The sequence below is a fragment of the Carassius auratus genome, unplaced genomic scaffold, assembly GCF_003368295.1.
Source record: "Carassius auratus strain Wakin unplaced genomic scaffold, ASM336829v1 scaf_tig00000563, whole genome shotgun sequence".
Classification (NCBI taxonomy): Eukaryota; Metazoa; Chordata; class Actinopteri; order Cypriniformes; family Cyprinidae; genus Carassius; species Carassius auratus.
In genome coordinates, this window is record NW_020523309.1 from 1 (window position 1) to 142997 (window position 142997).

At 37.2% G+C, this 142997-nt stretch overlaps 1 protein-coding gene and 1 pseudogene across 2 annotated transcripts; both read left to right on the top strand.

Moving 5' to 3' along the window:
• The first annotated feature begins 24924 nt into the window (after positions 1–24924).
• Positions 24925–65093, top strand: LOC113069052 (multiple PDZ domain protein-like; annotated as a pseudogene).
• On the top strand, positions 41246–51081 carry LOC113069051 (multiple PDZ domain protein-like). Of its 2 annotated transcripts, XM_026242023.1 has the most exons (7): positions 41246–41282; positions 41943–42029; positions 42114–42196; positions 42994–43633; positions 44563–44772; positions 46133–46297; positions 50632–51081. In XM_026242023.1, exons 5-7 carry the CDS (start codon positions 44569–44571, stop codon positions 50770–50772), a joined length of 510 nt encoding a protein of 169 aa, XP_026097808.1. In that variant the 5' UTR covers positions 41246–41282; positions 41943–42029; positions 42114–42196; positions 42994–43633; positions 44563–44568; the 3' UTR covers positions 50773–51081. The 2 variants fall into 2 exon arrangements, with proteins under 2 accessions (XP_026097808.1, XP_026097809.1); XM_026242024.1 differs by lacking the exons at positions 41246–41282; positions 41943–42029; positions 42114–42196; positions 42994–43633 and having other exon boundaries at positions 43640–44772; positions 50632–51080.
• Positions 65094–142997: the final 77904 nt, after the last annotated feature.

Consider the following 142997-nt stretch of genomic DNA (forward strand, 5'->3'; position numbering starts at 1 on the left):
GTTGTTCACATAAAAGCATTCTGGGCCGAGGTGAAGTTACAGACTCATCCAAACGCACAAGCGTTCTCAGCGCTCTTGTTCTAGCGCCATCTGCTGTTAAAATCTAAGCTCAGAATCGATTCCAGAGAGAATTGCGATGCATTCGGAAGATCTCAGAATCTATCCACACATCGATTCTGCATCGGTTTTATCGTCGCAGCCCTAATTACATCTGCTGCTTTAGCTCAAGCTCCTTAAAGTTGGATGGTTCTGATTGGCTGTCAATGTTTTTATCGTTCATCAGCTGAAAAAATTAATAATCGCAATGGAAGAGATTCCAATGTTATTAATACTCTGTGGTGTGGACTTCACTGTTCTCACACAATTAGAATTATTATTAAAAATTGATAGTTAAGGTCTTTCACACACAGTCTAGAAAAATGTGCTCATTAAAAATAAATACAATCTCAAGTTGTGTCAATCACATTTACAAATTGACTCCGAAACCTTCATCCATCATCACAAAAAAAAAAAAAAAAAAAAAACTCGCGTTTTTGCATGCGTAGCAAGCATTTGATAGGAAAAGATGCCGGATATGAAGATAAAAAATAAAAAAAACCCATACAAACTTTCATACTCAGTATCCAAGGACAGAGGAAAAGGATTCTGATTGGCTGTCAATGTTTTCATCAACTGAAAAAAAAATGCGCTGAAATCGATTCTGACTACGATATCGTTCCTCTGTGTCGTTATCGTTATCGGTTTTTGTGGATTGATTCTGTTAGAATCAGAACGATTAATAAAACGTCACAATGATAGATATCATCCTTTAAAAATAACTATAACGTTAACTATATTCTGCATCCTCATCATCGTTACGTTAACATTATTTTATATAGTCGCACATCACACCCCTTATGAACATTAACTATGGTTTTACTATAAATAATAATAAAAAACATGGTTACTATAGTTAAACCATGGTAACCACAAAATGGTACAATATAAATGGTAATCAATACACCAAAAAAAAAAAACATGGTTACTACACTTTTACTACATTTTAAAGATGGTTAATTTACATAAGGGCAGATACTGTACAGTTCATCTGTGTTGTGTTATCGTTATAGGCCTGTGATGATCTTATTCAAGTAGAATTAAAATGTTCATTAAAAAGTTAAAGTTATAGTTATTGCCTTCGTGTACTTTTTTTATGAAGCAAAATATTCTCTATTTTATTGCTTTAGCTTCAAGTCAAGAGCATGTCATCTTCCCTGCCTGGCAACTCTGTTTCATGAGGCAAAACGATGAGCCGGTCTCTGAAATCCCAAACTGCTTTTATTAAGTCATCTGAGGGCCAGCTTCCAGATCAGACACATCTGAAGGTTTGTTCAGTCTGTCTCTCCGAGGAGCCAGAATGTTCCGCTGAGAGCAAAGTTACTAGACGAACGCTTCAGGCATCAATGCAGAACACATCGGTCCATTCAGTCCCGCTCTTCTTCCTCGAGAAATGTCAAGCAGTAGCTCTCCAAGGAAAGCACGCATTCAGGTGAGACCATCAGAGCGCTCCTAATGTCCCTTCAGAGGCTCCTGGAAAAGGCCATCTCCATTACACCTGAAGTATGGACAGTTCTGCAGTTTCCTTCCGACAACAGCAAATCTCCTGAAACTAATAGCGCGATGAACCCGCGGATCACAGAGGAGCACAATCAGTTTGAAATGACATTTTCTCCACAGACTGCGTCAGTTTGCGCCGTTCGCCTTTGCGCAGCTGCGCGCGCTTCTCAGAAAACCGATCGGGTTTTAATCCAATAAGTACTAAAGGAAGCTAATTGGAATCTTTATTACATAATGAATGTAGAAAAGCAATAATCAAGTACCAATGTAACGTAGAGCGTAAAAGGAGTGCAATTCATAAAAGGTGAGCTTAACGGAGCCACATGCACATATATAATGAAGCATTGCGGTACAAGTACTTAAAACACTCCACATGATCTTCAACGGGAAATAAAAAACGCACACAGATATGTTGGGTAACCAACCTTTGGAGTAAAAACCATGAACCACTCAAGAATTGTCATGAGCATCATAGCCTTTTTTCTAACAATTATAGATTGGACAAGGACTTGGAAACGCGCGCAGAGGTGAATCATGTCCAGCGGGCGCACACCCGAAAACAGCACGCGTTTAGAAAACAACAGGAAAGCGACCTCTTGGTGAATCTGGTTTTAAAGGAAATAATAAAGAAAGCGCACTGATATCAGGCTCAACTTACCAGCGAAGCTTCTTGTTGACTGGGGGTCTTTATGCGCACCGCGCGCACAGTCCGGACACAATCAGTCAATTTATGCGATGAAAATCGTCCTTGCGCGCAGAATAAACGACAATGCTCTGTTTGTCGAGACCTTCAAGAGACCTTCAATTCCCTTCTATCCTGTAAGGTTAACTCCAAACCGACGCTGTCTGGGTCATCAGTGTCCTGATATCCGATTGCTTTTTACAGGAGCTTCTGAAAAGGAATAAAAGGGCTCCTTGTTTGGATCCCCATCACCAGTCTGAGTGCCACCTCGGCACGCCGTGTCCCCATATCGCCCTTCTCCCAAACAAATCAGATGTCGAGCAGCGGTTAATAAGACTGTACATCCAGAGTTCTCCAGCTGTAGGTGAAAGCAGCGCGCTGGTGAAGTCCAGGTGCAGCTCCGGTGTAATGCGCCGATCTGCGCGCGGTCACAGTCCGAGCTCGCGCACACACCGAGAGGAATGAGCGTTGACAGAGGGTTGCCAGATATGATAGAAAAACGACACGAGAGACGCGTCAGAAACCGCGGACAAGCTTCTCTCTTTTTAATTCCATGTACCAAAACAGAAGTAAATGTAGTTTAGTGATTTAAGAATGTGTCTAAATTCTGAGTTCGGAATCGCCAGGCTACAAATGGACTCAAACAGCAATCTAAGAATAAAACATAGACTTGAATGTGTGTTTAGCCTAATCGTAGCCTTTATGTTTCATACAGGATTTCGGTTTCATTTCAACATAATTTTACCTAAATAAATAATGATAGACACTAGATTAGCATTCATTTGTTACAGAAGATACTGTTGTGTCTATGTGAACATTTGTCAATAATTTACAGATCTACCAATTGATTTTAGACAGTAGAGGATTGGTTTATTAGAAATATGATGATACATAAAGACCTTTTAACTCAGTAATAGACGAATTATCAGCTGTTTTTGAATTGGGTGAACAAATTAAACCATGCTCATGGTTAGTGAAAGGAAATAACCAGCATCATGTCATTCTTTATGTTAAAGCCTAATCAAACAGCAGCACTTTTATAAACATCTTGTTTTTTCCTCAAGAAGAGCGTCAAAGAACGATTACATTCACTAGGCCAATCTGGCAACCCTGCGTCGAGGCGCAAGGTGGATAGACTCCAGTGAAAAGGCCAGAGCTCCCCCTAGCAGTGCAAATGCAACATGTTCTCGGTTTCGCTCGCACTGAAAACATTTCACACAGCAGAACACTAGCTGACAGTGTTTGAAAGCGTGCATCGTCTTACTGGCTCGCTGACTCTCAAACGAGCTTTTACACCAGCAAACATGCCTCAGTCTTTAATCCTCATTATTACTGCTCTCATTCAGAAAAGAGCCAGCTGAGATCTGAGATTACCTGCAGGGATGCATTCAGTGTTTTGCTCAGTTGCAGAGGGAAATGTGTCACAGTATGAGAGCACAGAAAAATAATCCACTTAATATGACAGACTCATAAACAACTAAAAGATTTGTGTTTTTAAAGCAAGAAACTGCAAGCTTGGGCCTTTCTTTTTCTTTCTTTCTTTCTTTCTTTCTTTCTTTTCTTTCTTTCTTTCTTTCTTTCTTTCTTTCTTTCTATTAGTAGTAGTAGTAGAACTGTTGTTTTTGTTACTATTAGCCATCTGTTGCTCATAAATGTCTAATCATGAAAACTCAAATCTGACGGTTTATTAAAATTCCCTGGAGGACAATAAAACAGATGGGGAAAATATATATATATATATATATATAATATATAATATTATATATATATATATATATATATATATATATATATTCCAGATCAAAGATTATTATTAGATTATTACATTTATTAAAGTTGCATTTATTCTCCTGATACCAGGTTGTGATGGACAAAAATCATACTGACTGGTAAGCTCCCATTGTTATGTAATGATGAGATATATGAGATATTCATATTATTAAAATTAATCCGAAGATCAAATCTATAGGCCACAGGGATGTTAAAATGTAATTATTATCAGTGTAACATCAAATGTCAATGTGATTATGAGGTCTCCTAAAATCACAGGGTTGTGACATTTATTATTTTTACTCAGTTCACAAGCAGAAATGAACATGTCAGTCTCTTATAACCTTGCACCTATTATAGGCATTTGTTTACAAGTTTTACAACACTAAGTACACTTTTTTCTGTTCATACACATAATCAACGAGCACAATCAGCTGTCCAGATGCTGGCATTTCTCTCCTTGATCTCTTTCTTCAGCTGAACAAAGCTTTCATCATGGAATTAAATGGTACGTTCTTGTATTTATGACCCCAATTACAGGTTCTTCCAGTCAATACTTCCTTTTTTTTAGCCATTGTTACAGAAGATATAGCACATTTCATACACAATGGCAATTCAAAATGCTTGACATAGACGTGAGAAGTAAAAGATGAAATACACTCTACTAAATTATGCTACAAAATGACTTGATTCTAATCATTTGAAAGATCTCTTTAGTTCATATTCAGTAAGCATCTGCAATATCCTTTGGCCATTATGCAATTTATATACAAGTAATTGTATTTAAAGGGGGGGTGAAATGCTAATTTTCACTCAATCTCCTGTGAATCTTGAGTACCTATAGAGTAGTACTGCGTCTGCATCCTTCATATCTCCAAAAAGTCTTTAGTTTTATTATATTTATAAGAGAAAAATAGTCTGAGCCGATTTTTTTTCGTAAAAACACGAGCCGCTGGAGGCGTGACGTGTGGGCGGAGCTAAAGAATCACAAGCGCCAGTAAGCTTTTGCGTTGAGAGCGTTTGGAAGCTGTGACATTACCGTGAGGAAAAAAACATCCAAAACAAACCATGGATAACAGTCAGATTCAGCCGTTTATTTATGATCCAGAATCAGATCCCGAGGCTGAAACTGAACGAGAGCAGCAGCAGCAACGACTACAGCAGCGTCTCTATGTGGTATGTACTGAAACTGTATATATTTGCTATGTAGCCCCTCTCTCCCGGGTCCTTTCTGACGCTCCTCACACTCGCTCCGAGCGGGGCTCGAACCCGGGTCTCCTCTAACAAGGAGGCTAAATGGCTACAGCCACTAACGTCTGTTGCTAGTGCGTCTCTTGAGATCGGGGGAGGTTTACCTGCACAGGACTAACGTTACTCGCTGGCCTCCGTTACACTTAGCGGTTTTGGAAAATGACTAAGTTCCACTTTATGTCGTCTTTTTTTTTTCTTTAAAGGTGTACAAGGTTTACTTGATGTGCTTACGCGTCGATAGCTAAGTTAACAACACAGCTTTCTGCGGTTCCAACACACGATCGTGACCCTTTTTCGTCGGGACTGCATTATCCTTCAGAAATAATCGATATGCAAATCCGGCATCAAACTAGGCCTTGTTTGTAAAACAAGCATCTTCGAAATGCAGGGAACAAACAAAAACACTTGCACAACTCCGTTGATGCTCTGTAAAAATAAACTCCATCCACTGGTCCCTCAATGCTATTTTTTTTTTTTTTTGGTAATCTGTGCAGGGTTGTCTTGCATTTCGCTCTCGCTCTGATCAGTGAAGTCTGTTGTGCTCTCAGTGCTCTGCTATACGGGAGCGCGCGCTCTTTCGGCAGAAGTGCCTCAAGACCCATATAAGGAAATTCCACTCCATCTAACGTCACACAGAGCCATTCTCGAAAAAAACTTTCCGAAACTTGTGACAAACCGGAAGGAGTATTTTTGGAACTGAAATACTCCTTCAAACGTACAACTTAATTTTTGAAACTTTGTCCATGTTAAGCATGGGAATCCAACCCTTTAAAGGTATAAAATGCTGCAATTAAAGCATTTCTAAAGGTTATTAATAGCTAGTGTAAAGACTTGCAGCTTATATAGTGCTCAGTTTGTCTAGTTTTGGTTCTTTGGGGGGGTCCAAAAACGTACCTATGTATGTAAACATATTAGGTATTTTTTCACATAAATTATGATTAAAGGGGTTATATTATTGATTAAAAATGCAATTCAAATTAAAAATATATATTTTCATCAAATTCCTTTTGCAATAATATGTTTTTATTTAATAACACTCAATACTGAAGTGCATGGTTTCAAAAATCACATATTTTGACATTTGCATCATGTAACCAGCTCCATATGTGTGGCTCTCCTGATGCAGTAAACTTGCTCAGTTGCATACCCGGTATAGCATTACAACTGAGATACATGAAGCACTCGGGTTCTTGTGAAATGAGTCTCAGTTTTAAAAAAGGACTGAAGACTTGCCTGTTTTCGGACAAAAAACACACACTTTTGGCGCCACTGACTGGACACTATGAATGAAATAATTTCTGGACACTTTCGATACATGGAGTTCTGCTAATGGCATAATTTGAGTTAGAAACACTTCATGCATTTGGAATGTGGTTCCAGAATGCATTTTGTATCAAAGCAATTTAAAACACGACTGTTAATAAATAAAGTTGTAAAACCTGTAATATTAGGTGTACAAGTATAGAAAATTCTAGAATATATAAGAAATGTGCTCTCTGTGTTTTAGGTTTGTCCTCTGATAGCACAGGCCTAATCTTGGCTCTGTAAGCTGTGTTTTCGGTAGTTTTAATCGTGTTTGCAGATGGCCAGGTTTGTTTTTTTATGGTTAGGCTGTCATCTGGACAGTAGCAGGCTGCAGTTTGACATGACGTCCAAAATAATAATAGCCCCAGATAATGTTTCACACCTCAGACTTCAGTTTCTGAAAGCCATCAGTGATGTGTCCCAGCTCTCAGTGCTAAACTGTCATGACAGATGAGAGCCATCTCTCTCTGGTGCATGCTGGGAATGTCTGTGTGCAGGAACTGTGTGTTGTATGCTGAGTGTTTTGTTTATGCAGACAGACAGGATTTGTCTCTCACTGTTTGTAAGAGCTTAGCAGGCCATGTGTCCATCCACAAACACAAATGTGAGTCAAAGATGTGCTCTTATTAGTACAAAAGTTTGGTTGTGAATTTTATATATTTGCATTCACATGTTCATGTCGGTTTATTTCATGTTTATGTAGGTTGCATTGTTCCTGTGTTCTTACTTGTGTCTTTATTTATTTATTTTGTTCAGCTGTGTCTTTTTAGTGCCTTGTTTATTTATAGTCCCGTGTTTCAGTTCAGTTCTTGTCTCTGTATCTTCATGCAAAGGTTTCATGGATTGATTTTCTCTTTCTGTATTGTTGTTTTTCTCATTTCCCTGCATTATCATCAGTAAAGCTGGAATTAATTTCTTGCATCATGCACAACCACAACATCACATTTTTTTTTTCACATAGGCATTTAAATGTAGATGTGTATTTAATTAATCAACCTACTATATCACTAATCAGTAATATAAATAATATCCCTGATATTTAATCACGATACAGTAAGTGCAAGCTTCAGAAAGATGAATCACATGGCATTTACAGTTCAGGTGATTGTATCTATGAGCAAGAAATGCATAATTGCTGTTATTTATTGTCCCAGGCCAGAAAAAAAGTGACAGCCCCATTGTTTTGCTAACCGTGTGAGAACACATTCATGATGCATGCCTGAATTGAGAGCTCTCTGTGTTTTGAATGCAAAGGTTAAGGACTTAAACGACTCTCTTCTATCCACATAAACAAGGATCAGCTCTATTCAGATTACAAACCACAAGGTGAATACACAACAGTGTATCATGCAGTCAAAAATATGGAAAATAAAGAAAGGCCAAAGCACCAGGCACTGAGCTGAGACGCAGAACCTGATATGAATGCAGATGGTGAGGCAGCATGTGACGTGAGTGAAAATAATGATGCAGAATATGTAAATGAAGTGAACGGATCGACTAAAGTGATGGGAGCGAGAAAGAGAATCACACTGGGAGTGTGTCAAATGCTAAATACTGTACCGGGGATTTTAGTAAAATCTAGAAAATCTAGAAATCTAGAAAAAAAGGCATAAATGGCACTGTAGCTTGATATAAAAAAAAAAAAAAAAAAAAAAACCTATATAACATAATATTTATTTGCATTTATTTTCAAAGCATGATTGTGATGTCATGACTTCTAATGTGTCCACGTCTTGTAACCCCACATGTTCAAGTCTATCAAAGTCTATTTTTGACACGAAAATAAACTGCTTTGGTAAGTCATAATTATGACTTTAAAAGTCAAAATTATAACATACAATGCTGAAATTATGACATAAATGGGCAAAATATGACTTTTTATAAAATAGTGTTTTAGAATCTAAGTATGACTTAGTATATAATAATTTAGTTTTTTTTTCTTCTAATAATTATGACTAAATATGTTATTATTAATTTGGACTTTTTGTCAATTTCAACCTTTTAACGTCATATTTATGACTACATATGTCCGAATTTCTACTTTTCTCATGCATCTCATTACTTTTTAATATTATAATTTTGACTTTTAAAGTCATAATTTTAACTTTTTAACTCATAATTAAGACTTTTTACATAATTCTGACTTGGTATGTCAATGTAGAATTTGTATCCAATAATTAGGACTTTTAAAGTAATAAGTATGACTTACCAAACCATTTTTTTTTTTCTTATGTGGTAGAAATGGGGTTCCTTACCATCCTCCGTTGTGAATTTTGTGAAAAACATACTTTTACAAACTCCACCTAAAGCTTTCATTGGATCTTCAAAAAGTTTTGCCAGACCAAATTATTCTCAAATAGTGCTTGAATGAACAGAGTGAACAGGACTCGAGGCTGTATCTGGTCAACACTTTGATGAAACTCTATCTACGTCACAGTCATGATGCCCTGGAGTAGATCAGTTTTAGACCATGCCAGCCAAAAGCTTTTTGATGTATAAAACAGTTCTTGTGTAACACACCAATGAGTTCAATTGCAAGGCGGCAAAAAGGATCTGAGACTGTATCTTTGCAACCCTTTATGTTGAGTCACGAAACTGTGCCATTTTAACAGTGATCTTACAAAACTATATACATTTGGTCACAGCAAAGCAATTGTATGACAGTATAAGCATTTCTGATTTGGGCTCGTTAAACTTCCGTTCTTAAATATTTTAGGAGAAATGTTGAAAGGAATTCTTGCCTGGACTCAGTTCATTACCTTTGAAGACTTGCATGGCTCAACTTCTTTTCTCTTTGCTTCACTGAATTAACTTGGCCAGGAAAAAGTGTGCTGAAGAGTAATCATGGCCTTTAGGCATCCGGCCGTTAGAGCAAACTTGCTGGAGACTTCAGCTCCAATTTATGTGCGACTGAGGGGTCAGAAGTCTTTGTTTACACTGCGCTCAGATCTAATCTGGTTTTTAAATCTTTAATTTGCGCTGTCATTTCTGAAATCTGATGTGTTCGTTCCGACAGAGCAATCAATGTAATATGCTAAACATTTCCTTTGAAAACTTTCTAAAATATCCAGGCAAATAGAACAGAGGCAATGGAAATAGGTAGCACATTGATTTAGGTTCAAACTTTATAACAACCAAAGACATAAGTGATCAAATATTTAAAAATAGGTGTTTAAAAAACAACCTAACATCGTCTTTGAGTTTAGTGATGTAATGCTGAAAACTTGCGTCCACAAAAATGTTAAAAACTATGTGAGGGTGAAAATAAATCACACCTTGTGTGCCCAAATGCACGTTACAAGCTACACACAGATTTTTGCTCACATATAAATGAACACAGTGCTGTGATTCACTCTGAAACATGCAACACTCATTAAACCATATTGCAATTTTCAATATTATTATAGTGTTGCTTTATTTGACTTCTGGCTCTCCTCCTGTGCTCAAGCTGTTGAACTCATTGTAAAGCAGCCATTGCTGAGTACTTTGAAACACACAGATAGGGCTTTAAGCGAAGTCATTACTAAACCTGCTACTGATGCATATGAGTGATGAATGGAAACACTTTGCTGTCTAATATTCAGGAATCTAAATGAACTTGTTATACATGAGGGATTCATCAGTTGCTTCTGGCAGTAATAAAGCACAGTTTAACTGGATAGTTTCTCATATTGTAATTGGATTCTTAACAGGTTTTTAATCTTAAAACAGCCTTTTGTCATGCTGGATGTTTTCATTGTTTAATGCTTTGTCTTGGGACAAGACAATGGCCAAAACGTTCTCTTCATCTGCAGTCAGAGGACGAACAGCACTGGCACTACCACCTGTCTCATTTGCCTCTCTTTTACAATCTATAGCCTTCTGTTTTGTGACACTAGCATAGTCCATCCACTTATTCAGTTCTTCATATCCATGGCCAGCTGTTGTTAATGATTTTCTTTTCCTCCTTCAAAACCAATGTAAATGCAGTCTTTTAAAATTGTGGTTTCTGCAGTATTTCTAAACATGTTTCTTGAAAACACAGGACTTAAACCCTGGAGACCCACTGTCCTGCATAGTTTAGATTCAACCCTAGTCAAACACACCTGAACCAGCTAATCAAGGTCTCCAGGATCGCTTGATAAAACACAAGCAGGTGTGCTGAAGCAGGCTGGAAATAAACTTTAGAGGACAGCAGCTCTAGTTCATAACTTGTATGCCAAATATCCTCATCAAAATAAGCAACATGTGCACAACAATTGATCACTTGCAGATCATTATTCAGTTATCTGCATTATATATTCATTCTCTCGCTAATATACTTGTGTGTGTACTACTTGTCTGCACACTATATACATAAAAATAATATACACATAGTAGGCACAGAAATAGTAGTTTTTGGTAACACTTCAGAATAGGTAACACCTATTAGTTGCTTATTAGCATGCATATTACTAGATTATTAGCCATGTATTAGTGCTAATTAAGAACATGTTAATACTTTATTCTACATGAGCTTATTCTACATCCCTTATCTTACCCAATACCTAAACCTAGCAACTACCTTACTAACTATCAATAAGCAGCAAATTAAGAATTTATTGAGAGAAATATCGTAGTTAATAGTTAACAAGTGTTACCTATTCTAAAGTGTTACCTATTTTTTTGATTAGAAAAGTAGTTTTAAAAAGAGAGCTACATGCATATGTGGGGTGCTTCCCATTAGAGATTCCAAATGCCTCCTTTAAAATCCAAATTCCATCTTTGAAATTCAAAATCCTTCTTCAAAATTCAAAATGCTTCCTTCAAAATTACCCCTTCAAAATTCTCCCTTTGAAATTCCCAGTGCCTTTTGAAATACCAAATGTTTCCTTGAAAATTCCAAATATCCATATAAAAATTCACAATCCCCCCACTGAAATTCCAAATGTCTACTTCAGAATTCCAAATGCTTCCTCTGAAATACCAAGTTCCCAAATGTCCACTTTAAAATTCTAAATTCTTCTTTTGAAAATTCGAAATGCTTACTTCAAAATTCCAAATATCTACTGCAAAAATCCAAGGTCCACCTTTGGAATTCCAAATGCTCCCTTTAAAATTCTAAAGGCTTTCTTCAAAATTCCAAATTCTCCCTTTTAAATTCCACATGGCCCCTCTGGCAGTTCATCCTAGTGCTGTTCATGCATCTTGTTCATATAGGCAGAAACACGAAGCAATCACACCCCCATCTGTTCGATCAATAAATAATTATCAACACTGATAAACCAACATGATTCGAAAGATGGATGTGCTTATTTGAGTTACTATGTTATTTTGGCAAAACAGTTGTTTCCAAACTGGGGAAAAATGGAAGTGCATTATCCCTGATATTCCGAACGAGCTGCTGGAAGTTGCAGTGGTTCATGCAGGCAGAGGACATGACCGCAGCAGGGATCTCACAAACATTTCTGATGTCTTGCAAGCACTCAATCTTGACCCTGAGATGTGCTGTGGATTCAGGTTTGATGGTGCATCAGTTCTGTGTTGCCTCAGAGAAAGGGTTTTGAGCAAACTTGATAGAAACCCTTAGGAAGCTTCGCATCAACTCTAGATGCTGTGCAAAGCACAAGACTGAGCATGACCTACTGTCACATAGGTTTTGATAAAAGAAAATGTGTTTTGATCACTTTCTAAAGCTTCATAATGGGGTCTAACATGCATTACAGCTGTCTGGGAATCCAAAAGCAACCACATGAAAATGGTCTGCAATTCACTTTGGAGCTTTCAGCATGACTCACAGAGTAAACTATAAGGCTATAAGAAATGTTTGCTGAGTTTGCTGATATTTCTAGTCAGGCTAAACTCAAATTCAGTCTGAATATCTCTTTTAACTACTGCAAACAAAGACATTTGTGTTTCTTTTCATCATTTTTTAAACATGTTTTGAGAGACTTTTCCGCTAAGGGTCTGTAATCCGTCAACCTCTTTGTCAGAGGCAGTTCATTTGATCAAGGAGCTCAAGGAGAGTTTTAGTGTATACAGGGATGAATCAAACAATGACTTTGATCAAACCAAAAAGATAGCTTATGATAAAACATGACATCAAAACAAAAAATTCTTGCTTCTGTTAAATAATGTTGCCAGCCAGCTTGGACACCTGTATGGAAAATGGCTCTAGTGAAGGACAATTGGGACTTGACAATTCTGTGAAATGGCATATTGGACAGGCAGATGATGGGACTGAAATGTTATTTTAAGACAGACTGATGGGAACTGCGGGTCAACCTCAAAACCATTTGTTGTTATTGTGGTGTTTCCACTCCCATTGTAAGATGAAAGTACCATCTCTTGGCTCATTAAATGTCGGCTGCACTGCTGGTGGGATGCAGTCAAAGTTTAATAATTCAGGTTATGGGTTTATTCCAATCCCTAAGTACAAAACCAACCAATGTCTTAGCAAGCAACACTACTTAATGGAGAAAACCTTCCTGTGGATCCAACTGTTTTTTCTTTGTATGTGTGTATGTTAACAACTCTTCTGGTACAGTCTGTCTGATGAAAACCTCTGTGTTTTCATCAATATATGTTTGCTAGAGCCAGGCCACCTGTGCTGTTGAATTTGCTGACCGACTTTCTGAAACACTGTGTTCTTCAGATAATGTTTTTTTTCTGTATTACAAACTTTAAAACAGTAAACTTGAAACACAAAACAAGTAAACTGGCCTAATATGGCGGGGTCTCTTGTTTTTCCCCTAACTCTTCAATGTCTTCAACTATAAAGTGTCACAGCTTTGCTGGATAGCAGCAACAGTACACCAACCGCACCAAAACCTGTATATTCTACAAATTGAAGTCTTGAAACTCCAAGAACTGAATTTGTTGAGCTTTGTTGTTTGTAGTTAATGTGAGGATCTACTGTATATTGGTGGACTTAAAATGTGGCTTAAAAAAGTGAAATTAGGACTGAGAGAAGCTCCAGTTTTTCAGATACCACTAGGTTTGATTTAATGCGATTAAATTTTAAAGTCATTTTTAAGTCTACTTGTCAAGGCCATTGCTTATCACTAATATTTCATTACAAGTGCCTGATTCTTTTTGGAGGCTCTTAAAAAAGAATTGTGAAATAAACTTTTGATTCCATTTCAGACTGCAGAGTAAATGGCTGTGGATTGAAGCATTTGCAAAATGCATGAATGTGAATGTAAAAGTACATGTTCCACTGACTGCTGAGGATAACTGCTTGTAAAGGCTTCGGGACTAGGTGTGTGTGTGTGTGTGTGTGTGTGTTCTTGACATGGTGTAATTTTCCCACAGAGTGATTAATCACATGGCTTTTACAGCTCAGGTTATTGGCTTGAGGAAAGATGGTATTGTGATGAATGGGAATCTTGATGCTCTTTCGCCAGGTAATGGTTTCCTCATTCCATGCCTCTCCTCCTCATACATCTATTCTTATTTCTCACACATCATCTCTTTCTACACTTTCTTCCATCTCTTCTCAGTCCTGCTATTCCTCTTGCTCTTTTTTGAGAGGCCTCATTTTCTTTGCCCTGGGTTTTCAGAGATGACCCTTTCTATGCAGAGCGAAGTCATGACAGTGTTGTGAAAAATGTAGTAAATTGTGCTGAATGTGTTTTGGCTTCAACATTAGCTGGCGTCAACAGTTTTGAATCTTGCATAATAGAAAGTTGTGTATTTCATTATTAAATTAATATACACAAAGCATTTATGTAAATAATGAGGAGTTTAATAATTATTTTTTGAGCACTAACCTTAATGTTTATAATGACTTTTTTAAGGACTGCAATACTTTTCCCACTGTTTCTTTTCGCTAACTTTCATGATTGTCACAACATTAGCATTTTTGGACAATCATTATATACAGTAAGTCCCATTTCTCCACACTTAAGTCACTTTTTCACAGTCCTCCTAACTAACTTTCATGCTTTGCACATCTGTTGATTTCAGATTCAAAATGGACACATACTACCAAAGCACTTCCATCATTTCTCAAATCAACACATTGTTCCATAACACTACCAAAGATTGTCTACAAACCCGACAAACACACTTTGTCATGCAAAGTAACTTAAAAATGCTAAAAACAGTAAGCATCACACAAAGTTTTTCAATGTAAAATTACTTTACAAAAGAATAATGACATTTCTCTACTATTTCAAATTCAATGTGTAGAGCCCATGCTTAGGTCTATGGCAACTTTAAATATTTTTTTTCTAATTTCTGTATATGTAAAATGTAGAATTTGGATTGATATTTTGGAAAATGTTGTGAGCAACAAAACGTGTGAAGACACTAAACACAAAAATCATCTCATCTTAGAGTTGGAGTTTGGTAATAATGACTGCGGTCTATTAAGCTGGTAATTCATTTTACAAACTGAAGTAAATCATTTTTATCAATTATTTTTAAGTTTCTCTAGGACTCTTGTAATTGTTGCTGTGCTGACCATTTTCACATTCCCAAAAGTGATATTGTCTACAAGCACTTTGGCCCAAATTTCTCACCCGTTTATTGCATTGTTGGCAATTTCCTGCACATCTGCAAAGACTGAATCTCTCCCTCCTGTGGGAGGCAAACTTTGGATGCTAAAACACAAAGCAATCACTGTAATAGGTCTCAAAATGTCAGTACAAAAATGTAAACCTACTGTATCAGTGAAGGATGCAAGCCTCACCTGTGGTTTTGCTGGAAAATGTGTCCTGTTGATGCAGCTGCTGAACTTTTCCACTCTAATCAGTCTTGCATATTTCCAAACAAAAACTATTGTTCAGTTTGTCTCCATTTATTAAAAGATTAAATGAAACTACAACAGCACACCTGGCTACATTTTAGCTGACATTGCAATTAACTGTTTTTGGAATTATTATTGTTTCATTTTAGTTTTTAATTTCTAAATATTTTAGCATAATAATTTAGTACAAAAGCGGTCTTCGGTGGGGAACCCTAAGGTACAAAAGCTAAAAGGTGCATATTTGTAAATTCTTACCTTAAAATTGTACAAAATAATACCTTAGAAGTACATAATTATTGTATCATAAATGCTACATGTTAGTCCATCAAGCATACGTACAGTATTAGTATCTTTTGAAATGGTACCACCCTTTTTTCTCAGGAGAAAAGGTTCAAAAGCTGTCACTGGGGCAGTACCCTTTCAAATGCTACACATTTGTATCTTACTCACGCCTAAAAAATGCAGTTTAATCCCTTAATGGTACATATTTGTACCTAAAGTGTGCATACCTTTTGAGAGTACCACCCCAATGACAGCTTTTTTTCTCTTATACTGTGTGTGTGTGTGTGTGTGTGTGTGTGTGTGTGTGTGTGTGTGTTTTGTGTGAAAGGGTTCCTAAATGTTCAAAACCTTCTGGGGTACAAGAGTCACTTTGGTGGCCAATTTAGAGGGACAACTTTGCACCTTGTTTACCCCTTATATACAATTATGTACCTTACAGTATTACTGCCCTGAGGTAACCCTCAGTATGCACCTTTTAGGGTTCAATGACTTGCAAAGATATCCCTCAAGGTTACTGCCATTAAAGGTATTTTACCAGTTTTTTACACATACATTCATATTCATACACAATCTCTGCCAACATTTCGGCCTGCACAACAGTTAATATTTCATCCAAAATGGTGCTTCAAATACATCTCTAAAACTATTCCCCAAGCTGTTACCAAAATACTGAATACTACATGACATAAAAATAGACAAGCAACAGTAATAAATCAATATTGTTTTAATATATTCTTGATTTATTATTGTATTTTGTTTTATGTATCTACTAATATCATGTTAAGAAAAAATGTCTCTTCACTGTGTGAAATATGTTTTAAGAAAACATAAAATATTTGTTTTAAGAAAATGTGTAACTTTGTAACTACTCTGTTTCATCAAGGGCGACTGTTGTAGCCTTGTGTGATTAAGGTTTATATAATTTAGCATTCCTATTCCATCTTTCTTATGTCTGCTAAAGGTAAACTGGAGAATTTTTGTTTCAGAATGAGTGGTTCCAAACAGAACTTGAGTTTTGGGACAAGCTGCGGGAGAGATTCAGCCGTCTGACTCCATTCACCCAGAACAAATGGTGATAGTGACCCACGCTGAGAGCCAATATGATGGTGTGAGAGTCTGTGGCATCATGTGGGGTTTGAGGAGAATGATTTCTCACTAATACACAGCCAATTTCACTGTGACAGACACAGCAATCAGAGTGTAACTATTTTAAGTATCTTTTTAGCCTTTATTCTTAAAAGTATATTAAAAAAAACTGTACTAGCAGATGATATAATATTGATAACTATTTAAAAGGCCATTTAAGTGACTTGAAGAAAGGCAATTTCATGATTTCTTCTTAACACATTTAAGTAGACTTTAAGTGCAATTTGTAATAATACAAAATAAATGTTTACTTTAAAATAAATTTTAAATTATAATTTAAATCATGTAATTGTTCCAAACACGCCAGGTTTCCACCTCCACTCAATCACTACGCACGCCCTCACCTGAATACTGAGCACATCCACCTGATCCTCTTCATCACCCAATCACCTCGGCACCATAAATACCACGCACTCAATCGATGTCTGGTCTCGTTCGCAATAAGGTCTTACCTGTATGCTAACTCTAAGGACTAACTCTTCCTGTACTTACCTCTCTCCAGCGATTCTCCGAAGATCCCGATTCCCAGTGTGTGTGGTTCACCTTCCTCCTCTGACATCTTCACCCAGCTTGCCATGGATCCATTCTTCACTCAACCCAACACTACCTGCTCCTCTGCTTGTGTCTATTAATAAACTCATCTGTCTGTTTCTCCTTAGCCTCCCGAGTGATCTGTAACAGAAGACCGGACCAACACCACTAGGCACAAGCATGAGCCTCACGGACCCCTTTCAAGATCTGGTTGATGCACTCCAAAGAAACCCTAACGGCTACACCTGCATCCCCAACACCAGCGAGCACTTCCATCAACGATGCCAGCACTTCCTCACCTTCTGTTCATGCCAGTCCCATGGCCCGGCCGGCGCCCTACTCTGGTTCGGCGGAGGAGTGTAGCGGTTTCCTCCTACAATGCTCGCTCGTCCTTGAGATGCAACCGCACTTGTAGCCCACTGAGAGATTCAAGGTAGTCTGCAAGGTAAAGCACTACTGTGGGCAGATTCAATATGGACTCAGAATAACCCAGTTATCCAGTCTTATTCCAGCTTCATCGACCATTTCCATGAAGTTTTTGGCAGACCAGCTTGGGACTCTTCCATTGGTGAGAAGCTGTATAATCTCAAACAGGGAAAAATGTCTGTCAATGAATATGCCCTTCAGTTTAGGACTCTAGCAGCCTCCAGTGGATGGAACGAGCAGGCTTTACTGACTACAGCCATCGCTGTATGCCCCGTTCGTCCTCCTTGTCCCATGGTGAGTGCCATTCTCCCTTAAAGATACCAAATGAAACCACTCACCACTGTTGTGACACTTACTGCCGCTGTCATATCTCTTCCAGTGTCCGCCCTCCTCTATTCTGGGTCAGCCAGCAACTTCATCTCCGGCGCCCTCTGCCGTCAGCTCAAGCTCGCTACCACGGTAACGCCGTCAGCCTACCAAGTCCACACTATCACCGGCAAGCCGTTAAGCAGGAGATGCGTGTGTCATAGTGTGTGTCCCATTTCCCTCCAAACCGGACTACTCCATCACGAGGAAATCCATTTGCTGGTTCTGGAGGAATCCACCGCTGACGTAATTCTAGGGCACCCGCGGTTAGAGCAGCACAACCACGTAATCTCCTGGAAGACGGGTGAAGTCCTGAAGTTGGGCGACACCTGTTTCACGAGCTGCATCTCAGGTTGTCCAGTTCCCGCCACACCTTCCCTGAACCTCTTCCAGTCTGTTCCAGATCAATAGAGAGCTCAGTGGGAAAACCAATCCATCGCCATCCCTACCTGCTACGCCCCCTTCAGTGATGTCTTCTGCCCCAAACAGGCCTCCAAGCTGCCTCCACACCGGCCATGGGACTGTGCCATCGAGCTGCCAGGTGAACCAGTGCCTAAAGGAAGGATATACCCCCATCCAGTCCAGAGGAGAAGGCCATGGAGGAATACATCAAGGAGGCGCTGGCCCAGGGTTATATTTGTCCATCTACCTCCCCTGCTGTTTCGAGTTTCTTCTTAGTGGAGAAAAAGGACAGAACACATGTTATATTGCACATCTCCAGCACGTGCGTTCTAGCCCAATCAGAACTCGTTACGTATTTCTGAAGGAGAGGCTTCATAGACCAAGGAAGTCATCAGCCCATTTTTTGTGACAGTGAAAACAGCAGTATGTGAACTGTGTGAAAAATACTGTGTTTTTTTACACGCGAAACATGAACACATGTTATATTGCACATTGTAAACACAATCAAAGCTTCAAAAAAGCGCGTAAAACGGGACCTTTAATCATGTCTTCAGGTACTTCGGCATCCCGGAGGATATCATCTCAGACCAAGGCCCCCAGTTCATCTCCCGGGTATGGAAGGCTTTCCACTCACTCCTAGGTGTGGAAATCAGCCTGTCCTCCGGGTACCATCCCCAGTCAAACGGGCAGACAGAGAGGAAGGTCCAGGAGATTGGACGCTTCCTCCGTACCTTCTGTCATGGCAACCAGAACTCCTGGAACCAGTTCCTTGGGTGGGCGGAGTACGCACAAAACTCCCTTTGTCAACCTACCACCGGACTCACTCCATTCCAGTGCGTACTCGGCTACCATCCTCCTCTATTCCCCTGGTCAGGTGAACCCTCGAATGTCCCCGCCATCGACTACTGGTTCCAGGAGAATGAGAGTAAAGTAAGTAAAGTTTATTTATAGAGCGCTTTTCACAGATACAATCACAAAGTGCTTTACAAGGTACAACCACAATTAATATTCAAAAAAATTTAAACAAATAAAAAGTCCAAAGTAAACTTAAGCCCAGTTAACTAAAAGCTTGTTTGAATAATAGTGTCTTGAGTTGCCTTTTAAAGGACTCAACAGAATCAGCCACACGGAGGAACAAAGGCAAGGCATTCCACAGTCTGGGCGCTAAAGCCGCAAAGGACAGATCTCCCCGGGTTTTATAACGAGTCTTTGGGACAATTAAAAGACTTTGGCCTGCTGATCGAAGGGAACGACCTGGGGAGTATGTGCATAGCAAATCAGTGATGTATTGTGGGGCCTGACCATTTAAAGCTCTAAAAGTTAAAACTAATATTTTAAAATCAATGCGGAATTTGATAGGTAGCCAGTGTAGGGAGGACAAAATAGGGTTGATGTGAGCCCGTCTGCCAGATCCTGTTAAAAGCCTTGTAGCAGCATTTTGTACCATTTGGAGATGATTTAGAGCAGATTTGTTAATAAAAGTAAAAAGAGAGTTACAATAATCTAACGTGAAGAAATAAAAACATGAATTACCATCTCAAGATCAGAGTCCGTTAAAATCATCCTCAATTTGCAATATTTCTTAGGTGATAAAAACAATTTCTGACCAAAATTCTCGAATGGCAGTCCAAAGACATTGATTGGTCAAACCAGACACCTAGATTTCTGATGTTCGACTGGACAGTGGATCTCAGAGAACCAAGGTGTTGGACAATTTGTGGAATTTTGTTGTCTGGGGCTATAATCAGGGTTTCGGTCTTTTTCGAGTTTAATTGGAGACAGTTACTAGCAAGCCACGATTTAACACAAAATATGCTATTCAATAAATCTGTTAGTTTGTGGAACTCAGAATCATTAAACAAGCAATACAATTGTATGTCATCTGCATAAAAATGGTGTGACACTTTGTTCAAATGTTTCAAAATATTTCCAAGAGGTGTAATGTACAGTAAAAACAGAAGTTGACCCAGGACAGATCCCTGGGGGACACCATTCAAGAATGGAGTTGCTTCAGACAATATATCATTTACATGTACAAAAAAAGTTCTATCACTCAGGTAAGAGGAGAACCATTTTAATACAGTCCCAGCCACACTGGTTCCAGGAGAGCGAGAGGGTCTGGGATGTGGCACACCACCAACTCCAGCAGGCCTTACGCAGATGTAGAACAACAACCGACGATCTAAGGCCCCAACGTACCAACCCAGATAGAAGGTCTGGCTGTCCACCCGGGACATCCGCCTGCGCCTGCCCTGCCGCAAGCTAAGTCCCAGATTCATTGGCCCATTCACCATCCTCCAGCAGATCAATCTGGTCTCTTACAAATTCCAGTTACCCTCTGAGTACCGAATTCACCCCACATTCCATGTGTCTCTCCTTAAACCTCACCATCCTTCTGTCTCTCCCTCCACAGAACCTGGCTAAACCGAAGACCCCCCTCCACTCCTTCTAGATGACGGTGCGGCCTATGCAATAAGTGACATCCTGGACTCCGGGCGGTGTGGTGGACTACTGGAATATCTAGTGGACTGGCAAGGATAGGATTCCTGGGTCCCACGCAACAACATCCTGGATCCTAACTTACTCGACACCTTCCACTCCAATCATCCTGACCGACCAGCTCCCAGGTGAAGAGGAAGTCCACCCGTGGGGAGGGGGGTACTGTTACAAACACGCCAGGTTCCGCCCCCACTCAATCACTACGCACACCCTCACCTAAATACTGAGCACATCCACCTGATCCTCTTCATCACCCAATCACCTCGGCACCAAAAATACCACACACACGCACTCAATAGATGTACGGTCTCGTTCGCGACAAGGTCTTACCTGTATGCTCACTCTAAGGACTAACTCTTCCTGTACTTACCTCTCTCCAGCGATTCTCCGAAGATCCCGATTCCCAGTGTGCGTGTGTGTGGTTCACCTTCCTCCTCTAACATCTTCACCCAGCTTGCACTGATCCATTCTTCACTCAACCAAACACTACCTGCTCCTCTGCTTGTGTCTATTAATAAACCCATCTGTCTGTTACTCCTCAGCCTGTAACAGTAATGTTAAAGTTCACATATTTTGATGTGTTGCCTAACATACCAAGGCCACAAATATATAAAAATATTAACCATATTTCAAAGCCAATAAAAGTTATTATAAAATTAAATTTAAAGATGTATTTAAGTTCTACTTGAGTTCATTCTAAGTTCAACTTGCATTTAATATAAATTTAAACTATAATACATTTTATATAAGTGCATTTAGCAACATGTAGTTTCCACTTAAGAATTATTTTTCACTTGGAAGGAATGGAAAGACCTTCACCTTCTTCTGCTTCTCCAGACGCCACTGATCATCCTGCTCCTAAACTGAAATTATGTGTGGGAACTTGTATATTTCTGATGGAAATGACTGGCCATATTGCAATAACAACACCTAAGAATTTTCCATTGTATGGTCCAACTCCCGCTTTCCCAACACGCCTGCAGTTTAGGAGAAAAATTTCCAGTTTAATCTGAAGCATCCCGATTATGACAACCAGCACAGCTTGGGTTTTGAAGTCAAATAAAATCCTAATTACATTGCTTGCAAGGCCAAGAATGTACAGTTAGCATCAGGGATTAATATAAGTCGTCAGCAGGGGCTTAATGAGGGATGTTTTCTGCATATCACAGATTTGGCAGAACTGATTCACTTCACTCTTAAAGCCAAGGCCCCTGAAACGATCGACCGTCCTTTTAATCCTCAAAGGACCTCCTGTGGGAGGCAAATGATCCAGTCTCATTACAGTTTCTGCTTCAGAGTTCGGTACCACCAACAGTTCCTGGATACAGAGCCGACCTGTTGCTTCCTTGTGAAGGGTTTCCAGTGTATGCTCCCATCCAGAAAGTGGATCATGGAAAAAATAACATCTCACTCTAGCTGTTTCTGAAAACCTGCAAAACACTTACAAATACATACAATACAATGTAATTACCCACTGAAAGAAACACTAGTGGCAGTAAAATACCAACAACTTTTATTCTTTTCACAAAAATTATGATTACTTTAGCAGATTATTGATTAATAAAGACTTATTTTCATGTGGTTCCTCGCAAATTACCATGTTATATTACCTAAAAACTCTCACCATAGTTCATGAGTTGTAAACTAAAACAGTATGACATTTGCATCACATAAACAGCTCTATATTTTTGGCTTATCTGGTGTAGTAATTAAACAGCATTAAACTTGAGATACAAAGCACTCTCAGAACATTTCCGAACTGCCGTGATATAAACAATGACCATTGTATTAAACTGTTTTAAGAACAATGAACAAACTATTTAGTGAAAGACAGTTTGCATTAAAACTTCTGTGAAATGTGCTACAAGGAATGCAATATCATTTTGCAACCATTATATAGACATACAGTATTTATGCTTTTTCATGACGCTGTGCTGTTAATTAAACCTGCATCTGGAATCAAGGAAAATGATATTGCTTATAGCACCTCTGTGGGTGTGTCATGTGTAAAATGCAGTGAAATAGACCTAGATCAATGTATTTCAGGTTCTGCACTAATATAGCCATGGTCACGTATTTCCAATGAGCCTGTGTTTCAGAGACATGGGCCTTGTTTCATTTACAGTCTGTTTATGTGGCTTTCAGAGGCACAGCAGAGGTGAGTTTAACTGAAGAGGTGTTTTTATAGCCCTGAAGGGACTGTGATACATTTAACTTTCATTTCCATCTGCGGCATTGTCACTTCATTTGATTTGATCAGAATGTCACAACTGGTACAGAGAGGAGACATTAATCCTGTAAAACAGTGAGTGCAAGGGACTTGCTCTTTTCTAGGTGTTTCAGAGCCACAGTTCTCAGAGTGTTTGAGGGCAAATTTATCCAGAAGTTATATACATCTGACAAAACCTCCTTTCGGGTCTTCATTTGTTAAAGCATGAGTTAACAAATTATGTTAACATCTTGGACCATTGTGGCTTGATCTGTGCAGATTTCTCTCCTAAATCAGACAAGGCAGCTTTTTCACTGAGGGAAGCAGTATTATGAACAGGGGATGTGTGTGTTTAAAGTAAAAAAATATCTTAATGATGGATTTGTTTCTTACAAACACACAGTTTCTCAAGATTTGAACTGATGGACTGGAGTGATGTGGATTACTTGTGGATTATTGTGATGTTTTTATCAGCTGTTTGGACTCTCATTCTGACGGCACCCATTCACTGCAGAGCATCCGTTTGTTGAGACACTGATGCAGTGCTACTGTACATTTCTCCAAATCTGATGAAGAAACAAACTCATCCTAATCTTGGATTTTCTGAGGGTGAATAGATTTTCAACAAATTTTCTTTTCATTTCACTTAGTAATTTCAACTTCACCAATTATTTTGTTTCTATGACTTTCTAAAAGAGGAAAAATATTGAGCAATTAAGCTGTTTTGATCTGTTATTTTTAGAAAACAAAACACTATTACCAAACACTAATAATGAAAATAAAAAAAATTAACAAAATGTGCTATCTTATGCATTGCAAACATAGCCGAGGAATATTTGCTGAACAGGATGTATTCCTGTGTTAGAGTTTGAGCATGCAGTGTGGCTATTCATGCAGTCAAAGCTATACTCTGATTTGGTTTTTCTAAAGTATTTTCTGGGAGAGGCCGTGCACCTAATTATTTATGATATTCCCTCTACATCCTAATTAGTCTTCCTGGCACTGGAATTAAAAACAGGAGAGTTGTGTCCAATAAAAAGTCTTTGATGAATGGTCCTGCTGGTTTTCTTGGATTTTAGGTGCAGGTCACATCTGCTAACGTGCTCACTGCAGGAATATACAGCAGGGTCAACAGTCTGGTACCATAAAAACATCAAAAACATCAAAATCTGGGATTCAAAATCTAATTTAAACTTGTGGCCAAGGTCAGAAATTGACTGTGCAATTTATTTCATTAATAATAGAAATATGTCACTTACATAAAAATGTAGATTGGAATAATTTGAAAATGTAAAACTGTCTTTGTATTAGTTTGATATAGCTTCAAGTCTTGCTCTTGGTCTTTTTGCCTTATGAACTATCCATTTGTACTTTGGGAAAATTTATGCTACTTCACCTTATTTTTTTATTATTATTTATTTATTTATTATTTATTTTAGTATTTTATTTAGTATTTTTTTCTCCTTTGATCACACTGGGTAAATAATTTTGCCAAACGTGAACATTTTTTATATATATGACACATAAACACATTTAGGTGAACCTTTGGTGACCCTAGTCTGATGGAGGAGAAGAGGGGCAGATACAGTATATATATCTACTGTACGGCTTATATGATTTTCTGTGTCCGGTAATAAAAGATTCCTGTACCAAGCAGGCTCTGTTATCTATTCCAGTACAGTTTCTTCGGATGTTTGTGAGGTTTGCAGGGGTTCAGTGCCACGGAGCGGCGCAGTATGTGTGTGTGTGTGTGTGTGTGCCCATCTTTAACACAACACAGTCGGACAAGCTCCGTCTCGTAGCGAGATACCGCCGTTCATGTAAGTTGTTCTCAACAGAACCCGTTATTCTCCGTGAATGTGTGTGACTGGCGCGGCGCGGCGGGCTTTGATCTGGTCAGCTTGAGATACATTGTGACAAACGCGCTTTTGTTGGAACGAAACAGTGTCGCGCGCGAACCATCGATCCTTTGATGCCCGCCGCCGTGCGTCGTTGTTTTAAAGCCGTTTCCCGGACTGTAATTGCTCCTATTGGTCCACTTCTCCCATCCTTCGTCGCGCCAGCAGCCCGTTGCTTCATCCGTGCTCGGAACGAAAAGCGGATTTTATTCCTGAAATGCCTGATAGAAAGAGATCAGCGAGTAACGGGACACTGCCCCCAAACAGACACGTTTATCTGCCGTTTAAATATATGTTTTAATTTTTGTCTCCAAATGAAGGTCTTGTGAGCATTTTTATTAGATGTTATTACCAAACAACCAAATTATTCAAATATTATTTAATTACGTGTGCTTAGACATAAATGTGAGTTGTTAAATTAATCTCAGTAAGACAAAGCAGCCAGCCATTACATTCAAATTTGTTTCCAATAAATATTTTTATCATAAAATAAATGTAACTGTACAGTGTAAAAAATAAAGTAAATAAACAGAGTATTCGAATTTACAAAGGAAGTTGCCTCCTATTGCAGTCTCTCTACATCAAAACTTCGTTTAATTCAATTGTCCTTGCCGTTTCTTTGTAATTAAGTGGAATTTACTTGCAATTTCTGAGTGGAAGTACATATACAACTTTTTTCTTTATTAAAAATAACATTGCAAAAATATGACAAAATAACACAATTCTGGTGTGCTGCATGAGTTTGGACATTATTGAACTAGTGACAAAAAGTGTGTTTTGAGGGACTCAAATAATGCATACTTGAAACAATCAGGCAGCCATTGTCAATGTTTGAACAGCTGCTGTGGATCAGAATCTCTTTAATGTGCAGATAGCACGCCAGCTTCATCTGTGTGACATCAAATAGTGATAGTTCATTCATTACTTCATCAGACTGTAATTGCAGCGTAATAGACACTACTAACTTATCCTAGATATATGTTGTGTTTTGTTGCAGAAATGGCATATGCATGTGTTTGAAAAAACTTTTGTTTGGTCGTGGCTGCATGTAGTTTTACTCTTGAAGTGTGTTAGGAGGGAAAAGACTTGATCTTCTCCTGTAGCGTCTCACAGTAGATGTCACATACATATAAATGTAACTTTATAAATGTCTTGACTGTGTGATATCAGTAACAGTCAAACATTTAGATGCTGTCCAGACTGTTGATAGGGCAAAAGTTCAGTCTCTGGCTGACCTCTGATAGGAGATAACGCACACTGGACAGTTTCACATCAGCACGACTTCTTCTGTAAATCTCGTCCTCCTTTCATTGTAGTCAGTGATGATAAAAACTCCCACAATGGCAAGCTATTCACTGCAGACCTGTCGCTTACAGGCATTTCTAAAGAAACCAGAGCCAGTGTCTGTGTCCCATCCTCATGGGAAGCACGGGGTGATCAGAAATCTGGAATCTGAGGGTGCAAAAAATAAAAAATAAAAATGTATATAGGCTCTCAAACCTTATTCTGCTTTCTGCAAATACAAACTACATTCATTCATTTTATTTCTGTTTTATTTCAATTACCAAAGTCAATTGTTAATAGTTTTAGTTTATAACAACAACATTGGCATGCATTGCATGTACAAATTGGTACTGTTCTGTATTTACAGAGAATAAAATGAATGTCATGTCCTTGTCCCTTTAGTCAAATGCACTTGTAACAGTAAATGTAACTGTTAATTTCAGGCAGGTAATGAGGAAAGACAACAGGAAGGACACACAAGATGATTGAAACAATGGGTAAGTTCATTTATTTTTGCATTCCTGTGGAAATATGGTCTCTGATGTCTGACTGGTCTGCACAGGATTGTGGGTAATTGACCGTTAGCAGGGAGCTTGACTGACAGGTGATCTGACCAATCAGAATGTGGATATTATCTTGTCCGACAGCTACTGAAACTTTTTCAATATAACTAGATATAAAGATGTGCGCAGGGTTAAGCTGTGCAGGTGTTGGCTTCCACAGTAACAGAAATAAGGCATTCTTCTCGTGCCAAGTGTCATAAGATCAGAGTAAATGAGCTGAATCTCACAAAACCTTTCGGGAGCATATATTATATTCAACCTTAAAGTCAAAATACGAAATTGTATTTGAGAGGCAGCATTTCCTTTATACAAAATGTAATTTAAATAATTAGAATTATTAAATAATAATGTTAATTTGCTTTTGGAGTGAAATATGAGCAGAACAAGTTCTTGACATGTTTTGTAAGATAATCCATTGCAGTCTGCAGTTGTTTATATATATATATATATATATATATATATATATATATATATATATATATAATTAGCTTGTAACATTTTTGCATTTTGCATTTATACTTTCATCCAAAAAACAGCCTGTTCTACCAGAGAGGAGCAGAGAGAGAGAAAGTTCAGCCATTATTTAACCAGGAAAAATAAAACAAGCAAAAACATAGTAATTAGAAATTATTAAAAAAAATTATAATAATAAACATTTAATTGGACAGGTTCTTGGCATGTTTTGATAAATCCAAGACAATAGTTTTTAATTTTATATAGAATTTTTTTATGTGTAGAAAAGTTAGTCATTAAGTGTGTTGCTGTATATCCAATGTTTATTTATTTAGTTAGTTCTAATCATAATTCACTACTATACTCCAGATCTTTACATCTTGGAGATTTGAGTTAGAATTCACTACCAGGCAAAAGTTTGGGGTCAGTAAGTTTTAAAGAAAATGATCATTTTAAATCAAAAGTGATAGTAAAGAGATTTTTTGAAGATCATGTGACACTGAAGACTGGAGTGATGATGCTGAAAATACAGCTCTGATCACAGGAATAACTTATGTTAACATTTAATAAAATCTAAATAAAATATTTGAATTATAAAAATATTTCACCACTCAGTCCCCCACATAAACACATGAGAAATATGCTTTTTCATAAAAGTTACTTTACATGTATTAATTTTATCCAAAGCAGCTCATTCCACCAGAGAGGATCAGAGAGAGTGAAGGCTCTGGAAAGCCACGTTGTGCCTCATTGAGAAGGAATAAAAAAATGTAGATGGCTGACAGGAGAGCGTTAATTCTCTCAATTTGAGCAGAAAAATAAAAACTCTTGAGACTTAAAATCTCTTTTACTGAAGAAAGTGTTGTGTTTCTCACAGCATAAGTCTAAGGAGATCATAGAAACGACTGGCATGATCTAAAATATTTAAAACAAAAATTAAAAGACTTATGTATTTGAGGTCCACATAAAATTTCTGTCCATTGCAGATTTAACATTAACAAACTTAATGGGAGTCATACATAAATTAAACCACTCAGGAAAACAGGTTAATTAGTACTAATACAGAAATCTGACCTGTTAATGTATGACTAATAAATATGTATCACCTAATGTTTGTTAAGACCGTTTCATCCAAATGGATGCAAATTTAACATGCAACTCAGTTGCATAAATGTTCAATTTAGGCCAAAATATACGTGGGCATACAATATTATAAAATGCAGCCCATATCTATTAAATTAGTTCACAATAGTCAAAGATCATATTATATTATGTGGTTATAGTCTAATTAATAAGCTCTACCCTATAAATTGTCCTAAACGCTTTTAAAGATAGCTATGTGCATGTGTTTTTTCCAGCTTTGGCTGTGAATTATCGACTCTCTTGCTCTTGTTCAGTGAGAAGAGTGTGTACTCTAGCATTCATACCCACGAGGCATCAGGCTGTGCGATTAAAAGACAGAGCAATGAAATCCTCCACAGAAAACACTCCACGCCGCTCTGAAGATCCACTCTTCCCTCAATTATTGAAATATTCCCTGAATATTTAAGCGGATAACGTACCTGTGTGAGAAAGAAAATGAATTATAGAAAACCTTTCTAGCACAGTTCATCACAGACTGACGGATCTATTACTGTTTCTGACACGATAGTCAAACTTTAGTGCATAAACAGAAATGAAAGGCTGTCTTAACCTGCAATGGTTTCTGTGATTGGAAATCATTTTTGATGGTGGTCTCCAGAGTTTCCTCACAGGTGTGTGTGTGTGTGTGTGTGACAGATACGCAGCGTTGTCTGCATGCCATAGAGAGGTTACAGTCTCGCTTGAAAGAAAAGGGAGCAGACGTTCCTGCCGAGGAGAAGCTGAATCTTCTGACGGCTGTTCTGCAGAGTCCTCTGTTTCACCAGATCCTTGCGCTGCAGAAATCAGTGCAGCATCTGAAAGAGCATGTAAGAACAAAACACAACACTGCAGGAAAAAATACTTTGGTTTTGTTGGGCAAACAACAAACCAGTTCAAACAGAGAGAAAAAGAATAATTGATTTATTTACCCTCCATGTAGAAATTTCTAAGAATATTCATATAAGGTCAGGTGCAAAAAACCCATTCTCCTCTGACCTCTAGCATCAACAAGGCATTTTCGCCCACAGGACTGCCGCATACTGGATGTTTTTCCCTTTTCACACCATTCTTTGTAAACCATAGAAATGGTTGTGCGTGAAAATCCCAGTAACTGAGCAGATTGTGAAATACTCAGACCGACTCGTCTGGCACCAACAACCATGCCTCGCTCAAAATTGCTTAAATCACCTTTCTTTCCCATTCTGACATTCAGTTTGGAGTTCAGGAGATTGTTTTGACCAGGACCACACTCCTGAATGCATTGAAGCTACTGCCATGTAATTGGTTGATTAGATAATTGCATTGATGAGAAACTGAACAGGTGTTCCTAATAATCCTTTAGGTGAGTGTATGTATATATATATGAACCATATATATAGCACAGAATGCTGCCTCGTGTCCTTGGTCGTTTCAGACATGCTGACATCTTAAGATTTGAGTCTCAGTTGATTATTCAGTCATTTGTTTTAACAGTCCGCTTTGAATCCTTGCTGCCCTGATCTGAGCTGATTGAGATTACGTGATTATTCAAATCACAAACAATGAAAAAAATACTGGAAAATATTCATAAGTAAGGCACAGCTTAATTATTTAGGGAGAAGCTTCGCTGGTTGGGCAGATTTGGGGGTTTTTGAGCTTTGTGTGTTCATGGAGAGTTTGGCACCGGCAGCCGTTTGGTCTGAAGTATGCGAGTTATGCTGGAACAGAGGAATGGAGATTACCAGATCCCCAGGGCCTTGCCTCTCGCTCTCTTCACTCATATACTTATGAACTGCAGAGTGGAACGATGTTAACAGCCCGTGTGGAAGAAGGAAACCATCTAATGTCAGTCTAAAAGTTATGGACTCGTATAGAACACAGCTAATAACCCTTTTGAAAAAAGTGCCCTTAACTGTATAGAATGTGCACTTGTAGTGTACTTCAAATCTTGAGTGTGTTTTTATAAAACTACACTTGCAGATAATATAATAGTGTTCATGAACACTTCTCTTTTGCCGAGATAATCCATCCACCTCACAGGTGTGGCATATCAAGATGCTGATTAGACAGCATGATTATTGCACAGGTGTGTCTTAGGCTGGCCACAATAAAAGGCCACTCTAAAATGTGAAGATTTACTTTATTGGTGGGGTCCGGGGGGCCGAAAACCAATCAGTATCTGGTGTGACCATCATTTGCCTCATGCAGTGCAACACATCTCCTTCACATAGAGTTCCCGTGGGATGTTGGTCCACTACTCTTCAAGGGCTGTGCGAAGTTGCTGGAAATTGGCAGGAATTGGAACACGCTGTAGTATACGCTGATCCAGAGCTTCCCAAACATGCTCAACGGGTGACATGTCTGGTGAGTATGCTGGCTATGCAAGAACTGGGATGTTTTCAGCTTCCAGGAATTGTGTACAGATCCTTACAACATGGGGCTGTGCATTATCATGCTGCAACATGAGGTGATCGTGTGGATGAATGGTACAACAATGGGCCTCAGGATCTTGTCACGGTATCTCTGTGCTTTCAAAATCCCATCAATTAAATGCACCTGTGTTCGTTGTTCATAACATACACTTGCCCATGCCATAACCCCACCGCCACCATGGGCCACTCGATATACAATGTTGACATCAGCAAATCGCTCACCCACACAACGCCATACACACTGTTTGCGATCTGCCCTGTACAGTGAAAACCGGGATTCATCCGTGAAGAAAACACCTCTCCAAAGTGCCAGACACCATTGATTGTTGCAAACTGATTGTTGCAGCAGCTGTCCGGGTGGCTGGTCTCAGACGATCTTGGAGGTGAAGATGCTAGATGTGGAGGTCCTAGGCTGGTGTGGTTAAACACCTGTGGTTGTGAGGCCTCTTGGATGTACTGCCAAATTCTCTGAAACACCTTTGGAGATGGCTTATGGTAGAGAAATGAACATTCAATTCACAGGCTACAGCTCTGGGGGACATTCCTGCAGTCAGCATGCCAATTGCATGCTCCCTCAAAACTTGCAACATCTGTGGCATTGTGTGGTGTGATAAAACAGCACGTTTTAGAGTGGCCTGTTATTGTGGCCAGTAGTGTTGTCAAAAGATCCGGTACTTCGGTACCAAGTCGGTACTAAAAAGTACCTTTAAAAAGTACAGACAGCACCGAGGACTCGGTCAACCCGGTTCTTGACGCATACAGCGCTATGATTTCTGTGAATCAGAAAATGCGGACGGAATCTCAAAATGAAACCTACATTTTAATATGGACAGTCACAGAATTCGTAAAGTTAGCATAAATTAATCAAATCAAATCTCAATATGGACTAGTATCTGTAAATCTGTAAACCGCTGATTTTCACTGGTATCGTAAATTTGTTACTTAGGCAAAGGTAAACATCGCGATTGCTTTAGCAAACACCTTTAATAACCTGAGAAGTTTTTTTTGGTCCACACTAACCTGCAGGGTTGTTTATGCCAACTGCTGGCGTCTGGCTCTGTCTGTGCTGCTATAGTTACCAGAATACAGAGAGAGAGAGAGAGAGAGAGAGAGAGAGACATGAGTTCATGTGTGAAGTGGAGCAGAAGTCATTTTTGAAACGTGGATGAGCCATACTGGAGGCCTAATCCTCTTACATGGGAAGACTAACAAACACACGCTCTCGCAGAGCTGACATAGTTTAGAGCGCATTCAAAGCTTGTGCACGACCAGCAACCGAGCCTGGAGTCTGCGGCTGTTAATCTGAAGAGCCTCTGGGAGACGTTTATGAACATTAATGTTTACTGCGTAGTCTGAAGAGCGGCCGTTCGTGTGGAGAAGAGCCACATAAAACCTGCAGAACCTGACATAGTTTGTTAAAGAGACAGTTCACCCAAAAAAATTACAATTCTGTCATCATTTACTCTCCCTGATGTCGTTCCAAACCTGTATGAGTTTCTTTCTTCTGTTAACCACAAAAACAAAAAACAAAAAACAAAACACATTTTGAAGAATGCTGGAAACCAAACAGTTGACGGAAGCCATTGACTACCATAGTATGGCATAGGGATGCACAATATTAGATTTTTGCCAATATCTAATATGCCAGTATTTTTCAACTCATTTGGCCGATGCCGATATATTTCATTTTGTTTTTCCAACTTGATGGGTGGATAAATAATAAATGACAGAGTTCTCATTTTTGGCTGAACTATTCCTTTAATGAGTCACCAACACATGAGATATTCATGTGAAATAGACTCACAAACACTGATAACAGCAAGGACAGAGCTGTAAATCACTGGAGTGCACATCGGTGAAACTGAGCCGGAAAGACAATGGTTTAATAAGCAATTAACTTCAAACAAACAGCAAATGTTTTAAGGAAATGACTTTACACACTGCAATGTGAAGTGCTTGTTATTTTTCTCACAGAGAGATGCTTTTTTGGGGCACGTTTTGCCGTGGTAATTGATGTGAAATGGTTTGTACTTCATCAGGAGTGTGTGCTCGAGTTGGGGAGGGAAATAAAAAGTTAATTAAGCAGCTCCTGGATGTAATGAAAAACATGTGTGCGCAGATGGCTGGGAGGACAAATTATCACCCGAAATGATCAAAACAAATGAGTTTTCCACGCTCTTTCAGGGCTGTGTATATATTTACAGGCTCAGTGAAAGAAGCTGAATGCTTGGAACACACAGAGCGAGGGGTAATTTGGGCTGTTTTCTGTCACTCTTTCTCTCAGACTCCATATATTAACCCTGATCTGAAGGACAGCGATGAAGGATTCTCAGCTCAACCTTCATCTGAAGAGTACAAACACATCATCTGCTCCATGGCTCAGGTGACACACAACATACATCCATCTATTTATCCATCCGTCCGTCATTCCATCGTTCAATCAATAATTCTGTTGTTCCATCCATCCATCCATCTATCTATCCATCCATTGTTTGATCTATCGTCCTATTATTCATCCATCCAATTCAGTTATATTCTCTATATTATCATTTTTTTTACATTATAAATATAAAATAGAGATTACAGTATTCTACAGTGGCATTTTCTCCTGTTTTCCCCCAACTCCTGATGACATGTTGGGCTAAATCAAAGGGCATCAGGGACGAACTTTGTCCCACCAGCTATTTTTGGGCATCTCTGATGTAGATCATTTAAATCTTTGCTAAACAATGTTTAACTCTCATATGGCTCTTAAATAGTCAATAAGAAACCACACATTAAGAAGTTCACTTTCTGAGCACAAACCCAAATAGCTGTGTGATTGTGACTTTATTTGTTGTTGTTCTGTGTGTGCGTGTGCATGCATGCGTGTGTGTGTGTGTGTGTGTGTGTGTGTGTGTGTGTGTGTGTCTGTGGGTGTGTAGGGTCGGTACTGGACTCAAATCGACCTGCTGAAGCCGGTATCAGGTGGTTTGGGCTTCAGTGTTGTTGGTTTGTGTAGTGAGAACCGTGGAGAACTTGGCATCTTCATTCAGAAGATACAGGCTGGAAGTGTGGCATACAGGTCAGAACACACACACACACACACACACAATTGTTTCACTGTTTTAGTGAGGACATTGCATAGCCTTCCAATGATTTTCTGTCAGGTTAATGATATTTATACCCTCTAAACTTAACCCAAAAACATCTGCAGAACACTAGATTTACATCAGATAAGTCTTTTTAACTATTTGGGGACCAGTCAAATGTCACAGTAGAGGGTTGTCAAAGTGTTTCTCCAAATAAGTGAGGACATTTGGCCCTCACAAGTATAGTAAATGAAGTACACACACACTCATCCAGTCAGATGATCAGTGATTTGTACACACAACTCCTCTAGTTCATTCCCATTTTAAAAATAAATATTACTCATATTTTAAAGATCTGCTGCAATTCTCATTTCTTCCCTTTTAATCACAAATGTGTCACCAGTTCATGTCACATCAGCTCTTTCCTGCTCAAAGTCCATGCTGAAGCTAGTTTGCTGACATGCTAGTGCTTTTTATCAGTTTGGTTTTTCTTTGTGAGAGCACATTTCTTCCTGCTTGTTATGTGCTCCATACAAATATAGATATATCTTACACTGTACTACAAAACGGTGTTGCATAATCATTCTTAGCTCAGCCATGAGGTCATCATTCACATTATTATTATTATTTTATTTTTTTTGGTAATTTTGTCTTTTCCTTGTGAATAATAATTACACTTTAGCAGACTTTTAAAAAGAGCAATTATTAGGGAAATGTACTTATATAAATACACTTAAGTGTGAACCGAAATCAATATTTTCAGACACTTATTTGCATGTTAATTGCAAACAAATGAAAATAGTACAGGACTTCTTTAAAGAACACTAAAAATCTTACTATTCAAAAACTTTTGACTGGTAGTGTATTATCTGCAAGCTTGACACCCTTTTCTCTGTAGTGATTGTGAGTTGATCTCAGTACAGTTTTGATTGTTAAACGTATGTTTCTCTATTCTAGTGATGGAAAGCTAAAGGAGGGAGATCAGATACTGGCAGTTAAAGGTCAGCCGTTGGATCAGAGCGTCAGTCACCAGCAGGCCATCGTTCTCCTGCAGCGAGCGTCGGACTGCGTGAGCCTCACTGTCACCCGCGGACCCGTCCCGCAGCTCTCCAGCCCTGTGGTGTCCAGGACTCCCAGTGCTGCCAGCACACTTTCAGCTCACTCCAGTGCGGTGAGACACACACACACACACACAACACACACACACACACACACACACACACACACACACATATAAATACCCCTATCGTCACATATACCAGTGTAGAGTCACTATTACTATTAATCAAACTTATGGTAGTTTCACCTAAGTTTCACTTCATTTTTGAGCATTTGGTCAGAACTTGGTGATTTTAGTTTTCGTTTAGTTTTCATTCTAATATTCTAATATGCTTATTTTCTGCTCAAGAAACATTTCTGATTATTATCCAGGTTGAAAACATTCGTTCTGATTAACATTTTTGTGGAAACAATTTGTTTGTATTTCAGAATTCTTTTATGAATATTACGTTACAAAATAACAGCATTTATTTATAATCAGAAATGTTTCTTATACAGCAAATCAGTATATTAGAATGATTTCTGAAGATCATGTGACACTGAAGACTGGAGGAATGATGCTGAAATTTCATCTTTGATCACATAAATTACATTTTAACTTATGTCCATAAAGAAAACAGTTATTTTTTAACTGTAATAATAAGTTGCAATTTTTTTTTTATCAAATAAATGCTGGCTTGGTGAGCAGAAGAGACTTCTTTCAAAAACCTTCACAAAAGAAATAACTGGTCCAACCCAGCAGTGTCTGCTTCTATTCACGGTAAATAAGCGAATCATTTTTGGAAGGTTACACGACTTGAATGACAAAAGTTGTGTTGAAAGTGGTATAAAAGTTCTGTTTCATGTGAATATTCCTGCTGTGCTTAGTGGGGAGCGAGACATAATAGAGATGTGACACAGCCCCTTTATAAAAGGATACGACCCCCTGCTGTTCTCCGTTTGGGATCGGAGATCTTGCAGTTTGTTTCAACTTCAAAGTTATTTTTTTCTAAAATCTGTGAACAGGATAAAGCACTCAAAGTTGTTAAGAGTAAAAAACAATAATAGTCTTTATTTTAAAAAGGTGTCTGTAATGTGTTGAGATTTGAGGTGCCCCACCCTGCTCGCTCAAAATTTTTACTAATAAGGCCCAAAGCATACCTATTATCTAACCACCACAGAGTAATGGGACTTCAAACTGGCAAGCTGTTTCGAACTCCAAAAGAATGTACTTTTGACCTGATTTTGTTGCCATGCCATCGTTTTTCAGACATCTTTATACTATATTTACTAAAGATGCACCAAAATGAAAATTGTGGGCTGAAATCGAAAAAATCAGGATGCGCTTGACCGATGAATGAAACTGAAAAAAAGAGGTGCTACAGTGATCTATTAGCCACATTATATAGTATTGTTGACAGAATTGACAGAATTTGAAAGCTGAGACTTTGTTTCCTATTAAAAGTAACAAAGCTCAAAGCCTAGTGTGATTATTAAATGACAGGTGCTACAAATAATGTGAAGTGATGTTCATGGATCACCAGAAGAAGCACAAACTAAAAGACTGAGATCCAGCACTGTGTTTACCTGTTGTAGTTTATCCATGCTTTGTGCATGCTGGATGTACGGATTAGGACTTGAGTGATGAATACAACAGTCAACTGACTGCCATTTTATGGTCACTTGAACAACATGTATTATTAGTGAGATGTTTTCCAAAGAGGTAGAACAGGGGTCATGCTCGCATAGGGCTGACTGCGTCACAAGTTGTTTTTTGGTCCCAGTTAACACGGAACATTCTCAGAGCATTAGCAACAAATGTTCCTCCAGCTATGTCAGTAGAACATTCATTTTTAAATGTTACTACTTGTTTCGGAATGTTCAGACAACATTCAAAAGTAACATTCTCATCATGTTGCAAAAATGTAAAACAAAATGTTCCCCGAATGTTTTGCAATGTCAATTGCATCTTTTGAATGTTCAGGGAGTGTTCAGAAATATTCTGAAATGTTTTCATAACTTAATGGGAACTTTAGCAAAATGATACTAGAACATGTTTTGTTAGCTGGTTGCGTGCAGCAGCAACATCCACTGGATTTATGGCAATCTGATGTTAGCTGGCAATAATAACTGTTACATTTCTAACTAGTATTTTTCAGAAACCGATCAATCCGCCATGAATGCAAAAATCATGAACTTGCGTTTTAACATGCTTTTATATATATGTGCAATTATAGACCCACTGGACTCGATCGAGATGGTGGAGATTATCGAACTGGTGAACGATGGAACCGGTTTGGGCTTCGGGATTGTTGGTGGTAAAACCACCGGCGTTATCGTCAAAAACATTCTGCCTGGAGGTATCGCTGACCAGGTAAGTGCACTTTTGACATTTTTATGCACTGTTCTGTTACCATTGGTGGTCTTTCTGGACATTGGTGGTCTTTCTGGACATTGGTGGTCTTTAGGACAGTCAATTTCATTTGGTGCAATTAATTTTAAATAAAGCGTCATCTGTGTGTCACAGTTACTGACAAACTTGATGCAGGATGACTGACTGTGTGATGTAGGCTATAAATGCAATTATATCCCCCTAAAATTTGAGATATGAGTTAAAAAAGCCCCTTTATGGGTTTTTGTCTCATATTTATGTCATATGATATAGTTTAGCAATATCAGAAAAGCAAGAGTTCTATTTTTCCTGAATATCTGCACAATTGCAAATGTGATACTGATTTTATGGAATAGTTCAATAAACAAGAAGTTAGTATGGTTACGTTTATACAATATTGTTAATATTGTTTATCTTTTTTTTTTTCTCAATTTCAATAGTTATGTACAAAGCCAGCACCAGAAATGATGTGCGTCTATGAGCTAAACACAGCACTGTTTTGTAACTGAATGAATCCACATTTTTTAAACAGAGTGAGCGAATGATTCAGTGACTCATTCATAAAGACTCGTTTCTGAATGAATCAGCGATTTGAATGCATTGGTTGAATGACTCACTCACTCATTAAGACTGGCAGTTAAACGTTTCATATTTAGAGTATATATTTTTTTAATTAATTCCATGTTTCAATATTCAATTAACAAAGCATTAATACCAAATTACTATGATTATTTATGCAATGTTGAATCAAAATGTTTCTTTCTAAAGCTACTTTTTGTAATGTCTATTCAATGCTTTTCTCATTTAACACAATGACTTCAAATGATCCTTTGTGGGGTAATTGCTCAGTTAAAATCGATCTGCATTTAATTTGTGATTAATTGGTTTAGTTAATCTGCATATCATCTAATTAATTAGCCTGACATTTCACCTGACAGCCCTAAAAAAACAAAACTGAAGTCAATTCAACCCAGGAATAAAAACATCTACATTTAGCTGACGCCAAAGCGAATTACAATTGCTATATATGTCAGAGGTCACACGCCTCTGGAGCAACTAGGGGTCTCGCTCCGTGACACATAGGTGTCTCACAGTGGATTCGAACACAGGTCTCTCACACCAAAGGCATGCGTTTTATCCACTGCGCCAGCACCACCCCAGAAGAACATCATAAAATCTGTTTATGAAAATAACAGAAGTTCAAAGTCTCTCTCACTGGTTCTAGGACGGTCGCTTGTGGGGATCACGTCCTGCGGATCGGTGATGCAGATCTGTTTGGTCTGAGCAGTGAGCAGGTTGCTCAAGTTTTGAAACAATCTGGAAACAGAGTCCGACTCCTCCTCAGTTGCGGTACGGCGGATGACGCTTCTGCCACCCTGCCGACCGTCACTGAGCAACAGGTTCAGCTGCACATGTGCCACATTGCTGAACACATTTTGCTCTTTTGAGATCGACTGCATTGACTGATAACCATGCAGTCTTCAATGAACAGTTCACCCAAAAATGAAAATGTGCTGAAAATGTAAGCACCCTCAGGTCATCCAAGACTGTACTGTAGATGAGTTTGTTTCTTCATCAGATTTGAAGAAATGTAGAATTCCATCGATTGCAGTGAATGGGTGAATGGGTGCCATCAGAATGAGAGTCCAAACAGTTGATGAAAACATAACAATAATCCACAAGTTATCCAAACCATTCCTGTCCACCAATTAACATCTAGAAAAGACAAAAGCTGTGTGTTTGTAAGAAACAAATCCAATCCTTTAACACTTGAATCTTATCACATTCGAGGACCGGAAAGATCTGTTTATCAATATAGATATCATATTGATTTATTTTTTATCAGAATAGCAGAATTAAGTGAATATAAGAGTGGATTTCCATTCATTTATCTACTATACTTTGGTTTGAATGGATGTTGCAATTTTTGCCATGTCTTCCTATGCCCAAATTCTAATATGAAAAGTTGCAATTTATTAGGAAATATAGCAGGTGTTTTTGTTTTTATTTTTTATATTGCCTTTCTCTAATAACATTAAATGTCTTCTTGAGAATATTATTTTAATTACTAATCATTGCATTATGTCCTCAATGTCAGTCTAACGAAAGCCTGAGGCCAGTGCGACAAACCTATTAAGCTAGGAATAATAATTACAAGGGAATGTTTTCTTACCCTAATGAGTTTGTTGCAACTGGCTGCTGATCTTTAATGACATGGTAGTAAAACAACAGCACTTGAGAATTAGCAATAGACATGATGAATTATGTTTTGTGGTATTAGTTTGTTTCAAACCATTTCAAACGATGGTTATGTCAATCTCCTTGTTATTGTGTAAAAATCTGTGTTTGTGTCTGCTGTCAGGGTTTTGAGGAAGAGGAACAGGATGCTTTCGATGTGAGCTTGATGAAGAATGCTCAGGGTTTAGACATCACCATCGCGGGGTATGTGGGGGACAAAACATCAGGTGAGCTGTATATCAGACAGTCAGTTATATGAATAAGCAGATCTGATGTGCAGACTAAACAGACTAATGGTTATTATAAGTGCTGTCAAACAATTAATCGCGATTAATCGCATCCAAAATAAAAGTTTTGTTTACATAATACTGTATATGTGTGTGTACTGTGTATATTGAAAGTGAAAGTAAAGTGAAAGTAAAGTGAAATACAGTCAAGTAATGGTGACCCATAGAATTTCTGCTCTACATTTAACCCATCCAAAGTGCACACACACAGCAGTGAACACACACACACACACACACACACACTGTGAACACAAACCCAGAGCAGTTGGGAGTGATTTATGCTTATGAAGTCATGGCCTATACATTTATTATATATATATATATATATAAATACACAGACATGCATATATTTGTAAAATATTTACATGTATTTATTTATATTTATAGAATTTATATAAAATATATATTTATATTTATAATATGTATTCATTATGCAAATATAACATATTTTTCTTAAATATATACATGCATGTGTGTGTTTTTATATATAGATAATAAATATAAACCGTACACATACATCAATCTTTGATTTTGGATGTGATTAATCATGATTAATCGTTTGACAGCACTAGTAATTGTATAGTTATATTAATGGCGTTCCTGAAGGCAAGCATCACTTCAATTATTTCTCATGCCCAGTCTGAAGTTTTAAACTTCAGCATTTAATATTTGTGCTGGACATGAATGATAACTCAGATGTGGCTTGTTGAATTTTCATTTACAGGTGCATCTTAAAAAATGTGAATATTATGGAAAAGGTCTTTATTTTTTTGTAATTTAATTGAAAAAAAGCAAACTTTCTTATATTCTAGATTCATTGCACACAAACTGAAATGTTTCAAGAGTTTTTTGTTTTAATTCTGATGGTTACGACTTGTAGCTTAGGAAAATTTAAAATTCAGTATCTCAAAAAATGTGAATATTTTCTGAAAAGATCAGTTAAAAAAAGATTTACAAAACAGAAATGTTCAAGATCTCCAAGGCAGGCTTAATGATGCACTCAATACTTGGTTGGTGCTCTTTTGTATGAATTACTGCTTAAGTGCGGTGTGGCTTGGAGGCGATCAGTTTGTGGCACTGCTAATGATGGTAGAATAAAGTACTCCAAAATCTCCTGGTAGATGGCTGCATTGACTTTGAACCAACACCAGCTGATGTCATGGCACCTAAATCATCTCTGACTTTCAGAAACTTTACACTGGACTTCAAGCAGCATGGATTCTGTGCCTCTCCATTCTTCCTCCAGACTCCAGACTTTGATTTCCAAATAAAATGCTACATTTTCTTTCATCTGAAAAGAGAACTGTGGGCCACTGAGTAACAGTCCAGTTCTTTTCCTCCTTACCCCAGGTGAGATGCTCCTAAGGTTTTTTTTATTTATTTATTTTTTTCTAGTTCAGGAGTGGCTTGGCTCTAGGAATGTGACAGCTGTAGCTCTTTTCCTGAAGACATCTGAGTGTGGTGACTCTTGATGCGCTGACTCCAGCTTCAGTCCACTCCTCGTGAAGCTCTCCCAAATTCTTGAATAAGCTTTTCCTGACAATCTTTCTAAGGCCCTGGTCATCCCTGTTGCTTTGATACCTTTTACTACCACACCTTTTCCTTCCGGTCAACGTTCTATTAATATATTTTGATACAGCATATTTTGAAGTGAATTGAATTTATTTCAGTTAGTTGCAAATGCAACATTTCTTTTTCATTTAATATTTATAGTTTTTTATTTATAGATATTCCTTACTGTCTTGTGTTCTGCGTGTTTGAGAAAATCCAAGGGTCTCTTTTAAATCTTATCCTGAAGACAGAGAGAATACTTGAAGATATTACAACAGAAACATTAAGCCGGAGCTGAGATCTAACTTTAGTCCGGTAGATCCTTTGTGTGCATGTGTCAGCCGCCGCACCATATTTAGAGTCAAAATCTCACTCATCCTTTCATCACAGTGCCATGAAGCCAGTTATTATATAAAGAGAGACTCGCACATCCCTGAAGCCCCTGTGTTTTCTGTCTAGATGAGACAGTGTTTCTCACTCCAGAGGAAAACGCCACACCGTAGTCTGTCACCGCTTCACTCATCAGAGCTCCAGAAAGACCTAACAGTCAGAGACGTTTGCCATTTCACCACTGATATAAGCGAATCGACTCGCAGAGAGCGCCGGGTAATGCTGTCCTGTCTCTCTCAGGTCCTGTGAAGCTGTGCTCTGAGGAGGAACAGCAGCTCATGCAAAAGTGGAAGAATGAACTCGGCGCCTGCAGCCAAGTCATTGTAAGTAACCCCTTTACGCTTCATCTTCTAAGTAGAAGAACTTTTAGTCACCCAAGAACTCTGTAAAAAAAAAAGAAAATTCTAAACATTAAAAAAAATTAATAAATAAATACTTAAAATTCTTTAAATTTTATTTTATTTTATTTTTTTATTCAATGTGTACTTTGGCATTTCTTTGTAATTATTTGTCAAATTTGCTAGCAGTTTGAGTGAAAATAATTTTCATGAAATCCCAGTTTTCCTCTATGCAGATTTTTCTCTATTTTTAAATAACTTGGTAATTATGTGTATGGTTTGTCATTTGTTTGTGGTCCCCAATATTGTTGGCAAACCAAAAACTTATTTTTTGTTATTATGTAAATGAGAAGTGACAGGGTCACATTTCTGCCATGGCAGTTCAAAGATAAAAAAGGTGACTGATTTTTATATGGAGATTTTTATTATGTGTGCTTAACCAGCCAGGCCTTGTGCAATTTAATTCAGGACACAGACACAGCGTTGAAGCAAACTTAACTCAGAACACAAAACTCTCAACAGAAAAGTTAATAAACTGAGAAACAAAGGCTTTCTTCAGACTGGCTAGCCCTGGGATCTGGACAGATTTATGATGTTATCTTGTTATCCTGCACCTCTTTGTGGAATTGGACTCTTTGGGTTGTTCAACACCAATCTGATCTTAAACTGATCTTAAACTGTCTGATTCACTCTGATACTCTACAACTTGAATTGTAATATTGAATAATGCTAGTGAATGAGGGATTTTTAAAGTCTGTGGTTGTGTGTTAACGTGTGTTCAGGTGGCTCAAGTGGAGAAGTTCAGTGAGAACAGCGGTTTAGGGATCAGTCTGGACGTGTGTGCCGGTCGTCACATCCTCCGCTCAGTGCTTCCTGAGGGACCTGTCGGGCGATCGGGACAAATCTGTAGTGGAGACGAACTGCTAGAGATAAAACACATCTGTCTGAAACAACCTACCACCAACATGCATCAAACTAATCAAATTAATACTGAAATGTGGTCCAATTAGAAGTCTCTTCTGCAAAGCAAGACTGCATTTTTTTGATCAAAAAAATAGTGGAAACAGTTTTATCATGAAATATTATCATACATTTAAAATATCTGTTTTCTATGTAAATATATTGTAAAATGTAATTGATTGCTGTGGTCAAAGCTGTATTTTCAGCATCATTAGTCTTCAGTGTCACATGATCTTCAGAAATAATTCTAAAATGCTGATTTGCTGCTCAAGAAACATTTCTGATTATTATCAATGAAAACAGTTTCAAATGTATAGGTTTGGGTGTGTTTGTTCAGGTGAATGGCATTCCCCTCAGAGGAGAGACTCATACAGAGGTTGTTGACATTCTGAAAGAACTTCCTGTTTCAGACGTCGCATCTGTAATCATAAAGACTGAGTCCTGGCTAGGAGGCTATTGCGTGTGAGGATGCTGCAGCTGCCATATAATTTATAGCCTTTTCTCATAGCAGCTGGAATAATGAATTGAAGAAATTTAAATCTACATGAAAAGCTACATACTAATAGTCACACAATGCTGATGTTTTTAACATGTACAATTTGAGAAAAAGTATAAAACAGAAGTAACAGTAACAATAATTTGGGGTTTGATGTTATATTCGTTACTTAGCCAATCGTTAGATTCAATCACCATTGTAGCACAATTAATTGTAATGTTTTTTTCCTCAGTTTGTCAGAACGAAAGTGGCAGACTTGTTACTTAGTGTTCAGATGACACTATTTAGTGAAAATTTCTATTTGGGTCATATATTCCTAAACGTATGCTAGAATCTGTGTTTCCTAAGTACGGTATTCACTCTGGTGTGTGAACTGACAGCCATACATACTCCTCAAAACAATAGATTCATCTGAATGCTGGAGCCAAACTGGTCACAACCCACGCAAGGAAGATAATTCCACAAATAACAACAAATGCAGGTTTCAAATAGAAATGGTGACAAAACGGCAAAACTTATGGACTGCAGCTTTAATGTGAGTTAGTTGACATATTAGTTGCAAATTAATTGGATTAAGTTGACATGTAGTTGAAAATTAACGCAAGTTAGTCGACATGCAGATGCAAATTAATGAGAGTTAGTTGACATGCAAATGAACAGGACTTGTTAACTTAGTTAATTTGAGGTTGTAAATAAACGGTAATTAGTTGACATGTAGTTGCAAAATAATGGTAGTTAGTTGACAAATACAGTAGCTGAAGTAGTTATAAAAAAAAAATAAAGTTTGTTGATATAATGTTGAAAAGTTACTCATAGTTAGTAAAATTTCTAAAATTCTAATAATGTTAATGTTCTACTCACTTTTGCATGTGTGTATGTGTTCATATGTGTACAGGACCCAATGGACCCGCTCAAGACCGTAATAGTGATTCGGTCGTTAGTTCCCAATGGCATAGCAGAGCAAGACGGATGCTTGTTGCCAGGAGACCGTCTCATGTATGTCAACAACATCAACCTGGGAAGCGCCAGTTTGGAGGAAGCAGTGCAGGCTCTGAAGGGAGCGGACCTTGGCACCGTCCGCATCGGATTGGCCAAACCCCTGCCAGTAAGAAATACTAGGCTCTAGTTGTTTTTTTTTTTTTGTTTTTTTCTAGATGATTTTGTGTTATTGAAACCTGTGGCTGCAGTAACGGGATTCCTTTCACAGGTTCTTTTAATTTTTCATGATGCGGGTCTGTAGTCCTTTAAGGCCTCAGGAAATGAAATCTTCTTGGAGGAGCATGTCTCTATCTTTGTGAAGAGCTCTCAGGGGCTGTAGTTTATCTTAACATCTTCAACTTTTCAAGGCTGTTATTCTGGGATTGTGTGCACATTTTGGCATCTTTGCTTCTTTTTCTCCTCCGAGGCTTGAGGTTTGGAGCGAGTGTGGTGGGATGTCAGTGCTGTGCAGGTCGTCTTATCAGGCCTTTTTTTTCTGAAGATTTAATCTCACGAGAGGCCCTTAGACTGTCTGAGCGTGCCTAACACTTTTGTTCTGCTCTCTCAAGTGCGATAGGGTAACACCACCTCTTAATATGTTTCAAATGACTCACTTCCAAGAAGCGGAGAAAGAAAAACGGAGAAAGCATTAGAAAGGCCTAATGGTTAGAGAGTTGGACTCGCAATCGAAAGGTTGTGAGTTTGAGTCTCGGGCCGGCAGGAATTGTAGGTGGGGGGAGTGCATGAACAGCTCTCTCTCTACCCTCAATACCACGACTTAGGTGCCCTTGAGCAAGGCATCGAACCCCCAACTGCTCCCCGGGCGCCGCAGCATAAATGGCTGCCCACTGCTTTGGGTGTGTGTGTGTTCACTGCTTTGTGTGTGTGTGCACTTTGGATGGGTTAAATGCAGAGCACAAATTCTGAGTATGGGTCACCATACTTGGCTGAATGTCACGTCACTTTTATAATGGATTATATTTCTCATAGTTATAATGTGTTATAAGTCTCTTATCTTATCTTATCACACAAAGTGCAAATGTGATACTGATCTTATACAACAGTTCAGTAAGACATTAATATTGTTTTATTTCAGACACAGTGTTTTCCCAATGAAAATATAGAGACAAAGCAGAAGTATTCGTCTTTGAGCAACACACAGCAGCATTTCGTTTCTTAATCCACATTTGAATGAATTTGATGAATCATTAGTTGTGTTGGACTTGGCTCTGCACAGATCGATCGGTGTGTGACATCAAAAGTACTGCCAGAGCAAAGATATCACACGAAGTGCAAATGAATGAATGGCTCGATGACATAATCATTGTGACATTTAGCACCACCTACTGGCATTATTGAAAATGTTATAAATTTGGAGTCCATGATGATTTTTGAGGGATTATTCTATCAAACTATGTGAAATGATTTTATTTATTTATTTATTTTTTGCCTTAAGAAAACTATAATTCCCCTGATGTTATGTCCAGATCGACTGCAGTGATTTGGAGCTGTCTGATGAAAAGGCATTTGAGCATCATTTTCTGGAGGAGGAGGAGGAGGAGGAGGAGGAAGAGGTGCTGCAGTCGATGATTGCTGAACACAGCAGCGCTGATCTGACCTATCTGATGAGTGACCCCGCCTCCACACAGAAGGTGAACAGAGTCAGCAACCAATCAGATTCAAACATACACATTTCAGGCCCAATCAAATTACATCTTACACTTGGCTTACACTGACCAATCAAATACACAGATTTAGTCACCTCTGTTTTATCTTTCACTGCCCTTGTGAAAAAGAAGCATATTTTAATAACAGAAGTGTTTCTGACCCACTTGAATACATCATTAGTTCATAATGCATGTAATTTCATAACTACTTCGATTGTGTTTGAAATATGGTTAAAATACTGCTGAATGTACTGACAAGAATTTATGATAAACTAAAATATACTTTAATATAATCTCTATTGAAACGTGTGTCATGTCTTTAAATTTAGAATGATGTAGTTGCAAATTAGTACACTTAAAATACTGTATATTAAACCATTTAAATATAATATCGAATAACACTAAAAGTTAAAATGATAATCAAGTACTTTGCATGTGCTTAAGTATGTTACTCAACATATTAAAATAAGTGTACTTCTTTAAAACACAACAAAATATTATTAAAACATGATGTGTATTTTAATGTACCTTAAATTAAAAGTTGATTTGACATTAATACAAAGGTCACTTTTTAAAAGTTTACTTAAAGGGGGGGTGAAATGCTATTTCATGCATACTGAGTTTTTTACACTGTTAAAGAGTTGGATTCCCATGCTAAACATGGACAAAGTTTCAAAAATTAAGTTGTACGTTTGAAGGAGTATTTCTGTTCCAAAAATACTCCTTCCGGTTTGTCACAAGTTTCGGAAAGTTTTTTTCGAGTATGGCTCTGTGTGACGTTAGATGGAGCAGAATTTCCTTATATGGGTCCTGAGGCACTTCTGCCTGAAGAGCGCGCGCTCCCGTATAGCAGAGCACTGAGAGCACAACAGACTTCACTGATCAGAGCGAGAGCGTCGCCAAATGTCACAAAAGGAGTGTGTTTTTGGTTGCCAGGGCAAGACAACCCTGCACAGATTACCAAAAGAGAAACAGCATTAAGGGACCAGTGGATGGAGTTAATTTTTACAGAGCATCAACGGAGTTGTGCAAGTGTTTGTGTTTGTTCCCTGCATTTCGAAGATGCTTGTTTTACAAACAAGGTCCAGTTTGACGACGGATTTGCATATCGTTTATTTCTTAAGGATGATGCAGTCCAGGGCCGCGGGAAGTAATTTTGAACAGGGGGTGCTGTGAATTTTTTTTTTTTTTTTTGACAAAAAACCTATGAGCCTATAGGCCTATTTAAAATACATTAAAAAAATAAATACATTGAGATTTACTACTTTATTGTCATATACACTTCAGTGCACAGGGTCTGAAACACACAGACATCAGTTCTCAGATATGCGCAATGCCTTATTAATCTGAAGCAGAAGCAGAATCAGAAATAATAGTTTAATAATCGAAAGAAAACGAAATAATTAATTTCATTACAATTTCAGATAGCCTATACATACATGCAACTTATTTAGATACAACAAATAATATTACAACAAAATATAATATTAATCAAACTTCACAATAATGCTAAAACAATGCAATCGATTTGGGCAGCTGGCTTGAGTCACTGCACGTTATGTCACACGCAACTATTAACTCCAAAATCTTTTTACGCACACCACAAGGAAATAATCTCTGACTATTTAAGCAATTTGTTTATTGAACAGTTCTCCACATCCATTACGCAAAAAACACACGCACAGTATAAAGCTTTCTGTCTCCATCTCCAACCTTTTTACACAAACCACAAGGAAATAATCTCCAACTATTTAAACGTTATTTAACAGTTCTCCACAACCATTACGCAAAGAACACACGAACGAAAATAATACTCTCCATCCCCACCACCTTCCAAAAATACTATAGTATACTACTTACAATTACTTGGCTAGTCAAAACGGATCCCACACTTGTTGCCAAAAAAATAAATGTTACAAGCGCGGCAGCTCCATACTCTTACCTGAGTTACATGCAGGCGGGGTGCCCTGGTTACAGGTGTACAAATGTCGAGGTGCGCTGTATTAAATAAAGATGAATGTATTCTGCGTGGAACGAGCGGGAAACCTCGTTACTCGGCGACCAAACCTGCCTGCCTGACGTTGACAACGTAACTTCCGAACCTGTGTTGATTAGGCCTCAAAATATGAAATTAAAATCCAAAATATACGTAATAGACTACGTGTGTCAAAATCATTTTCTAAAATATTCATAAGGAATTTATAAATTGTGCAAAATAGTTTAATAGGCCTACATTTTTTTTATCTCCCTCTCGTCACTAGGGGTGCTGCAGCACCCCCAGCACCCCCACTTCCCGCGGCCATGATGCAGTCCCAACGAAAAAAGGGTCACGATCGTGTGTTGAAACTGCAGGCGGTGAGTAAAACTGCTTCAAATATCTCTGTGTTGTTAACTTAGCTATCGGCGCGTAAGCACATCAAGTAAACAACATGCGATGCTGTCATCAAACTGCACTTTCCACATGTACAGCTTAAAAAAAAAAAAAAAAAAAAAAGACGACAAAGTGGAACTTAGTCATTTTCCAAAACCGCTAAGCAAATATATACAGTTTCAGTACATACCACATAGAGAAGCCTTTGCTGATGCTGCTCTTGTTAAATTTCAGCCTCTGGATCTGTGTCACAGCTTCCAGATGCGCTCAACACAAAAGCCTACTGGCTCTCGTGATTCTTTAGCTCCGCCCACACGTCACGCCTCTAGGCGCTCGTGTTTTTCCGGGAAAAATCGGTACAGACTATCTTTCTCTTATGAATATAATAAAACTAAAGACTTTTTGGAGTTATGAAGGATGCAGTACTACTCTATAGGTACTCAAGATTAACAGGATATTGAGTGAAAACGAGCATTTCACCCCCCCTTTAAGTGTGTTCAGAAACAGTCATGAAAGTGTCTCTCTTTAAGTCACTTAAGAGGGCTTTTATTTAATTGATACTGTAATAGATGTAAGTACAGATTTTGAAAAATATTCTTTTTAAAATGAAATGCATTTCTTTTCCACTCATGTAACAGTTCTTGAGGTCTTGAGAAGGAAAGAATTATGTTTTTTGACATAAAAAAGCCATTCAAGTAATAGAGCACAACTGTAAGGGAGAACAGTGGAAGGTAATAATGAGGGGAAAAACTGATCCTAGAAAAATCTCGCCCGTTTATTTCCTAAATAAACGGCTGATGCGTGTCATCTGAACAGCCCCATTGACTCGCAGTGCTCCAGACCAGCGTGCCACGGGCCAGCCGCTCGCTCTCTGTGCTGTAATTTGCCACTATATTGTGTGGAGTCCCATCAATTGTGTGTTTATTTGTGTTTTTATGGCTTCTGCTCTGGGAGGCCTCTGCTCAGATTCATAGGCGAGTGATTCGGTCCCTCTTGAATCATTCTGTGCAAGCCAACTCGATTACAGCTGTATGAATCATGGCTACATACACAAACACACTCCCCTGTCTCGACACAAATTGCTCTCTTCCATTATTGTGCTTCAGCAGGTCATTAACGCTGCTGTTTTCAGGAGATCATCTGCATCTGATTTGACTCTTATTGTGGATATAAATCAGTGGAGATTCTTACCCACAGAAGTTTTCCTTGAACATAATCTTTCATGTATTATCTCTCCATGGACACAAAACCAAAATCACAATAAGGCTTGGGTTGAATGAATGAAATATACGCGCTGTGTGTTTTATTGTGAACCGCAGCACTGTGTTGATTTACACGAGAGCGGCTCATTGTCTGTGTTCTCGGTGTCATGGACTCTACTTTGCATGATCTGTGAGTTGAGAAGTCGAATGTGAATTCGGGAACACAAGCCGTGCTGACCAGTATTATTATTATTAATTTACATAAATAATAAATTACTCTAAATGTAACAAAGAAATTGCAATTAAAGGAATAATTCACCAAAAAAAAAACATTACCCCCAATATTTATTAATAGTGTAATTTTATTTCTTTATTATTGCAGCTCTTTACCATAAAATGAATCTCCAAAAAATATATATTTTTTTATAATTATATATATATATATATATATATATATATATATATATATATATATATATATATATATATATATATCTGTCATAACAGTGACATGTCTGTCGTTTCTATATTGTTAATAATAATAATATATTTTTTACATTTTTAAATTTGATCAACCAATTACAGTTCCTTTTTCCCCCAAATCGTGCTGCTGGCATTAAACTGAACCTGCTCAGAATAACTTCATTATAATAGAATAGAATCCCGCTCATGCTGCTGACCTCTTTCTTCACTCGCTGTCCTTGACTTCAGTCTTTGATGAGGATTCTGACCTTTTCTCCTCTCAGGAGGAGGATTTTCCTCCAGATGAACTAAACGCCGGCGCGGCGGGGAGCAGCTTTGAGAGGACTGTCACTGTGGTCAAGGACACCTTCAGTCTTGGTCTGAGCACCACAACATGTTCCACACACAGAAGCACACTTTACTAGGCTTTTAAAAAAGAATACTTATTACGGAAATAATATACTCTAAAAGAATAGACTTAAGTGTGACCAGAATGTAATGTTTTCAGACACTTAACTGCATGTTAATTGCAATAAAAATAAAAATGTATTATAGTTTAAATTTATATTTAATCCAATTAGTTTAACTTTAGAAGGATTTTGACCCACTTTCATTGGACTTAAGTACACATGTATATGTCATTTTTAAGAGGTATACTTATTTTTTAAGTTATATGTAACTTCAGTTCAGATTACATTTACTGTGATGTTAATCTGTCAATGTTTAGAATAGAAAATTTATATTTTATATTGTATATTATATATATATATATATATATATATATATATATATATATATATATATATATATATATATATATATATATATATATATATATAATCCATTTAAGAGAGGCATCAGCATCAGTATTTGTATCTGTGGTTTTTGCTTTCATTTATAGTACTTATTTAAAAGATGCCAGTGTACAGAAATGTAATTATATTATAATATAAACCCATTTTTCTACAAAAATATTTGTTTCTACATGAATTCAGTGTTAATTCAAGTTCAGTGTGAAAATATATTACACATTTTACACATTTTAATCATAGATGCTACAAAAAAAAGTGCAATGATTTAGTTTTATTATTGATTGACAGTCATGCCTCAATTATTTAAAATGCATTGAATTAATGGTCAACTAAAGTACTATCAACTTTAATATAATATAAACAGAAAAAAAATGATTAAAACCTAATTTAAAATCCACTTTACAATAAACCTTCTTTTTTTTTTTTTTTTTTCAAGTGCAAAGGTAACGTGAGCTCTTTCGAATAGGAACATTACTCTGTATACATGCAGCAGGTGATGTGATGAGAGGTTTTCCCCAGTCACTGATTTCACTAATGATTATGATGTGGATTTGGGCTGCTTTTATCCCGGAGCAGCGATTCAAAGCCGTCTGTTTTGCAAGCATTCGCTATTAGGATAGGAAGATTTCAGCTGAGGGAAATCTTGTGTTCATGAGTCTGCTTTAGATCCACACTCGGCTTTACTGTCACAGGTGTTAATGGACTCCAATTCTTGATCTAGAAGATTGCAAATTAAAGTGCATTTAAGTTCCTGGCACGCTGACTTAACAGCATCCACTACTAAGTGTTCCTCACGGGAGACCAAGATAACCATGCATTCCTCTAATAAACATACACATATGCTGGTAAATCAGTTCATTTTAAATCTCACTTTAGCTTTAATGCCGCCTCTGTAGGAACTATGTGCAGAGGTTCCTAATTCCATAATGTCTGCATCTGCATTCTATTTAATATAATATATTAGTAATCAATGTTTGAAATGCTACCTATAGAATTTTGTTCTTAACTTGAATAAAAACTTAGTCAAATGTCGTCTAAAATAAAATTAAAAATTAAGCATGCACATATAAGGTAATAAATAAGCATCATAGGTTAAAATATAATGTATAGTAATAAAATTGTTGCTGTGTTGGATTTCTTTGAATTGCATTTCAGTAAAACCTTCTCTTCAATTGTTTCGAATTCTAATCCCAATTCTATAGTAATTTGTGGTGTTATTCATAAATTTAAATTAATACAAATATTTTTGTTAATTGAGATTAATCTTAAATAAATTAAATATAAGTTATATATGGAAAACCTTAAACTAAAAAATGTAATAAAAAAAATAATTAGAAAAATTGCTCTGGTAACTAGCTGAAATAAAATATGTCTTAATTAAAAAGGAACTAATAAAATGACAAAGGCACAAATAAAAGTACTAAGACAAACTAAATAATGAAAACTGAAAATACAAAAATAAGTCAATTAAAAATATGAATAATTAATAATGAACATTTATTTAATACTGAATTAACTCTGATTCCAATAGAGTGCATTGACAATTCAATTCACCCTTCTTGGTAATGACAGCAATCTGATTTTCTATGAAAAGTTGCTACTTTATTTTCAGTAAAAACCTTCAGTAATCAATGGCATCCGATCATATTTACACAATGTCCAATAATAAATTCTCTTAGTATCTCTTAAACATAGTTTATTAAATTGTGCTGGTTTAAGATGACTTAGAAAATGATATTGCTCCACACACTCTAATGAAGACATTTTTAGGGACAACCTTGATCACATCATTTTAGAAACCGTGTATTGGTTTTAAATGTAAATTTCTTGCCATGAACACAGCCAAGGAAGCTGCGTGGCATTAAAACAGCAGCCATCACGTCCAGTGGTGTGTGTTTCAGGCATGACGGTGTGTGCGGTGACGGTGTGTGTGCATTTTTCATACTATTATATGTACATAAAATTATAAACATATTTATCAGTTTTGCTGAGGAAAGAAACCAAATGAAAAGGCTGCCAATTTAATACAATTAATTACACAGTAAGTTTATTAATTATCCATAAAAAGCTCATAAATAAGTGTTTGTTTGCTGCATAAACTACATTGCTCAAAAGTGTGATGTCAGTAAGATTTATTTTTAAGAAATTATTACTTTAATTCATCCGGGATAAATTGAATTGATCAAAAGTAACGGTAAAAATATTTGTAATGTTACAAAAGATTTATATTTTAAATAAATGCTGTTCTTCTGAACTTTCTATTCATCAAAAAAAAAACCTGAAAAAAATAAAAATAAATCATGGTTTCCACAGAAATGGAATGTTTTCAATATTAATAATAATCATGGTCAGGGCGTATTTTAAGGGTGCTTCCAATTCAATAGAGCCATAGCAGAGCTGAGGATTTACATTCACAATAAAAGGTGAACCAGACAGTCATAAAGCAAGGCTTATCAGTGCCCAGCATCTGGCAGCAGAGAGCTTGTGCTTTATTCTGCCTCCCGCTGTCTGTAAACTGCTCTTCAGGTTTCCAGATCCACAGGTGCTGCGGGGGACGAGCTGAGCCCCTTCTCTGTGTGAGTACCGTCTTCATCACACTGTCTGCTTGCATCGTTTTGTTCTGTCGCTGCAGAGGTTTTGGAGAATCTGATTGTCCGGGCCTCCCACAGCACTGCTTCTATTCTCCTCTAATCGTGAAGACTGGAAGCAGTTCTGTCCTGCTTTCCTCACCCTCGCCTCAGTCCAAAGCTGTGTGAGCTGCTTTCTTCTGCTCAATGCATTATTGGGTTTATAGAGAACTAAAGTCAAGTCACAATTATTACAGTTATATCAGCTAACTATTGATATTGTGAACTATTATTATAAAAGTATTTTACGCAAATATAGAAATGCCATGAAATGTACATTCTCGTGCAGTAATGAACAAATTAACTCCAAAGTATAAACACTTCAAGATATACAACCAACTCAAAGTATCTTGTCATGCAAATATGGTAGTAATCAATTAAATAATAATAATCAGTGTTGTATGTTATTGAAATAGTATACACAAAGATATAGGAACTAAAAGTAACAGTAAAGACATTTAGACTCACTGGCCACTCTATTAGGTACAGCTTGCTAGTATTGGGTTGGACCCCCTTTTACCTTCAGAACTGCTTTAATTCTTCATGGCATAAATTTAGCAAGGTGTAGGAAGCCTTCCTCAGAGATTTTGGTCCATATTTACATGATAGCATCACGCAGTTGCTTCAGATTTGTTATCTCCTGTTCCAGCACATCCCAAAGCTGCTCTATTGGATTGAGATCTGGTGACAGTGGAGGCCATTTAAGTAAAGTGAACTCATTGTCATGTTCAAGAAACCAGTCTAAGATGATTTGAGCTTTGTGACATGTGCATTATCCTGCTGAAAGTAAAAATCAGAAGATGGGTACACTTTAGTCATAAAGGGATGGACATGGTCAGAAACAATACTCAGGTAGGCTGAGGCGTGTAAACGACGCTCAATTGGTACTAAGGGGTCCAAAGTATGCCAAGAAAATATCCCCCAAACCATTTCACCAGCACCAGCCTGAACCGTTGAGACAAGGCAGGATGGATCCATGCTCTCATGTTCTTTAAGCCAAATTCTGACCCTACCATCTGGATGTTGCAGCAGAAATCGAGACTCATCAGACCAGGCAACATTTTTCCAATCATCTATCGTCCAGTTTTGGTGAGCCTGTGTGAATTGTAGCCTCTGTTTCCTGTTCTCATCTGACAGGAGCAGCACCCGGTGTGGTCTTCTGCTGCTGTAGCTCATCTGCTTCAGAGTTAAACGTGTTGTGTGTTCAGAGATGGTGTTCTTCATACATTGGTTGTAACGAGTGGTTATTTGAGTTACTGTTGCTTTCTATCATCTCTAACCAGTCTGCCCGTTCTCCTCTGACATCAACAAGGCATTTTCATCCACACAACTGCTGCTCACTGGATATTTTCTCTTTTTCTGACAATTCTCTGTAAACCCTAGAGACGGTTGTGTGTGAAAATCCCAGTAGATCAGCAGTGTTTGAAATACTCAGACCAGCCCGTCTGGCACCAACAACCATTCCACATTCAAAGTCACTTAAATCGCCATTCTTTCTCCATTCTGATGCTCAGTTTGAACTTCAGTAAGTCGTCTTCACCACATCTAGATGCCTAAGGTGCCATGTGATGTGAGGCCGGTTAGCAATTTGTGTTACTAAGCAATTAATCAAGTGTACCTAATAAAGTGGCCGGTGAGTGTATAATGTTAAAAAATATTTATATTTCACAGAAATTCTGTTAAAATTATTAGTAGTAGTAGTAGTAAAATATTAAGCAGCACAGTTGTTCTGAACATTGACAAATTATGAAGTCTGGAGTAATGGATGCTGAGGAATTTAGTAATGAAGTGTAATTTTAAATATTTTAAACTTTAATATTTAAAATTTGAAATGCATTTTAAAACTGAAGTATAACAGTTTTATATAATTATTTATTCAGTTATATATTAAGAATATTTACTGTTTTTTACTGTATTTCTAATCACATAAATGCAGCCTTGATGAGCAGAAGAGGATTCTTTCAAAAGAATTAATAAAATATTTGAATGGTACTGTATTTCTTTGACAATATTATGATCATTAAAAATAATTTTTTGAAAAAAAAAAAAAAACATTTCTTCACAACATTTTAAACTGAAATAAAAACGTAAGACATACCTGCAATAATTTTAATTTTAGAAGTGTGTGGGCATGGTAAATAAAGAAAACATTCATTCACACCAAAGTAGTGAATGATTTTAAATTCACCCCATGTTCACTTAAAACAGAAGTGTCTGTGTCACACACCTGGACTCATTTAATGTGTTTTTGCCCGTGACCCAGTTTCTGTCTTTCCGTGTTTGATTAGTTCCCAGGTGTGTCCATTATCTTCCTCATGTGTTCCATGTCCCTGTTAATTTAATGATTCCTTCCACCTGTGTTTCCCCAATTATCTGTTGTTCATAAGCCGTGTCCCTGCAGTTCTGTTTTGTTCGGGTCTTCTCACTTGTCCTCACTTGTGACCATTTGCTACTTACGTGTGTCTACCTCTGTGCTCCATGTTGGATATCCCCTGTGTTGGATATATTAAAAGCCTTGTTCTGTTTATCCTCGACTCCGTATTCCTTCAGGCAGCGTAAAACCGTGACAGAAGACCCGACCTAAAGGAGAAAATAGAAAACTGCGTGTTCTTCCCTCCGTTTTGCTTTTGTTTTTTCACAGTCTTTTCTTTTCTTAGTGTCTATGGATCCCCTCTATCGTCCCGAATTCCTCATCCTCCTGCTGAAGCAGGAAGGACGTTCTCTCGAGGACCATACCAGACAGTTTTTTCTATTAGCTAATGCCACCAGCTACCCGGACGGCGCGCTCTGCACCTTCTACAACACCAGCCTGAACTCCAAATGCAGAGCGTTGTCGTCCGAAGATGGTCCTCGAGAGGATTTCGCCGCATTCGTGGAGTGGACTCTGGCGAGAAATGGCTCATCTGTCACCATCTGCCCCATAGAGGATCTCGCCAGTCCCACTCCCGACCCAGAGACCAGCCAGCCACCATCTCGCTACACGGAGCCAGAGCCCGCCGCAGAGCCCGAGCCATCCACTGACAGGGAGCCGGATCTCAAGAGCGCGACTGACCAGGTGTGTGAGCCGGCAACACTGTGCATCGTGGGAGTCCTCGTGGAGATCGAGGGCGTGGAGGAAAGCCCTGCCCACACTCCTGCGACTGAGGGTGAGCTGTATACAGTCTCTGAAGGTCATAAGGTGCAAGCTCTGGATCTGATGGACTGGTCTATGGAGGTAATCCCTAATTTTCCTGTTTCCCCGCTGGTTCCGTCCAGCCCTGATTCCCCTGTATACCCTCTCAGTCTCCCACTCCTACCTCCTCCAGTCATTTCCTCTGCTCCATTTCTGCTGGTTCCGCCCAGCCCTGAGTTTTCTGTTTCTCCGCTGGTTCCGCCCAGCCCTGAGTTTTCTGTTTCTCCGCTGGTTCCGCCCAGCCCTGAGTTTTCTGTTTCTCCGCTGGTTCCGCCCAGCCCTGAGTTTTCTGTTTCTCCGCTGGTTCCGCCCAGCCCTGAGTTTTCTGTTTCTCCGCTGGTTCCGCCCAGCCCTGAGTTTTCTGTGTCTCCGCTGGTTCCGCCCAGCTCTGAATCTTCTGTGTCTCCGCTGGTTCCGCCCAGCTCTGAATCTTCTGTGTCTCCGCTGGTTCCACCCAGCTCTGAATCTTCTGTGTCTCCGCTGGTTCCACCCAGCTCTGAATCTTCTGTGTCTCCGCTGGTTCCACCCAGCTCTGAATCTTCTGTGTCTCCGCTGGTTCCGCCCAGCTCTGAATCTTCTGTGTCTCCGCTGGTTCCGCCCAGCTCTGAATTTTGTGTCTCCGCTGGTTCCGCCCAGCCATGATTTCTCTGTTTCACCGCTGGTTCCGCCCAGCCCTGAATCTTCTGTGTCTCCTGTATTCCCTCCCAGCCTCCCTCTCCCGCCTCCTCCCAAACCTGCTGGTCCCTCTACTCTTTCGCTGGTTCCGTCCAGTCCTGATCCTCCTGTCCTTCCTCCCATCCTTCTCCTCTCTCCTCCTCCTAGACCAGCCAGTTCCTCGTCATCCCTGCTGGTGCCAGTCAGTCCCGCAGCTCACCCTCAGTCCGCGCCATCGGGGCGCGGTGGTTCGCCGCTGGACTGCCAGTCTCCAGCTCCGCCTTGGTGTGTTAAGGCCCTGTCTCCGCCTCCAGCCTCCGAGCCCTGGACTCCTCCTCGGTCCTTCGACCCAGCGGCTCCGCCTTGGCTCTTAGCTCCCTCGTCTCCACCGTGGCCTGTCATCCCACCTGCTCCACCGGGCTCCCTCGTCCCTCCGGCTCCACCTTGGTCAGTCGTCGACCATCCGCCGCCTCGGGACTCCACTCCTCTGGTTCCACCTCGTCACTCCATCCCTCCGGCTCTGTCAGGCTCCTCCTTCCCTCCAGTTCCACCTCCATCCTCGGTCACTCCGGCTCCACAGCGGTCTGCCAGGACCCCGCCTCTGCCTTGGTCGCCTGAGCCTTCAGCTCCACCTAGGCCCTCCGGATCCTCGACGTCACCCTGGCTCTGCGGCTGTGCTGCTCCATCTTGGGCTCCTCACCCACCGGTGCAGTCTCCGCCTGTCGGCCCCCTGGTGTCGTCGACCCTTCCTTCACCATGGCTCCTCCCGCCGTCGACCCCACCTTGGATCTCCGTCCTGGCTGGTCTCTGGTGGACCATCTGGCTCCTCCTGCTCCTGTCTCCTCCCTGGCTCCTTCCTCCGTCGTCTCCTCCCTGGCTCCTCCTTCTGTGGTCCCTGTCTGCTGGCCCCCTCCTGGAAGTCCGTCCTCCACCGGAACCTCCTCCCAAGTTCCCACCTACGCCTCCCCCTGTTGTTTCTACGGTGCGAGGACGCACCTACCGGGAGGGGGGAGTACTGTCACACACCTGGACTCATTTAATGTGTTTTTGCCCGTGACCCAGTTTCTGTCTTTCCGTGTTTGATTAGTTCCCAGGTGTGTCCATTATCTTCCTCATGTGTTCCATGTCCCTGTTAATTTAATGATTCCTTCCACCTGTGTTTCCCCAATTATCTGTTGTTCATAAGCCGTGTCCCTGCAGTTCTGTTTTGTTCGGCTCTTCTCACTTGTGCTCACTTGTCCTCACTTGTGACCATTTGCTACTTACGTGTGTCTACCTCTGTGCTCCATGTTGGATATCCCCTGTGTTGGATATATTAAAAGCCTTGTTCTGTTTATCCTCGACTCCGTATTCCTTCAGGCAGCGTAAAACCGTGACAGTCTGAGGTCTACACCACAGAATTGCAAAAATAATGATTGCTGGCAGAGTGACTACACTTTTCGAGAGAGTCACTCTACAAATGGCTTCCTTATGGCATACTTTATTTATCTTAACATTAAGCTGCCATCGCAGAGTACTTCAGTTTCGTGGCAGTATTTTAACTAATATATTAAGGCAAATTTGAATTGTACTGCATAGTGGGTCTAATGTAAAATACTCACATTCCAGCCAAACTCAATCATACTGCATTTCCTCATCAAACAGCATTGAGCAGGTTGTTGTTTCCTTGGTAACATGCATTCATCGTTCATCGTTAACATTCCAGGCCATCACTTCCTCCTAACATGGTGTGTATTGTGTTGTTCATCTTTGACTAACATCTCTCTCTCTCTCATGTCAATGATTTGATTTCCAGCCATCGATTCTCGTTCATTAATGAAGCGTTTTCACTGAACGTGTGGATAATGAATATTTGATTCATATAGATGTGCCGTGACTCCTAATGTCTTGATCTCTCCGCCTGCATGCATGAATTGTTCAAAACAAGGTTTGATTTTCCTCCATTAGATCTGTCATCTTCACTTATAGTGGAATGATGAAGCAAACAAGCTATTTCTGTTTTGACCCCCGATCCGGAAACATGACAACTCAAGCTAAATTAAAAGATTAATGATTTCACCTTGGGAAGAGATAGAAAGATTATATCACATACATCACCCACTTCAGAAAAACAAAATATGCGTCAATGCCAGTTAAGCTTTAATTGAATTAATTTGTTGATTGACTCACTTTTGCATTTTTGGAAACTATTTTCTGTGGCCATTAAGCAACAAATGCCATTGATTGGGCTTAATTTGGGAGATTCCTTTGGAGTTTGATTACACCAGTGTTGATGAAAAGGTCTGATGAGTCAAATGTCATCATAAGCTTATGAATCTTGTGATTGTGTGTGTGCAGAATCACGTATGTTCCTGCTGAATATTTAGAGGAATACAGGGCGAGTCAGCATCTCCAAAGTGTTGATGTCTCTGATGGCAAAAACACTCCACTCACACTCCATCCTGTTAGCTCTCGCTGACTCATGGACATAAAATGAGAACTTTGTGTTTGTGTGTTTAGTCAGATGGTCTCAGATCTTCCAGAGAGAGAAGATGGAGAAGGACAGGAGAGTGAACGACAAACAGCAGCTTCCAACAGCTGGAATCTACCACGGAGGTGAGGACAGATCAATGCACATGTAACTGGAAAACGCGGACATGTCTATTGGGAATGGATATGTATTAGAAACTGGTTTCTGTTAGTATTCTTATTATACTTCTCATTGGAGCAAAATTTGGTGCATTCATTAGGAAAGGTCTGAACATCAATCTGACCAATTTTGGGTTCTCTCACTCGAACCTGTTCCTCCATATTTCATCAGATCCTCCCCAGATTTTGGTCTGATAATATTGAGACTCAGCTGAATATGAAAATGCCCATCAGATTTGGCACTTTATACGTTCATATTTTTCTCACCAAATATTGGCTTAGTATTAGATCAAATATTGGATATTCAAACCATGTCTGACCGAAGTTGAATTGAATGTACAATTTACACATTTTCACTGGTTCAGTGGTTAAAGCTCTTGGCTTATGATCACAATGTTTTGAATCAAATCCCACATGGCAAAAATATTTAAGGCTTGCAAAGTTTGATGCTGTTGGGTCAGAAGGTGGGATCATGATGATGAGAAACTTATCAATGAAGACAACTGTGGGAAAGTCATGATAATGTATTGATCATAATATTTTGCATTAGATGTTAACTGAATAATCTTTGTGTGTTTGCTCAGAGTGGAGTTGCACAGGGAAGCTGGGAAATCTCTGGGCATCAGCATCATTGGTGGGCGGGGCATGGGTAGTCGCCTTAGCAACGGGGAGGTGATGCGGGGCATCTTTATTAAACACATCCTGGAGGAAGGTCCGGCGGGACACAACGGCACACTGAAGACAGGAGACAGGATTTTAGAGGTACACACACACACACAATTAATTAAATGTATAAATCATTATTAATATATTAAGATAATACAACTCTAAATAAAATGCTAGAAAGCTCAAAATCGGGTTATACATAGAGATCATATTTATTTTAAATTTTCTCTCAAAATTGTGTTTATTAAAAGAACATACAGTTCGTGAAATGTCTGGAATTACAAAATTAATTGTATTCAATTGCATATTTCCAGTTGTTGTTAATATAATTAATAGGTTAATAAAAGTTTGAAAGCAAACTGCTTTGTCAAAATAAACAGCTAGAAATATCTTAAATTAGCTGACCTAACTTTCTAACTTAACACAAACTCAGTGGACAAATTCACTTTTACTTATAATTGTTTGAAATGTAATTACATTTGTCAAATGTCTATTTAGTTTTAATTATAAAAAGGCACAGCTTCACCCAATATTTGCATGTACGCTGTATTTTTGTGCTTATTGGAGTGTTGCATTATTAGTTTAGCATTATGCTAGTGTCAAACTCCATTAGACTCGATTGTGAATCAATTCACCTGTCCACTTCCTGTGAGAAGTGCAATTTGTGAGGAACATAATGTAGAGCATTGCAAATGAGGTTTGCATTTCGGTTCTCATATCATGGTACTACAGTAAATAGTATTTATGAAATATTTAAACATCAAGTTGAAATGTTTCTTGCATTGTTATGACACTCCTAATTGAACTTTTGTACTCAGTGAAGCGGTCTACACTGGAAGTGGTCATACACGGCATAGTTTGAGCAATTTTCTGCTCGCTGTCTGATTTTTTTTTTTTCCAATCATAATGTGGTGTAAATGATATCTCAAAATCAGTTGATGCATTTTTACATTGCATGCAAGCATATTAAAAACACAGTGGTGTGCAGTGTGTGATATTATCAGAAGAATCCCTATGAATATATTGTGAATCTTTAGTATATCGCTCAGTACTAGTACTAACTTTAACTAACATGCGTCCCTGTGCCAAAGTGTCAGGTTGTTTCTGTTCGGCCCTCTTATCTCTGCTCCCAGCATCCCTCATTCAGCTCGGCTTAGCCTTAAGGTCTGCCAGTAATTCAACTTAAACACATTTACGAATGATATTTAATAAGTAACGCTCCATTTATGGCCCTCCAAAGTTCATCCGTTTTGTTGTTAATGTCCCGAGACACGTCCTCCACTTAGTTTGATTTACCCGCAGGCCTCTTTTTTTAAACAATGGCACTTCTAGTTTACATATTAGATGTTTTAATGACTCGTCTCGCAGGATGAAATGTGTTTAAGCTGATATCCTGGCGCAGGGTGAAACTGGCTGCTAACCTTCTGTGTTGTGCTTGTAGAAGCCTCCAGCAGCCCAGCTACAGCTGAAGCGCTCAGAGCAAGCAAGAAGTGTGCTAAACTGTACTCAATCTGCACTTGTAGTGTGCTTCAAATCTTAAAAGTGTTTTTTTTTTAAAGCTGTACTTGCAGATAATAAAATATTAATGAACTTAAAGGCCACTCAAGTCACTTTCATGACTATTTCTTTATCCACTTAAGTACACTTTTAAAAACAATAATGTCAAATTTAAAGTTTTACTTTAAAGTACATTTTAAATCATGCTTCATCCTCTCTTAACTACCATTTTAAATCATCAATTAATTTTATTAATCTTTTGTCATGCTTCAACCTCTTAACTAAGGTTGGTTTCTTTTTAAAGGGACAATAAGTAACTTTTTAGGTATTTTATTATCTAAAATCTATATTTTTATTCATAAATATGCCCTCAATGGTGTACAAATACCTATGCCAATGTTTAAACTAATCCTTGTAAATGAAGAATTTATTATCTTTATATACATGGGACGGGTAGGTCGAAGGAGGCTTCCATGTAGTTCCGCCATCTTGCAAAACTATAATAGCAGAGAGGGACAAAAAGTACCAGAAACGCAGGTGCAGAGCAGTGAGAGGCGCTTGAAACTGCACCAGCAAGTTTAAAAGTCTGGATTGCATTCTTATTATGGACCATACATATGCCGCGCCACAGGAGAAGAAAACATCGTCGCCAAAAACAGTCAAAAATAGAACGTAAAAGGAAACGTGACCGTAGATTACAGAAAACAAGAGTTAATGTCGGGGAAGCTTTTTCTAGGTGGAAAGAGCTAATGCTTGATAAAGATTTCAAAAGAGACGCTGAAGTGGCCAGTTTTCTTCTCGACAGGTAAGTCAGTGTTACAATCTATATTATAATATTTTTTTTTATATCTAACAATGCATATAATTCAGAAAATATAACGAATAAATTAGACATAACTACTAATTACAATATTTCATGTTTTCCACAGTCAGTAATTCATACTGTAACATTCGTTTGTTAGTTGTCATGTTGCAGTTTGTTTGAAATAACACACCTGTTCACCTGAAGGAAAACTTGACGAAGTGCTATTAGAAGACATCCCGTCAAAGCTTTTTGGTACATATCGCCTACCGTAGATGCAACGAGCATTTGAAAAAGCGAGGCGCTGGAGAGCAAAATTAGTTTGAATGCAAAATACAATTTCACCACTAGATGGGAGTAATTCCTACTTAGTGCCCCTTTAAAGAAGACAATCAGCAAATTTTTTATTGAAGCATTTAAAAAATAATAATAAAGTGTAAAAATTTTTACAAGTATAAGTTTACTTTAAAGGAAACACTTTGTACTAAAATGTTTTATTTTATGTATAACAATATATTTTTTAATAATAAAATCAATCAATGAAAAAAACTTAATTTTTGTAGATTTTCCAAAGCTTTCAAATGATTTCTAATTAGGATAATTACTAAAATATATGATGGTTTCCAAAAAGGCAATTAAAAAAGAGCACCAGACAGCTAACAGTGTTGACTAACATACTAAAGCACTTGATTATCATTTTACCTGTAGTGTGATATTGTTATTCAATATTACATTTTAAAGTTAATATGTTTTAAATGTACTAAATTGCAATATCATCAATACGAATGTTTAATTACAGATAGATTCAAATACATTAAGTAACAAAAGTATATTTTTGTTTATCAAAAAGCATTCAGCAGAATTTTAACCATAGTTCAAAGACCATTTAAATAATTAAGTAAAGATATACTTAAGTCCTACTTAAGTTGGTCAAAAAAAGTGATTTAAAATTCAGCTAACTGCATTTTATATATATTTTTTTTTAACTATAAAAACCTTCAATCAAACAAAGACGTGTCCAAAAGCATTAAATTTGCACTATACATAATAAGTATTTGATTAAAATAAGTATGCTAAAGGGTTTCATTATCTGACTCAAAAAAAAAAATAAATAAATAAAATCCCAAGTCTACAACAGCCCCTCCATACAGTATTTAATGTGTGGTAATAATGTTGGATCTCTGAAACATGTCGTCTAATATCTCCACTGACTGAAGCACCTGTAAAGTCCGGTTCTCTGCGGTCTGTCCTTCTCTTCATCAGACCTTTATAAAGTCTCTGTCCAGATGTGCATTAATGATCTGTGCCTCATTCCCGTCCAGCAGATGTCTCTCTGCAGATGGCTCTTAAAGGTAGCTTTGTTTCAATGGCTCTGAACAACAAGTACAAAACACACGAGCAGCAGTAAAGAGAGACTTTCATCCCTGTGCAGGACTTCAGTTCGGATCGTCTGGATCAACAGAGAGCCTGACAATGACATTAGAGTTTAATGATGCTACTGAGGTCATGTAGAGATGTTTTTGTGGGACTGTGTTTGACGAGGACTCTTCTTGAATTTTTAATAACGGCAGACATCTGCGCTGGATGCAGTAGAGGACATCTCAGCCTTCAGTCTGAAGAGCAGCAGTGAGAAGGTGACTGAGGTGGCTTGGAGAATTCAGGAAAATATCTGTAATAGGATTTCTCTAGTTATACTTTTTAGAGCGAGTGTATGTAGACGCCTTTGTGCTGCATGTTACTGGCTAATAACAGTTTCCTATACGCTGCACTAAGGGAATGGCCTTTTGTTAACTATGATAACCATGTTATATGATCTTATCCAGTAGTTGATCACAAAAGACTGGAAGTTAATAAGGCCTCAAAATGTCTATTATCTACACTGTGCACATAGCATGGCATGCCAGTATTATTTTAGTATTATCAATATACTATTATAGTATTTATGGTTGCACTTTATTTTATGGTGTACTTGTTACAGTGTAATTATACATTTAAGTACTGAGTAATCTTAATGACTTGCATGCATAATTTATTGTCATTACAATAGTAAGTACATTTGTAACAAAGACATCTTAAAGTGTTACCGTATGGTTACCGTAAGTTTAGTTTAATTTGAATCATTTTGTTTTGAGCTTTTGTCATTTTCATTAGTTTCTGTTTTTATTACATATTGGTATTTAGCTTTAATTTATTTGTATTGCCGTTTTAGTTTTAGTAATTTTAATTCTTCAATTTCAGCTTATTTTTAGACTATTGCCTGTGCAACATTTCCAATTTTTGTTTAACATTTTTAGGTTTTTCATTAAATGTTTGTTTTACTTGAGCTTTATCTCAGTTAACAAAAACAATATATAATGTTCTGTTTAGTTTTAATTAATAATAACAACACTGTGACATACTATATTTGCCAGTATGCAGTAGAACATGTAATACTATTTATTTATTTTATTTAATTTTTTTTTCATAACTGATGACTAAATGCCACACACATGCATTGTGATGAAACAATGTTGCATAACATTTTATTTTATTTTTTGTTCAAAAAGTACAGTGCACACTTCTCAGTATCCAGTGTGTAGTAAGCTAGTGTTCTATTCCATCAGTGACAGAAAGTGTGTGTGCTGTCAGAAATCAGCAGTAGATTCTCAGGCCTGCCGTGTCTCTCTCTCTCTCTCTCTCTCTCTCTCTCTCTCTCTCTCTCTCTCTCTCTCTCTCTCTCTCTCTCTCTCTCTCTCTCTCGTCATTTCCGGTGCGACTGAGTGTGAGTGGACGGGGTGTTTGTGAGTGTGGAGCTGAGTGCTGTGAGTCTTTTCTTTTTTTCCTTCCACCTTTGCTGCTCTGTTTCTTTATTTGTTGCAAGGGTTTTAGTTGTTCTAAGTTTACTCCTCGGGCCGCGTGTCTCCCGTTCGCGAGAGCATGTCGGCCCCACGCCAGCAGGTGTTGGGTTCGCTCACCCGGCGGCACGCAGTGAAGGTGGCGGCCGCGGTGAGTGTGGAGGCGTGCTGCCTGGCCATAGGGAATGCCGTGGGGCATGAGAGCGTGTTATCGGCCTCTAGGATGAACAGTGCGGTGGTGGTTTTTCTTGACTCGATTGATAAAGCCAATGAGTTGGTAGAACAGGGGATAGTTGTTGATAATGAACTTGTCCCCGTTCTTCCCCTTGCGTTACCAGCCAAGCGAGTCACTTTATCCAATGTCCCACCTTTCATGAGTGATGACATTCTGAGTCAAGCGCTGTCGCGGTATGGCAAATTAGTGTCCCGAATAAAGAAGATCTCTATCAGTAGCGATTCGCCTTTGTTAAAACATGTTGTTTCTTTTAGGCGTTTTGTCTATATGATCGTTAATGATGATACTGAACTTGATTTGTCACTTAACTTTCGAGTTGATGATTACGATTATATTGTGTTTGTTACCACTGCTAAAATTAAGTGTTTTGGCTGCGGCCTGCTGGGTCATTTAGTACGAAACTGTCCGGACAAAAATGTTGAAAATGAGACACCGATTGCAGATGGAATTTCAGCAAGCGTTGAGGCGGCTGTCGCCACCGGTGTTGCCGAGGCGGTGTTGCCGGAGTCGGGCTCTGTTGTGGCGGCGACAGCGGCGGGTTCTCCCGCTGAGGATGTGGCTAGGCCATCCGCTGCGCGGCATGAGTACTCGCACTCGGAGTCCACCGGTGCGATTTTAGAAGACGATATGGTGGTTTCAGAAAGTTTAGAACTGCCTCAGGGAAACATAATTAAGGACACGGTTTCGGATATGATTTGTGAGACGGATTGCGCTAGTTTGGATGTTCAAGAGACGGTGTTTAAAGCTCCGTTAAAAAGAAAAAAGAGCGACAGGGTTAGTGAGGCTAAAATTAGCAAGAAAAGTGTTGAGGAGGATGTTGAGGAAACAGGCAGTGATGGTGAGTCTTCTGACTCCAGTGCATCTCTTTCACAGAGCGACTTTATTGGTCGCAGTTATGAGCTCGATGATATTAAATTATTTCTTAGAGCGACTAAAAACAAGAGAGGTGTGCGTGTCCAGGAATATTTTCCAGACCTCAAACAGTTTGTTGATAAAACGAAAAATTTCATGGCAGAGAGCTGCTTCACTAATAAAGAAGTGTACCGCTTAAAGAAAATTGTGCGGAATGTTAACATCGCCCTGAGTAACGATGATGGTTAATTTGGGGGGCACGATGATCAACGCTCTTTATTTATATGGGCTGGTCTTATTTTTCTTCTCCCTACTAATGAGTGAAGTCCATTTAGCTACCCTAAACGTTAATGGCGCTAGAGATGCTCGTAAGAGAGTAATGGTGTACGAAATTATTAAGCAAAGAAATATCAGTGTTGCTTTTCTGCAAGAAACCCACAGTGACCAAAAAAATGCTGCTGACTGGGGGAGAGAATTTGATGGTGTCTCTGTTTTGAGCCATAATTCCTCAGTAAGTGGGGGAGTTGCTATTTTATTTAATAGGAATTTCGTTCCTATTTCATATGATGTTGATGAAATTGTTAAAGGAAGGCTCTTAAAAGTCAGAGCACGTTTTGAAAATCATGTGTTTGTATTTATGTGTGTCTATGCTCCTGCTGCACCTTTGGAAAGAATGTTATTTTTAGATACTTTGTGTTTGTCTTTACAAAACTGCTGTTCTGAGGAATTTTTATTTTTGGGTGGTGATTTTAATTGTACTGAGCTGAACTTGGACAGGAATCACATGGAGCCACATTTGGCCTCACGCAAACGTCTTATACATACTATTAAAAAATATGACTTATGTGATGTTTGGAGATCTTTAAATAAGGATGAAAGGCAATATACCTGGGCACATTCACGGGATAATGTTATGTCTTTAGCTAGGTTGGACAGGTTTTATTGTTTTAAGTATCATTTTAGTATTTTTAATAGGTGTTACATTACGCCTGTTGGTTTTACGGACCACAGTATGGTGCATTGTATATTTATTGTAAGTACTGTTAAGCCAAAGAGTGCTTACTGGCACTTTAATAACAATTTGTTACAAGATGAGTTTTTTAAAGAATCTTTTAAGTTTTTTTGGGAAGCCCATAGGAAAACAAAGCCTGGTTTTTCCTCTGTGCAACAGTGGTGGGATGTGGGTAAAGTTCAAATAAAGCAGTTTACTCAGCAATACACTCTCAATGTCACTAAGGAGTTGACTCGTTCCTTAGATTTTTTAGAAAAAGAGATAATTGAACTTGAATCTTTAGCTCACTCTACCGGTGACCCTTGTTTTTTAGAAGTTTATTCAAAGAAAAAGGCCCAGATGTCTGACCTACTTGGGTATAAAACACAAGGTGCTTTGGTCCGTTCACGTTTTCAAAATATAGATCAGATGGATGCACCATCTAAATATTTTTTTAATCTAGAAAAAAAGAATGGGCAGAAACGGCTGATCCATGCATTGTGTTCTGAGAATGGAGTGCTTTTATCGGATCCGGCTGAGATTCGGCAGAGAGCAGTCCTTTTTTATCAAGATTTGTATAGGAGTGAACTGAAGTCTGGCATATGCAAGGAGAACAGTTTCCTTGAAACCTGCCAAAGGTGTCAGAAGAGGCCAATGGCGACCTCTCAAAGAGCCTGACCCTGGGTGAGCTTTACAAGGCCCTGCAGAGTATGGAGTCTGGGAGAGCACCTGGAATAGATGGCCTCCCTGTTGACTTCTACAAGACTTTTTGGGTAGAGATAGGTGTAGATCTTCTCGAGGTGCTCAATGACTGTTTGTCAAAGGGCAGATTGCCGTTGAGCTGCCGAAGAGCAGTAATCACCCTACTCCCAAAAAAGGGGACCTGACTGATATAAGAAACTGGCGTCCGGTTTCACTCCTCTGCAATGAATATAAACTTTTATCTAAGGCTTTGGCTAACAGACTGGCTGGTGTTTTAGATCAGGTCATCCATCCGGATCAAACGTACTGTGTTCCTGGTAGGTCCATTTTTGATAATATTTCTTTTATTCGTGATATTTTTTATGTTTCTAAATTATTGAATATTAACTGTGGCCTAGTTTTTTTGGACCAAGAAAAGGCTTTTGATAGAGTTGAGCATTCTTATTTATGGAGTACTCTATCAGCTTTTGGTTTTTGTGAAAGTTTTGTTGATATGATTAGAGTACTCTATTGTGATGTTGAGAGTGTGTTGAAAATAAACGGTGGCTTATGTGCTCCATTCCGAGTCCTTAGGGGAATCAGACAAGGTTGTTCCCTGTCTGGTATGTTGTATTCTTTGGCCATTGAGCCTTTGCTTCAACAGATAAGAAGTAAACTGTGTGGTTTGTCCTTACCAGTGTGTGATAACAAATTTTATTTGTCAGCATATGCTGATGATATTGTTGTTTTACTCAACAATCAGAGTGATGTACATGTTTTATTTAATTTATTTGAAGATTTTAAAACAGTTGTCATCTGCTAAGGTTAACTGGAAAAAAAGTGAAGCAATACTCTTAGGGCAATGGGCTGAGGGGATACCTCATCTTCCTGCTGGGTTGTTTTGGGGAAGAGGGGGCGTAAAATATTTAGGGGTGTTTTTAGGGGATGAAAGTGCCTTACAAAAGAATTGGGAAGGGTTTTTAGGTAAGTTTCAAAGCCGTTTGGACAAATGGCAGTGGTTGTTGCCAAATATGTCTTACAGAGGACGGGCTCTCATTGCTAACAATTTAATAGCCTCCTCACTTTGGCACAGACTGGCATGTGTGGATCCCTCACCACAATTTTTAACGGAAGCTCAAGCTCTTCTGGTAAATTTCTTTTGGGACAAGCTACATTGGACTTCAAAAAGTATTTTGTTTCTTCCTAAGGAAGAGGGTGGACAAGGGCTGATTCATCTACAAAGTAGGTGTGCTGCTTTTCGGTTGCAGTTCGTGAAGAGATTTCTTGATGGACCTGTGCATATTGGGTGGCGTGCTGTTTGTTGCACCATTTTGCGCACTGTGGGAAGCTTTGGACTGGACAAACCTCTGTTTTTAATGAAGACAACCAAATTGGATTTATCAGGACTGCCTGCCTTCTATCAGAGCATCTTTAAAGTGTGGGGTCTTTTTTCGAGTTCAAAAGACTGAGAACTTTTCCTCACTCCATTGGTTACTTCAAGAACCCTTAATTTCTGGGGCTCGTCTGGATGTCACCGCTCATTGTAATCTATCTGGGTTTAGTTTCTTGCTCCAGAAATCTAGAGTGTTTACTTTGGGCCATTTGTTGGCTTTAACTGGACCTAATTTTGAAAACTTTGATGTAGCTTCAAAACATTTGGGATTTAGGTCTGATCGGCTATTTTGTCAGTTTTTGACTAGTTTGAAAACTCTGTCTAACTGCTGAGGAAAAAAGCCTCTTGGATGATTTCTTCACTGGGGCTAGTACCCCTGACATTGATGACCTTTTCCCATGTTTAATTGTTCAACCTAATTTTGGTGATTGTACTAGTCTTTTTTTTAAATCATGTGAATCTCTTTCTTTGGATCTCTTGTCATGTGAAGGTAAAAAGTTGTATAAAGTGTGTGTTTTGGTTCTTAATAAGAGTATTCTTGAAACAAAAACTGACACACCATGGCGCTCTGTTCTCAGACTGAGAAATGATGTTAGACCGGAATGGAGATCGTTATATAAGCCACCTTTGTCTAAGAGGGTAGGTGATTTGCAGTGGAGAATTCTTCACGGTGTCATCGCGGTTAATTCTTTCGTGTCTGTGCTGAATCCAGAAGTCAGTCCTGCTTGCCCCTTTTGTACACAAAGGGAGACAATTTTTCATGCGTTCATGTACTGTTCCAGATTGGAACCTTTGTTCACGAAGTTAAGAGAGTTATTTTGGAGGTTGAGTGAAAGGTTTGATATTGAGACTTTCATTCTGGGTTTCAAATATTCTCGAGGAAAACGGTTTGTATGTCAGCTTATGAATTTTATTATTGGGCAAGCTAAAATGGCCATCTATGCCAGCAGAAAAAGAAGAATACAGCAAGAATCATGTGATATCAATGTGTGCTTTTCAAGTTTGGTAAAGTCTAGAGTTCTGATAGATTTTCGCTTCTATAAAAACATGCAAAGCCTTAACATTTTGAAACAATATGGTGCAGTAATGGAGCTCTTTGTGAGTTATCTGAAGGGAACTTGGTTTTCTTTTTGTGATGAGTATGATTGTGTATGTGCAATGTGTTGTACTTAATTTGTTTTTTGTTTTATTTTTTGTGAGGAGGGGGGGATGTTTGTTGTGAGATAATTGAGTGTTTATAAAAAAAAAAAAAAAAAAAAAAAAAAAAAGTTAATAAAGCTTTGTTAAAATCAAATCTCTCTCTCTCTCTCTCTCTCTCTCTCTCTCTCTCTCTCTCTCTCTCTCTCTCTCTCTCTCTCTCTCTCTGTGTGTGTGTGTGTGTGTGTGTGTGTGTGTGTGTGTGTGAGAGAGAGTGTCTCACTGGTGCTGGTTATTCTCTGTTTTCTGTAGGCCATTGACACTCACAGTAGACCTTTCCTCCATCTGTCTCCTACAAATACTTTCACTCCTACAGCGTTTAAGGTTTGTGTCTTGTGTGTGTCTTTGTGTGTGTGTGTGTGTGTGTGTGTCCTTTCCCATCTATATGCAGTTATGGATCTGATTTCATAACATTAGCAAATAAAGTATAGCAGTAAAACTTTCTTTCTCTATAATATATTAAAGGATTTTAAATGCATGACGTGAAGGCAAAGAACCACGCGACACAAAGTGCATTTAAAATAATTTAATGCACAGCTAGCCGTTGATTATCACATTTATTCCATGGTAATTTGCCAATGTATATACAATTTAAAACTAGTGTTGCTGTTTGCAGTGCAATATTTGACCAGAAGAGTAAAAAGTATTTTCTTCAGTCACGGTTCATTAGCTCTAGCATTCTGCCTGCTTCAAATCAGACACAGAGATGAAATGGGTAAGATCACAGTTATTTGAATGAATTATGGCATTTATTTCAATTATTGATCGAGAGAGAGAGAGATGACAGTTGTGTGTGCTTTACCTGCATGCTGCATCTGCACATCTCTCTACAAACAATTAATTACTTCAAAAACAGCTCCACCTCGATCCTTGCTGAAAAAAGTTTGTGTGCACAGCGCAATTTGCAATCTCCGTCTTTCTCTCGCTCTCGCTCTCGCTCTATCTTTCTCTCTCTCACTTTGTGTGTGTGTGGGGGTGTGTGCATCAATTAAAGCAGCGCATAAATATAGAACGTTGATTAAACTGACTTGGGACTACATGTGCATTAAACAGTTTTACAGCATACCTGCCAGCCAATCAGAATCCAGTATTCAGACAGACCATGGAATAACCAACATTTATGCATATAAAATTATATATATTTAAATTGTTTTATTGTAACAGTTTTGTACTATTTTAAGTAATATTAGAAATGATATATAAATGTGCAGATATATGTAGATCAGACTGACAAATCTGAGGCTTTTTATAAGAAATGTGTTTAATAGCGCAATACATACATTTGTTGTTACAGTGACAGCACACTGGTAAAACTCCAAAACAGGAATAAAATACATCACAAATCCAATGTTGTGTCAAAATGTCAAGAGCAGCGAGATTATTGATCTAAATTTTACACTGTTACTGTAAAAAAACATTAATTAAACATGAATTTAGCAGGCTAACTAATGATTTGGAAGGTTTTTACAGAACAGCAGCATGTTTTGGTTTGTTGGTTCTTCATGCTGAGAAATGAAGAGCACATTAATGTGTTAAATGTGATTTTGATCATATTACGCTTCATATGTCATGCTCGTAATGGAGGATGCCATGCTGACAGATGACGTGCTAATTGGATAGAGATTATATCATTTACTGTGTTTTATTTTTAAAACTCTGGCAGCTGAATTGAGAGGAGGGGAAAAGCTTCCTGTGTCTGCCCGTCGTTCCCACATATTGGGGAAACCGACTCGGACACACTGACTGAGATTCCCGACAGACTCGCTCTGCATCATGGCCCTGATGAGGAAGAGAAGGATGAGTATGGAGTGAATCTCCCATTCGCTATAACACACAGCGGCCAGCAGAGAGAGCGATTACACTGACTCACGCTCAGCTAGATACAGAGAGAAAGAAGTACACTGTAGGATACTTCATGTTTTTACAAACAAAGACATACCCGAAAGGAGGTTTTGTCAGATGTATATAACTTCTGGATAAATTTGCCCTCAAACACTCTGAGAACTGTGGCTCTGAAACACCTAGAAAAGAGCAAGTCCCTTGCACTCACTGTTTTACAGGATTAATGTCTCCTCTCTGTACCAGTTGTGACATTCTGATCAAATCAAATGAAGTGACAATGCCGCAGATGGAAATGAAAGTTAAATGTATCACAGTCCCTTCAGGGCCTATAAAAAACACCTCTTCGGTTAAACTCACCTCGGCTGTGCCTCTGAAAGCCACATAAACAGACTGTAAATGAAACAAGGCCCATGTCTCTGAAACACAGGCTCATTGGAAATACGTGACCATGGCTATATTAGTGCAGAACCTGAAATACATTGATCTAGGTCTATTTCACTGCATTTTACACATGACACACCCACAGAGGTGCTATTAGCAATATAATTTTCCTTGATTCCAGATGCAGGTTTAATTAACAGCACAATGTCATGAAAAAGCATGAATACTGTACGTCTACATAATGGTTGCAAAATGATATTGCATTCCTTGTAGCACATTTCACAGAAGTTTTAATGCAAACTGTCTTTCACTAAATAGTTTGTTCATTGTTCTTAAAACAGTTTAATACAATGGTCATTGTTTATATCACGGCAGTTCGGAAATGTTCTGAGAGGTTTGCTATATGGTTCACAAACCTAAAGCAAACATGAGGTAATACTCACTGCTGAATCAATTTTATCTGGTTTCTACAGTCTTTGAGGTCTTTTATTGTGATTTGTGTTTCACAAAACTTACGCGAGTGCTTTGTATCTTAAGTTTAATGCTGTTTAATTACTACACCAGATAAGCCAAAAATATAGAGCTGTTTATGTGATGCAAATGTCATACTGTTTTAGTATGGTAAGAGTTTTTAGGTAATATAACATGGTATTTTGCGAGGAACCACATGAAAATAAGTATTTATTAATCAATAATCTGCTAAAGTAATCATCATTTTTGTGAAAAGGAATAAAAGTTGTTGGTATTTTACTGCCACTAGTGTTTCTTTCAGTGGGTAATTACATTGAATTGTATGTATTTGTAAGTGTTTTGCAGGTTTTCAGAAACAGCTAGAGTGAGATGTTATTTTTTCCATGATGCACTTTCTGGATGGGAGCATACACTGGAAACCCTTCAACAAGGAAGCAACAGGTCGGCTCTGTATCCAGGAACTGTTGGTGGTACCGAACTCTCAAGCAGAAACTGTAATGAGACTGGATCATTTGCCTCCCACAGGAGGTCCTTTGAGGATTAAAAGGACGGTCGATCGTTTCAGGGGCCACTTCCACTGGCTTGGCTTTAAGAGTGAAGTGAATCAGTTCTGCCAAATCTGTGATATGCAGAAAACATCCCTCATTAAGCCCCTGCTGATGACTTATATTAATCCCTGATGCGAACTGTACATTCTTGGCCTTGCAAGCAATGTAATTAGGATTTTATTTGACTTCAAAACCCAAGCTGTGCTGGTTGTCATAATCGGGATGCTTCAGATTAAACTGGGAGAAATTTTTCTCCTAAACTGCAGGCGTGTTGGGAAAGCGGGAGTTGGACCATACAATGGAAAATTCTTAGGTGTTGTTATTGCAATATGGCCAGTCATTTCCATCAGAAATATACAAGTTCCCACACATAATTTCAGTTTAGGAGCAGGATGATCAGTGGCGTCTGGAGAAGCAGAAGAAGGTGAAGGTCTTTCCATTCCTTCCAAGTGAAAAATAATTCTTAAGTGGAAACTACATGTTGCTAAATGCACTTATATAAAATGTATTATAGTTTAAATTTATATTAAATGCAAGTTGAACTTAGAATGAACTCAAGTAGAACTTAAATACATCTTTAAACGTAATTTTATAATAACTTTTATTGGCTTTGAAATATGGTTAATGTACTGCTGTATGACAAGCATTTATGGTAAAGTGTATACTTTACTGTCATTTCTCTTAAAACTTCTATGTCATGTTTTTAAATATATTTGTAATTAAACCTTTGTAATGATTAAGCTGGAAGTTAGTACATTTAAATCTTAATTTTAACATAATATTAAATAACATGCTAAAATAAAAATCATAAATCATATAAAATCTGACTTTTTGTGGCTTTGATATGTTAGGAAACACATCAAAATATGTGTACTTTAACATTGCATGATTTAAATTATAATTTAAAATGTACTTTAAAGTAAACATTTATTTTGTATTATTACAAATTGCACTTAAAGTCTACTTAAATGTGTTAAGAAGAAATCATGAAATTGCCTTTCTTCAAGTCACTTAAATGGCCTTTTAAATAGTTATCAATATTATATCATCTGCTAGTACAGTTTTTTTTTAAATATACTTTTAAGAATAAAGGCTAAAAAGATACTTAAAATAGTTACACTCTGATTGCTGTGTCTGTCACAGTGAAATTGGCTGTGTATTAGTGAGAAATCCTTCTCCTCAAACCCCACATGATGCCACAGACTCTCACACCATCATATTGGCTCTCAGCGTGGGTCACTATCACCATTTGTTCTGGGTGAATGGAGTCAGACGGCTGAATCTCTCCCGCAGCTTGTCCCAAAACTCAAGTTCTGTTTGGAACCACTCATTCTGAAACAAAAATTCTCCAGTTTACCTATAGCAGACATAAGAAAGATGGAATAGGAATGCTAAATTATATAAACCTTAATCACACGAGGCTACAACATTCTTCAGAGTCGCCCTTGATGAAACAGAGTAGTTACAAAGTTACACATTCTCTTAAAACAAATATTTTATGTTTTCTTAAAACATATTTCACATGTGGAAGGGACATTTTTTCTTAACATGATATTAGTAGATTAAAACATAAAACAAAATACAATAATGAATCAAGAATATATTAAAACAATATTGATTTATTACTGTTGCTTGTCTATTTTTATGTCATGTAGTATTCAGTATTTTGGTAACAGCTTGGGGAATAGTTTTAGAGATGTATTTGAAGAACCATTTTGGATGAAATATTAACTGTTGTGCAGGCCGAAATGTTGGCAGAGATTGTGTTTGAATATGAATGTATGTGTAAAAAACTGGTAAAATACCTTTACTATGGCAGTAACCTTGAGGGGATATCTTTGCAGGTCATTGAACCCTAAACGGTGCATACTGAGGGTTACCTCAGGGCAGTAATACTGTAAGGTACATAATTGTATATAAGGGGTAAACAAGGTGCAAAGTTGTCCCTCTAAATTGGCCACCAAATTGACTCTTGTACCCCAGAAGGTTTTGAACATTTAGGAATCCTTTCTTGAACCTTTGTGGACTAAACTGTGATCTTTTTACATTCCTATAGCATAAAATGCATTCAATGTTCTCATCTCCTTAAATCCATAAAGGAAATCTATGACCCAAATACAAACCATTTACCCCCACCACCACCACCACACACACACACACACACACACACACGTTTGTTTTTGTGAAAAGTGTGTTCATCCCATAGGCGTAATGGTTTTTATACTGTACAAACTGTATATTCTATGGCCCTTCACCCAGTATCGGTTTTAGGCACGGGCGAACCGGGCAGCTGCCCGGGTTGTCATTTTTTCGTGACACATTGGGGGGCGGCAGCACGAGCAGATAAACAAAAAATCCTCTGTGTCGCGAAGCGTTTTTTCATCATTTATATAATTTCACTGTGTGTGGAATTGGCAAATTGGCGCTCCCTGCAGCTGCCGGCGCCCCTGCTTGCTGAAAATATCCACTGAAAATGCAAACAGAAGCTTTGTGTTGTGAGAGAAGTGTAAGGGGTGGGGCGAGAGGCGCGTGCGACATTTCACCTCTGGGTCTCTCTCAAATGGAACGGACAGGGCGGGGGTGGACGGGGACGGGGGATCCACACTAGTAATATAATTAATAATAGGCTAAAGTCAGTCACACACCTCGACTTTCTTCCAAATAACGCACATTTCATTCATAATGTTATAATACAGGCCTATAGTTCCTGCAAATGAAACTAGGTAATACAAGACGATTATGCGGTCATCAAGGTGTATTGGTTTAGTCTTGACTTCTGGTCCTGAGTGACAGTTGGGGGCATGGGAAATCTGTTGATTGTCGAGTGCCAAATAAACAGAGATGGAGAAGAAAAGATCAGAGCCATCAGGTGCCCAGTTTCGAAAAGAAGAAGAGGAGAAACGAGCAAAAGATAAAGGTATGCAACTATTGTCTCTGTATGATTACAGTATCCATTTCATGAATGAAGGGCTAATGTTAATTGGTGGTGGGTATAACTCTTTGTTTATCCTTTTTGCTATGATGCTTGATATGCTTATACAACAATAACTTGGTTTCAACTCAATCACGAGATCTAATTTATATTATTGTGCTTTGCAATAAAACTGTTACAAGTTCAGTTATCATTTCCATCATTTTTTAACGTTAGGCCCTGTAAATAACCAACGGCATTTTCAAATCTGTTGGTTAAAGATGAAAATTTGCTATTTATTTGCTACACAGTATGCGAAATATAGTTTCCTAAATATAGTTTTACAAGTCATAACTAAAAGTGTGTCATGCGTATAATTTGAGGCAGTATCCTAATGGCTAATGGTACCTCCATGAAAGTTAGATTAACATACAAATTTTGGTTGAAAAATTTCTGAAACCCAAAAAGTTTTTGGTGATTAAAAAATAAAATCCCATTAGTTTTGCCTATACATATAATTTAAAGTCTTTTTATTTTTTTAAACAAGTCCCAGTGACCATAGCATAACATGAATAAAATAGAATTTTTCAATATATATATATATATATATATATTTTTACTACTTGTTTCTATGCTCTAAACAATGTGATGACATGGGGGGGGGGGAAATAAAATAAATAAATGTTTTTTTCCGGGTCTAGGAGGATATAGCGTGTAATGACAGCCAGTTAGTGTGTAAGAGCATGTTTATGTAACCCTTCTATTATGTTTTGAGTCAGTTTGACCCCAGGCTGTTTTAGCTTTATAAAACATTATCCTATGGTCTTTTGATTTCAAATGCAGTTCAATTGCAATTTCAGGGGCACTTCTAAAATATCTTGGAGCATCCTCTACCACTGGTCAGGATGAGCCAACCACCTCCTCCGCTACAAATATGTCTCCACAAATATCTGATATTGAGGATGAAGACCTCTTTTCCTCTACTTCTCCCCAGCATGAGCTTTCAGGTGTGCATATCATGTTTGCTTGTGTGTGTGTGTGTGGGCTACAAGACAACTGTACAACTGCAATTTAATGTAACTTTAATATTTCTGATAATTTATGAGTAGGACTATGTTTTTTCACTGCTATGTGTTTTGAGTAATATGCCAATATGCTGTCTCAAAAGGGGTCTCGCCCAGGGTGTATTTCAATGTAGAACCGCCACTGCCTACACCAAACCTACCCCTAACCCTAACCCTCACAGGAAAGTTTGTGCATTTTTACTTTCTCAAAAAAAATCATTCTCTATGATTTATAAGCATTTAAAAAAAAAAAAAGGGGACATGGGTTATGTCCTCATAAGTCACCCTCTTCTTGTAATACACGTGTCATTACCCATGTCATTACACAGAGTTGTGCCCTGATATTAGACAAAAACAAGATCACACACACACACACACAAAATTATAAGAGAAAAGAAGCTACCATGGGGTGGTACTCTCAAAAAGTACTCATATGCACACTTTAGGTACAAATATGTACCAATAAGTGATTAAACTGCATTTTTTAGGCGTGAGTAAGATACAAACGTGTAGCATTTGAAAGGGTACTGCCCCAGTGACAGCTTTTGAACCTTTTCTCCTGAGAAAAAAGGGTGGTACCCTTTCAAAACAAAATATACTAATAATTATGTACTTCTAAGGTATTATTTTGTGCAATTTTAAGGTAAGAATTTACAAATATGCACCTTTTAGCTTTTGTACCTTAGGGTTCCCCACCAAAGACAGCTTTTGTACCTTTTTCCCCCCAGAACCTGCAAAACACCATATATCATGTGTTAAGATGCTGTTTTAAAAACTGATAAAAACACATTCAAAACAATGACAAACTTAAAGAATTTCTGCAGTAATTATACTGAAATATATAGAAATTAAAAACTAAAATGAAACAATAATAATTCCAAAAACAGTTAATTGCCATGTCAGCTAAAATGTAGCCAGGTGTGCTGTTGTAGTTTCATTTCATCTTTTAATAAATGGAGACAAACTGAACAATAGTTTTTGTTAGGAAATATGCAAGACTGATTAGAGTGGAAAAGTTCAGCAGCTGAATCAACAGGACACATTTTCCAGCAAAACCACAGGTGAGACTTGCATCCTTCACTGATACAGTAGGTTTACATTTTTGTACTGACATTTTGAGACCTATTACTGTGATTGCTTTGTGTTTTAGCATCCAAAGTTTGCCTCCCACAGGAGGGAGAGATTCAGTCTTTGCAGATGTGCAGGAAATTGCCAACAATGCAATAAACGGGTGAGAAATTTGGGCCAAAGTGCTTGTAGACAATATCACTTTTGGGAATGTGAAAATGGTCAGCACAGCAACAATTACAAGAGTCCTAGAGAAACTTAAAAATAATTGATAAAAAATGATTTACTTCAGTTTGTAAAATGAATTACCAGCTTAATAGACCGCAGTCATTATTACCAAACTACAACTCTAAGATGAGACTTTTTGTGTTTAGTGTCTTCACACGTTTTGTTGCTCACAACTAGTGTTAACGATTCCAAAATATGAAAAAACTCAATATACTGTAGAAAAATGCTGTAAGGTTGCCATATACCTAAACATCTACACATTGAATTTGAAATAGTAGAGAAATGTCATTCTTCTCCTATAAAAAGTAATTTTACAATAAAAAACATTGTGTGATGCTTACTGTTTTTAGCATTTTTAAGTTACTTTGCATGACAAAGTTTGTTGGGTTTGTAGACAATCTTTGGTAGTGTTATGGAACAATGTGTTGATTTGAGAAATGATGGAAGTGCTTTGGTAGTAATATGAAATCAACAGATGTGCAAAGCATGAAAGTTAGTTAAGAGGACTGTGAAAAAAAGTGACCTAAGTGTTGAGAAATGGGACTTACTGTATTTAATGATTGTCCAAAAATTTTACAATTGGACAACCATGAAAGTTAGCAAAAAGAAACCATGGGAAAAGTATTGCGGTCCTTAAAAAAGTCATTATAAACATGAAGGTTAGTGCTCAAAAAATTATTATTAAACTCCTCATTATTTACATAAATGCTTTGTGTACATTAATTTAATAATGAAATACACAACTTTCTATTATGCAAGATTCAAAACTGTTGACGCCAGCTAATGTTGAAGCCAAAACACATTCAGCACAATTTACTACATTTTTCACAACACTGTCATGACTTCGCTCTGCATAGAAAGGGTCATCTCTGAAAACCCAGGGCAAAGAAAATGAGGCCTCTCAAAAAAGAGCAAGAGGAATAGTAGGACTGAGAAGAGATGGAAGAAAGTGTAGAAAGAGATGATGGGTGAGAAATAAGAATAGATGTATGAGGAGGAGAGGCATGGAATGAGGAAACCATTACCTGGCGAAAGAGCATCAAGATTCCCATTCATCACAATACCATCTTTCCTCAAGCCAATAACCTGAGCTGTAAAAGCCATGTGATTAATCACTCTGCGGGAAAATTACACCATGTCAAGAACACACACACACACACACCCAGTCCCGAAGCATTTACAAGCAGTTATCCTCAGCAGTCAGTGGAACATGTACTCTTACATTCACATTCATGCATTTTGCAAATGCTTCAATCCACAGCCATTTACTCTGCAGTCTGAAATGGAATCAAAAGTTTATTTCACAATTCTGTTTTAAGAGCCTCCAAAAAGAATCAGGCACTTGTAATGAAATATTAGTGATAAGCAATGGCCTTGACAAGTAGACTTAAAAATGACTTTAAAATAATCGCATTAAATCAAACCAAGTGGTATCTGAAAAACTGGAGCTTCTCTCAGTCCTAATTTCACTTTTTTTAAGCCACATTTTAAGTCCACCAATATACAGTAGATCCTCACATTAACTACAAACAACAAAGCTCAACAAATTCAGTTCTTGGAGTTTCAAGATTTCAATTTGTAGAATATACAGAATCAGTATTCTCCAAACCAAAAATCTCTCAAACTGTCAAACGATGGAGAAAATGGTTTTGGTGCGGTTGGTGTACTGTTGCTGCTATCAAGCCAAGCTGTGACACTTTATAGTTGAAGACATTGAAGAGTTGAGGGAAAAACAAGAGACCCCCCCCCCCATATTAGGCCAGTTTACTTGTTTTGTGTTTCAAGTTTACTTTTTTAAAGTTTGTATTAAAGAAAAAAACATTATCTGAAGAACACAGTGTTTCAGAAAGTTGGTCAGCAAATTCAGCAGCACAGGTGGCCTGGCTCTAGCAAACATACATTGATGAAAACACAGAGGTTTTCATCAGACAGACTGTACCAGAAGAGTTGTTAACATACACACATACAAAGAAAAAACAGTTGGATCCACAGGAAGGTTTTCTCCATGAAGTAGTGTTGCTTGCTAAGACATTGGTTGGTTTTGTACTTAGGGATTGGAATAAACCCATAACCTGAATTATTAAACTTTGACTGCATCCCACCAGCAGTGCAGCCGACATTTAGTGAGCCAAGAGATGGTACTTTCATCTTACAATGGGAGTGGAAACACCACAATAACAACGAATGCTTTTGAGGTTGACCCGCAGCTCCCATCAGTCTGTCTTAAAATAGCATTTCAGTCCCATCATCTGCCTGTCCAATATGCCATTTCACAGAATTGTCAAGTCCCAATTGTCCTTCACTAGAGCCATTTTCCATACAGGTGTCCAAGCTGGCTGGCAACATTATTTAACAGAAGCAAGACTTTTTTGTTTTGATGTCATGTTTTATCATAAGCTATCTTTTTGGTTTGATCAAAGTCATTGTTTGATTCATCCCTGTATACACTAAAACTCTCCTTGAGCTCCTTGATCAAATGAACTGCCTCTGACAAAGAGGTTGACGGATTACAGACCCTTAGCGGAAAAGTCTCTCAAAACATGTTTAAAAATGATGAAAAGAAACACAAATGTCTTTGTTTACAGTAGTTAAAAGAGATATTCAGACTGAATTTGAGTTTAGCCTGACTAGAAATATCAGCAAACTCAGCAAACATTTCTTATAGCCTTATAGTTTACTCTGTGAGTCATGCTGAAAGCTCCAAAGTGAATTGCAGACCATTTTCATGTGGTTGCTTTTGGATTTCTAGACAGCTGTAATGCATGTTAGACCCCATTACGAAGCTTTAGAAAATGATCAAAACACATTTTCTTTTATCAAAACCTATGTGACAGTAGGTCATGCTCAGTCTTGTGCTTTGCACAACATCTAGAGTCGATGCGAAGCTTCCTAAGGGTTTCTATCAGGTTTGCTCAAAACCCTTTCTCTGAAGCAACACAGAACTGATGCACCATCAAACCTGAATCCACAGCACATCTCAGGGTCAAGATTGAGTGCTTGCAAGACATCAGAAATGTTTGTGAGATCCCTGCTGCGGTCATGTCCTCTGCCTGCATGAACCCCTGCAACTTCCAGCAGCTCGTTCGGAATATCAGGGCTAATGCACTTCCATTTTTCCCCAGTTTGGAAAAAACTGTTTTGCCAAAATAACATAGTAACTCAAATAAGCACATCCATCTTTCGAATCATGTTGGTTTATCAGTGTTGATAATTATTTATTGATCGAACAGATGGGGGTGTGATTGCTTCGTGTTTCTGCCTATATGAACAAGGATGAAGTGGTAGTGGTAGTTTATAGTGGTAAGACAATTTGATGAGGTATTTTGCGCTGTAAAATCATCCTGCATGTTTATTTTTTAGTGGTAGGACAATCTGATTATGTTCTTCCATTGCCTAATAAGAATCCTTGATAAAGTTACTTTTTAGCAGTAGTACGCAGTAGGATTTTTCGATGAGGTTGGATATATCGATAGATATAGCTAAATTTTTGCGCTACGGTAGGAAAATCTGACGAGGTAGGACAAATCGACAGAACACTGCCAGAGGGGGCATGTGGGAGAATTTGGAATTTTGAACAAAGCCTTTAGAATTTTAAAGGGAGCATTTGGAATTCCAAAGGTGGACCTTGGATTTTTGAAGTAGATATTTGGAATTTTGAAGTAAGCATTTAGAATTTTCAAAAGAAGAATTTAGAATTTTAAAGTGGACATATGGGAACTTGGTATTTCAAAGGAAGCATTTGGAATTCTAAAGTAGACATTTGAATTTCAGTGGGGGATTGTGAATTCTGATATTGACATTTTGATTTTTCAAGGAAACATTTGGTATTTCAAAAGGCACTGGGAATTTCAAAGGGAGAATTTTGAAGGGGTAATTTTGAAGGAAGCATTTTAATTTGAAGAAGGATTTCGAATTTCAAAGATGGAATTTGGATTTTTAAAGGAGGCATTTGGAATCTCTAAGGGGACGCACCCCACATATGCATGTAACTCTCTTTTTAAAACTACTCTACTTCTAATAAAAAAGACTACTATTTCTGTGCCTACTATGTGTATATTATTTTTATGTATATAGTGTGCAGACAAGTAGTACACACACAAGTATATTAGCAAGAGAATGAATATATAATCCAGATAACTGAATAATGATCTGCAAGTGATCAATTGTTGTGCACATGTTGCTTATTTTGATGAGGATATTTTGCATACAAGTTATGAACTAGAGCTGCTGTCCTCTAAAGTTTATTTCCAGCCTGCTTCAGCACACCTGCTTGTGTTTTATCAAGCGATCCTGGAGACCTTGATTAGCTGGTTCAGGTGTGTTTGACTAGGGTTGAATCTAAACTATGCAGGACAGTGGGTCTCCAGGGTTTAAGTCCTGTGTATTCAAGAAACATGTTTTAAAATACTGCAGAAAACACAATTTTAAAAGACTGAATTTAAATTGGTTTTGAAGGAGCAAAAGAAAATCATTAACAACAGCTGGCCATGGATATGAAGAACTGAGGAAGTGGATGGACTGTGCTAGTGTCACAAAACAGAAGGCTATAGATTGTAAAAGAGAGGCAAATGAGACAGGTGGTAGTGCCAGTGCTGTTCGTCCTCTGACTGCAGATTAAGAGAACGTTTTGGCCATTGTCTTGTCCCAAGACAAAGCATTAAACAATGAAAACATCCAGCATGACAAAAGGCTGTTTTAAGATTAAAAACCTGTTAAGAATCCAATTACAATATGAGAAACTATCCAGTTAAACTGTGCTTTATTACTGCCAGAAGCAACTGATGAATCCCTCATGTATAACAAGTTCATTTAGATTCCTGAATATTAGACAGCAAAGTGTTTCCATTCATCACTCATATGCATCAGTAGCAGGTTTAGTAATGACTTCGCTTAAAGCCCTATCTGTGTGTTTCAAAGTACTCAGCAATGGCTGCTTTACAATGAGTTCAACAGCTTGAGCACAGGAGGAGAGCCAGAAGTCAAATAAAGCAGCACTATAATAATATTGAAAATTGCAATATGGTTTAATGAGTGTTGCATGTTTCAGAGTGAATCACAGCACTGTGTTCATTTATATGTGAGCAAAAATCTGTGTGTAGCTTGTAACGTGCATTTTATTTTCACACTCACATAGTTTTTAACATTGTTTAATCATTACATCCAATTTGTAATTAGACACATTTATAAACTCGAAGACTATGTTAGGTCTTTTTTTTTTTTATATACTTAATCTAACACATCAGATTTTAGAAATGACAGCGCAAATTAAAGATTTAAAAACCAGATAAGATCTGAGCGCAGTGTAAACAAAGACTTCTGACCCCTCAGTCGCACATAAATTGGAGCTGAAGTCTCCAGCAAGTTTGCTCTAAAGGGCCGGATGCCTAAAGGCCATGATTACTCTTCAGCACACTTTTTCCTGGCCAAGTTAATTCAGTGAATCAAAGAGAAAAGACGTTGAGCCATGCAAGTCTTCAAAGGTAATGAACTGAGTCCAGGCAAGAATTCCTTTCAACATTTCTCCTAAAATATTTAAGAACGGAAGTTTAACGAGCCCAAATCAGAAATGCTTATACTGTCATACAATTGCTTTGCTGTGACCAAATGTATATAGTTTTGTAAGATCACTGTTAAAATGGCACAGTTTCGTGACTCAACATAAAGGGTTGCAAAGATACAGTCTCAGATCCTTTTTGCCGCCTTGCAATTGAACTCATTGGTGTGTTACACAAGAACTGTTTTATACATCAAAAAGCTTTTGGCTGGCATGGTCTAAAACTGATCTACTCCAGGGCATCATGACTATGACGTAGATAGAGTTTCATCAAAGTGTTGACCAGATACAGCCTCGAGTCCTGTTCACTCTGTTCATTCAAGCACTATATGAGAATAATTTGGTCTGGCAAAACTTTTTGAAGATCCAATGAAAGCTTTAGGTGGAGTTTGTAAAAGTATGTTTTTCACAAAATTCACAACGGAGGATGATAAGGAACCCCATTTCTACCACATAAGAAAAAAAATGGTTTGGTAAGTCATACTTATTACTTTAAAAGTCCTAATTATTGGATACAAATTCTACATTGACATACCAAGTCAGAATTATGTAAAAAGTCTTAATTATAAGTTAAAAAGTTAAAATTATGACTTTAAAAGTCAAACTTATAACATTAAAAAGTAATGAGATGCATGTGAAAAGTAGAAATTCGGACATATGTAATTGAAGTTGACAAAAAATTCAAATTAATAATAATTACATATTTAGTCATAATTATTAGGGGGATAAAAAACTAAATTAGTCATACTTAGATTCTAAAACACTATTTTATAAAAAGTCATATTTTGCCCATTTATGTCATAATTTCAGCATTGTATGTTATAATTTTGACTTTTAAAGTCATAATTATGACTTACCAAAGCAGTTTATTTTCGTGTCAAAAATAGACTTTGAACATGTGGGGTTACAAGACGTGGAACCATTAGAAGTCATGACATCACAATCATGCTTTGAAAATAAATGCACATAAATATGAATAAGCTACTGGGTCATTAATGCTTTGGTTTTTTTTTTTTTACCTTTCTAGATTTTACTAAAATAAATCCCCGGTACAGTATTTAGCATTTGACACACTCCCAGTGTGATTCTCTTTCTCGCTCCCATCACTTTAGTCGATCCGTTCACTTCATTTACATATTCTGCATCATTATTTTCACTCACCTCACATGCTGCCTCACCATCTGCATTCATATCAGGTTCTGCGTCTCAGCTCAGTGCCTGGTGCTTTGGCCTTTCTTTATTTTCCATATTTTTGACTGCATGATACACTGTTGTGTATTCACCTTGTGGTTTGTAATCTGAATAGAGCTGATCCTTGTTTATGTGGATGGAAGAGAGTCGTTTATGTCCTTAACCTTTGCATTCAAAACACAGAGAGCTCTCAATTCACAACCAAACTTTTGTACTAATAAGAGCACATCTTTGACTCACATTTGTGTTTGTGGATGGACACATGGCCTGCTAAACTCTTACAAACAGTGAGAGACAAATCCTGTCTGTCTGCATAAACAAAACACTCAGCATACAACACACAGTTCCTGCACACAGACATTCCCAGCATGCACCAGAGAGAGAGATGGCTCTCATCTGTCATGACAGTTTAGCACTGAGAGCTGGGACAAATCACTGATGGCTTTCAGAAACTGAAGTCTGAGGTGTGAAACATTATCTGGGGCTATTATTATTTTGGACGTCATGTCAAACTGCAGCCTGCTACTGTCCAGATGACAGCCTAACCATAAAAAACAAACCTGGCCATCTGCAAACACGATTAAAACAACCGAAAACACAGCTTACAGAGCCAAGATTAGGCCTGTGCTATCAGAGGACAAACCTAAAACACAGAGAGCACATTTCTTATATATTCTAGAATTTTCTATACCTGTACACTTAATATTACAGGTTTTACAACTTTATTTATTAACAGTCGTGTTTTAAATTGCTTTGATACAAAATGCATTCTGGAACCACATTCCAAATGCATGAAGTGTTTCTAACTCAAATTATGCCATTAGCAGAACTCCATGTATCGAATGTGTCCAGAAATTACTTCATTCATAGTGTCCAGTCCGTGGCGCCAAAAGTGTGTTATTTTTTCCCGAAAACAGGCAAGTCTTCAATCCTTTTTTAAAACTGAGACTCATTTCACAAGACTTGCACCCGAGTTTTTCATGTATCTCAGTTGTAATGCTATACCAGGTATGCAACTGAGCAAGTTTACTGCATCAGGAGAGCCACACATATGGAGCTGGTTACATGATGCAAATGTCAAAATATGTGATTTTTGAAACCATGCACTTCAGTATAGAGTGTTTTTAAATAAAAACATATTATTGCACAAGGAATTGCATGAAAATATAAATATTTTTTTATTTTTATTGTGTTTTTTTTTAATCAATATTATAACCCCTTTAATCATAATTTATGGGAAATGGAATCAAAGCAAAATACCTATGTTTACATCGTTTTTGGACGCCCCCAAAGAACCAAAACAAGAAAAACTGAGCACTGTATAAGCTGCAAGTCTTTACACTAGCTACTTATCACCTTTAGAAATCCTTTAATTACAGCATTTTATTCCTCTAAATACAATTACAATTACACATTTATATTTAGGTTTTAGCCATATCTTAGCCTTTACACCTCCACCTGTGAATTTGCAGTGTTTCCAGATGTTTTAATGCACATTTTCAATTCATGCATAAAAACAACTGGATGGAAACATAAATAGGCCTACTGTTACATTATGTTTAGAGTTTTTTTTATTATGCTAATGTGATTACATTTTTATATTGTGCATTCTGTAGAATTTTTTATTATTATATAAAAATACATTGAAATTTACAATAAAAAAACAGTCAGGTTTTAAGACATCTGATGAAACTTAAACTTAAATTTAAAATGAAAATATGATTCGCTGCTACTGATGCAATCGGATATCAGGTAATTCTTTTGCAAAGATAATGGACAAAATATGTTTGCAGTTATTTATTAACAAGGTCACAATCAGGTATACTTAAGAAAAATAAGACTAACAGAAAAAAAATCTAGCTTATATTGTTGTGTTACTTTTGACCCACCTGTGTGTTACTTTCGTCCCAACCGATGGGGTTGAAAGTAACAATGTTCAACTTATGTTCAAAGTGAAATTATACTGAAGTCTTTCTACATTTCTACAAAATACCACCTGGTATTGTTAGACCACACTTATGAGTTACTGGCCACAGCAGAAATATATCTCTGTATACAACATTATCTTTTAAAATGATGTTTTTTCTGAAAAATGGTACTTTCGCCCCTGCTCTCCCCTACTTAGTGTTGTAAAACTTGTAAACAAATGCCTATAAGAGACTGACATGTTCATTTCTGCTTGTGAACTGAGTAAAAATAATAAATGTCACAAATGTGATTTTGGAGACCGTCAGATTTGAGTTTTCATGATTAGACAAATTTATGAGCAACAGATGGCTAATGGCAACAAAAACAACAGTTCTACTACTACTACTAATAGAAAGAAAGAAAGAAAGAAAGAAAGAAAGAAAGAAAGAAAGAAAGAAAGAAAGAAAGAAAGAAAGAAAGAAAGAAAGAAAGAAAGAAAGAAAGAAAGAAAGAAAGAAAGAACGCTCATTCCTCTCGGTGTGTGCGCGAGCTCGGACTGTGACCGCGCGCAGATCGGCGCATTACACCGGAGCTGCACCTGGACTTCACCAGCGCGCTGCTTTCACCTACAGCTGGAGAACTCTGGATGTACAGTCTTATTAACCGCTGCTCGACATCTGATTTGTTTGGGAGAAGGGCGATATGGGGACACGGCGTGCCGAGGTGGCACTCAGACTGGTGATGGAGATCCAAACAAGGAGCCCTTTTATTCCTTTTCAGAAGCTCCTGTAAAAAGCAATCGGATATCAGGACACTGATGACCCAGACAGCGTCGGTTTGGAGTTAACCTTACAGGATAGAAGGGAATTGAAGGTCTCTTGAAGGTCTCGACAAACAGAGCATTGTCGTTTATTCTGCGCGCAAGGACGATTTTCATCGCATAAAAGAGACTGATTGTGTCCGGACTGTGCGCGCGGTGCGCATAAAGACCCCCAGTCAACAAGAAGCTTCGCTGGTAAGTTGAGCCTGATTTCAGTGCGCTTTCTTTATTATTTCCTTTAAAACCAGATTCACCAAGATGTCGCTTTCCTGTTGTTTTCTAAACGCGTGCTGTTTTCGGGTGTGCGCCCGCTGGACATGATTCACCTCTGCGCGCGTTTCCAAGTCCTTGTCCACTCTATAATTGTTAGAAAAATAGGCTATGATGTATGGCAAGCCAAATTAACTTTTATTCATTCGCAGGATATGTATTCTTCATATCAACAATTCAATTTTCACTAGTAACAATGTTAATTCTTGATATCAACAATTACATTTCCACTAGTAACAATTAGAATTTTTGATATCAACAATTACATTTTCACTAGTAACAATGTTAATTTTTGATATCAGGAATTAGATTTCTACTAGTAACAATTGCTATTTTTGATATCAACAATTCAATTTTCACTAGTAACAATGATAATTCTTGATATCAGGAATTGTATTTTCACTAGTTAAATGTCACCATAGGCTTCCATTCAAATTTAATTGTTGATATCAAGAATTGCTTTCTTACTAGTTGAAATTCCGATTTCACATATCAGAAATACAATTCTTACTAGTAAAGACCTTTATTTTTGATATCAGTAATCAAATAGTTACTAGTAAAGACGTCTATTCTTGATATCAACAATTTAATTGTTGATATCAACAATTTAATTCTTGATATCAACAATTTAATTGTCACTAGTGCCAATGTTCATTTCTGATATCATGAATGTGATTGTTACTAGTAAGAATGCCATTTTAGATATCAGAAATTAGCCTCCCAATTGTTGATATCAGAAATACATTTTCAGATATCAGAAATGAACAGTGTCACTAGTAACAATTACATTTTTGATATCAAGAATTAACATTTCAACTAGTAACAACTAAATTGTTGATATCAAGAATTCACATTTTTACTAGTAAAAATGTCATTGTTGATATCAAAAATTATATTTTTACTAGTAAGAAATACAAAGCTGATATGTGAATTTAGAATTGTAACTAGTAACAAATGCATTTTGATATCTGTAATAGTTTTGGCGCCGTTTTAACATTTAAACATGTGAATTGTTGATATCAACAATTTAATTCTTGATAACAACAATTTAATTGTTGATATCAATAATTGAATTCTTGATATCAACAATTACATTTCCACTAGTAACAACAGGTATTCTTGATATCAACAATGACGTCATGACTCGCAGAAATAAGTTCATCATATCAACAATGAAATTACAACTAGTAATACACTTAATTCTTGATATCAGTAACTTAATTCTTACATGTTAAAATTGCATTTTCACTAGTAAAAATTGTAATTTAAGATATCATTAATTCCTTTTTGGATATGTGCATATCAATGAACCCCTTTTTGGATATGTGCATAATTTGATGACGAGTCCAACCCTTTATGAATGTTTATGGAGGATAGACGACAAGGTAAAGAGTCCAACAGAGAATGGGCACATTCGATTGCCCTCTCATGAAAATAAAATGCTCCTGTAGGCTATTTTTAATAATTATTTTTATTTTATTTTGACAGAGAATATTCAACTCCGCCTACCAACGCGTGTCAATGTTTGTCAAAACTGCAAAAAGACAACAGTAGCCTATCAGTTAATGTGGCGCAGACGGTAGAGCACGAAGCAGTTGCTTCTGGAGGCAACAGACCCGGGTTCGATCCCGCCTTCTGCCAAACTTTTTACATCACCCTTTTCACGTCCCCTATCACATCGAAAGGCATATATTTTCAATAAAACTCAGCGAAATTATCGAAAAGTGAAAAATAACGTGGAGATTGTGTAAGGCTAGGGCTAATTGTAGGGAAGGTTTCCATTTAATCATTTGTAAATAACAATTATAATTTACTCTCAATATGTTATTATTGTAGCCTATACTGTTTTATAATGTAGCCTAATACAATAATGATGTGCACATATTGGTCACTACTTGCACTAAGTAGCACGAACAGCATCAAACTATTACTGTAAGAAAATACTCATATTTATTAAAAAGTGTAAATAGAATCTATTGCTAATAAAATATGCTATTTTCACTTAGTGTAAATATAATTCATTGTATTCAAATAGCCCCTGGCAAAATCAAACTCTAAACTATCAGCCAATTCAACTGAAAGATTAAGGCTGTGGTATTAATTTTTCAGATTTCTAAGGATTCTTCTAAGCCTTTTTCAGTTTTATTTACATTTAATAATTTTGCAGACGCTTTTATCCAAAGCGACTTACAAATGAGAATAATAGAAGCAGTCAGGTCAACAAGAGAACAACAACAGTATACAAGTGCCATGACACGTCTCAGTTAGTCTAGTACAGAACGCATATCCAGGTTTTTTTTTTTTTATATTAAATATGAAAAGAAAGAAAAGTGCTAGTATTAGTTGGTTAAGTGCTTGTGAAAAAGATGAGTCTTAAGATGTTTCATGAAAATGAGTAAAAACTCAGCTGTACGAATTGAGATTGGGAGGTCATTCCACCAGCTGGGCACAGTCCAGGAAAAGGTCTGTGAGAGTGATTTTGAACTTCTTTGGGATGGCACCACAAGGCGTCGTTCACTTGCAGAGTGCAAACTTCTGGAGGGCACATATGATTTAACCAGTGAGTTTAGGTATGTTGGTGTCGTGCCAGTGGTCGTCTTGTAGGCAAGCATCAGTACCTTGAATCTGATGCGAGCGGCTACTGGTAGCCAGTGTAACTTGATGAGGAGAGGAGTAACGTCAGCTTTTTTTGACTCATTAAAGACAACCCTTTCTGCTGCATTCTGGATCATTTGCAAAGGCTTGATAGTACATGCAGGAAGAGCCAGGAGGACATTACCATAGTCCAGTCTGGAGAGTAGACAAGAAGTTCTGTGGCTTACTCTGACAGGAAGGGTCTAATCTTCCTAATGTTGTATAAGGCAAATCTGCAGGACTGGCTCGTTGTAGCAATGTGGCCTGTGAAGTATAACTGATGATCCATCATAACTCATAGGTTTCTGGCTGAATTGAAAATAAATGCAATAAATGTGTATAACCGTAGTGTAGCGACAGTAGTTTAATATTATTGGTGTGCATAGAAATATCTTTAAAGCTTGTAGATAATTTACCCCATTAAATATACAGTATCTCACAGAAGTGAGTACACTCCTCACATTTTTGTAAACGTTTTATTATACCTTTTCATGTGACAACACTGAAGAAATGACACTTTGCTACAATTTAAAGTAGTGAGTGTACAGCTTGTATAACAGTGTAAATTTACTGTCCCTTCAAAATAACTCAACACATACCCATTAATGTCTAAAGCGCCGGCCACAAAAGTGAGTATACACTCCTAAGTGAAAATTTTCAAATTGGGTCCATTAGCCATTTTCTCTCCCTGATGTCATGTGACTCGTTAGTGTTTCAAGATCTCAGGTGTGAATAGGGAGCAGGTGTGTTAATCTAGCTCTCACTCTCTCATACTGGTCACTGGAAGTTCAACACGGCACCTCATGGCAAAGAACTCTCTGAGGATCTGAAAAAAAGAATTGTTGCTCTACATAAAGATGACGTGGGCTATAAGAACATCGCCAAGACACTGAAACTGAGCTGCAGCACGGTGGTTTAACAGGATAGGTTTCACTCAGAACAGGCCTCGCCATGGTCAACCAAAGAAGTTGAGTGCACGTGCTCAGCATCATATCCAGATGTCGTGTTTGGGAAATAGACGTATGAGTGCTGCCAGCATTGCTGCAGAGGTTGAAGGGGTGGGGGGTCAGCCTGTCAGTGCTCAGACTGCATCAGATTGGTCTGCAGGGCTGTCGTCCCAGAAGGAAGTCTCTTCTGAAGATGATGCACAAGAAAGCCTGCAAACAGTCTGCTGAAGACAAGCAGACTAAAGACATTACTGGAACCATGTCCTGTGATCTGATGAGACCAAAATAAACGTATTCCCTTCAGATAGTGTCAAGCGTGCGGCGGCGACCAGGTGAGGAGTACAAAGACAATGTGTCTTGCCTTCAGTCAAGCATGGTGGTGGAAGTGTCATGGTCTGGGGCTGCATGAGTGCTGCCGGTACTGGGGAGATGATACAGTTCACTGAGGGAACCATGAATGCCAACGTGTACTGTGAAATACTGAAGCAGAGCATGATCCCCTCCCTTTAGAGACTGGGCCACAGGGAAGTATTCCAACATGATAACGACCCCAAACACACCTTCAAGACGACCACTGCATTGCTAAAGAAGCTGAGGTGAAAGGTGATGGATTGGTCAAGCATGGGCATCGTCAAATGGAAGGTGGAAGAGCACAAGGTCTCTAAGATCTGGAAGAGGACTCCAGTGGCAACATGTGATGCTCTGGTGAAATCCAAGCCCAAGGTTTCATGGGCTTTCATAACATTGAAATGGCTGAGACAGACATGAGAAAGAGGTTCAATAGACTTTATCATTCCTCTTGTCCACCGCTGCTTCATAATGCATATTAGGACACGACTCATTCAGGTAGCCAGCGATATTATAAAAAAAGAAAAGAAAAAAAAGGTCCAGTAAAACGTTTGTATGATGCATTATCCCCTTTAATGTTTTTCCTTTTGGTTGTTTTTTATTTTTTATTTGATGTATTAGAGGAAAGTGTAATAAAACCAAAAATAAACGCCTGAAAAAACGACATGAAGACACTTTTAAAACTAAACGAATGCCTTGTTCAATTTTCCTTTTAAGTATCCGAAGGACTTGGTGGCCAATAAAAAGAAACAGCATCAACTTACTTTTTTACAATTAACAAACAAAAAAAAAATAATAATAATAATAATAATAATAATAATAATAATAATAATAATAATCCAGCCATAATATAATTTTGACGTTTCAACGAAAAAATAAATTAAATAAAGGAGGAGCCGTTTCTGCACGTGGACGTTCTTCTGCCATCTTTGGCCAATGCTGACGCTTGAACGAGGGGTGTCGGAAAATCTCATTAATATTCATGATCTCCTTTATTTTTGATATCAGTAATCACGTGGTTACTAGTACAGACGTCGATTCTTGATATCAACAATTTAATTCTTGATATCAACAATTCAATTCTTGATATCAACAATTTATTTGTCACTAGTAACAATGTTAATTCTTGATATCAACAATTCGATTTTCACTAGTTAAAATGTTGATTCTTGATATCAGGAATTAGATTTCTACTAGTAACAACTGCTATTTTTGATATCAATAATTTAATTTCCACTAGTAACAATGTTAATTCTTGATATAAACAATTCAATTTTCACTAGTAACAATGTTAATTCTTGATATCAACAATTCAATTTCCACTAGTAACAATGTTAATTCTTGATATCAGGAATTGTATTTTCACTAGTTAAATGCCACCATAGACTTCCATTCAAATTTAATTGTTGATATCAATAATTACTTTCTTACTAGTTGAAATTCCGATCTCACATATCAGAAATACAATTCTTACTAGTAAAGACCTTTATTTTTGATATCAGTAATCACACGTTACTAGTACCAACGTCAATTCTTGATATCAACAATTGAATTGTTGATATCAACAATTACATTTCCACTAGTAACGACACGTATTCTTGATATCACAAATGACGTCATCAGAAATGCAAAAATGCGTTTATCATATCAAAAATGAAATTACAACTAGTAATACACATAATTCTTGATATCTTTAACTTAATTGTTACATGTTAAAATTACATTTTCACTAGTAAAAATTGTTATTTTAGTTATCATGAATTCCTTTTTGGATATGTGCATAGCAATGAACTCCTTTTTGGATATGTGCATAATTTAATGACGAGTGCAACCTTTTATAAATGTTTATGGCGGATAAACTTCAAGATACAGAGCACAAAAGAGAATGGGCAAATTCGATTGCCCTCTTATGAAAATAAAACGCTCTTGTAGGCTATTTTTAATAATTATTTTGTTTTTATTTCGACAGGGACGATTTAACTCCACCTACAAACGTAGGGTAGTGTTTGTCAAAGATGTTAAAAGACATTGGAGTATTATCGTTTTCTGTGGCGCAGATGGTTAAGCGCCAAGCATGTACGTTTTGACGCGACGGACCTGGGTTCGATTCCGCCTTTTGCCGAGCTCTTTCTTTATCCTTTTCACGTCCCGTATCACATCGGAAAGGCATGTATTTTCAATAAAACTCAACGAAATTATCGAAAAGTGAAAAATAACATGGATATTGGGTAAGGTTAGGGCTAGTTGTAGGAGCTCCGGAAAGTTACCGTTTGGATGGCATTTAATTTCAAATTAAATAGCATTAGTGTGCATTGCATACATTAGAAATACATCGATTAAAATTTGCAATCAGACTTATGACGTTACATTACTTAACATTTATTTAAGACACTTTTTCGATTATATATCGAAAGCAATTTAGAGAGAAATGGCTATGTGGAATATGTGGAATCTGTGTACTAGGAATATGTTACTACATTCCAGTTCAACCAGGCGGTGTTATGCTAAATAGAGTGTGGTGCTGATGTGCATGTTTCTAATCTTTTTCCGCTTTTATTTATACAGTTGTGTTTGTATTTATTATCGTTTTCAGCTGTTTGTCATGTATGAATTATTCAGAATGATTATTTTAATAAAACATGTTTTTTTTTTTCTCACCGTCATTGTGAATTGTACCTTGTTTAATCGGTTCTGTGCATTACTTTGACTTTAAAGTATTACCGGAACACCTGTACAGACTGTGGGTGTAACAAAAATAAGTGTTTTTCTTTTTCAAGAGTCTTGCATTACAGATTATAGGGACTGATGGCCTGACTGGCTTTGAGTACACCTCTCACGTTTCGTATTTTTATTATAGCTTTTAATATGACAGTACCTGAAGAAATGACACTTTGCTACAATGTAAAGTAGTGAGTATACAGCTTGTATAACAGTATACATATATTTACCATCCCTCTTGTCCACCGATGCTTCAAGAACCGGATAACATGTTATATAAAAAATTATTCTTTTTAGGACAGACTCATTCAATGTAGCCAACGATATTCAAAAAAAAAAAAAAAAAAAAGTCCAGTAAACCGTTTGTATGATGCATTGTTATCTGTTATATTTTTTCCTTTAGATGTGTTTTTTATTTGATGTATCAGAAGAAAGTGTAATAAAAACAAAAATAAACACCTGAAAAAGCGACATGAAGTTATTTATAAAACTAAATTAATGCTTTGTTCACTTTTCCTTCAATTATCCGAAGGACTTGGTGGCCAATAAAAGGAAACAGCATAAATGTTTTTTTTGTTTTTTGTTTTACAATTAACAATTTTTTTTTACAAATGAATCCGGCCATAATATAATTTTTCAAGTTTCACTGACAAAAATAAATAAAAGAGGAGCCGTTTCTGCACGTGGACGTTCTTCTGCCATCTTTGGCAAATGCTGAAAAAGGAGGAGTGTCGAAAATCTCATTAATATTCATGATCTCATTACCATAGCTATTCTTACATGTAAAAATGGCATTTCTACATATCTGTAAAAGTATTTTTACTAGTTAAAATGTTATTTAAGATATCAGTAATTCTATTTTCACTAGTTGCAAGGACGATTTCAGATATCAACTGCCTTTGTTGATATCAATAATTACTTTGTTACTAGTAACAATGTGAATTCTTGATATCAACAATTTAGTTGTTACTAGTTGAAATGTTAATTCTTGATATCAGTAAATGTATTTCAACATGTTACAATTGTTATTTTTGATATCTGAAAAATAATTTCTGATATCAATATAATTTCTGATATCTAAAATGGCTTTCTTACTAGTAACAATCACATTCATGATATCAGAAATGAACATTGTCACTAGTGACAATTAAATTGTTGATATCAAGAATTAAATTGTTGATATCAACAATTAAATTGTTGATATCAAGAATAGACGTCTTTACTAATAACCATGTGATTACTGATATCAAAAATAAATGTCTTTACTAGTAAGAATTGTATTTCTGATATGTGAAATCGGAATTTCAACTAGTAAGAAAGCAATTCTTGATATCAACAATTAAATTTGAATGGAAGTCTATGGTGACATTTAACTAGTGAAAATACAATTCCTGATATCAAGAATTATCATTGTTACTAGTGGAAATTGAATTGTTGATATCAAAAATAGCAATTGTTACTAGTAGAAATCTAATTCCTGATATCAAAAATTAACATTGTTACTGGTGGAAATTGAATTGTTGATATCAAAAATAGCAATTGTTACTAGTAGAAATCTAATTCCTGATATCAAGAATTAACATTTTGACTAGTGAAAATTGAATTGTTGATATCAAAAATACATATCCTGCGAATGAATAAAAGTTAATTTGGCTTGCCTATTGGCATTCCCAGGTTAAAAATAATTGATATCAAGAATTAACATTGTTACTAGTTGAAATATAATTCCTGATATCAAGAATTAGCATTGTTACTAGTGGAAAGGTAATTGTTGATATCAAGAATTTACATTGTTACTAGTGAAAATGTAATTGTTGATATCAAAAATTCTAATTGTTACTAGTGGAAATGTAATTGTTGATATCAAGAATTAACATTGTTACTAGTAAAAATTGAATGGTTGATATCAAGAATACATATCCTGCGAATGAATAAAAGTTAATTTGGCTTGCCATAATGATGCTCATGACAATTCTTGAGTGGTTCAAGGTTTTTACTCCAAAGGTTGGTTACCCAACATATCTGTGTGCGTTTTTATTTCCCGTTGAAGATCATGTGCAGTGTTTTAAGTACTTGTACCGCAATGCTTCATTATATATGTGCATGTGGCTCCGTTAAGCTCACCTTTTATGAATTGCACTCCTTTTACGCTCTACGTTACATTGGTACTGGATAATTGATTTTTTTTTTTTTTTTTTTTTATGAAAAACATAAGTAAAAAATGTATGTAATTAGTATGTAAGTAATAGGCTATATCAATGTGGTCCCACTTTATATTAGATGGCCTTAACTATTATGTACTTACATAAAAAATAAGTACAATGTACTTATTGTGTTCATATGGTATTGTAAAACACTTTTGCTGCTATTGAGGTGGGATGGGGTAAGGTTAGGGAGAGGGTTGGAGGTATGGGTAAGTTTAAGGGTGGGTTGAGGTGTAAAGTATGGGTCAACAGTGTAATTATAAATGTAATCACAGAAATTAAATACGGATGTAATTACATGTATGTACACAATAAGTACATTGTACTAAATTATTAATTAAAATGTAAGTACATAGTAGTTAAGGCCACTAAATATAAAGTGGGTCCATCAATGGATCAGTGAATTTTATGATTGTCACTATATAGTTTCTCGATAACAGCATGAGTAGCATTTAAAATGCAAAGAACAACAAAAAAAAAAGCTTTTTCAATAAAGACTTAAACTTTTCTGTTGGGTTCTGTTAGTTAGCATTAGTTTATGCATCTACTAACATTTATTAATAATGGACAATATATTTGTACAGCATTTATTTGTTTTAACATTAACATTAGTTAATAAAAATACAACTATTCATTGTTGGTTAATGTTAACTCAGGTCAATTAATAATAACATGCACTTTTGATTTTAATAATGCATTAGTAAATGTTAAAATTAATATTTACTAAGACCAATAAATGCTTTTGCAGAAAAATAATGGAACTGGAATGGTTCCATTATTAAGTATTGTATTGGAACCTTGTGGTAAAAACAATGCATCATAAATGTGAGAGAGATTGCGTAAATAATGTGTGTTTGTCAGGATTTGCTTTAAATAATTGAAATGAACACAAGTAGAAATAAATGTCATTTTACAGAAATAAATGCAATAAAATGTTGCTGTGTAATACTGACACCAGATTCCCAAAGCAGATATACAGTAAGTGGTACTGTAAATAAATCATAAGAAGTGTAAGCTGTGAATTAAACAATGTGTCGCCTTCATTCCTGTCTTGGCCAGGACACTCCTGTAAAAGAGATTCTTAATCTCAATGAGGTTTAGTTAATCTCATACTGATTTTGGTCATTGCAGTTTGATTGTAAGTAAATAAATCACAGTGCCATAGTGAATTTGATGTGTCAACATTATGCAAAGTTGACTTCTGAACATTATCAGCTGAAATCACTTTCACTTGAGCTGTTTTTCTTCTCACTTGACTGTGAGAAGAGTTTGACTTGATTCTGATTCAGTCTCCACAGTTTTCAATCACATTGCTGCTTTATTTATCAAATTAATGAAAGGAAAATGCTTTGTAATGTCATACTTCATTTAAGCTCATGTAAGAATAATATCCAATCAATTTTAACACTTAATGAGCATATTTTACTAAAAATAAAAACACTTCAAAAATTAGTTCTGCTCATGTTCGATGATTGAGACCCAGCGTTTTACCCCATACAGCACAAATATATGATCAAATCTATTTTTTTTTGTATGGGGTAAATATATATAAAGACCATACCTTACAATAATCAATTAATCATCAATCAATCAATCAATCATTAAAAATCTAGTTTTGATCTCTAGTAGGCTATTCCACTTTTAGCCTAAATTTAAGATTGGAAATGTATTTTCTTTCCCCAAAACATATTTTGCTCTATGAAGGATGAAACCAAATATATTTTCTATTTCAAAAACATATTTTATTGGAATTCACTACTTACAACATATATTTTGTATTTTATTTTGTTTGCTCAATAGGACTGCTTTTATGTTTTGAATTCAGTATTCTTTGCAACAATGGTGGAAATGATAGTTCCTCTAAAAGAAATATCAAAATATATTGAATGTTGTCAAAAGGCAGTGTCAGCTTTAGTTTTGATGTGTCACGCTGTGACCAAAATCCGACGTGTTGAAAGATCCCAGACATGATGCAATCTCCATTTTTGTGTCTGTGTGGTTGTATATGTCTGTGTTTGTGCAGATGTGGGTTGAGATGTTGAAAGCGGTTTATTATAGTGATCCAATAGCTCTGTTAGATTGTCTCTTCAGATGCAATGGGAGTCGAGGGTTTCCTTTGTAAGCGCTATCTGCTATTTACTCCTCTGAAGAGAAGGTGAGATATTGCTTTCCTCGTTTTGTCTTCCTGTCAGCTGAACTGTTGCCCTGAAAAGTCTCGCTGCATTGGTATTTTCTCCCTGTGTGTTGTGATTTTCTGCCAGATTTCTCCGAGCATCTGAAATGAATTTGTGCGTGTCCACAGGACCCCTTAGGGACTTTGCTTTCCTATTTGCCACATGGGCATAGGTTTATGGGGGGACGCTAGGTACTAGTCCCTATCAATATTTTGAGATTACAAATTTTTCCCCACCAATATTTAGCAAGCTCATTTGAACTGCTAATTTGGATCTTTGCATTGCTATTTGGATCGATTCTAACGGCCAGGACGACGACAGTACAAGAAACGCCATAATTTGATTGGCGGCGGGGTATCTGACAGGCTACACGCGTGGACCGGGACTATTTTTGTGTGTGTGTGTGTGCACGCATGTTGTCGACGCTGAAAGTAAGTTATCAGGGCTGTCTCTCTGCCACATACAAAGACCAGAGTAAAAACATTTTAATATTCTGGTTTGCCCCTTTTTGTACTTTGTAGAAAAAGCCTCCCAAGAAGAAAAAAGGGGATATAAGAAGCTTTTTCATAAAGCAGAGTCAGAGTGTAGGTAGGCAAAATAACTAGCTAGCCACACAAATAAACTAGCAGTAGTGACTGACCAGGCTTTCAAATGCAGATTCTACTGTGGAAAATAATATTAACTGGTGAAAGTATGTGTTACCCAGGATGATAGAATGCTACGTTAGCAAGTAACTGAATGTCAATTAGCCTTTACCTTAACTTGGAATTTTGCAGTCAACATAAACGTGAGTGTACTGGAGGGTAAATAGTGTTTATAATAGAAAAAGGTTATTATATTTATTTATTTAGATTTGTTTCCTTGTTGCAGAGTATTTTTTGTTAGTGTAAATACTAATGTACATAATAATTTATGTTAATAAAACGTTTGGTCGTTCAGCTTTACACAGTCTCAGGTTTTTATTTTTTGAGAGTGCATTTTTGAGATTATACAGTTATACTAGCTCTTTAGGGACAGTATACAGGATGGTATATCGGGGTCAGGATACAATATAATTAAATGAAGTAGATTAAGTTCTGTATTGTGTTATTCTGTATTGCCAATAGTCTGAAATAAAAAAGGAAATCACCATTAAATTGGGGGGGGGGGGTGTATGAGGATGTCCCCACCAAAGCTGAGACCAAACCTACGCCCATGATTTGCCACCATGTGTTTTGTGCCCTAATGAAGGAAATTTATAACCAGGCAGTTAATTCACAGCTTGGGCGACACAGAGGCCTGCCATTCGTTAAATCGGTGTTGACTGTTTCCATATGAAGCAATCTCATTGGCTGTTAATTCGCTGCTGCTTCTATTTTAGGTTGCAGTTTTTCAATAATTTTTTCAGATATTTTCCACATAGTTTAGCCAACATTGGATTTCTTTTCACACAAATCATGATTACAGAGTCAGATTATCGAATAATAAATAATTATTTTCACTTGCACAATACTATGTTATGTGCTCAAAACACTTTTACCATAGTGCAAAATATGTACATTAATACATTTTGTCATTCGCACCATAAATCCAGGTCCATATGTGTGGCTTTCTGAAGTAAACTTCGTGAAAGCACCCGTGAAACATTGCGTTTGCTATTCAAAATGTGAGAGGGGGTTCAGCGAAAAATCGGCAGCTGTCAGCAGGAAGTGGCTGTCACTGGCAGCAGGAAGTGGCTGCCAATAAAACCGGATGGCAGCTGTCGCTAATACCCGGAAATTGGAGGAGGCTGCCGGCGGCAACAAGACAAATAAATAATTATATACACTTATGATTAATGTTTAATACTTTAAGTATAAAGGTCAGTATTGTATATTATTTGATTTAAAATATTGATCAAATATAAACAAAGAAATAAGATCATTTTGCTAAACGTTAACTTCCAGCTGAATGTTTATGCATGCATGTATCATTGTTTGTGTGAAATAAAACAATTTATATTTATATACGAGAGTGGCACTTACTGGGTGTATATTGTATATTTATTATAGGCTATATACACAAATGACTGAAAAGAGAGAAGTCTCAGAGACCTTTATTTAAAATCATAATTTGCAGTATTTCAAGAAACAACTATATATATATAGTATGAAGTAGCTGTTAAATTTGTAACTGGGTTAGTAAGTTCTCAAAGTCAGTGCTTTACAATGTATAAAATATATTCAGTAAGCAAGCAGACTAAAATATCAATCAGAATCACTAACAACAATCCGGAGGTATTTTCAAGTCTCTTAGATCAGAACTGATGAGGTATACGGAGTTACTTCTCCAGCATCTTGCAACAATCACTGTAAAACCCAGGGTGGATGTGCATCTCTCCTCATTTTCCTCTTGCAACATGGTCAAGTCAAGCATCGTTTATTTATATAGTGCTTTTAATAATACAGATCAAAGCAAAGCAACTTTACAATATTAAATAGGAAAATAGTGTGTCAGTCAATAATGCAGAAGGACATTAGTAAACTCCGTTTGTAGTCAGTTTAAAAGGCAGTTTATCATTCAATTCAGTGATGTCATCCTTCAGCTCGGTTCAGTTTAAATAGTATCTGTGGAATCATTTGCAATCATGTCAATGATATCACTGTAAATGAAGTGACCACAACGAAGCAAGCCAGAGGCGACAAGGAACCAAAACTCCACCGGTGACAAAATGGAGAAAAAACAAGGTCTTTACAGGGGATCTGTATCTGGGGCTCTAGTTGTCCTGGTCTCCGCTGTCTTTCAGGGCAGTAGAGGTCCTCTCTAGGTGCTGATCCACCATCTGGTCTGGATATGTACTGGATCCGGGTGACTGCAGTGACCTTCGAATAAGAAAGAAACAGATTAATATAATTGAAGAAGTTAATATCTATACGATGTTTGATAGGGAGCCAGTACAGGGTTTACAGAACTGGGCTAATCCGGTCATACTTCCTGATTCTAGGATGAACTCTAGCTGCTGCATTTTATTATTCATAAGAAAATGGTGACTTTAATACCCAAATTGCTTTATTAACAGTAGACATGCATGCACAGCCATATTAATGATTATTCCCATTGCATCTTGTCATCATGTACAGAGCAGCGATTACATTTTCATGCATAATTTGCACACCTGGTAAGCAGTTGTTGTAAACCTCGTCGCAGTGTCTGCAGGGTGTACATTTTGTTGAATTCCTGACATGGCTTAGACTTGTTCTCCATTTTGTTCCACCTGTATATTGAGATGAGGAGCATGAAAACAGCATTACAACAAAGATAAACATTCAGACATGGCAACTGAGATATGTAATGTTATGGCACCTTTTTAAACCTCTAATCAAATATGTAAAAGAAGATACTCAGTCAAGCCAGCTGGATTGTGCCCTCTTTCGAAAGGAGTCTGTATACAGTACAGCAGACTTCTGAATTTGGAACAAACCAAAGACGGACTTAGTAATGTAGCATCACCCCTCCTCCAGGATCACGTAAAGAAGAATTTCCAACAGGACAGCATCTGGCAACTATTGGGTATTACAAAAAAAAAAAAAAGAAGGTGTCAGTGCCATGGTTTTGTCTCAAGATGCACATCAGTAATGTTTTTTTTTTTTTTTCTAAATGCATGTTTACAAAAGCTACTTCAATGTTCTAAATTTAACTACAGCCTAATCCTGGCTTAATCCAAGCCCTGTCTGTGAAACTAGACCTAAAAGTTATAAGGAATCATGAACCGGTCCATTATATTTTGTATAGATAATAAAAAAAAAGAAAATAAAAAAATTGTTTTGCATTCACATGCTTACAACTTCAACTGGTACACAGAACAGTTCTGCACATGCATAGTATTAGAGAAAACACACCTCAATAGTGCAAAAACAAAAAAAGAACTCTTAAGTTCATGTATATCACACAATCTCCTGAAAGACTTAACATGCAAAAATATATGGTTAGTGTTGCAAATTTATCTTCTATCATTCCAGTCAAACAACATTCTTTTATATTATTCAATAGACTGTTAACACGCTAACAAACGTTAATATTTAATGGTACGTCAAACGTAATTTGAAGTTAATGGTAGGCCCCTAACAAGGTACACAAACAACGTTGCTACCACTAATTAGATTTCATTGAACAATTAAACCAAAATAGGCACCAAGTCTACCAAGTCGTTCACCAAGATAACTATTAAAATCAAACTTACAACGCAAAAAAACATTAATTACTCCGATGACCAATTTCTGAACTTACCGTTTGATCAATCGCAACCATTAAAATTAACTGTAACCCTGTGAATACTCAACGAAAAGACATATCTATAGAAAGCTTGACATGTCTACTTTAAAACTAAACAAGTGCCGCCGAAAACAGATATTCTGTAATAAAGTTATCCATATGAAAACAACGCGATGTCTGTTTTTCATGTCTCCCTTCGTTATATCTAATGTGACCATTAGATTCAAACTGAAGCGCGCAGCTTGAATACACCCACAAAGAAGAAAAAGCAGCGAGACTGTTCAAGTTCTTTTATTTTACTGTTTGCTTCGCGATGAGAGGAATAAGACACAATTCACCCCAAAAAGATGTGATGTGGTTGAGGATTTGAGAAATGGATTTCCTCAGAAAAAAGAATGAAGCGCTTTATTCAGCAGAGATCATAAACATGAGTAAGTCTCTTTATATTTATTTATATACTTGTATTAGTTTTCACATAACGTGTAAACATTTTACTAGTTAGACTTTTTCCAAAGACTTTTTCCAAACTATAATTCTTGACTAAATGTATAATCAAGTGAAACATTATGAAGTTTCAATAACAATATACAATACTATACCATTCAAAATCTTGATGTAAATAATATAAATGTAACAAATAGAGATAACTCTAACAAATGGAAAAACAATGCTTTTCTTTCAATTTATTCCCCCTAAAAACCCAGAAAAATATTCTCATTAACCTAATGAAAAAAAAATATTGCTTACAGGACCTCTTGTGGACATGTCACCTGAAAAGTGACATATTTAATCAACTGAATTAAGGCACAGTGACATACTTCCAACACCTGGGCTCTATTCCATCAAATCTTAATCAAGTTTAACCAAATTCGACTTTCATCAGCCCAAACATTACAAAAGTTACTGGAGTGATTTTGTTACTGGATGGCTCTGCATTGCGGCGATGTGAACTGCGGAGCGACTCGATTCACAGAGCCGCTTTTGTGTGTTTCTCACAGGCCATCATTTGTGAGGGCGTTTGGGCAGGTCTAGGAACGGTGTGATAAGATGCCGTTTGCATTCAGATCAAGGTCACTGCGCTGTGCTGAGACTCCCTGTTCCACTGGATGATAAAGCAACATATCTCTGAGATTTATACACAGAGATGGCTTTTGTTTCTCCAGGCTGTGTATATCCAAGAGAACTTGGTGTGAAAAGATTTATCTTGTATTGTTGCCTTCATCTTGGCAAAAACAAACTCAACAAGAATGTTTCTGCCTTTACAAGAGAATATTATTGTTAGACAAATACATCCATGCAATAGTAAATTACCAAAGTGTGTATTTCTCATGAATGCGCTTTAATATGAAGGGCAATAATGAGTGATTGCTGAATGATAATCACTGTGATTACTGGCATTTAGAAATATTAGTGCATCTCATAAACACACTGATTTCAATATGGTAAATGCTTTTAATTTCTAAATTAAAATCCATTTTCAGATTTGAAAGGTGTTAAGTTAAAAACATCATGGTGATACACCCGTCCAGATATCATTATGATGAAAAAACGAAAAAACAAGAAAAATAAAAATCGTGAACCCCCATGAAGTAGTTTAACATAATATTTTGTTATTATTTATGAGATAAAATGCCCATGAAGCAGTTTTATCGAAATTAGATTTGAGGTCATAGTTTTGTTTCTCCCAAGACGGTAGGTGGAGATTATTATGCAAAGTGTTCTAGTGCATTTATAAATCTTAGTTCATGTTAATTTCAACATTTACTAATGCATTATTTAAATCAAAAGTTGTGCTTGTTAGCATTAGTTAATGCACTGTGAATTACCATGAACTAACAACGAATAACTGTATTTTCATTAACTAACATTAACAAAGATGAATAAATACAGTAATAAATGTATTATTCATTGTTTGTTCATGTTAATTAATACATTAACTAGCATTAACTAATGGAACCTTATTCTAAAGTGTTACCAAAAAATCGATTTAAAAAATGCATACTTTTAACAGTGGTTTGTTTTGTGATCATGTGATATTGTTCATGTGATGTATGTAATCATGTGACCTTGTTTGAAGATGGCTTCTAGATGAACTGAAGACAATCCCCTGTGCTCTTTTTTTTTTAACACGTTCTGTCATTCTGGATCATTGTGGAATATTTTTAAAGATGCAGTGAGTCTTTTACTAATTTTGGGAATGTTGGGAAACAGATGTGTTTCCTTACTGGTGTCTGATTGGCTGGATTGAGCTGCTGACACACTGTTTTGAAGTTAGGGAAGGATTTGTGTTCAAAGAGGTTATCAATAATAAACAGCATGACAGGACTGAATTTTCTGAAAACTATACATTGGATTTCAGCATCGAAACACAAAAGTACACAGGTTTGTTGATTTGGGAGAATATACAGACATTTTAGTCCATCTGTGTCTCAGGCTCTGTTCGGGGGATAATCATTTTCGTTCAGCCCATTTGACACCACTATGAAAATAATTTACTGTAAGTGGTTAAAGTTTATGAAATAAAATAGTGTTTGGAGCACAATGAATTCAGTTAATGCATTTTTTATGGGGTTCATTGGATAGATGCGCTTCTAAGAAACAATAGGGGTCAAGAGTAATTGCTTGCAAGCTTCACCAAAATGTGTGTGTGTGTGTGTGTGTGTGTGTGCAAGAAGCTTATAAAATGTATTGTATGTATTATATTTTGAAGTAGCATTTTAATTTAGTGCAACATTGCTACTTTTTATTATTTCTGTATAGCTTTATTTTTTTTATTTCAGCATTAGTTTAAGTAGTTAAATACTTTGTCTGGTAGGCAATGTTTTTAAGTTTTCATCTAATATTTATATATTTTATACTTTTATTTATTTTATTTTATTTTGGCTTCATGACAATTACATACATTATTTTGAATAGATTTAGTTTTATTTAACAACAACACTGTTAAACACATTAGTCTGTTATATTATTATTATTATTAGTAGTAGTAGTAGTAGTAGTAGTATCATTATTATTGTTTAATTCCCAGTCAGTCTCATCATTTGTTTCTAATAAAATTGTTAAAATATTTTTGGGGGGTTTTCTTAAACAAGCAAATCAGAAAACAGTTTTGTATTGCAGTTTTTAGTATCAATAAACACACTAGTGTCACATTTCTGGATAAATGCATATGGAGATTATATGTAGATAAGATTGTTCATCATAATAAGTCATGCTAAGCTTCATGTGTGGTTATTTTGGGGATGTAATGGGTGTGAAATTACAGCGAGTTCTGGTGCACATGTAGTTTAAAAGCTTGTCTGCTCAATTTTAGGATGAAATTGACACAATGTTTTAAATCTGAGGCCTCTGGAATGTATTGAGAAAGCAGATGTGGTCAGTTTTGGTGTCATTTCTTCTCAAACACACTGACTGTTCACTTTTAGGATTCCTTTCAGAATGAGACGCATGTTTTTGAGCAGAATGGCTCTGTGTGAATGCGGCTGCGGTTGCATTATTCTGCAGTCACACTGTCACATGAGATCAGGAAGGAGATTCCAGACGCCTTTTATTCGGGTTTTAAGTGAGACACCAACAGTTTCTCCCTGCACGCTACGCTGAGCCCTAAATAAAACCCTGAGAAAGAAAGAGTGACAGTTTGAGCCTTTAAGAGCTTCAGACAAAACGAGAGAACTTGAAGAAGAAAAGAGAAGAGCTGCAAAAACTTGTCAGTGAGTCACACCCTCGTCATTCGTTTCTGTCGGACTCCCTCAGAATGGAGGGGTAAGGGACAGGAATTAGGGGCGTGGCCTGGAGGGGTTCTAGCCACACCCTTTAAATGTGATTGGCCACCAAAGTGCCATCCCAAATCACAGGTGAGAACATTACTAAAGCAAAATATAGTTCTTCCAAGCTTTCAATAGAAAATGATTGTTATAATAATAATGTTCATTTCTGATGCTTCATTCCATCCTTGAAAGTCTTCTGGCCTCTAGAACCCCTTCATTGTTCCTGATGGTAAATCATCTCTCCTCCGTCTATAATGAAGAGGATTATTAAACCTAAACTCAAGCCAGGATCCTTCAGCAGAGCTGCCATATGGAGGATTTACCCATAATCCCCGTGTTAGAGGACTTCAGAAAGAGATGCAGAGAAAGGCTCGATGTCGTGGCAGTGTTTGAGCTTTGGTGTGTGAAATCATGAAAACACACACAGGTCTTCACTGACTGACTCTGATCAGATCGAGGGAAACATGAAGAAATCATGTGTGTCTGAAGGTCATCGCTGCAGTTACGTGTGATACCATGCATTTATCTTTCTTCACTGGGTTCTCTCAATCATTAAGGCAGATGCTTTTGTCAAGCTACATGGTTTCTTGTGAAAAGTGCTTTAGTGTGCAAATAAAAGGACCTTGTCCTGAGCTTCTCATTATTACATTTCACACAGTCAAGTCTGAAACATGACATGGAAGTAATCTAAATAAAACAACAGAACCGAACTGTGAGCAATCAACACAAATAACAACATTTGAATTCAAAATGACTGATGCAAAATTAAAATGATGTGCAAAATTACTGCCAATGCAACATTTCTCATTTTAATTCATTTTAATTAAAAGTAAAACTGAAATAAAAATATACCAAAAATAAAATAAATAGTTTGTAAACACACTCTTTCATGCATTGTAAGGTCATGTGACACTGACTTTAAAATATCATTGAATCATGTAACGTAATGATCTTATTATATTTATGTAGCGTATAACAAGCAGGTTTTTGTCTGTAGTTTCACTTTTTGACTGAAAATGTGTGTGTCAGCTGCATTTTTGGACATTTACTGTAGAGTGAATACAGCAGCACACACTGGTCAGTTTTACTCATGTGGTGTAACGTACTCTAGTAATAAATGATCAACATAATCCATCATATTTCAGCTGGGGAAGCAGTTCATTCAATATATATTGATATTGCCTTCAATTCAGTCCCACAGTTACAGTCAGCAGCTCGTCATGTATCGGGCCTTTGGTTTACTGTAGGTGGAAAACAATCCCATTAGACTGAATGCACTTCTTTTACTTGTGATAAAGTAAATTGTCTTTATTTTATTCAGTTAACAACTAAATTTAAAATACAAAAAAAAAAAAATCTTTTAAGCAAGCCTGTCTCTCTATAAATACCAGAAAGCTGAACCAAACTGAAAAAAGAAAAAAATGGAAAGATGTGTTGCTGATTAAATATTTTTCTGAGAACATGTGGAGTAGCTGTTTTAATTTGTTATTGTTAATTGCAGTATTTTTACAGTCATTAATCTCAGCCCTACATTGCAGACTTGTCAAACTCCTACTGTAATAACAGATCTGAACAATACTAAAGGTGCGAGGTTACGACTGTTTCTTCAACAGCAGGAACTATTTTATCATACTGGTTGGTTTTTCATGAAGTCATTACGTTATATAAAAGTCACTTTAAAGCTTTAAAGTCGTGGAAATTCCTTTTTTTTTTTTTTTATCTGTTCCAAGATGCTCAATGCTATTTAACGTAATACAGATGTTGATCTTGTTTTAGTAGACAAATTTAACTAGTTAGGAGGGGATGTTTTTTTATTTTTATTTTTTTTAAGAAAGTCAGCAGAGCCAAAAGTGACTATAATTACTCCTGAACACTTTTAAACATTACCGTTCAAAGGTTTTGGAAATTGGCAAGATTTAGTTATGTTTTAAAAAATATATTTTGTGCTCACCAAAGTGATGCGCAGCTGTATTTTCAGCATCATTAGTCTTCAGTGTCACATGATCTTCAGAAATCATTCTAATATGATGATTTACTGCTTCAGACACATTTCTGATTATGATCAATGCTGAAAAGAGTTGTGCTGCACAATATTTTCGAGGAAACGGTGACACATTTTATTTTTCAGTATTCACAGATGAACAGCATTTGTTTGAGATAGAAACCTTTTGTAACATTATAAATATCTTTACTATCACTTTTGATCAATTTAATGTGTCCTTGTTGAATAAAATGATAAATATCTTTAAAAAAGCACAAGCTTTTAAACAATAATAAATTAAAGAGAAAAAGGGGATTGCACTCATGGTAACTGAGCTTTTCACCTGATTAAGACTGATTATGTATTTAGGCAGATTCAGTGTTATTAAATAATATTTCTAACATTTAACATAGATTTGATAATTTCCCGGCGTGAACCCTGTGATTTAGGTGGATTTGAAAACATTTGCTTTTACAACAGACAAATGAGAGCCGAAGTGAAGAGCTTTTTAAATGAACGGATCACAATGAACACCTCGGTTTAGGTGTTTGGGGTCATTCGGGTCACTCTTCTTGATAAGAGCGGCCCATCAGGAAAGAGAAACTGCATCATATCCTTGTTGACACTGAGTCTTTTTAAGATCTCATTAATATTTACTCATTTTAACTTGAATTATTGCTCGGATTTGCTGGTTTATCTCCCCAAATCTTCATTGACATCTCTCTCACCTTTTTCTCTAAAACTAGTTCTCCTTTAAAGCTTTTGCTCCACTTTTCTCCACTTTTAATTGCTATTCGCATCATGAGAAAGTCTCTGAAGGAAAACAATTTCTTTCTGAAGAAAACCAGTTGAATTATCCATTATCCATGTCGTCATGCTTGATTGTCATATTGGTCATATTGTTGTCATTGCATTTTCCTTTTAATGAAACATCCATTTGACTATTTTTGAATTTTGTCTTTTTGGATTGTAATTTTTGCCTGGGAAAGATCACTTTTGAAGATCTCTCTCTGAGTTTTTTGCTGTTGTATCTTCAAGAGATCTCTATGTAAATGACGTCGGTTATAATTGGCTAACCTCAGTGTACTGGCCTAGTTTGTGTTAGTGTGGGTGTTCTTAAATGAATTGGATTTCTGAACACGCTGTTTTCACGCGTTTGCTTCTGAAAATGTTCTGGATGGACTAAGATGAGAGCTTTGCCTTGTTAAAGTCGCATCTGACTTCAGTTCCCAACCTACGAGCTTCCTCATGGTGACCGGTGGGCAGAATAATTATTCTGCCTTATGAGATCCATATGTGAGCTCATTCTAAGGCAATATTGCTTGTATCCTTCACTGAGAAGGCAATCCTAGAACAATTCAATGCAAAAACATATTCAAAATGTCACAATGCACAATGGTGGACAAGTATCCAGAAAAATAAGAAAAGATTTCTTTCATTATTTGTGTTTTGTTGTTGTTCTTGTTAAGGATTTTTTGTTAGCTTCCTGTGCACTTTAGGCAAGAATGTGAGTTTCTTCCTAAACCACAAAAATGACAGTAAAAAGACACGCATAAAGGTCATTGTTTTGCTTATTTTGGTAACCAATAACAATGGGCAGCTCTTCAGCACAGTTAAGCACGAGCATTAACATTTAGAAGTACCAATACATCAGTGCATAATGGAAATTTAATGCATGGGATATTTTAATGTATTTTGCAAATAAAATAATTTTATATTAAAGTCCAATCTGATACAGATGCCATCCCATGTTTTTGCGATGGATGTAAAAAAGTCAGAATTGCTAGATAAAAAGTCACAATTACTTTTTTAGTCAGTGGTGAAAACAGGCTTCCATAGTTTATTATTATTATTTTTATTTGTTTGTAATAAAGGAAGGTAATGTAGGTTATTTTCTTGCTCAATCATGATGTTAACATCCCGGAATATTTGGAGAATTTACATAAACACTAATTGGAATATCTTAACTATTTTTATTAGGAATAATGAAACTGGGAATACATTGACTTCTTGAGATCTGTTAGTAGTTTGATGGGTTGATATTGTACCATATTGTCCCATTTGGGGAAGGCGTGGCCTAGTGGTTAGAGAGTTTGACTCCTAACCCTAGGGTTGTGGGTTCGAGTCTTGGGCCGGCAATACTCACGGTTTGTGTGTGTTCACTGCTGTGTGTGTGCATTTTGGATGGGTTAATGCAGAGCACCACTTCTGAGTATGGGTCACCATACTTGGCTGTATGTCACTTTCTCTTCACTTATCTTCATTTTTCAACCAGCTCTCAGATCTCCCGGTTTGTTTGTCAGCTAATTCCAGCAGATTATGCAAAGTGCACTTTTGACAACCTTTGAGAGCTTTTGTCAAAACTACATATCTACTTTGACATTTTTATGCATTGAGTGTTTGCCTACTGTTTTGCAATCAAATTGCCTTTGTACTGTATAGACAGCCATTGGAAGCTAATATGCTGTTTGTTTGTGGTTTTGCACCAAACACAAGTGTCCCAGCTGTCTGCCTTTCAGCGAACAGGACCTGATTGAGTCACCATATTATTCGATCAGACCCTGACTGGGCTGATCCTGCCCTTCATCCGTCCCAGCATGACTCCCACAACCAAGTCCAGATCTCGGTGCTTGATATTCAGTTCTGCTCAGAGCGGAGATGAAGTGTTGATAGACCACAGTTTGACCCAAATCTCAGTTGAAAGGCCTTGTCGTGTCCAATAACTGCTGCCTCCCATTAAAACCAGAACCTACAGAAAACTTCAACCTCTGAAATCAATAATCATGTCACTCTTTTTAAAAAAAAAATTTCCCTCCGTTGCCGGAGATCAAAGTTCTTGCAGATCTGAAGGAATGAGTTTCAGTCACAAATGATCGGCTCCATATTTTCAATTTTTTACTATTCTTCAAGAGTATTTTTGGCAGTCAGTGGAAACTGTGGGTAGTGCACTAATTTAATTTGTATTCATTTTTTTTTTTTTTATATGTACTTACCTTTTAGGCTGTTAATTGAATCTCTTGTCTTCGGCTGAAAGTTTGTTAGCAATTTCACCTTCCTCAGATCTGCGGCTCGTCTGATCGGCATCAATCTACATCCAGCTGTCTTCCATTACTCTCAGATTGTTTCATCCCTACTCATCTGTCATCGCTCTCTCTCTCTTCACCGCTTTCTGCTTTTCGCTTGGATGGGTGGGATGGCTGTCCAATTTTACGGCTGGCTACTCTTCTCCTGTTTGTGTGTTGCGTCCGGCACTTTCTAAACGCTTCTTCAGATGGGCTTTTGGTGCCTGAGTGGAAATGAGAGACGAGCGGGAGGTGTTTTGTGCCGCCTTTGTTTTTAAGCTTGTTTGTGTGAAACGCTCCAGCACTTGATTGGGATGTAGAGCTGGGTGAGATCAATTTGCATTTGTCACCATTTCTCTGGAAGTGTAATATAACTTAATCATAGAAATAGTCAATGTTTGAATGTTTTGTGGCCCTTGAATGTGCGATTGGTGACTTTCATCTCATTAAATAGTACAACAGTACTGCTGAACAATGTTTTTTGTTTTTTTGCAGTATAAGATCATTCAATAATTTCACTTGAATAAGATCATATAAGTCGAATAATTTTTTCAGTAACACTTGTTATTACATTGGAATAAATGAAATGATAGCTGACTGCCAAAAATGTATTAGGTGTCACTTTAAGTCAAACATTTTAGGGCAAACATGTCTGTCTCTCTGTCTGTCTATCTACTGTATCTATCTATCTATCTATCTATCTATCTATCTATCTATCTATCTATCTATCTATCTATACATATCTATATATATATATATATATATATATATATATATATATATATATATATATATATATATATATATATATATATATATCTGTCCGTCCGTCTGTCTTCATAATTACACACACACACACACACACACACATTATTTATTATATAATTTATTGCATTAAACAGTTACACATGTCAAGACATTATACAAATTATCATTCTGTTAGAGAAAAACAAGGGGTAACATCTTGATTCAAAATGCTAAGAATCGAATGAATCGCGATTTCTATAGCGATTCAATGCTTTCAAAATGTATGCACATTAAATTACTACACCCGCACGAATTAATGGAGACCTTGAAGAGTGTTCCTGGATCGTGCCTCTTATCTGTCCTTCACGCGCTCCACTGTTTACCTCCTGAGACTGTCACAGGATTGCGCTCGCGCTCCGTTCGTCTCTGACGCAGCTGACGTGTGATCTATAGCTACTCTATAGGACTCGTGGCCAGTAAGTAGTTTTACTTTTCTGTAGTTTGTCAATGGCTCTCTGCATCTTACCGACGGAGTTACCGGGGCCGTCGACAGCTGTATTTATTGCATGGACGGAGCAGAAATGTAAGTGTCTAAATCATACGCACGCGTCCATTGAATGATAAATGTTTTTAAATAATGAGGATGAACCGAATATACGAAGGAAACTTTTAAAATTAACCACAGCATTAACAACGACCTTGAAATAAGAGCGCGATATTTATCTGATAATATGCATGAAAGTAGCGTTTGTTTCATTAGCAAAAAGACATCTGGCGCGTTTTCTCTCAGAATCATTCGCTGATGGAGAGGAAAAGTTAAATAGAGATGAACTTTCACACTGAAAGAGAAGCGATCTCGCTCTCATAGACGTGCCAGGCTATATCTGCAGCTAAACTGAATGAACTGATGAAACAAAAAAAAAAAAAAACAACAACCCCACAAACAATTGATGAATGATGCAGTGCTAATTGACATTTATTACAGTACAGAAACTATAAAGTATATTTTCTACCTTATTCTGTGCAGAAAATTTAAATAATTGCTAATTAAATGTAGCCTAGTATATAAAACAATCATAAAATTGCCATTAGGAAAAAAATATTGATTACAAATGATTGATTATTGTCCAGCAGTGTATTTGATTTATTACAGCTAATTAAAAGTAATTAAAAAAGAAGATAATTCCTTGTAAAAAAATAAAATAATAATAGTAATTATTATTATTATTATTATTAATTATTTTTATTATTATTATATAGGCTACATACATAAAATGATTGTATTTGACATTTCTGTCACTTCTGAAATAATGGCTACGTCCCTGGTGTGACAAAATGTTAGCTTATACATAATACTCTTTAAGCTCTTTTTAAAAAACTTGGCTTACGTATGCCATGTCGCATCATTAAACTAGCATTTAACAATGGACAAAAAAATTTTTTGTTTGTTTTTCCTTTTTTCTAACCTATGGTTCTCTAACCATAAATGCTACTGTAATTTGCTCCCTGACTAAGCATTTAAAGAATTTAGTAGAAGCATTTAAATAATCCCATGCACTTAAAGAATGCAGAATCGAATCGAATTTAATTGTGAATCGAATCAAATTGATTCGTTCTAAATTTGCAAAAATCGTTCTTGAATTGAATCGAAAACCTATGAATCGTAATCGAATCGAATCGCTGCCTTGCCAAAGATTCACAGCCCTAATAGATACACATGTGGACTAGGGATATGCCAGTATCTAATTTTCCTGTTGCGGTTAATTGATCATGCTTTTATCACGGTATACAGTATTATCATGGTATTGAAATTTTGTTTTAAAAAAGTGTAATACTTTATAATAGGTTAAATAACTTTTTTCTTATAACAAAAATAACAAAACATTTAAAACAAAGCAATACAGAAAAATATATAAAAGTTAAATGTTTTACACATTAAAGTGCAAAAGAACTATAAAAACCAAAGCAAGTACGAAAGAACATTTCATATACAATGGTAAATTAAAAAAGAAATAAAAAAAAGTCATGAAGAAAAATAATCACAAAAATAAAACGCAATTTAAGAACTTGAAAATGATTTAAAAATTGACTTAAAATGAATTTAAGACAGTTTAAAAATAGAAAATGATTTTTCCATAAAATACAGTGCAATACATAAAATATAGTGTAATCAGTTCGGACATCGCATAGTGCTTATTCAATAAATGCACAGCTAAACAATGAGCAATAGCTACATTTGCTATAGAAGTTATTAATCTTTGTTTAAAATGCAAGTCTTAGTTCATGTTAGCTCATTAAATAACAGTTGCAACTTTCAATTTTAACAATGTGTTATTAAATATTGGAATAGTGAGATTTGGAATTGGAATTGGAGAGTGAATGTGCTTTCATTCAGCGCGTCTCTCACGTGTTCCTCCATCTGCTTCTCATGCGCGCTTGTTCACATCAGAGCGCATGCTCTCTTTCTTGCAGCATACAGCGGTGTTGTGCATTTTAAGCAGCTGATGGGAATAATATTCTTAAAATGCATTCCAAATTCTAAATAATTTGTAATGTATATTTATTCACGGTATTTAGAAGTGCCCACGATAACAATATCATGCATATTAGTCACCGCAATATATCGCATTACCGAATACCGGCACAAATCTCATGTGGACATACACTAATGTTTATTTAGTAATATTAGAATGATTTCTGAAGATCATGTGACACTGAAGAATGGAGGAATGATTCTGAAAATACAGCTGTGCATCACGTAAATAAATTGTATATAATCACACAGAAAAACAGATTAAATTGTAATAATATTTCATAATTTTACTGTATTTTTGATCAGATAAATGCAGCCTTGGTGAGCAGAAGACTTATTTAGAAAATAAATAATTACACCGACCCCGAAGACTGAATGGAACTTGTGAATGGACATGTATACTGAATAATGTAAAAAGGCTGGGAAAAAAACTAAATTGTTTGTGTTCCTCTGTCATTAGTGTTTTCCTGGGGTAGTCGGCATAATGGAGATCTTAAATTACCTATCAGCATCCAAACTAGAGCGAACTGCGACTCTCTCACACACTGACCTTCTATTTCCTTCAGTGTTTCTGAGCTGGATAACCGTGTGTAAGTCACGTTCCCCTGCAGCGCTGAATGAAGCCATTGTCACGGCCCCGTCCCCCCTCTCTGACCCCGTCGGCCCTCATGAGGGGTCCACACACACCTGTCAAACCCCGTCGGCCCCAACATCAGTCCATACATTCAACAGAACCCCCTGGAGGTTATTGGAAACACACACACAAACTGGAGAGACTTCCACATCAGGAGCAGATTGGAGGGAAGGTCACTGGAAACACGATCAGGCAATTCACTTCTGCTCTTCAGGGCGTTTTTTTATTTTTGACATTCCTTTTCTTCACATTTGTATTATTCAGTCAAAGACTTTTTGATGAGTGTTTTTAAGAGACTCTCTGCCGGAGATGTTCTTTCATCACAACAAGAGCTGGAGAGAAGGGAGAAATCATACGCTCTTGGGATTTGAGGATTCAGGGTCTTGGTCCTTCAGTGCCACACTTATTGTTTCCATTCTCGGCCATTTGTCGGAGAAAACACAACCGTCCTTGTGTGCATTAGTGGCTACGAGTTAGGTTTGACATGCTGAAGGAGACGGGGACTGATAAAGATGAAGAAAGCAAATGGGCTTTGAAAAGTGTGTACATCATTTACTACAAACATCAGTTTTTGTTTGTTTATTCGTTCAGTCGTGACTCACTCATTCACACACAGAGGATGAACATTATTAATATTATTAATCATTAATAATTATTATATTATGCAGTCACACTTGTAGCAATATTTGTTAGTTCTGTTTAGCTGTGTCCAAATTCAGGGTCTGCATCTTCCTTAGGATCCTTCCTACCCGGTTGAAGGAGGAGGGGTCCTCCGACGACCGCAAAAACCGGAAGTCGGTGTTTGTGAATTTGGACAGCCTACCCTTCTTTCAGTTCCCTCCCTTACCCATTGCTCATATCCTGTCGCCTAGCAACCGTGACAGCGCCAAGCAAGACGCGGGTGAAGAGCTCATCGTTCTCTCCCCGGAGTTTTATAAACACTTCTGTCTGCTCTTTCGTCCTTAGAAGCGTTAAAAACAGCTTAAATCACCAATAAATTAGCTGTGTGTAAGGGGTTAAATTGGTGGAGATTCTAAGCAAATTGAATAAATGCATTTCGAAGATATTATTTAAATAAAATCAAATGCATATGCAAAAACTAATAATTAATAATAAATTATGCTAATTTTATGTCCAGTTTAATTTATTTTTGACTGTTTATGCATGTTTAAACTGTGTAAACATATAGAAATTGTATTTGCAATTTAAAAAAAAAAAGTTACATTTATGTTGAATAGGAATGGCCTTTGCTCAACTAAACATGCCTTCCAGCTGTTTTAACAAACTTAACAGTGTTTATCTGCTGATGCATAGAGAGAGAAAAGCTGACAATACTAGGAACACCTTGAGCTATTCCCACCGCATTAATCCAGAAAAACTGGAAAATGAGAGCTTTCGAATGAAAGGGCTGTGTGTCCCTTTTTGACTTTTACTAATAAGCTGTCATCTACTCCAGGCACTTTAAGAGCTGACTGGAGATTATTACTGCGAACACGAAACATCCTCAGAAGAAACGTTAAACACTTGCGTGAGTCTGGGCTACACATAATTCACAAAACAATGATGCGGATGCTTTCTGAAGGCTTTGGCACACCGACAACACGCTTTTCAGTAAACAGATTCTCCATAGACACGCAGACCTGAAACGCCTGTCTGTACAATAAATGCATACATGAATACATTTACAATTAGAAAACCTGCTTTCATTGAAGTTGTAGCAGAGTATGAATCTGCCCTCTGTATTCTCTTCAGCTGCAAGAAATCCCATGTGAAAAAGGAAAGCATTTATTTGGGTTGAATGTGCACTTGTAGTGTTAATACAGCTTTTACATTCATACAAGTGTATTTTTTTAATGTATTTGCAGAAAATACAATATTAATGAAATAAAAGACCACTTTTTCTTCACACTCGTTGTTTTAGCTGAAACTGTTGTACTTGGTGATTCATAAAATGCAAGTCATTGGCTACCATTACTTTGAGAGTCAAAAAAGCAACAAGAATGACTGTTCATGAACTGATCATTACTCTGGGCCATTTTCCTGAGACTCTGGATTAAAGGTAATGTTGTAAAAAATAAAAAAAATAAGTTTCTTGCACAGATTGATTGGTTCGCTTTGTAAAACATTAATATATTGTCCGGTGTCATGGCTATTAATTACATATTCCTTTCTTCTTTTTTTTTGACTCTTAAAGTGACAGCAGCTATTGACTTGCATGTTATGAATCACCAAGGACCTTGGTTTCAGCTAAAAACTTTTTTTCACTGTTCTACTGAAGAAAAAGTAATCTGCATCTCGGAGAGCCTGACAGTGAGTAAATTAACAACAAATTAAAATTTTTGGATGAACTTTCCCTTTAAATCACTTAAGTGGTCTTTGATTTTATTAATTTTGAATTATCTACAAATATAATTTTAAGATTTGAAGCACACAACAAGTGCACATTCAATACAATTAAGCACACAAGGACAGGACTGTGTAGAAAATGTAAAATCACTATTTTATTTGTCTTTCTGTAAGGATTTTTCCCAGGATAGCAGTTCTGGATGAGATGTAGTTTTAGTTAAAACCATCAGATTTTCTGTCAGAATGGTGACAATGCGATGGATGGAGCTGAAGTTTGGTATGAAAAGCGTCCTGTATTCGTCATTAATTCGTCCGTCTGCAGAGGTGAGTCATGCGGTCAGTCTTCCTCTAATGTGAAGATGTGAGCCGGTCTCTTGGCACACAAGGTTCAGTTTCGTGACACTGTAGCTAGATAGTAATTAACCTCTTCTAGATCGGCCATCTTGGCTCTGTTGTGTGTTAATTCGTTCTGACCTGTTCCTCCATTATATATCTGCTGCTTGGCAACTTAGATTTTAGCTCAACTCTGCAGTCTCTCAAGTGCTCAAGTTCAGTGAAAACAAGAAGAAAACAAAAACTTCAGTCAGCTGATAAGGAGTTATTAGTGTAAAAGTCAAAAGTTTGGAGTGTGACATTCCCATTTGGATGGATACTGATCTTTAGCCATCTTGGCTGGATTTTGGTTATGCTAAACTGGACAGACTCAATTTTCTCAAGCGAGGTTTTGGCTTAGCTGTGCGGTAAATGGACTCACATCTGCCTTATTGAACCTTTGCCTCTCTCATCTGGAGTTTACAGTGATGCCACAGTCGTGACCTGTTGGACCGGACATGGATGGAGTCCAGTCATGATAATGGATTTTACTTTACAATGCCGAATGTCATTGATTTTGGAAAAGCATGGTTTAAATTTTGTAGCATTTCTCAAATTTCATTTGGGAAATATAGACAAAGTGACATGACATTCAGCCAAGTATGGTGACCCATACTTAGAATTCATGCTCTGCTTTTAACCCATCCATAGTGCACACACACACTGTGAACACACACCCAGACCAGTGGGCAGCCAACTGCCCAGGGAGCAGTTGGGGGTTCTGTACCTTGTCGTGGTATTGAAGGTGGAGAGAGAACTGTACATGCACTCCCCCCACCCACAATTCCTGCCGATTGCCGATTCGAACTCACAACCCTTTGATTGCAAGTCCAACTCTCTAACCATTAGGCCATGACTTCCCCTATATATAAAATATATAAACATCATCAACTTCAACAACATTCATCATCAAATAAACACAGAAACTCAAAGGTCTTCAGTACAACCCGCCAAAATAAAAGCTCAGTTTAATTGAGAAATTATCACACAAATATATTACTATGGTAATATAGTAGAATGTACTTCTCAAAGTAATAATAACCATAATACAGTTTATCTCAATTGTGTAAGTTTTATAATTTCAATTAATTAGACAATTAAATTTAACCATTAATATTTGAATGATTTGAATGAAGAACAGTGAATTTGGCAAAAAATAAAACAAATTTCACAGGGTTCACATTTTTGCTAAGCTTTTAAAAAGTTATTAAATTGTAGGATTTTCATAATTTCAATTGATTAGACAAAATGTGACCATGAAAACAGAATATAGAAATAAATAAATAAGTAAAACTATTACATTTTGTACATTTTAAAACTTTGATTAGCATTCTATTTGATTAATAAAACGTCAATTTGAGAATTTGAACAGAATCCAGATCCGTTTAAACAGAGACATGGAATTTGGGAAAAAAATCAAACTGATTTCATGCGGTGGTCAGAATGAGCCCTGACCCAACAATCTCAAAACATGTCGACTTGCGCCCTGAACACGGCCCTTCGCCCCCGATTAGTAAACACAGCCTGAGCACAAGTGCACAAACACACACTTCATTACATAATTGATGACTGGTTGTGTGAAACAGAGTTGCAGTTCTGAAACTGTGCTAAAATATGGCATTTATTTAACAGCTATGTGAAACAAATTGTTAATTTTATTGCAGGTTGTGTTAGGAACTAGATCTTGTAGTGCAAGAATAGAAATTAATGAAATTGTATGGAAGCCAATTTCAGGGAAAGAGAGAGAAAAAAGTAACTGTGACTTTTTTTTCCTTTTTTTTCCTTTTTTTTCCTTTGAGGCAAAACAAGGCTTTCATAAAAGTATTTAAGTAACATTTTAGTGATCATTTCTTCAAATATTGATACATTTTATGTTGTAACCCTTGTGGAAATGTTGCATACTGTTTAACTTTCGTAATATACATAGTTAGTGTGAAGTGAATTCAATGTTTTTGCAACATAATTCTATGTTAATTGCAAGTGTTATAGTTTAGAACGCTATTAAATGCAATAAGCTGAACTTTAGAGTATTTTTGACCCACTTAAATATGACTCAAGTACATTTTTAGAAGTTATTTCATATTTACTTCTGCTGTCTATTGAAATATGGTGTTTAATATGGTGTAAATATACTTTAATATCATTTATATTCTTAATTTATAATTACACATTTGTAATGACGAAGTTGCAGTGTATTAAATTTCAATTAAATTAACTTTGCCCATAATTTCAAAACACTCTACAAAAATAAGTACTTTAATATACTTTTAATTAAAACTTTTAATGTGCCATTATTACCAAGGTGTTCATGAAAGCTTATCTCTCACTTAAGTTACTTGCAGTAAGTGGTCTTTTATTGCATTAATATTATATTTAACTAAATTATTATATAATGTGTACTTCAAGATTTGAAGTACACATTAACTTCAGTTAAGCACACTTCTGTGTTACACATTCACTCAAAATTTAGTTATGACCTCATTCACCATACAGCATTGCCAGACAGTAACTCGTTCGTTTTGGTCTTTTCTGTTCTGTCAGTGTTTGTCTGAGCTGTGAGTTTAATGGTTAAAGATCTAAGCAGCAGCTCAAAGGTTTCAGGTTGGTGTAAATTGGTCTTTTGTAAAAATTTTAAAATAGTATACTTGTGAGTTTATGCTTCAGATTTTTTTGAAACTAAGTTGCTTCACTTTTTAGCTTACAACAGTATACTTTTAAATGTACCATTTTAGGACTAAATTTGTTAATTTATTTAATTTAGAGATGCATACTTGTAGGTGTACTATTGCAACACTTTTTGGGATTAAATTGGACCACTTTGTAGTTTAAAATAGTTTGCTTGCAAGTGTATGATTTAAGCACTTATTACGAATAAATTGGTTCACTTTTCAGTTTACTACTTGTAAGTGCACTCTTTCAGCACTTATTAGGACTACATTTTTTACTTTTAAGTTGTTAATGTACTATCTCAAAAGTTTAGTTCCCTCTTTAGTTAACAGTAGTATACTTGGAAGTGTACTATTTCAATATGTATCAGGAAAAATTTGTTTCACTTTTTAGTTTACAATAGTATACTTGTGAGTGTACCATTTTGAAACGAAGTTGGTACTCTTTTTAATTTACAATACTATAAATGCAGCAGGTGCATTTAAACTCATAAAGACTAAATTAGGCCACTTTTGTAGATTGCAGATGTATTTTTGTAAGTGTACCATTTAGGTACTGAACTGAAAAAATTTGACAAAAGTATGCTTCAAAGTGTACTCAATTGTGCGTATTGAACCCGTGCATACATAGCTTTTATACTGGAGTCGGCGATTGTTTAATTTAACTTAATGTACTTATAGTTGATTAGTTTTGCACATAAGTATACTGCTAAGCTTCTTCTTAGGTATTTTTTAAACCATTAAATGTACTTTACACTTATTTTATGTGTGTTAAACAACATAATTTCTCTAAGTTTGGTTTGTCCAGGGAAGTGGCATAGGTTTCAGTCCAGAGATCAAGGAGTTAATTAATGTCAGCAATCTCCTGGAAGTTTCAGATGTTTTACACCTGCAGCGCTCGCACATGGCTCTCATTTACACCTGCTTCAGAGAGAGAGAGAGACAGGCAACAGGAAGTGGTCTGGTCGTCATTGTTTAGCTGCTGTTTGTGTTTGAGTGATTGAGAGTGATTGAGAGAGTTTAATTGAGCCGCAGCATCTGTCTCTCAGATCTCAGAGCACCTCCATCAGCTCTCCATGGAGTTTCCACAGCGATGGCTTTTATTTCAATTCAATTAGCCTAGATCTTTTAAACAAGGATCGGATCACCTTAACGAGATTAACACTGGTCTCTTTCCTCTCACACACACGCACAGGAGAGACACTTCACAAATCAGATCAGCAATGTCTTAATTATTTCTCCCAGACAGCAGAGAGATTCAGCTGAGAGCACTAAACAGACAAATTATTGTTTGCTTGAATCTCCTGTTTAAAGGGATTGTCTGTCTATAAAAATAAAGAAGTGAGATGAGATGTTCATCAGGACTATCAGAGCTTCAGTGACAGATGAAGCTTGTTTGGCTGCATCTCCTCAATCACTCTTCATATAAAAAGATTATATTTGCATGGAAAATCAACCTGAGAGAGACTGACTGTGTGTTTGGCAGGTGCTCTGTGTGTGTGTGTGTGTGTGGTGATAAACCTCAAACCATCTCCTTCATTTGAAACGTCATGGAAAAATGACTTCCCTGCCTAATTTGTCTTTACCGCATTGGTTATCATGAGTTTAACTAACAGCGTTTCTTTGCTAGGGTTTTGCACACATAGTTTTTTTTTTTCTTTTTTGACGGGTCACTTGTAAAAAAAAAAAGTTAGCTTAATTGTAGTGAATGTGCACTTGTAGTGTTATTCTAATCTTAAAAGTATATTTTTAAAAAAAAATACTTGCAGATGGTATAATATTTATTAAATAAAAGGCTACTTAAGTGACTTAAAGAGAAAAACTTTTATGAATGTTTTAAACACAATTAAGTACACTTTTAAAAAGTGACTTTAATGTCAAAATAACCTTTTACTTTAAATTACATCTTAAATCATTGTTTTGATCATCTTTTGTCACGTTTTGGTGAAGTAAACTTATTTTGATGTGTTAACTAACATACTGAAGCACATGTAACGCACTTGATTTTTAATAATGTTAATTGATATATGTTGATATGTTTATATTTTGAAAAGTAATATATTGCACCATCATTACAAATAAATAATTACAAATCTATGTAATGTCATACGAGTTACAACTATAATGATATTAAAGTATTTTTTAATATATTTTATAGTTTCCCATAGATAGATTTGAACCATACTTCAAATACATAAATTATTAAATTGCATGTAAAAATGTACTTAAGTCTACAGTTAAGAAGACTTTAAACACTTTAAACTTCAGCTAATTGCATTTTATATCAATTTAACTTATAATGCATTTCAATTCAATTGCAGTAAACATGCAATTAAGTGTCTGAAAACATTAAGTTCAGGTCACACTTAAGTATGCTCTTAAAGTCTATTACTTCTTTTTAAAAGTACATTAAAGTACACTTTCTCAAGTTGTGTCTAAGGTCAGTAAGTCAGTCAGTGCACAGCTATATATATATATATATATATATATATATATATATATATATATATTTCTCTGCACATTGAACAAGAAATAGTCGTTTTAACACAGAAACAAATATGCAGGCTTTACGCAACTTTCGAAATGTCATATTTGATGTTTTGAAATGCATGGCAGAAGTGTTGACTCTGGAAAGCGGTGAGCTGTTTGCTTTACCTTGGAAATGTTAGCATTGTAAAGATCACTGGCCCATTCATTTCTGAATCGTTAAGTGCGTTCACCTTCAGAGACTCCAACTTCAAAACATAAGGGAAACTTTCTGTGTCATTAACTATTCGCACTAAAATGGTGAATAGAGACTGAGAGTTGAATGTGAGGAGTTTAATGGTGTTGAGCTAAACTTGAACCAAACTCTGTTAAGTGACTTTGCTCTCTGAACCTCATCGCTCACTGTTTAGCATAGAGCGGAAATACAGTAACACGGCTCTGTCTGATTGTTAACATGTCTTGTAAAATAATATTAGCCCGCAGTACACACAGGTTTAATGAGCTGTCAGCATCAGCTGGAACGAGGCAGGAACGAGCTCCGTTAGTTTGTGGGACGGAGGTTGAGAATGCCACTCTGGGTGCGCTTTAATTGGGTTGATTTTACTCAAGCATTTCAGCGAAGAGAAAAGCTTTCTCAAAGCTTTTAAAGGGATGGTTTGCCTAAAAATGAAAACCTTACCTTACCCATAAGTCGCTCGAAACATCTATTTTGTTCACGGGAAGAAAATTAGGAAAGTTCAGCAGTATTTTGGAGCCGTTCTTTTTCAGTGAAAGTTGATGGTCATTTAAAAAAGTTAAATAGGGCTGATGATTTGGAAAAAAATTGTGAACGTCCCAGGTTTGCTCTGGTTCTTTGTATGGTTCTTGTAACATAATTTACAACTACAACTGTTATTATTAGTATTATTATTAGTTGTTGTAGTAGTATTGGTATTATTATTATTAACAACAACAATAATAATAATAATAATAATAATTTCATAATTTTCAAATATTAAATGTTGGAAAACTTTAAAGCGACTCTGATAATCTGATAATCATGTCAAGTGCATAGTGCAGCCCTGTTGTCAAGGCCAAAAAATGAGCAAAAAACTCCAAAAACCTGTGCTAACTCATGCACATTATATCATTTTTAAATCCTACAATGCTTTTAGGGTATAAATCACAATCTGCTATATTGTTCGCCTGCCCAAGGTGCTTGGTGAGAGCAAAGCATGCTGGGATATTTTCCCATAGGTTCTATCTCTCCTGGTCCACCAACATCAATTTGATCATTATTCCTTACATGTGCTACTTGGCACAAGGACAAAATTTTGCATAATTTATGCGTGACTGTATTTTTTTTTTTTTAAGTGACCCTGGCCCTTTTGAATATTAGCTTAAACACATGCACAAACACACACACATCTCTGCAGAGATCCGGCCGAGAGAAAAGTTGTTTATAAGTTTATAAGCATGTCTTATTATGCATCGGCTGAGCATGAGGGTTAATACACTGCTGCTCGTCTCTCTTCTCACTCCGAAACCGTGAGATTTACAATCTTCCCATAGATGAAAAGATGAAAATATTACTCAATAAAAGCCTCTGAGTGGAGAGAACTGCATTCATCCACGGCTGGCTTTGAATGAGAATGGAGGAGCAGACCATCAAAGGACCGACGGAGAAAGACAGATAAGAGCCAAAGAAATGGAATAAGAGATATGCTGCATGCTTTTTTCTTGCTGTTTGTGAATAAATGCAGGTAAAATAACTCCTTTTGAAGCACACCTCTCCTCCCTGTGCTACTATCTATTGCATTTTCAGTCTTTCTGTGTGCGAGACCAGCTTCCAGTTACCGTGACCAGCAACCAATCTGAATAGCAGAAATAGCAGTTCTAGAACTTTTCACAGCGTCTTGAAGGGATAGTTCACCCCAAGATACAAATTCTGACATCATTCATTCACGCTTGCGTCATTCAAAGCCTGTATAGGTTTCTTTCTTACACTGAAAACAAAGGAAGATGTTCTAAAGAATGTTGTTGACAGTAGCCATTGAGTTCTATAGTAATTTTTTTCCATGCAGGTTTGAAAAAACATAAGATGATGGCACTGATGAATTAAAATTTTTGGGTGAACTGTCCCTGTCAGAAACCACGCTAGACTCGTACATCGGTTGTTAGATATCTTTTACTGAACACTTCCGTTTATGTAAATACACATATATAATAACCATTAAGAAGCTTGTTACAAACGCATACATTTATCACATCTTCCCCCTTTTTGGAAAAGTATGCCACTTTTAAACAAACAAAATTAAATCAAAAGTTCAATTTTACTGCTGATTATATCACAAACGTAAAACAGTATGCGATATTTCCATGAACAAGGTCTCTGTAATGCCTTAATTAGACAACTAGAAAGGAGAAAAATAAAAGTGTTTTAAATCCGTATTATGACTGGTAACGCAATGGCTTTCTTATCACTCGCCCACAACGTGTGGTCTTGGGTGACACTACATGTTGTGGAGTAGGTTCTAAGGAAGGAACAGACGTTCCTTGATTCGCCTCGGGTAATTGCTCACTTGGAACCCCAGTTAGGTTACTTTCCTCATCTGTTGTGCAGCTTGGTAGATCTTGTTCATGTTGTATAGCAGTATCCCTTGGAATGGCTTGGAGATGTTTACGATTCCTGCGAAATTCTCCGTGATCAGTTGACACATAGTATGACCTAGGCTGTTCAGCTTGACGACTTACGATCCCTTTCGTCATCCACTCCTTTTCACCATCCACCTTTAGGCGCACTGAGTCCCCAGGAGATAGTGGTAATAAGGATCTAGCACCATACCATCGATTGAAGAAGTATCTGTAAGAATCCTTGGCTCTGCGATCCTTAACTTCCACTCTTTTCAAGTCAGGCCATTTAGGGACCAAGTTACTTGACATCACCGGAACTGTAGTCCGGAGGTGCCTTCCCATGAGAAGCTGCGATGGACTACACCCTGTAGCTGCTATTGGAGTTGCCCTATATGCAAGAAGGGCCAAGAAAGGGTCATCTTGCTTTAATATCTTCTTTGCTGTCTGAACGGCCCTCTCAGCTTCTCCGTTCGATTGTGGGAAGTGTGGACTGGATGTCACGTGAACAAAACCATATTGTTCTACAAATTTTTTAAACTCTGCAATTTACAGAAAGCATTGTCAGAGCACAGCCTTTCCGGGATGCCAAAACGTGCAAACATGCTCTTTAGTTTGCCAATCACTCTTCTGCTTGTCATGTCCACCAAATGGGCTATTTCAATAAATCTTGAATAATAATCTACTACAACAAGGTATTGATGGCCACCTGTTTCGCAGAGATCTTCCCCGAGGTGTCTCCAAGGGCCTGGGGGTAACTTTGTCACCAGCAATTGCTCCTTGCGTTGAGTGGGCTTATTAATCTGGCACAACTGGCACTGGTTCACTTTACGTTTTAGATCAGAGCTGATGCCTGGCCACCACACTGACAGGCGTGCCCGCTCACGACACTTACTTAGTCCTTGGTGGCCTTCATGAATTTGAGCAAGAACTTCATCCCTCATTTTGATTGGGATTATGATTCTTGTCCCATGCAGGAGAAGCCCTGCAGACTCATTCAGAAACCCTTGTTGGCTAAAGTAGGCTCGCAGATTGACAGGCACTGCTTTTATATGTTTTGGCCTAACTAACATTTACTAACATTTCTTTCACTTTTGTGAATGCCTCCTCTTGACTCTTGTCCCACCTCCACACTGTGCCAGCTCTAAGTAGCTCACTCAATGGCTGTAACACAGTAGCACTGTGTGGCAGGTTACGGCAAAGGTAATTAATGATATCAAGCATCCGTTTTAACTTGGTCACATTTTGGGGTTTGCTGAGGTCCCGGATAGCACGGACCTTTTCTGGATCGGGTCTAATGCACTCTTGACTGAGACGATGTCCAACAAAACCCAATTCCTTCTGACCAAAAAGGCATTTTTCCTTCTTCAGCTTCAGTCCTGAGACATGGATAGTCTTCAGTACTTCATCAAATCTATGGTCATGTTCTTCATCAGTACGACCATATACTAAGATGTCATCCATATAGCAGCATACTCCCTCGACGTTCCGAAGTAGCTCACTTATGCGTTTCTGAAATATCTCAGGAGCGCTAGTTATGCCAAATGGCAAGCGACGGAAACAGTACCTCTTGAAGGGAGTTATAAAAGTAGTCAACATCTTGTTAGCATCGTCTAACGGTATCTGCCAGAAACCACTGGCAGCGTCGAGGCTAGAAAAGACTGTTGCCCCTGCCAGTTTAGAAGTGATATCATCCAAGGTTGGCAAAATATACTTTTCACGAAATAACGGCTTCGTTTAGTTGTTTGAGGTCGACACATATCCTAATGTCTCCATTACTTTTGGCGACCGGCACCATTGGGGCACACCATGGAGTGGGCTCAGAAACCTCTTCAATCACGCCCAACCGCTCCATTCTGTCCAGTTCTTGTTTTACCTTTGTAAGCATTGGGATTGGTACACTACGAGCTACATGAATGCTTTATGGCTCTGCTGTACTTTTAAGCATTATTTTGACTGGTTCACATGACATCAGTCCCAAAGAGCCAAACACATTGTCTCTTATTTCGTCTATTCTTTTTATTAGCCCCATCTGAATTGCAGCACTGTGTCCTAACAGATTCCCAACATGGGCTCCTCTCACCCACATATGCATTCATCATGTACATATTTTTTTTTACATTTACTTTTGTCCTCATCTGGCCCATACACTCCAGCTTACCACCAGGACTGTTCAGAATGACATTTGTTTTGCTCAAATGGTATCTTATCTTTCAGGCTTTCGTAACTTTTTTCAGATATTACAGTTGCATCTGCACCAGAATCAATTTTGAAATTGATTATTTGGCCTTCCATAAGGATGTCAGCTGTCCATGGTGGAATGGGTGCATCTTTATTTTGAACCGAGCCCAAGAACATCGCTGACCCTGCAACTTCATAAGATGTTACTTCCTGTACTGTCTTAGTGTGGCAGACTACAGCGAAATGGCCAATCCTTTTGCACTTTCTACATTTAGCTTTTTTGGCAGGACAGTGCTCTCTCTGATTATGTGTTTTGTTGCATCTTGTGCATTTCTTTCTGTCACCCCATTCATTTCTATAACCTTGTCCTTTTCTCTGTCTATCAGTGCTAACGTTCCTTCCTCTGCCACGATTTTGTTGGGTAAATTTAACCTCTTCTAATTTACTTTCGCTTTGCTCTGCATTTTGGGTTTTAATGAGCTCATGAATACGTGCTATTTCAATTGCTCTAGTGACCGTCAGTGTTCCTTGAAGTTGCAGCTTTTCTGACAGAGATTTGTCTCTCAATCCGATCACAATCCTGTCTCGGATGTATTCATCTTTTAATTAGCCAAAATCACAAGGTTCCGAGAGCTCATAAAGTCCTCTTATGAACGCTTCTACAGTCTTTCCCTCTCGCTGACACCGCTGATGAAAGCGAGCGCGTTCGTATATCACGTTTCTTTGGGGAATGAAGTGCTAGTCAAATTTCTGAATCACCACTTCATAGTTATCTCTGACATCATCATTATCAAATGTGAACGATTTGAATATATTCTCTGCATCCTTCCCCATGGAATAAATGAGAGCACTGACCTGCACATCGCCGTCCTCCAGTGATAATTTGGTGGCTGTTCTGTACCGCATGAATCTCTGTTTCCACTCCGGCCATTCGCTCGGCCTTTCAAACGGGAAACTTTCTGGCGGCGAAAATTTGAGCATATTCTCTACAGTGCAGCTCTTCACTTATGAGAGTAATATAGCAACAGTATATCAGAGTCCACTGAGCTAAAATCCCTCTTCTGACACCATGTCAGAAACCACGCTAGACTTGTACATCGGTTGTTAGATATCTTTTACTGAACACTTCCGTTTATGTAAATACACATATATAATAACCAATAAGAAGCTTGTTACGAACGCATACATTTATCACAGTCCCTTTAAGTCAGATTGGCTGTAATTCGACACCGACCAATCACAGATCTCATCATATTTTTTTTTTTATTCACATCATATCAACCTCTTTTGCTATATTTGGAATAATTAGTCAAATTCTGATTCTGTTTTCTCATTTTTCTTTTTTTTATAGAAGAAAAATGAAATACATAATACTTTTATTCAGGAAGGAAGTGACAGTAAAGACATTAATAATGCCACAAAAGATTTCTGTTTCAAATAAATGCTGTTCTTTTGATCTTTCTGTTCATCGAATAAAACTGAAAAATAAAATTTAATCACTGTTTCCACAAAAATATTGTGCAGCATATAATAATCAGAAATGTCTCTTGAGCAGTAAATCATCTTTTGTTCTTTGAACATTTTAATTTCCACGAAGTTGACGCTTTTGTAATTAGAAATCATCTCATTGGCTCTTGAATGTGCTGAACAATAGACAATGCTTTCCTTCATTGTGAATTTCTCTCCCTCTCTCTCCTTTCTCTCTCTGTCGCTGTGATTAATGGCTGCACTTTCCTCAGTCGGCGTCCACAGAATATTTTTTCGTTAGATGGAATCACGATGGTTGAAAACAGTTTCACAACGGCACAGATAAAATCTCCCTTTATGATCAGAGATCTGACTGTACATACCTTTCTAAGATACTGACAACCACTTTAAGAAAGAGGCAGTTGGGGTCCAGTGCCTTGCTCAAGGGCTCCTCAGTCATGGTATTGAGGGTGGAGAGAGCACATTCACTCCCCCACCTAAAATTCCTGCCAGCCCAAGACTTGAATTCACAACCTTTCAATTGTGAGTCAGACTCTCTAACCATTAGGCCACAACTTCCCCTTATGTGTAACAAGCATTATAATGTCTGCAAGCGATCTCATACATCCTCTTACGATTCTTAAATATCTGAGACCATCAAAAAACCATTAATATCATTAATTAGAGAATTCTGTGTGTGTTTATTGGAGTGAGTCGGTATATTTTCTCTCCAGATTTGTTTGAGCAGATGTAAACACTGGCGAGTTTGAGACCTTAGTTAAAACGTTTCCTGTGGTTGTTTTAAGTTGACGAATATCCAAAGCCAGTTTGAGAGTTAATGAGCGTGTTTCTGGCCCGATACCAAACTTCATTTGAATCAAAAAAAATCTGACAGCCGGAAATCATGGGGCAAAAAAGCCCAACGAAAAACCAACGTTAATTTTTTTTTAAAGCACAGAACAATTCATGTTGAAATGTTCAAGCTATGATTTCAAAGACAACAGAAGCACGAAGTGACTAAAAACATGATCATATTTTTGAGAGTTGAGTAGATGGAGAATTAGAATTTTTCTGGCGAACCCATTTTATTTTATAATAATAATAATTATAATAATAATTATAATAATAATATTTTATAAATTACCAATATAATATTGTATTAATGCTTTGAGTTAGCTTTTATTTTCATTTGAATATTTAGTGTATTAATAAACTATAAAATATAGAAATAAAATAAAACTGAAAAAATAGAAATGGTGCATTGTCACAATATTAATTCAATTTCAATTACTATTGTATTTTTTATTTATACTTTACTAAATAATGAATGTGTACATGTACTCTTAATCAAATAAAGCTAAAGAGAACAATAAAAACAAGTGACCAAAAATGTATACATTATTGTAGTACTGTATTTATTAAAACTTTGATGTAGCTTTTATTAAATCCTTTTTTATTATTATTAAATTAAATTGTATTATTATTATACTAACAAAACATTTTTTCTTTATTTATCAACAATAATAAAAAAATTAATAATAATCTGTATCTGGAGTCTTCAGTCTTCATAGCTGTCCCGGCAGTAGAAACTTGAATCCAGCTCTTCTTCAGTGTTACTTTAGTTCAGTCTGAAGAATCTGTAAACATCAGCACCTATTCATATCCACTGCAGCGTTCCGGCATTCCAGAACCTTTATCAGCCGGATCCTGAGAGCCACGAAACAACGGGACTGCACAGGAAAACAGAGAGCGAGAGAGGCGTTGAAAGACTTGTTTTTAACCAGGGTTGATCTGAAAGGTCTCACAATGCACTTCCACATGGCTTCAGATCTGTAAAAGTGTTGATGTGTGTTCTGTATCTGTGCTTTATGCCTGTATGATCATCATTTGGTGTTATTTCCCAATTAACGCTAAAGAAGTGGTGCAAAGCATCATGGGACACACGTCTCATTTTCCACGCAGATACAGTATGTGGAGTTATTTAGTCTTTCGCTGCCTGCAGGAGAACGTGTTGACTTGATTTTATGGTTTGTTTTTGAGTGAAAATGTCCTTGTGAGGTGACCTTTGACCTGGGAGGTCCGTCACTGTCATCAGTGATCGCTCGCTCGTCTTGTGGGGAAACAATGTCAGAAACTCAGATCTGCGGTGCTGCGGTTTTGTGATACACTGATGGTATCAAGCGCAGTAATACTATGATAAATTACTCTCAGGTACTGCTGTATTCTTAACAGCACTTTACTGCTTTAATAGGTTACCTTACTGTGCATTTACTGAGCTGCTGCTCTGCATTGCTTTAAATAGAGATGTTTAAGCCTTGATTTGCTCATTGTAATGAATAAATAATAGCGATAGTGATCAAATAATACATCAGCAGATTTTAGGCAATTTTACTACAAATACAACTATTACAGATCTATTTCAAAGCTTTGGTTAATAGAAATAAAGCTGAAAAAATATTATATGATAAAATAAAATATAACTTTCAGTTAGTTGGGCAACTTATTTTTCTTTTTAAGTATGAAATAAATCAAAATTAAATAAATTAAAGTTAGAAATAAAAAATACAAAAACGAATAAAAATTACAAAATTTAACAGAATTACTAAAACTTTAAATAATAAATAATATGAAAACGAATTCACACAAAAAGTAAAAATATTAATTCTGTTATATTAACTATTAATACAAATCTTTAACAATGTTTAGATAATAGCACTGATTTGAGATTATAGCACTAAGTTGCCTTAATTGGCAATATTTCAAAAAGTTAGTACTAAAATAACACACACACACACATGATAGACAGATAGATAATAGATAGATAGAGATAGAGAGATAGTTTTTAGTGAGTAAATGTTGTGTAAAAGTAGTTTTGATTTCTGACTAATAAAAATCCTGTATTCACTGATCACTAAAACAGTACTGTTTCTTCTCTTTCTGTGTTCATAGGTGGCTCAATAATTGTCGGACAGAAAGAACCACTGAGCTCCAAATCTTGAGTAAACTTGCTTCTTTCTCACTCAAACAATCTGCTGGAAGGGGAGGAGCCACACTCAAGCCAGCCAATCCAGAATGAGGGGCGGGGCCATGGCGTTTTTACAAGTGCTGCTATTGGCCAGTGTGCTGGAGCCTGCGACTCTGGGTGAGTCTAAGACTTACATTGGTTTTCTTGCATTTCCAGTGGCTTCTTAGAAGCATTTTATTAGAGTTGTTCCGATTCCGATACTAGTATCGGAAATATCTCCGATACCACAACAAATTCTGGCATCGGCATCGGCGAGTACATGAACCCATATACCGATCCGATACCATTTTCTTAAAAAAGACCTAGTTATGACCGCAAGCTTTGCCTAACCGCTGCACGGTTCTTCTTCGCTGCTCAAAATGCATTGAAAACACAGGAAGTTGTGCTGTGTTGCCACAAGCAACCCCTGTTTAGAGCAGCGAAGAAGAAATGAAAACGCGTTAGCAGCCCTTATCTATATATGACTGGATCACTCATCACATTCTAAACTGCCAAAAGACAGTGAAGCCGCTACTATATTATAGATCAGTGGTTAGCAGTATGTCTCTGTAGTACCGGTAGTTACAGACTCTCGAGTATATTCAGTACCGGCAGCTGCGTTCAGTCGCTTCCGTGTAAGTCAAAACGCAGGGCTCCAGACAGTAGCCGAATATATACTAGTGTCTGTGAATATTAAACTGCAAAATACTATTTAAATATTACTCCCGCAAAATCTACATCTCTGTGGGTGACTGGCACAGATGCGCGAGAGCTCGCTGTTTTGTAGTCTCTGCTGTGTGTCATGAGGACACGAACGCATAAACCGTCACTTCATGAGAATTTACCGTTTCATTTGAGAATACTGTCATATCATAAACACAGACACTCAAAGATCTTCATGGCAGCCCATTAAAATAAATGTTTGGTTTACATGAGTAAATTGACAATATATAAAGCTACTGTTGTAGCCTACAGTAATAATAATACATCTCTATAATAATAATAATTATGCCTAGATGGTTGCTTGTTTTTTACTTGTTTTTTACTTGTTAGAGATTATCTGATTAATAGATCTTTTTTTTATATTCCTAGACTTATTTGTTGCAGTTTTTTTATACAGTTATATTGTAAAACTTAAATACCTTTTTTAGTTTGCGGTGTTAGATTTTTGGCTGCATTTGAAGTTCTTTTTTGCATAAGAAAATAAATAATACTGTCAAATTCATGTTAGATAATAAAAATACTGTAATAAATACAGTAGTTCACCATGTATTTGTTCATGTTTTATTGAGGGATCTGTCTGAAGCACACCATAAAAAAATTCTAGCAATTTACACAGGGCTAGTAGTATATACAGCTGTATATACAGATATACACCCAGGTATCGGATCAGTACTCGGTATCGGCCGATACCCTGAGCCCAGGTATCGGAATCGGTATCGGGAAGAGAAAAAGGGTATCGGAACATCTCTACATTTTATATCCAAAATCTGAAAATATGTGAAAAAAAAGAAAGTGTTTTAGCAAACACCAAATGAAGAGATACAATATGCAAATGCAATATCTGGTGCAAATCATTTGTTGTTAAACAGCATTACCCTCTAATGAGCAAATAATGACACCTTTTGGGGAAAACAGTACAATTTTGCAAATAAATTGAATGTCTTCTGTAATGGTGCCTTAAAACTGGTCTAAAATAAGCTGTTTAAAGTGTCAGCTTGATTATGTTATCTGCTTATTTTAACGGCCCTCAGTAGTGCACCTTGAAATGTGGTCATCTTAATGCATTATTGGAACAGTATAAACCCTGAAGTTGATTCGGAGAAACCAGCTTCGCTCTTCCTTGAACAGAAAATTACCATAATGGGCGATTAGAGGTGCTGCCATCATTTGAGAGGATATCTGGCCACAGATGTTGGACAGAGAGGAACATAATTGTAGATCAGGGAGAAATAAAGAGCAGGAAAAGTAGGAAAGAGGGATTTAGAGAGAAAATGAGACATAGAGATGTCTAATAGCATGAGGTCAATTAATGAGCTGCATTGTTCTGTTTTCCATTTGACATGCAAAAGTCGGAAAAACACAAATTCCCCTGAATGCTCTGACAAATAGACTTTTAAAACAAATAGACTAAAGCACACACACATCCAGGATTTGACCGTCTGCAGCTCTGAACTGAAGTCAAAAGGAAGCAGCGCTCATGTTTTAAAGGCTGTAGATACTGAAACTTACTGCTGTAATTAAATTACCTGTGGGAGTGTTTGCCTCTTTCTGCTGAAGCTTTTATGAGATACTGATGTCTACAGTGCTTTATTGTTTATAATATACATTTTTATGTGAAATTTGAAGGACAAATTTGTGTGCTGCAAGACTGAAAGTCTCTCTTTAGAAGTGAAAACGTTCTTAGAAATGCAGACAATAAATGTAATGTCAGATTGTATTTATTGATAACATTCTTACTCTAATAAAAAATAAAAAAAATGTTTCTTGAGCATTAAAATGATTTCTGAAGGATCGCATAACATTGAAGACTGGAGTAATGATGCTGGAAATTCAGTTTTGCATCACAGAAATAAATTATATTTTACAATATATTCACATAGAAAACAGTTGCAGAAATTGCTAAAATATTTCACAGTATTACTGTTTTACTGTATTTTAATCAAATAAATGCAGCCTTGGTATACGAGAAAAAAAAATTAACAAAACGTAATTATTCTAAATCAAATTCTTTTGATCTGTACCCTAGTTCAAAATATATAGACTACAATTTATTTGAAATACATTTATCTCATGTTAGGTATACTACGGATACATTTATATATTTATGTACTCAAAAATACCTTGCATTTTAACTTTTAGTATACTTTACTGGTATACGTATAGTCTGCTAAATTTAAGTTTAATGCCCTTTAATAGTGTGAAAGTAGAGTTGAAGATAAACGTAAAGTATATTTTAGTAAAGTATATTTTATTGTGATAAAGAGGGGCATATTTTAAATATCTTGCATTTAAAAGACCTTTATTATTCAAAGATCACACAATCCTCATCAATAATGACACATTATTATAAAACACATTTTAGGCTTAAAACTAAGAAATGGAGTAGAACTCCAAATAAAGATTAATTATAATTTTTATATCAGTAAGTCTTGAGGGATATGTCAGTAAATATGTTGATAGATCATATGAAATCCTCTCTTTGTAAAATATAGTCAAGTTCAGGTTACACAAACAAATATATATTTCAATAATATTTGTTTTTGTAGATGAATAAGCTTGAATGTGTCTAGAAAATACTATATTAGAATTATTATAAATAAATATATTACATTTCTTAAAATTATATATATAAAATTATATATATATATATATATATATATATATATATATATATATATATATATATATATATATATATATATATAAAACAAGCATCTTCCTGTTCCCATGGAGAAGCGGGGAGATCGGTGGAGGTAGGGTAGTGGAGCCTGACACACTTGCTAAAGCGGACCATAGCTGGGAGAGACCGTCAACGTTGGCGTTGGCCGTCCCCGCTCGGTGTTGCACGGTGAAGTTGAAGTCCTGGAGCGTGAGGAACCACCACGTCACCCTGGCATTCGTCTCCTTGGCTCGGGCCATCCACTGTAGGGGAGCGTGGTCTGTTATGAGGGTGAAGTGGGCCTGTGATAGGACGGGTCCTAACCCGGTGTCGGATACATCCATCTGCAGCAGGAAGGGGCGGTTGAAGTCGGGGGCTCGGAGGAGCGGATCTGTTGTGAGGGCTGCCTTCATCCGGTGGAACGCCGCTTCCGTCTCGGGGGTCCACGGGACCTTCTCCCGCTGCCCCTTCCTGGACAGGTCTGTCAGGGGAGAAGCTAAGAAGGAGAAGTTAGGGATAGAGCAGAGGTAGTACCCCGCCAACCCCAAAAAGGCAGAGGATAGCTGCCACCTTCTTCTCTTGAGGTTTAATGAGGCTGCGAACCACCTGGTACCCCAAGTACTTTGCTTTGGCGAGTACCAGATGACACTTCCGGGGGTTGGTGGTCAGGCCAGCCCGGTGTAGTTCCATTAGCACCCTCCGCAGCTGCTCCAGATGCGGCTGGAGGAGGACATCCATTAACCGTTGGAAGGTGGCCAGGGCCCCATGTAGGCCGAAGGGAAGGACCTGGTACTGCCAGTGGCCACTTGGGGTAGAGAAGGCCGTCTTCGGTTTGGCCTGTTCCGTTAACGGGACCTACCAGTAGCCCTTGGTAAGGTATAGAGTGTAGATGAACCGAGCCCTTCCCAAACGGTCCAACAACTCGTCGATATGGGGCATTGGGTAACAATCAAATTCGAGGACCTCTCTCAGGCAGCGGAAGTAGTTACAAAAGTGGAGGGTGCCTTCGAGCTTCAGAACCATGATGATGGGGCTGAACTATGGGCTGCGTGATGGTTCAATTACCCCTAACCTCAGCTGATCCTGTACCTCGTCCTCGATGGCATGTCACCGAGCCTCCAGGAAACGGTAGGGCTGTGGCCGGATGATGGTCTCCGGTGGTGTGCAGACGTCGTGCTCCAAGATGTGGGTCCACCCAGGCTGGGGGGATAACACATCCAGAAACAGACTGACCAGGTGTTGCAACGTGCTCTGCTACCTGGTGTTTGATGGGGCCCTCCAGCCAGCCCCATCTGGCCCAGGATCTCCTTCCGTAAGTCCTTGTAAGGAGGTGCTTTGTTCCAGGGGAAGCGTGAAGTATGCACACTGAGCCTCTCCTGTGAGCAGTGGGGCAACGATGCACGCCCATTCCTCCTTGGGCCACGCCTCCCACGTAGCCACAGTCTCGAACATCTGGACATACATCATTACGTCATCGTGCGCTGTCATCCTGGGTAGTTACTGCGTTGCCTGGACACAGGGGTCAGGTAGCGGAGTTCGCGGGGCTGTGGCGAGACACAGAGACGCAGTGGCACATCAATTGCCTAGAGCTGTTAGCAGTGCACCTTGCCTTGAACCATCTCAAAAGTCTCTTACGAGGCAAGCATGTGCTGTTTTTGAAGGTGAAGTTCCTTATTTATGTACTTGTTCTGCCCAATCATATTCTGTTACACATTCTTGTGTCTGAGATATTGGGCCCTATTTTAACGATCTAAACACAAAGTTTAAAGCGCACAGCGCAGGTGCACTCAGGGCGTGTCCAAATCCACTTTTCCGATATTTTAATGAACGAAAAATGGTCCTGTGCGCCAAAGGTGGATTTCTGGAATGGGTTGTCCCTATTCTCTTAATAAGTAATGGGCGTAATGTTCAATATACCAATCAGAGTGTCAGCTCCCATTCCCTTTAAGAGCGAGATGCGCTCGCGCCATGGTGGATCGCTATTTACATGGCGGAAAAGCTGAACGCTTCTCAAGCAAAGAAACTGATCTGACTTGCCGCAAAGTAAAAGCACGCTAGCAGATCATCTACGGGACAAGGAGAAATCCACCAAAGCTTCCAGAGGTGAAGAAGGCATGGGATGAAGTAGAATTTAATTCATCATTATAAGTAGTAATAGTAATGCAGAGAGACTCTTCAGACCGTGTTATCAGACCACTGAAGACCATCTGTCAACACACACACACACACACACACACACACACACACACACACACACACACACACACACTAGCTCAGCATGGCTAATACACACACACACACACACACACACACACACACAAACAGACACACTATCTCAGAATGGCTAATCCATCACCCCTGATGTTACTGACCTGTGTTTAGGCAGATTTTCTCTTTTTTTGTGAGATTACGCTGGCCAGGCCCCATGGAATGTGTGTGTGTGTGTGTGTGTGTGTGTTTGAGCCCCCTGGCTTATGTTTTGATGTTAATGATGACTTTTAAATGTCAGAGCTGGCCAGGTATCAGGGTAAGGAAGAGAAGAGAAGAGCTTTGGTTTATAATGACCCTACAGACCTAAAACACACACATACACATATTTACATGACACATAAAAAAATAAATAAGCAATGAAATTAATTAAATGTATATAATGAATATATAACGTTGCAAAATATTTCCATTTCAAATAAATGTTTTTTGTTTTTTGTTTACTTCTCATTCATCAAAGAATCCTAAAATAAAAAATTTTTCCACAAAAATATTGGGCAGAACAACATTCATTTCAACATTGACAATAATAGTTAATGTGTGCATGAGCAAGTGAGTGTGCGTGTGTGTGTGTGTGTGTGTGTGTGCGTGTGTGTGTGTGTGTGTGTGTGTGTGTGTGTGTGTGTGTGTGTGTGTGTGTGTGTGCTCCGCTGCGTCACGTCTCGTGGTTAATGATGTGTTCTCGGCGGGCAAGTGTTTGTTCATGCCAGTGTGAGAACAGTCTCACTGTAAATGCTGAGATTCACACTAAAGGTGCTGTACGGAAGCTGGAGGCCAATTAAAATAAAAGTCTGTGGCGTGCACTGGATCTGTGTGTGTGTGTCAGGACTTTTACTGTGGAGATCAGGTTTTGATGTCTGGGTTTAAATGCTTCCTGCATCTTGGTTTAGACTTAGAGTTTGACTTATTTCCACAGTTCTTTCTTATCACATAATAATTACTGCCATATGAGTTTGCCATATTACATGCTCTTGAGTGTTGCGGTAAAACAAATGTTGATATATTGTTTACGTTTATGAGTCTAATTACAAATCACACATATTTTTTTTGAGACAGAGAGAAAGAATTATTTTAAATAATTAGTCACATACCGTTGTTATATTTAATTTCATTTAAAGAGGCTCTGAAATCCTTCATAATGAATTTTTATTGAACAAAGTGTAATATGGTGACCAGTCACAGATGTGTATGGTTGCTAGGGCTTTAAAACGGGCCGGCTGGGGTCATAGCCTCGGGCCAGTAGCACGAGGCCAGAATAGCGGAGGGTTTCCACAGTCGAGCCTGAACCACCGCTGCGCGTCACTAAAACACGTCCTTTACACGCCTCTCAGAACAAAGTCACGCAACCCCATCATTCACCAACAGAGAGAAGTTACCAGAAAACTAAGAAATAAGTCACTGGAACATGCGCGATCACATACGAACATGATAAAGCGGCCGTTTGTTTGCATGCTTTGTTAAATATTCAAGTTCAAAAGCATCAATGTTTTACTATAGAATAAGTGATATATTGATCATAATGAATTAATTTATCAGGACTCAAAATTAATCACAAAGAAATAAATGTATTTCTATTTTATTTATTTATTTTTAACGCTTATGAAAATAGCCTGCTTATTCAGTCGAGTCTGTTTCTCTTTATTTGTAGCCACAGTAGCACCTTTATAATGAATGATAATCTCTCTATTTTTATAAAAGCTCCCGAACAAAAACATTATTATTATTTTTTATGATAGGCAACATCGAGTTATTAACTCTCGAGACGAGATTTATGACAGATAATATAAAGTTACTAAATAAATACACAATTGTGGATAAAGAATAAGAAGCTCACGTCTGATTTCTCCTGGTTTGCATTTACCATGTTTACTATGGTAATGTTAATGTTTTAGCGTGCATAGTCTTTTACATTGCTTATAAATATTTCTCCCATGTTTAGTGATTATAATTTACATTGGATCAAGTTATTTCAAACACTCGCTGTGACTAAGATTGAAATTTGAGCTCAACTTATTTAAAAATGTCTTTAATACTAGTGGTTTGTAGCTGTTATCTTTCTGAATGATCCGCCAGGAGCTCTCCAGACGCGGAGAAACTCCGCCTTTGTTCATAACCCCTCCTCTAGCCCCAGCTGGCCCCACTTTGGCCCAAGGTTTTGTGGGGGGCAAAAAACCCTGGCTGTTGGCCCCGACGAGGCACGATCAAGCCCCGGAAGTGACAGTGGAAACACGACTGGCCCTGGCACGCACTAGCACACCAGCCTTTAGCCCGACAGTGGAAACACGGCTATTGCCATCAAATGTGCATGAAGCAAACTTTTCTGAAACTAGTCTTCCGATCAGTTTCTATACCTATGTTTCACGTAATGAATTAAATTGCTCACACATATAACGGAATGCTCTCTTACACACATATTCATGTATTTCTTCCAGTCTGTTCTGATTATTGTTGGTGGACTGTAAATACACAGACGTACACACACTTTTATTTGAAGGTAAATGGGAATATCAGACATGCCTGTGGGATCCATCAAATGCCCTGAGACTTTAAATCAAAATGTTGCTGTCTGTGCCAGGAGACTCTCTGTAACA

Coding starts and splice junctions, on each gene's coding strand:
- LOC113069051 (XM_026242023.1), top strand. CDS start 44,569: ATGGACCCGCTCAAGACCGTAATAGTGATTCGGTCGTTAGTTCCCAAT. Junction 44,773..46,132: donor GATTGGCCAAACCCCTGCCA/GTAAGAAATACT, acceptor TGTTATGTCCAG/ATCGACTGCAGTGATTTGGA. Junction 46,298..50,631: donor ACCCCGCCTCCACACAGAAG/GTGAACAGAGTC, acceptor TTCTCCTCTCAG/GAGGAGGATTTTCCTCCAGA.